The sequence below is a fragment of the Salvelinus fontinalis genome, chromosome 17 (genome assembly GCF_029448725.1).
Source record: "Salvelinus fontinalis isolate EN_2023a chromosome 17, ASM2944872v1, whole genome shotgun sequence".
Taxonomy (NCBI): domain Eukaryota; kingdom Metazoa; phylum Chordata; class Actinopteri; order Salmoniformes; family Salmonidae; genus Salvelinus; species Salvelinus fontinalis.
In genome coordinates, this window is record NC_074681.1 from 36,089,746 (window position 1) to 36,232,405 (window position 142,660).

The 142,660-nt window shown below is 43.3% G+C and overlaps 6 protein-coding genes, 2 long non-coding RNA genes, 5 other non-coding genes and 1 pseudogene across 21 annotated transcripts; 10 read left to right on the plus strand and 4 right to left on the minus strand.

Moving 5' to 3' along the window:
- Positions 1 to 1,301: 1,301 nt before the first annotated feature.
- On the plus strand, positions 1,302 to 8,458 carry LOC129813511 (protein FAM151A-like; annotated as a pseudogene).
- Positions 8,459 to 8,784: 326 nt separating this feature from the next.
- Positions 8,785 to 17,469, minus strand: LOC129814245 (acyl-coenzyme A thioesterase 11-like). Of its 4 annotated transcripts, XM_055867236.1 has the most exons (17): positions 17,354 to 17,461; positions 16,894 to 16,935; positions 16,614 to 16,786; positions 15,721 to 15,790; positions 15,537 to 15,597; positions 15,290 to 15,391; positions 14,986 to 15,121; positions 14,691 to 14,844; positions 14,271 to 14,390; positions 11,560 to 11,698; positions 11,356 to 11,411; positions 11,185 to 11,251; positions 10,694 to 10,777; positions 10,387 to 10,520; positions 10,081 to 10,245; positions 9,844 to 9,970; positions 8,785 to 9,636 (listed from the first exon to the last, which is right to left on the minus strand). In XM_055867236.1, exons 3-17 carry the CDS (start codon positions 16,759 to 16,761, stop codon positions 9,448 to 9,450), a joined length of 1,752 nt encoding a protein of 583 aa, XP_055723211.1. In that variant the 5' UTR covers positions 16,762 to 16,786; positions 16,894 to 16,935; positions 17,354 to 17,461; the 3' UTR covers positions 8,785 to 9,447. The 4 variants fall into 4 exon arrangements, with proteins under 4 accessions (XP_055723211.1, XP_055723213.1, XP_055723210.1 ...); XM_055867238.1 differs by lacking the exon at positions 16,894 to 16,935 and having other exon boundaries at positions 16,614 to 16,784; positions 17,010 to 17,469; XM_055867235.1 differs by having other exon boundaries at positions 16,894 to 17,469.
- Positions 17,470 to 19,031: 1,562 nt separating this feature from the next.
- On the minus strand, positions 19,032 to 22,848 carry LOC129814246 (uncharacterized). The gene is made up of 3 exons (XR_008753241.1): positions 21,679 to 22,848; positions 20,341 to 20,526; positions 19,032 to 19,243 (listed from the first exon to the last, which is right to left on the minus strand). It is a non-coding gene; the product is annotated as an uncharacterized LOC129814246 (long non-coding RNA).
- Positions 22,849 to 33,104: 10,256 nt separating this feature from the next.
- Positions 33,105 to 36,377, plus strand: LOC129814247 (uncharacterized). Its single transcript, XR_008753242.1, has 8 exons — positions 33,105 to 33,200; positions 34,022 to 34,087; positions 34,411 to 34,460; positions 34,644 to 34,700; positions 34,905 to 34,955; positions 35,703 to 35,766; positions 35,944 to 36,001; positions 36,244 to 36,377. It is a non-coding gene; the product is annotated as an uncharacterized LOC129814247 (long non-coding RNA).
- Positions 34,258 to 34,337, plus strand: LOC129814623 (small nucleolar RNA SNORD74). The gene has a single exon (XR_008753334.1). It is a non-coding gene; the product is annotated as a small nucleolar RNA SNORD74 (small nucleolar RNA).
- On the plus strand, positions 34,505 to 34,574 carry LOC129814630 (small nucleolar RNA SNORD75). The gene has a single exon (XR_008753340.1). It is a non-coding gene; the product is annotated as a small nucleolar RNA SNORD75 (small nucleolar RNA).
- On the plus strand, positions 34,756 to 34,832 carry LOC129814618 (small nucleolar RNA SNORD79). The gene has a single exon (XR_008753329.1). It is a non-coding gene; the product is annotated as a small nucleolar RNA SNORD79 (small nucleolar RNA).
- On the plus strand, positions 34,995 to 35,078 carry LOC129814624 (small nucleolar RNA snR60/Z15/Z230/Z193/J17). Its single transcript, XR_008753335.1, has one exon. It is a non-coding gene; the product is annotated as a small nucleolar RNA snR60/Z15/Z230/Z193/J17 (small nucleolar RNA).
- On the plus strand, positions 35,803 to 35,875 carry LOC129814622 (small nucleolar RNA SNORD47). The gene has a single exon (XR_008753333.1). It is a non-coding gene; the product is annotated as a small nucleolar RNA SNORD47 (small nucleolar RNA).
- Positions 36,378 to 58,859: 22,482 nt separating the features above from the next.
- LOC129814252 (calreticulin-like) lies at positions 58,860 to 62,818 on the plus strand. Its single transcript, XM_055867248.1, has 9 exons — positions 58,860 to 59,082; positions 59,454 to 59,555; positions 59,804 to 60,007; positions 60,137 to 60,231; positions 60,321 to 60,530; positions 60,771 to 60,884; positions 61,068 to 61,211; positions 61,431 to 61,523; positions 61,769 to 62,818. The coding sequence occupies exons 1-9, from the start codon at positions 59,004 to 59,006 to the stop codon at positions 61,994 to 61,996; spliced, it is 1,269 nt and encodes a 422-aa protein (XP_055723223.1). The 5' UTR covers positions 58,860 to 59,003; the 3' UTR covers positions 61,997 to 62,818.
- A 329-nt stretch (positions 62,819 to 63,147) lies between these two features.
- On the plus strand, positions 63,148 to 79,721 carry LOC129814249 (dentin sialophosphoprotein-like). Of its 3 annotated transcripts, XM_055867242.1 has the most exons (10): positions 63,148 to 63,612; positions 65,222 to 65,279; positions 67,779 to 67,940; positions 70,282 to 70,479; positions 71,927 to 72,118; positions 72,242 to 72,331; positions 72,452 to 72,587; positions 72,675 to 72,722; positions 72,830 to 74,466; positions 74,698 to 79,721. In XM_055867242.1, exons 1-10 carry the CDS (start codon positions 63,551 to 63,553, stop codon positions 74,761 to 74,763), a joined length of 2,649 nt encoding a protein of 882 aa, XP_055723217.1. In that variant the 5' UTR covers positions 63,148 to 63,550; the 3' UTR covers positions 74,764 to 79,721. The 3 variants fall into 3 exon arrangements, with proteins under 3 accessions (XP_055723217.1, XP_055723215.1, XP_055723216.1); XM_055867240.1 differs by lacking the exon at positions 63,148 to 63,612 and having other exon boundaries at positions 65,067 to 65,279; XM_055867241.1 differs by lacking the exon at positions 63,148 to 63,612 and having other exon boundaries at positions 65,067 to 65,279; positions 72,455 to 72,587.
- On the minus strand, positions 75,714 to 98,018 carry LOC129814248 (histone deacetylase complex subunit SAP130-like). The gene is made up of 19 exons (XM_055867239.1): positions 97,859 to 98,018; positions 93,324 to 93,451; positions 91,723 to 91,997; positions 91,461 to 91,628; positions 91,195 to 91,324; positions 90,781 to 91,024; positions 90,379 to 90,617; positions 89,404 to 89,508; positions 88,973 to 89,114; positions 88,591 to 88,709; positions 88,027 to 88,305; positions 87,591 to 87,765; positions 84,168 to 84,260; positions 83,649 to 83,998; positions 83,216 to 83,440; positions 82,950 to 83,075; positions 79,131 to 79,234; positions 78,662 to 78,775; positions 75,714 to 78,264 (listed from the first exon to the last, which is right to left on the minus strand). The coding sequence occupies exons 2-19, from the start codon at positions 93,430 to 93,432 to the stop codon at positions 78,106 to 78,108; spliced, it is 3,156 nt and encodes a 1,051-aa protein (XP_055723214.1). The 5' UTR covers positions 93,433 to 93,451; positions 97,859 to 98,018; the 3' UTR covers positions 75,714 to 78,105.
- A 154-nt stretch (positions 98,019 to 98,172) lies between these two features.
- Positions 98,173 to 115,095, plus strand: LOC129814251 (ATP-binding cassette sub-family D member 3-like). 4 transcript variants are annotated; one of them, XM_055867243.1, is made up of 22 exons: positions 98,173 to 98,532; positions 98,897 to 98,933; positions 102,056 to 102,151; positions 102,304 to 102,392; positions 103,237 to 103,306; positions 105,384 to 105,481; positions 105,836 to 105,959; positions 106,177 to 106,233; positions 106,762 to 106,904; positions 107,022 to 107,091; positions 107,202 to 107,271; positions 107,397 to 107,494; positions 107,571 to 107,662; positions 108,366 to 108,460; positions 108,619 to 108,691; positions 108,789 to 108,852; positions 108,983 to 109,060; positions 109,157 to 109,312; positions 109,609 to 109,728; positions 109,892 to 109,996; positions 113,935 to 113,991; positions 114,175 to 115,095. In XM_055867243.1, exons 1-22 carry the CDS (start codon positions 98,423 to 98,425, stop codon positions 114,250 to 114,252), a joined length of 1,980 nt encoding a protein of 659 aa, XP_055723218.1. In that variant the 5' UTR covers positions 98,173 to 98,422; the 3' UTR covers positions 114,253 to 115,095. The 4 variants fall into 4 exon arrangements, with proteins under 4 accessions (XP_055723218.1, XP_055723219.1, XP_055723222.1 ...); XM_055867244.1 differs by having other exon boundaries at positions 108,366 to 108,454; XM_055867245.1 differs by having other exon boundaries at positions 98,413 to 98,532; positions 98,854 to 98,933.
- Positions 115,096 to 115,597: 502 nt separating this feature from the next.
- LOC129814253 (tissue factor-like) lies at positions 115,598 to 119,553 on the minus strand. Its single transcript, XM_055867249.1, has 6 exons — positions 119,302 to 119,553; positions 118,935 to 119,049; positions 117,425 to 117,618; positions 117,011 to 117,192; positions 116,479 to 116,647; positions 115,598 to 116,241 (listed from the first exon to the last, which is right to left on the minus strand). Exons 1-6 carry the CDS (start codon positions 119,372 to 119,374, stop codon positions 116,090 to 116,092), a joined length of 885 nt encoding a protein of 294 aa, XP_055723224.1. The 5' UTR covers positions 119,375 to 119,553; the 3' UTR covers positions 115,598 to 116,089.
- Positions 119,554 to 142,660: the final 23,107 nt, after the last annotated feature.

Consider the following 142,660-nt stretch of genomic DNA (forward strand, 5'->3'; position numbering starts at 1 on the left):
CTGTCTTTCCCGGTGTTCATACTTAGATCTAAGAGGTCAAAGGTCATTCAACAGGCCACCAGAGGGTCAGAGCAACCATACTCTCAGTCATCAGGAGTTACTCTATCACCAACAGGGTTTTAAAAAACATGGTCCTAATGGCAACAACCAGCCATTGGGTGGCAGCAACAGCTACTTTTCACCTGCTCAAATAAGCATGTCCACACATAACGGTCTAAAAGATGAGATGGCAAGGCCTGGAAATTACATTGACAACAAACAGTCAAATATGAATTTCCAACCAGAGAGTGGCAGACCTGTGACTGACTATCAACCCCAAACCGCCAGCTGTGTGAACTGTCACAAAACCTATGAGTACAGACAGCCAGGGGATAAAGCCAGGGATGTTTCATATGGACTCCATGCAAGAGAATCTGCTGGATATGAGGGATTCCCCAACCACAACCAACTGACAAGGCAAAATATGGGAAAGAACATGAACTACAACCAGTCTAATGTGGACATCTATGCAAAGCATGCAAGTGAGCAGAGGAGTGTGACTTTTGACTTGGAAAGATCTCGAGTGCATGTTGTTGATGTACAAAAGATGAACCGTGATAGGGAAGGCAAACATGACAGGATTCAAAGTTCTAGGAAGGCGGAATATGGTGACAAGCAGACACTGCGCTATGAAGGCAGTGGACGATCTGCGAGGAGTAATGCTCTTGAAAGAGAAGACAATTCTAAAAGGCATAAACATAAAGTCCAGTCAAATGGTTTACTAAAAGTAAAGCTCAACCTTAACCCACTTAAGAAAAGCAAGGTCCATCCAAGGAAAAACAGCCACAAGAACCTAGAACAGGGCGACAGAGAACCAACCAACTCCAAGAACCGAAAACAACTGAAAACGAGGGGTAAAGATGTCAAAGGCAAAAGTCACCACCAGGATGAGTCCGAGTCTAAAGGAAAAACAGACAAATCCAGTAAAGGAAACTCGACTGCCAAAAACAAAGCCAATCAGACATCCAAAAATACATCTACCGTTAGCAAATCTAAAGAAATGTATGATAATTATGAAGATAATGAGTCCGAAGAAGAGGAAGAGAAAGAAGATCCAGTGCCACAGCAAAACAAGGCATCCTCCAAGCAAACAAAGACAACCTCAAAATCAAAACAAGAACACCAGGAAGGCTCAAATGACCATCCCAAGAAGAGTAGAGCTGCTCAAGAGCAGAAGAAGGCCGACATCTCACAAAATAGAACTGGAGGAGTAACTGAAGAATCTGGTGAAGCACCTATACCAAGCAATTTGAGTGCTTACCAGTCAGACCCCAACAGAGCTGGTGGTAGTTCAGCCAATGAGCAGCAGGTGAAGCAATACAAAAATGGACAGGGCCAAGCACTAATCCCTGAGGTACCCCAACACCACCGTTACCTAGGCGATGGAGTGCCTCTTCAGAGGGCATTGAGTAACCCACAACTGGCAGCAGCACACCCCCTCACAGGAATGGAAATTACTTCCAGTTACAGTAACCTTCCTGTTCAGGGAGGAAACTCTATACTATTACAAAACACTGTGGCTCCGAACCCTGCTTACGGTGGCAAATTACAGCCTCAAAGCTTGAGCAGACAAGGCAGTTTAAGTCCTCCACCTTTACTGACTAACATCCCACACACATTCCCACTATACACAGGCAATGCAGGGAGCTTGCCTGTAAATCCATTTATCCCGCTGTTGTCACAGCCAGTTTCAGGCAACTTTAACCAGGAGGCCATGATCGGCTCTCAACCAGCCCAGTTTCCAGCACTCCAAAGCGTCGAAGATCTCACTCTGCTTGCCCAGGGTGCTGGATCACTAATTGGGCAGAATATCTCTCCAATTGCCCAGGGTTCTGGTTCAGGTCCAGGCTCACTAAATGGGGAGAATCTCTCCAACAACAACAGTATGAACGCAGCATCTGCGGCCGCCCGTTCCACAGGAGTACCTAACCTCAGCAGAAGGCTCACCCAGAAGGATTAGACTGGTGCTGCCTGAGAAACCCACTAACAGAGCACCAACTGCTCTGGAGAGGAAAATCAGATAAGTGGATTTGAATTGTCCTATTGTGTTTCCTTGTGGGTTCAAAAAAAGGGATAGCTCAAAATGACCGCTTCATCTTAATGCTCAAGTGAACCTAGAACGATGCCCTCTATTACAGTGATAGAACTTCTCAACATACTGTACGTCATGTTATATTGAATATCATGTGAGAATTTTATTTGTCCTATGCTTATTATTCTGCCTAGTTGCTTGATCATAAAATTAAAACAATTTATTTTAAAAAACACACTGTACATGAAATATTTACCATATTTATTTGTCAGCCAATGCACTTACTCAACCCGTCATCCTATTTTTAACACCTGACTCAAGGTGTTATAAATGATTAAATGCTGAATTTTTGTTTAAGTGTGTGCATTGGTAGATAACTTGTATTTTTATACAATTCTGTTTTACACAAATAAAAATTTGAATAGACGTGGAAATAAAATGTGCCCTGTCCTCAAGTCTCCTGAATCCTTATTTTAAGTTACACATGTTGTTGGTTTGGGTAACATTTGGCACAGGGTAGACACATGGCAGTGTATACAGTTTAGTTTGAAAGCCCTACTGAACTCTAAATCCTCTCCATTGGGTTTAGGCTTACACAATGTGACTGTTGTGAAGGGTCATGGCACCCCACAGGACTCCATTTGCTTCCAATTACCCTTAATCACCTCTCCTCTACCTTTCACCATAAAAGCAGCTTTTCCTCCCTTCCTTTTGTGCGTGATATGAGAAAGTCGCTAGTTATTATGTTGTTGGAGAAACCATTACATAAAGCACATCCTTGTTATCCACATCCAAGCCTATCTCCAAGGTCTTACAAGCCACAACTTCTAACACGTCCTTCCTACCTACCTACCTACAGGCCTTACAAGCCCCAACTCCTAACCTCCATCCAAACCATCCCCCATATGCTATGTTTGTTCCTATGTTCAACTGTAATATATACCCCTAAACCTGGATTCCTGCTCCATCTCCTCATTTGCGTTCTGACTGATGCGTCATGGTGACAGGAACAGTCCTGAACCTAGTTTACAGTCCATTCTAGCCCTAGTCCTTTTCTTCAGTGATACTTCATTGTAGGGGTTTGTAGCACAGCAAGGGGCTCTATTTCCAGGTAAACTAAGAGGGGTCGTTTCCCAGACAGAGTTTATTTTAAATTGGACTAGGCTAATTCTACTCAAATTAATACAGATTTTTAAAAAAGTATTTCTGAGATGTTGCTTAACTTTAGATTAATTAGTCTGGGACTCCCTAGTAGTCTAGGCAAATCAGTGAAGAACAAATTCTTATTTTACAATAACGCCTACCCCAGCCAAACCCTGCCCTAACCTGGACAACGCTGGGCCAATTGTGCGCCGCCCTATGGGACTCCCGATCACGGTTGGTTGGGATACAGCCCGGGATCGAACCAGGGTCTGTAGTGACACCTCTAGCCCTGAGATGCAGGGCCTTAGACCGCTGTGCCACTACATAATCCACTATATAATGAATAAGGCAGTCTACCATTGTTACCAGCTTGCATCTGAGCCTAAAACGAATGACAAGAGTCACTTATTCCATTGTTTACTTGGCCCACTAACTTTTTTATTCACATTTAGTCATCATGTGATCCCCTCATAGGGCTCTGAGGTTTCCAAATACCATGTTAGGCTTTAAGAAGGGCCCAAAGTTTGTATGTTTACCATGGTCAATATCCATAGTCATGAGAATAAATTGCAATCATCAAATTGTTCTGCGGTATTGGGACTGTCTGTCCTTCACAGGGTTCAGTGGTGAATCACTGGGTCATGTTCATCAGGCACTAAATGGAAGAAAACATACTGAAACAGTCCACTAAGAAACACACATTTTTGTTTTTTCCGTTGCAAAATATTTTTTTTTTGCATTTTCTGTTGTCTGAAGAAAAACAATGTCCAGATTAGCTGATAATGTGACATTAAAATACAAGGTGCAGAAAAATAAACCCATCACACGTGCAGTTATTATTGCTATATATTTAGATAAAATGGTATAAATAATTAACCCATCAACTATTGGATAAATTAATTTGTTCTAAATCATCACTTTCTCCTAAGTTTATCCTTGACCTGTGAAAAACCAATAGATCTCCCTGAAGGGTCGAGTCATTAGAGTGAGATGAGTGGTGATAGGTAGAATACAAAGCACTATCTGCTCTGTGAAATCAATGTGATTTCTGGTCCACAGATAACACTGTTTGGCCTGCACAGAAGAGTAAACACACACACAGTAAAACACTCAACTTTCTCTCACTCCACAACAGTCCAACAGTTCTTGTCTGAACCCAATCTTACTGCACTTGCTTTGAGATCTCATAGAACAGAGAAAGAATTTATGACGAAGTGAACGATGCATGGAGGAAGAAACCATTTGAAGAAGAAAAGAAGATGAAGAGGATGAGAACCAGAGGAGATACAGTATAGCCAATACTTCACTAAAGAATAGTAGATCGTGCTGTGTCAGTGTAGGTCTCCTTGTAGTGCTTCTGACCACCACCTCTGCCGTTGTGACTCAAAATGCAGGTAACTCAAACTTCTTCTTTTGTTTCCCTTTTTCAAGACAGAACAAAAAAGACAAATTCACCAGCATACAGTAATCATATCATCTACAGTATTGATCTTAATGTCATACAATGTTAAAATGACCTTTGTATTTACTGTAGCCTACTGTATATAACTTTATAACTACAGTTTACATGGTAATGATAGATAACCAGCTGTGACTAGAAGATTACTGTGCCTGTGGATACTGCTAGGGACCTCTGAGACGATCCTACCGTTTGCTACCGATGGACACATGCTAGACTTCCTTGTCCAAACTGGAGACATCAGGGAGAGAGACACACTGCATGCCACCTGGTATCACCGTACCAACAAGTCAGAGATGAACAAAGCACTCCAAAGTAATGTATTTTGATAAAATATTAATTGTTCTCTGAATTCTCCGTAACTTTAGCAGTATAGTACAGAAAGTGACAACATCAAGTATACATTTGACAGTATATCGAGGGGATTTGCAGTAGTAAAAGCCTGGGTAGTCTTCATTAGGACACACCTTAGCAAAACGTTTACCAAAGGGAGGGACTACCTGAATGTGTTTCCTATTGGACACATTCAGGTAGTCCATGTTTCAGTCCATTGTCGCCTAATGAATACAACCCTGTTCTGTCCACCTCTCTAGGTTCTATCATGGTTCTGGAGGCGGTCAACGTGACCACCAGCCCCATCAACACTCTGGGCCAGTGGCTGGATGCAGTGCTCCAGTCAAAGAAAGGTATCAAATCTATCAATACAACTTTAGATATCAATTCAACTTTAAATATCAGTTAGGGCCTTAGCTTCTTCTGGTCCTTTAGTACCAACCAATAATGTCGATCAATTACCTAAAAGGATCAGCTGCACAACATAATATAGCACATCTAATCAAATGTTATGTGTTACGAAATCAGCTAGCTAGACTAATGATATTGATACACTCGCTAAGGCTAGGGGTTCTAGGCAGTCATTGTGTAGAGAATCATTGTACCATCTCAACCGCTGTGAAATATATTTTCCGCTTTTTAAAGCTGGTGTACAAAACCGAAAGTAAAGGATGCAAAAACGAAACTTAAGAACGGGAAGCAGAGCAATAGCGCACATAGAATAGATCTACTGCTTCTTAGACTTGCTTTCAATGAGAATGAAAGATCTATAACCTACATTTCTATGTGAATTTGGTCATTACATATTGTAGCTTTAAAGTACATGTAGCTGTAAGAAGACTCCCTGGCAAAGCACAGCACCTGACAGGGTGATGCTGCCACCTGGGGATGGAGTGTGGAAGTGGTAGTGTAGTGTCTAAATCCTAAGAACTAACCTACCTAACCTAACGCATACAACAGGTGTATGATACTATTGTATTCGGACTCCTTCAGGCATAAAGCTGGACTTCAAAAGCATTCAGGCGGTGACTCCCTCCCTGGACATCCTGAGTATGACAAACCAGACTAAAGGGATGAACCGACCAGTGTGGCTGAATACTGACATCTTCCCTGGGTCCAACGTCCCAGTCTTCTGACCTATCATTAACGGATGTGAGCGAGTAGCCAGGAAAGAGCAATCCTATTAGCCAGATGTACGCCATCATTGAACATGTCCCACAGAAAGTCACCTTTCCCGTCCACGCTGTAATGGCCAGAAATAGATTGCCTCACAACAGCTGGCTGCTCAATCAATCGCCAAGGTAACTGGAACTGCTCCTATATACAGTAATTGATCTAGTTAGGACTTTCAAATCTTTCAATCACACTGGTGGAGGTCAGGAAAATATCTCAGGTTTGACTCGTTCACACTCACTAGTTATCACATTGGACAGCAACAAAGGATCTCCACTTTTGGTTAGACTGTTCTGAACTAGGAGCATAAAACGTTTCGCTCACAAAACAATAGTGGGAACGACCTGCTGTTCGTCAGGGACAACACCAACCTTGAACGGGTCTACTACGACATCTATGAACCTGTCCCAGTTCAAAGAAGCTGCCAGTAAGAAAAAGCTATGGAACTCCCAAATCCTTTGTATGTGGTAATCTACAGTAACTAATTTATGTACGGTCATACAAATCATTATCATATTTGTTATTATTACCATTCCCCATTCCTGTCTTGAAAATGTAAGTACTTCAAAATAAGGTATTTTCAACAACTAGTAAAACCAAATGGTATTTCCAACCAGTCCATCCTGATGTTAGGACTAAGTTGTACGTGTTGGTGTGATTGCAGAGCAGAGACCGGCCGAGGAGGTTCTACCCTGGAGACCTGATTTGACTATTTTCAGCCAAAATATTTAGATTTCCTCCGTATCCATGTCACACCCTGGCCTTAGTTCTCTTTGTTTTCTGTATTTTGGTTAGGTCAGGGTGTGACAGGGGGGATGTTTGTGTGTATTTGTCTCGTCTTGGGTGGTTGTAGTTTCTAGGGGGTTTTGGTAGAGTGTATGGGGTTGTGTTGAGTGTAGGTGTCTAGGTGTGTCTATGGTTGCCTGAATGGTTCTCAGAGACAGCTGTCATTCATTCTCTGATTGGGAGCCATATTTTAGGCAGCCATAGGCATTCGACTGGTGTGGGTAATTGTCTATGTTTAACTTTTGTAGCTTGTGTATGCACTTACATTTGTAGCTTCACGGTTGTTTTGTTTTGTAAAAGTATTCGTTTTTCGTGTTTCGTCTTCTCTAAATAAAAGATGTATTTCTCTCATGCTGCGCCTTGGTCCACTCTTCTTTAAAGTTACGACGATCGTGACAATCCAGTGGAACAGTCACATGCCGAGAGCCTCACTGCTATCTCTGCTGTCAGGTAGACCTGGAGGGATTATGATGGGGTGGAACCTAAATGCCACCCATTGACAATTGCAACGATGGGTTATATACAGATAGGAGGGAGGGGGCTCATCACAGTTTGAGTCCAGTGACAGTCATACTTTCTAAAACTGACAATTGAATACAAGAGGTCAAATCTCCTGATTGCTTCATAATCTCTTACAGTGCCAGTGGGATGCTCATCATTCCAGTGGGATCTAGTTCTACCCAGCCTGGAGTCCCAGTGGTGGACAGCTCCCTCTCCAGGACTGCCTGGACCTGGTTCTGGCGTCCCCGAAGCCCTGGGGTACCTGAAGATCCAGTCCCAGAACTAGCTGGAGCCCCCTCTCCACTTCCTCAGCTCAACCTACCACTGGGACCTCCTGTACGGCCCCGTCTCGGTCAGCATGGCCCTGTCCCATGGTGCCTCCCAGACCCAGGGCTACATCACCGGGAGCGGAGTTCCTCCACACAGTCAACCAGGTCTTCTATATCCCTCTGGCCCCTAGATGGCCCCTTGAAGCCCTGGGGGTGGGGTATACCAGGGCCATGGTGGAAGACATGGAGGAGGTATTGAGGGGGCCCTGGCAAGGAGTGTCACTGCAGGTGAGGGCCGAGCCACTAGGTAGGTCTGTGAAGGGGCAGAGGAGGCTTCAGGAGGGGCAGCCACGATACTCACTGACAGTGGAGCACGGCATAGAAAGTGGGATCAGTGAGGAGGCTGGACTGCAGACGATCATGGCCAACCTCAGAGCGAAGACAGAAGCTTGTTTTGTATATCTGAGAACCACCCCACTGGGTAAAAACTGGTTGAATCAACACTGTTTCCACATTATTTCAACCCGAAAAAAATCTAGGTGATGACTGAAAACGGATAGGATTTGTAAAAAGTAATCAACGTAAGTGCATTCTTTTTATCACCCAACTTTTTACCTAAATCCAATGACATGGTGACCTTTTTTGTTGATTTCACATTGAATTCATGTTAGTTGACAACTCAACCAATTGTAAATCCAAACTAGACGTTGAATTGACTTCTGTGCCCAGTGGGACAGGTCTAAGATGTGAAGACATGATGGCCTCTTAAACGGCAGTTTGCTACATTTATTTGTTTTGTTGGATTTACAGTTATAAAAAAAAAAAAATCATATGTCTTCAATTTCATCGTAAAATATTGATTGTACAATTATTAGCAAGTCTACTCTTTTGTATTTTCTATTAAATTTTCAATATATCCCCCTTTTTTTTTTTTTTAAATCGCCTTAGTTTAAGATATTGTTATCTAAGATACAATATTGTTTGTGTAAAGTGAAACATTTAATAGCCTCGCCATAAACTAGTTAATAAAACATATCCGACATATCAAATGCAATTCTGACCCTTTATTATCAAATAAAAGAGCCCGTCTCAGTAACAAAAAACGACATCTCGTTAGTATTCTTTCTCTGGAAAAGTTCAAATACTTTTAAAATGATTTCAAACATTGCCTCATATTTTTCACAAGTTATGATTGGAACATTGTTCAAAAAGAAAAACATATAATTTTCCACACTAATAATCCTTGTTGTCAACATGGATCAGCTTAGTGTGTGAAGAGGGCAGAGTGCTCTGGGCAGCGTTGAGCCAGGTCACAGGGGGTTGGGTGTCAATCTAATGAACACAGGTGGGGAGTATAAGGAGACCTTAAGTGCTTTAAGGGGAAATCATAATTACTCACAGCCACAAAAACTTTCCAGGTGCTGGATTGAGTCCTGTTCAAACCCCATTTCACTGTAGATGCTCTAAAAATCCTCTTTCATTATAGCCTGGTCCCAGATCTGTTTTGCTAACTCCTACATTCATGGTCATTGTCAATGACCATAGGAGTTGGCAAGACTGCACAAACAAATCTGGGAATTAGGCTCCTTTCATAAACCATTCTAATAAAATAAACAGTTGAAGATAATCAGAGCATGTAATGGCAGTGTGTTCAGTCGATCAGTACAATAGTCATCCAGGGTGAGGGGGTCAGGGTGGTGAAGGATAAGGGCTTACAATTGTGTACTTTTTAGTGTAGAGGAGGGTGGTTGGGACTGGGGGGTGGAGGCATGGTCATCCCTGTTCTCCTGGAGGAAGGTGTTACAGGCGCAGAAGATGCCGTAGAAGCTGGAGGAGAGCCCGGCGATGTCTGTGGAGATGTAGGGCAGGACCTCGGGAGACGCCTGGTTGAAGTAGGAAATCTAGGAGAGCCAGCACAAGGATAGGAGTTGTCATCATCATTAACGGTGCAATCTGTCATGTTCATTTCCCCAGTGGAAATTCAAGGTACTTCAAAGCAAAAGGCAAACAATTACATTTGCCAAGACCCACCGCTTTGGTTTAAAAACAAGTGCAGGGGAAGAACTTATGAGCAGACCTACAAAATGACTGTTTCCACCCTTTCTTACCTTGGAGATATTTTTGGAGACCTCCAGGATGCTGAAGCCGGCACACAGCACCTCTCCCCTGTTGTAGCCCTCTGTAGGAGGGTGTGTGGGTAGAGTGACCGAACGCAGAGCAATAACATAAGGGTCCCTTGGAAGGCGCAGAAAAACATTGTCACTCAATCGCTTTCGCTCTCGTGGTCTCCTCTCTTTTTCCTGCCTGCCTGTGTCTGTCAGTCTGCCTGTCAGTCTGCCACTCACCCGCTGTCACACGGTGGTCTCCTGGAGGCCAGGAGGATGAAGTCCTGGACCTTCCCTCCCTGATCGGCTGAAGGGCTGTTACTGGCCCCATCCTGGCCTATGGAAGGAGTCACCACGCGGTACAGAAAGTCATCATCGTCCACCCTAAGAATCAGCTCACACCTCCTACACAGGGGAAAGTCAGGAAATCAGGAGAAGCCAGTGTGACACATTGCACTGTAAATGTGGGGGAAGCCGCTGTGTACACTCTTGAGGCCTTATTATACGCCACCTGAGTCCGGAGTGTGCGTGCATACAGATACCCACTTGTAGTTTGAGTCCCACTCCACTCTCTTGCTGAAGTCAGAGAGCAGCATAAAGGCCCTCTCAGCTGGGATGTCTACCTCCGTCTCGACCTTAAAACTCAACACCTGCTTCTGCTCCAGGGTGTACAGGCTCACCTGGTGGACAGAGGAGGATTACATAAACCAGGATTAGAGCCCTTAGTTTAACATGGGCCCCGAGTTTTTCCTAGTTCGGTCATGTCATCAGGAAAAACTCAGGGCCCCCTTGGCCATTACCTGTGGTCCACTCTGCCTTGTGGTTAACCTAAAAGAGTCTCAAGAAAGCTCACCTTGTTTTTCTCAGAGTTTAACAACCAGTTGTTTCTAGCGGCCAGCATCTTCAGAGCAGACACGTTGTTGTAGCTGAGGTACACCTGCAGCCGTTTACAAAACACTCAAAGTCAGTTGTTACTACTATATGTGAATAGGACTTGTTACACTAATTTAGCTTCAAACACAGTAAGTGCAATGTTTTCATTGGGACAGTTAGACATGAGATAGCACTTTTGCAATCACATTATCACCCCGGCGATATGGTTTATATCTGATTTCACAGCTAACGTGATTGGACAGTCCATAAAACCGGCCCACGTATGAACTTTGGTTTTTACTGAGACATGCTTATTATTCTTCATCCTTCTTGATCAGCATTTCAACTCCTGTCGGTACTGTTTAACTCTCCCGTCTAAGTTGTATCAACTGTTATGTTAAGAGAGAACCCGAGTGAGAACCAAAGCTTGTAGTCAGTGAGACATTTGGGGCCCCCCTTCTCCTTGTTTACCTGGTTGCTGAGGTCCCACGGTACAGATAAGGGCACCTCTGTCTGCTTGCAGGATATTATGTACTTCCTGAATAAACACAAAAAAATCTATTGGCATCTCTGTTTTGTGCCCTAATTCCAATTATGATCTAGATTTTGCACTAATGTTAACAGATGGGCTCATCTGTTCACCTGTCGAGTCGGATCTTGTTTCTAGCGATGGCCTCCTGGTAACGTCTCCTTCCCTCCTGTCAGTGAGATTCAGATCAGACAACAGGACAATATTGTAAAAATTGATGAAAATAGGGCCCTTAGTTACTGTTTCTAACATTTTTGGTTAAAATGTGAATATTTATCTCATCTTGAACAGTTGTGAATGAGCATCAGGTGACTGACCAGCGGTTCGGGTTGTATCCTTGGCAACGTGCACGGCTTGCCTTCCCGGTCGCGGATTTCGAAGGTCATGAAGGCGCTGTTGATGTGTCTCAGAGGCCCCTCCCCCTGATAAGCCTCCGCACACACGCCCACCTCCATGCTGCGACACCACGGGGATACTAACGTTACCATCTCAGATCCAATGAAAGTTAATGAGTGAAATTTGAACGTATTAGAGATTGATCAATCCATTACCGGTAACACTTTAGACTAAGGTTACATTTGTAATTACACGTATTTTTTTGTCCAGGATTTAAGGCCTCATCTGAAGATCTCAAGTAATATTTTTGGTATGGTTCGGAGAAATCCCCGACTTTGTGAGATCTGCCCATCTGTGAAACGCGATTGAAATAAAGACAACCTGGAACGTGACCAGAATTTTATTGTTGACACTCATCCTGTGACAGTGGGTCAATTTCTATTCTGACTTGTAATGTTAAAGGGGATCCCTCAGGAGATGGCCAGAAGGTTTCCACTTTCTTTTAAGCTATATTTTTAGAAGTTATAAATATTGGTAGGTCTAACTCATTAATGCATGATCAGTAGGTTTTCACTTTCCTTATAAAAGGTATCTTTCAGCAGTTATAAATGTTGGTAACTCATTTGTTAATGGTCAGTGGATTATCACATTAAAATAAGGTATACATTTTGCAGTTCTACATGTGAGTAAATCATTTATATATGATTTGAGAGTTCACTCAGAGCTTAGACATACACTACATGACCAAAAGTATGTGAACATCTGCTCGATGAACATCTCATTCCAAAATCATGGGCATTAATATGGAGTTGGAACCCCCTTTACTGCTATAACAGCCTCCACTCTTCTGGGAACGCTTTCCACTAGATGTTGGAACATTGCGGCGGGGACTTGCATTAGTGAGGTCGGCACTGATGTTGAGCAATTAGGCCTGGCTCACAGTTGGCATTACAATTAATCCCAAAGGTGTTTGATGGGGTTGAGGTCAGGGCTCTGTGCAGGCCAATCAAGTTCTTCCACACCAATCTCGACAAACCATTTCGGTATGTACCTCGTTTGTGCACGGGGGCATTGTCATACTGAAACAGGAAAGGGCCTTCCTCAAACAGGCTGCCACAAAGCTGGAAGCACAGAATGGTCTAGAATGTCATTGTATGCTGTAGCATTAAGATTTCCCTTCACTGGAACTAAGGGGCCTAGCCCGAACCATGAAAAATAGTCCCAGACCATTATTTCTTCTCCACCAAACTTTACAGTTGGCACTATGCATTCGGGTAGGTAGCATTCTCCTAGCAGCGCCATACCCAGATTCGTCTGTCGGACTACCAGATGGTGAAGCGTGATTCATCACTCCAGAGAACGCATTTTCACTGCTCCAGAGTCCAATGGCGGCGAACGTGATTCACAACTCCAGCCGACGCTTGGCATTGTGCATGGTGATCTTAGGCTTGTGTGCGGCTGCTCGGCCATGAAGCTCCCGACGAACAGTTCTTGTGCTGACACTGCTTCCAGAGGCAGTTTGGAACTCGGTAGTGAGTGTTACAACCGAGGACATACCATTTTTACACGCTATGCGCTTCAGCACTCGGCAGTCCCGTTCTGTGAGCTTGTGTGGCCTACCACTTCGCGGCTGAGCTGTTGTTTCTCCTAGACGTCTCCACTTCACAATAACAGCACTTACAGTTGACCGGGGCAGCTCTAGCAGGGCAGAAATTTGACTAACTGACTTGTTGGAAAGGTAGCATCCTATGACGATACCACTGAGCTCTTCAGTAAGGCCTTTCTCCTGCCAATGTTTGTCTATGGAGATTGCATGGCGGTGTGCTCTATTTTATACACCTGCCAGCAACGGGTGTGGCTGAAATAGCCAAATCCACTCATTTGAAGGGATGTCCACATACTTGTGTATATATTGTGCACTTCTAGGCAGTATTGGGTACTCATCAATACATACATGAGAAGATTCAACACTTTGTTAAACATGCTCAGTCAATGAATGGTGGGTATGAAGACCAAAACATTCCACGTTGTGAGAGGATACCTCCACTGTTTCCCCAACAGAAGGTAATACGGTTACCAATTCACACCAGAGCGTTCACCATACTGTAAACAGAGAAGTGGTAAGTGTGTTGACATCATCTGGAAAGGGGTAATATGTTAGGAATGATGATTGAATAATGTCCTGGAAGTAAATTTGGCCAGGGCATCAAGGTATCAAAAGGTGGGTCCAGACATCATGAAAACCAACCTCTTCTGTTCCTGGGACAGAGCACCAATGCATCAAACCCAAAAGTAAGAAAATAAACTCTTGTTCAACTGTGCAACTATTGAAAATAAGGTTGCATGATGATACATACGGGTCTATTTATAAATGGTTAATAACTGGAGGTAAATATTGGCTCAGTATTTGGCAAACACTGACCTGTTATTGCACTATTTTGACCAATGCGATACAACAGTTTATTAATGGCTTATTATGCATTTACAAATTATTAAATACATCATAGATGACTTCATTATAACCCCTTTACAAATGGAGCCTTATCGTAAAATGTTACCCAGATTACTCAACCAATAACGTGAGCACAAGTACTCCCCCATTGATTTGAAAGACTCAAATACAACAACAAAAAAAATCACTGTCAAACCAATTTATAATTTTGCTTTATACAGTATATGATCTGAAGCTCACCTGTTCTTGAATGCATTGTTGACGATGGCTTTGAGGACCAGCCGGTCGCCCACTTGTGAGGGACCCCTGAAATGGAACATGTCTATGCTCTGCAGGGTGGGGTGGGCGTTACACAGACGACTGGAGAGGAGGAGGAGAGGATGACACAGAGGAGTCAAAAAAAGTCATTTAAATGTCATACGTTTTGTGTTATCTGGAATCAATGTGTAATAACATTACTACACTCGGCTAGTGTCTAGTGTCAAAATACGACCATCGCACTCTCCCAAAAGTTTGGTTGGAGCGTAAAAACCAATTCATCTAGCTTTGCAAAAATGTGATAGGTGCGCAGTCCAAAAAAGCTTAATGAGTGCAGTCCTATCACATCTTTGCATATTTAAGAGAATTACAGGTGGTGTGCATCTGGTGTGGGTGTTATACCTTGCAGCGATGGTAGCCACGTTCTCCATCCAGGCCATGATCTGTCCTCCGAACGTGTTGACCTGGTGGTTGGCATGAGTAGGAAGAACCAACTCAACACTCTCCACCCGTGTCCTCTCTGCTGGCACTGCCTTCTCAGCCTCCTGGACCTCCACTAAAACACACACACACAGGTTATTACAGAACTCGTCAGCACACACAAATTCAATATTACTCAGCATGAAGTGTCATACACCATTACAGTTCCTGTGGTGGTGTTAGTCCTCTCGCAAAGGTCAATGCCACAGCAACTGACCTTGTTGGAAGGCCCTGTTGGTGAGCAGGTCCTTCACGATATCAGCGTGGACGAGCCTCATCCTCCTCCTCTCAGCTGCTAGACTGTGCTCCACCTGCTCCGCCTGTGTACAGGGGACCAACGGACGCAGCTGCACCTGTAGAGTGGACACCCACAAAGTCAAGTTAATGTCGATCACAGCAGAGAGCAGACACATACTCAACATTACTCAGTATCAACTCTTAAACGTTATCACAGCATCTTTATAAAGGCATTCTCTCATTGAAGGTTGTCCACACACTACAGCCCCACAATCCAGTACCACCTTCCCTCCCGTGGTGCGCTGGCTGACAAACGTGGCAACCGCCTGACACACCCTCCAGTGGCTATCGCTGAACAGGTCTTCACAGCTCACCACGATGCCAACCTTTAGACACACACAAAGCATCACAGTAGATTTTAAAAAATCAACAAACAAAAAAATCACCGGAATTTAACTATTGCGCAGTTGGAAATCAATCCGTTTTGGATTTGGACTGGGTATATGTCATAGGGTTTGAACGAGGCCTGACCTCCATGCTGGTGTTGAAAGCTCGATTGACTTTGGCCTTGATGTTGACCACCTGTCCAACCCTGAAGAAACACACACACACACACACTTCCTTAAGTAAGCCATACTTTATCAGCAGAAGTTGTCATTAAGAGAGAACTAGTGCACACAACAATAGAAGGCGACCTAACCACCCAGACACCTACCCAATAGTGTGTTCAAAGTGGATGTCGTCGACCGAGGCAGTGACACAGGGACACCCAGCATGCCTTTCAGCTGTGGTGAGTAAATAAATAATGAGGTTATACTTCCTGTCCAGAGAGTGCTGATTACAGTTAAGAATGGACTACTGTTCAAAATACTACACATAGCCTTGTGCGCCAAGCTTAGAGCTCTAGTGAGTGCAAGAGTCACTTTCTTTATGTCACAGCAGCACATCAGTAGGAAAAGTGTGACCTTCAAACCCTGGATACAGTCCATTAGCCTAACCTGACCGTCTGTTTCCTCCCCCTAAACAAACGTTACAAATTGTTATGCCAGAGTCAAAGAGTCTACAACGTATATTTCATCCGTTATCATAAGCATAGCCTATTACTCCAGATGGTCAGTAACAGTGGAGTATTCAGACGTCCTAGAAACATCACCGCTGGTTTTATCTGTGAAGATAACGCTGGTCAGTGTCACCAACTATTACAGTGTTACAATGTGTTGACATTTCATAGTGAGAAACTATGCCATCATTATATACGCAAAGGACTTCCTGAGCATGATGTGGACGTGTATGAGATATTACTCAATCATGTCTTAGTAAAAGTTTCCCTTAGGTTTCATAGCTATGCAACCTAATCATGTCTTACTAAGAAACGTCAATCCCACTGTCCTTTAGTGGTCTTAATTTCAACTTGCGTTGCTGTTCTTGTCCATTAGTGCTCTGTCTTCTGTCAAGTTCTGTGTTTTGTCTGGACCCCAGGAAGAATAGCATCTGCTTCTTCTACAGCTAATGGGGATCCAAATAAAAAAATCCTTAAAATGATCATCCCATGTATAATCCAAAACTGGCCTATTCCCACCAGCCCACTGTGTGCAAGAGAACACACACCTGACAGACAGGCTGTAGAGTCCATCCATTTGAGCAGCTCTCCCACACTGAGCTCCTGGCGGTGGTTGGCATGGCAGGGCATCACTATCTGGCTCTTCTTCACCTCTGTTGGGTTCCTGTACTCCTCCCCATTTTGCTGTCTGCTCATTTTAGGGGTCCCGGAGATACTTTCTCTAGGAAAAGTCATATGTTAGTTAATGCATTTCATTTGGGTGACCTACAATGACCAACATGTTACCCATAAAAATAGGCTATAGCCAGCAAATACAGAAATACTTACCATTTAAAATGAAATATAGAATATGCTTTATAATCCCTGGGTCTTCAAAGGGTTAAATAGAAAGAGCAGTAGCAAAATTAACTGTGGCAGTAGAGCTCGCCTGCTCCATGACTCACCTGAACTCAAATATACACAGTAGGTGTGACAGATTCTTGCGCAGTACCAGTGATTGCAAAATCTTGTTCTGCTATAGGAGCTTCCCCTAACCTAGACAGCTAAGTAGCAGCAATGCTAGTTCTTTCCATTCGACAGCTGCAAGTACCGTCGTAAAAAAACGTAGCAGCATATTAGCTAAATTAAATCTGAGCTACCAGCATGAATGGGCACTGCACTAGTGAGCGCAAGGGTAACTAACTGCAGAAAAAAGTTCACTCCAAAGTACAAACATTAAATCAAAATGCCCACGCAGCAGTGGAATCAGGATACAAGGAAGATACTTCGATGTTGTCGATTAATTTACCTCAAAAGTTATAACACGCACGGAATATTTTGAGATTGAGTTTTCCCAGATCGTGTACTCTGCCCATGTAGTGTCGACAACCTCGGGCGCGCTTCAGGTGGTTATGACATTGTGGTGGAACCGTTTTAGTGACTGTGGGTAGGACGTGACGCTAACACCCTCCACATTTTAAGGTGGAATGGATCATTTCACCGGCATATTTCATTGAATCGTGAGTACGACATACAGTCCATTTTAATTGTGTGACATCTGTAACCACTCAATAAGTTATGGAAACCAAAAAAATCATTAAAATAATCTGTTTATCATAATGACATAGAAATATAGACGCAACATGTGAAGTGTTGGTCCCATGTTTCATGAGCTGAAATAAAAGATCCAAGAAATGTTCTATATGCACAAAAAGTTTGTCTCAAATTTTGTGCACAAATTTGTTTACATCCCTGTTAGTGAGCATTTCTCCTTTGCCAAGATTATCCATTTAAAATGACAGGTCTTGCATATCAAGAAGTTGATTAAACAGCATGCTCATTACACAGGTGCACCTTATGCTGGGGACAATAAAAGGCCACTAAAATGTGTTTTGTCACACAACACAATGCCACAGATGTTAAATGTTTTGTGGGAGCATAAAATTGGCATGCTGGTCTGCAGGAATGACCACCAGAGCTGTTGCCAGATAATTTAATGTTAATTTCTCTACCATAAGCCACCTCCAACGTCCTTTTAGAGAATTTGGCATTACGTCCAACCGGCCTCACAGCCGCAGGCCACGTGTAACCACGCCAGCCCAGAACCTCCACATCCACAACTTCTTCACCTACGGGATTGACTGAGACCAGCCACCCGGACAGCTGATGAAAATGTGGGTTTGCACAACCGAATAATTTCTGCACAAACTGTCAGAAACCATCTAATCTGCATGCTCGTTGTCCTCACCAGGGTCTTGACCTGTTTGCAGTTCGGCGTCGTAACCGAATTCAGTGGGAAAATGCTCATCTTCGATGGCCACCTGCACGCTGGAGAAGTGTGCTCTTCATAGATGAATCCCTGTTTCAACTGTACGGCGATGTGTGGGCAAGCAGTTTGCTGATTCCAAAGTTGTGAACAGATTGCCCCATGGTGGCGGTCTGGCTATGGTATGGGCAGGCATAAGCTACAAACAACAAACACAATTGCATTTTATGAAATTTTGAAAATTGAAAATGAAAATTTAAATGCATAGAGATAGAGTGACAAGATCATCAGACATGTCACTCATTGAACATATTTGGGATGTTCTGGATCGACAGCGTGTTCCAGTTCCCGCCAATATCCAGCAACTTCGCACTGCCATTGAAGAGGTGTTGGACAACATTCTACAGACCACAATCAACAGCCTGATCAACTCTATGTGAAGGAGACGTGTCGTGCTACACGAGGCAGATGGTGGTCACACCAGATACTGACTGGTTCTCTGATCCACACCCCTACCTTATTTTTTAAAGGTACAGTATCTGTGACTAACAGATGCATATCTGTGTTCCCAATCATGTGAAATCCATAGATTAGGGCATAATTTATGTATTTAAATTGACAGATTTCCTTATATGAACTATAACTTAGTAAAATCTTTGAAATTGTTGGATGTTGCATTTATTTTTGTTCAGTGAAATTCAAAAGCACAACAGTCCGAGGGTAGAGAAACACAATCAAACGTTTGACTATGATGGATAGATAGATTATCTAGGGTCTCTTTATTTTCAGATATGACAGTATTGACAGTAGAAATGGGAAGGTTATTAGTGTTATTCAGGCGCGGATTTTTGCAGCTCACACAGCTCCATTCAGATAAAGGGACAGGAACTTCTGGAACGTTTTAGACTTGTACCCCGACAGACCTGGAGGAATCTGAAGAGGCAAAGCAGAGGGGAAAAAAACCTGGTCATATGTTTTCAAATACCTTTTGTATAAAAACTAAGTTACAAAGTAAAATGGATTTACTGTTACTATCCATTTCTGTTTATAAACAAATGTGTGACAATTGTGGGACCTGTAAAACTACACAGCTGTACAGTGTATTTTGTAACTGTTAGATTATGTCCAAAATTAAATCTAGAATCGGCTTCCTATTTCGCAAACAAAGCATCCTTCACTCATGCTGCCAAACATACCCTCGTAAAACTGACTATCCTACCGATCCTTGACTTTGGCGATGTCATTTACAAAATAGCCTCCAACACTCTACTCAGCAAATTGGATACAGCCTATCACAGTTTTGTCACCAAAGCCCCATATACTACCCACCACTGCGACCTGTATGCTCTCGTTGGCTGGCCCTCGCTTCATATTCGCTGGTCACCCCCAAAGCCAATTCCGACTTTGGCCGCCTTTCCTTCCAGTTCTCTGCTGCCAATGACTGGAACGAACTGCAAAAATCACTGAAGCTGGAGACTCATATCTCCCTCACTAACTTTAAGCACCAGCTGTCAGAGTAGCTCACAGATCACTGCACCTGTACATAGCCCATCTGTAAATAGCCCATCTGTAAATAGCCCATCTGTAAATAGCCCATGCAACTACCTCATCCCCCATACTGTTATTTATTGTCCTCCTTAGCACCCCAGTATCTCTACTTGCACACTCATCTTCTGCACATCTATCACTCCAGTGTTTAATTGCTATATTGTAATTATTTCGTCACTATGGCCTATTTATTGCCTTACCTCCCTTATCCTACCTCATTTGCACACACTATATATAGATAGACCTCTTCTATTGTATTATTGACTGCATGTTTGTTTATTTCATGTGTAACTCTGTGTTGTTGTTTGTGTCGCACTGCTTTGCTTTATCTTTGCCAGGTCGCAGTTGTAAATGAGAACTTGTTCTCAACTAGCCCACCTGGTTAAATAAAGGCGCAATAAATAAATAAAAAATGTCAGTCAAATCCTATGGACCTGTAGGTGTATTGACTGGTTTTGCTGACAGATAAACAGTAGTATTACCTTTATGGTTCTGCTCCTAGTAGACCTGGACACTCTGCAGGTAGATGGTGGGAAAGATGGGGTAGAACGTCTCAAGTAAGTGGTCGGCCTTGCTTTTGAACTCCTCCTTCCCAGCAAGCACTGGGAGAGGGGCCATGCTCTTGAGCAGTAGCCTGTTTTGTTCTCACACATGGAACAAGTCTTCACCTGGGAGGGAACATGGGATGAATAACAGGTGCAATATAACAGCTAAGCTATTGATCAATGTGTGTAGTAATCTATGGCTGGCAGTTTACAAACCTTTTTATTTTTATTTTGTGTGAGCATTTACCCACTTTTAGCAGGAAAATGCATTCAAAGTAAAGGGAGTGTTTCTTTACTTACCGCAAACGGCGATCAGTTACTTACCGCAAACGGCGATCAGCGTTTACCCAACTATTTTTTTACCACTACATCGCTGATGGTTGGGATTCAATGCAAGTTGCGTTATAATGCAGCGCACTAAACAGCCAACAACGCGCCTTTAAAAAGGCATTTTCCCCTGACGTTCGCGGAGACTGCATTGATGGTTAGCGCTACACATGTCGGCTCAAGCATATTTTACTATTAGAAGTTTGTTATATTGTGCTGCTCTATAACACCTTGTATTGAATCCGGACCTATACTCCACTATGTATTTATCTGGACAGTGAAGCTAAACTTTAAACTTGTCTTCATACTAAATTTCGCTCTAACTTTAAATACCGGCTCTATACTTATTTGCGGGTATTTTCATGCATATCTTTTTTAACGTTTAGAAATTACTCGATGTCAAAGTCAAGTGTTCACATGGGTGTATAAGCACATGTGATAAAAGTCATACGGTGTAACTAAAATAAGCATTCGCAGTCACCAGAAATTCCGGTTACACCATATGACGGGGGCCGTAGGTCGCCTCGTGGTTAGAGCGTTGGACCAGTAACCGAAAGGTTGCCAGATCAAATCCCCGAGCTGGCAAGGTAAAAATATGTCGTTCTGCTCCTGAACAAAGCAGTTAACCCACTGTTCCTATGCCGTCATTGTAAATAAGAATTTGTTCTTAACAGACTTGCCTAGTTAAGTAAAGGTTAAATAAAAAAAATAATGACTAAATGGTTGTACTGAATGATGTCAATATGTTTGTCTTTGTATTAAGTTCATCTACAGGTTTTTGTAGGATAAGGGTGTTTTATGTCAAAAACATTTTTTTATAGTATATCATCAAGCAGCTAATACTGAAAATACGTTTATGTAAACAACTACTAACCTATCTACCTATATTAATTGAGGGTAAATTTGCAGATGCCTTTATCGTCAGGATACAGATTACTGCTGACTCACTTGCAAATTAGCCACAGAAACCCAGGCGTTCTACTTTGGGGGGAGAAGACAGCAGTCTACGATCGAAGGGAAGCCAGTCCTACGCCACCATATCTGACTCTCTTAGACATGATGAGAGAGCAGTATGGGCTCACCTGGAGTCTGTCCTAAGAGATGTCAAGAACAAGAATCCACAAATCATGATACTCCACATGATGAGCTATGGTCCCGTCACCCAATACAGAAACAAGAAGGACATGTACCTACTTCGCACTCTGCCGCATAGTTACGGCTTCAAACAAATTACCAGTCTTCTGTAACAAACTATCTCCCCTTTTCCCGACATTTTTAAGTCATTCAAAATGAGGGGTCATCCACTGAAAAAAACTAAGATATTTATTATACTGTAACTTATAACTTCCTTAATGTTGAATATTTGAGACCACATTTATTAATGTGTTTTGCTTGAAATAATGGTCCAAAAACCTTAATGATTTGTCTATTTCAAGCACACAGCCATGCAATCTCCATAGACAAACATTGGCAGTAGAATGGCCTTACTGAAGAGCTCAGTGACTTTCCATATGTGGCACCGTCATAGGATGCCACCTTTCCAAAAAGTCAGTTTGTTATACACTGCTCAAAAAAATAAAGGGAACACTTAAACAACACAATGTAACTCCAAGTCAATCACACTTCTGTGAAATCAAACTGTCCACTTAGGAAGCAACACTGATTGACAATAAATTTCACATGCTGTTGTGCAAATGGAATAGACAAAAGGTGGAAATTATAGGCAATTAGCAAGACACCCCCCAAAACAGGAGTGATTCTGCAGGTGGTGACCACAGACCACTTCTCAGTTCCTATGCTTCCTGGCTGATGTTTTGGTCACTTTTGAATGCTGGCGGTGCTCTCACTCTAGTGGTAGCATGAGACGGAGTCTACAACCCACACAAGTGGCTCAGGTAGTGCAGTTCATCCAGGATGGCACATCAATGCGAACTGTGGCAAAAAGGTTTGCTGTGTCTGTCAGCGTAGTGTCCAGAGCATGCAGGCGCTACCAGGAGACAGGCCAGTACATCAGGAGACGTGGAGGAGGCCGTAGGAGGGCAACAACCCAGCAGCAGGACCGGTACCTCCGCCTTAGTGCAAGGAGGTGCACTGCCAGAGCCCTGCAAAATGACCTCCAGCAGGCCACAAATGTGCATGTGTCAGCATATGGTCTCACAAGGGGTCTGAGGATCTCATCTCGGTACCTAATGGCAGTCAGGCTACCTATGCACATTTGTGGCCTGCTGGAGGTCATTTTGCAGGGCTCTGGCAGTGCACCTCCTTGCACTAAGGCGGAGGTACCGGTCCTGCTGCTGGGTTGTTGCCCTCCTACGGCCTCCTCCACGTCTCCTGATGTACTGGCCTGTCTCCTGGTAGCGCCTGCATGCTCTGGACACTACGCTGACAGACACAGCAAACCTTTTTGCCACAGTTCGCATTGATGTGCCATCCTGGATGAACTGCACTACCTGAGCCACTTGTGTGGGTTGTAGACTCCGTCTCATGCTACCACTAGAGTGAGAGCACCGCCAGCATTCAAAAGTGACCAAAACATCAGCCAGGAAGCATAGGAACTGAGAAGTGGTCTGTGGTCACCACCTGCAGAATCACTCCTGTTTTGGGGGGTGTCCTGCTAATTGCCTATAATGTCCACCTTTTGTCTATTCCATTTGCACAACAGCATGTGAAATTTATTGTCAATCAGTGTTGCTTCCTAAGTGGACAGTTTGATTTCACAGAAGTGTGATTGACTTGGAGTTACATTGTGTTGTTTCAGTGTTCCCTTTATTTTTTTGAGCAGTGTATTTCTGCCCTGCTAAAGCTGCCCCGGTCAACTGTAAGTGCTGTTATTGTGAAGTGGAAACATCTAAGAGCAACAACGGAGCAGCCGCGAAGTGGTACAAGCTCACAGAACGGGACGGTCGAGTGCTGAAGCACGTAAAAACTGTCTGCCCTGGGTTGCAACACTCACTACCGAGTTCCAAACTGCCTCTGGAAGCAGGCAGAGAGAAGCAAACTCTGCCTTCTCCGATGGGCCCAGAGAGCAAATCAAATGCACTATAGGCCTACTGCTCAGATGACTGCAGCTCTCTAGGCCCGCCGGGAAGGCAGAGTTTGTACCTTCAGACACATGAAATGGTTCAAAATGGCAAAGAGATGCTGTTTTTATGAGTGAATTCATGTTTAAGTTCTTTCTCAGCACTGTCAACACTTTGTATTCAACACTTTTATAACCCATAATGTGAGTTCTTCCTATTTCCACTCAGCGCTACAACAAGCACTGCAGCAGTAATGAATGAGGAGGAAAGTGTATCGATAGGCTTGAGTTGTTATTATTAGCGGCTTGGGTCTTTAATATCGAGGAATATTTAACTTTCTCTGTTCATAGGAGTATAATATTGAATATTTGCATGAGGCAGAAATAATGTGGTGCGACTCGAGTTTTACCATCAGCTGGAAGACCGTGTCCCTTTTTGGTCAGTGTCAGTGGAGGAAAGGGAGAGCGGAGTGATGTTGAGAGGCGGACCCTCAGTCTACTGAGACTGACCATCAGATGCAGGCACCATGAGCCAAGTAAAATAAAAACGGATCCATTACCGGTGTGACCATGTAGCATATTTTTAAAAATGTGCCGAACAACAATGCATTCATTGGCAGGGCAATTCAAGCAAAGCCAATATGCAGTGATAATGTATTGAGCCTATAGCTTACTGCACAAACCTCATTTCTACAGTACTGTTTTTAATTGGTTAATGTTGCAATATGTAAGTCATGTTAAAATGCTTAATTATTGCATAAGTAAGTCATGTTAAAAAAAACTATATGAGCGGTAGATCTCAGCTTGCATTTTGACTCAAAGTACACTTGAAAGGTTGGTGACCACTGTTCTAGAGCTTTCCTTGTTAACACTATCAACATTTCCCTTTACTGTGGCAATTGTGATGAAATCAAATAGCCACTTTCAATGCAACATACCGAAACAAAACAAACGACGAAGAGATTTTGTTCTAGGCAGAGCGCATCTGAGTCGAATTCTATTGCATTGACACACACTACTCAGCCCATACTTTACATAGACTGGTGTGGCATAAACAAATCAGAACTGCAGTAGGCTTATATGCAAATAGACCATTTCCATATATGGATCTGTGCTATTTACTTTGAACTGGACTGTGTTTACAGCATGAGCAGTGGTGAGTAGATGCCACTTTAACTATACACTCATGTACATATTACCTCAATTAGCCCCCTGAACATTGGCTACCCCGACTTTCCGCATTGTGTCCTGCCACCCCCCACCCCCTCTTTTACACTGCTGCAACACTCTGTTTATCATCTATGCATAGTCACTTCAACTATACCTACATGTACATATTGCCTCAATTAGCCCAACTAACCAATGCCAGTATATAGCCTTGCAACTGTTATTTTCACTGATTTTTTACTGTTGTTTTTATTTCTTTGCTTATCTTATTTGGGGCGGCAGGTAGCCTACTGGTTAGAGCGTTGGTTCAGTAACAGAAAGGTTGCTAGATTGAATCCCTGAGCTGAAAAGGGTAAAAATCTGTTGTTCTGCCCCTGAACAAGGCAGTTAACCAACTGTTCCTATGCCGTCATTGTAAATATGAATGTTCTTAAAACTGACTTGCATAGTTAAATAAAAACTGTTGATATTGTTCACCTAGTACCTATTTTTTACTTAAATATTGCACTGTTGGTTAGGGCCTATAAGTAAGCATTTCACTGTAAGTCTACACCTGTTGTATTTGGCGAACGTGACAAATAAACTGATTTGATGCGCTTGTTTTGAGATCAGAGCGAGAGCTGCATGTAGCCACGTGTGCACATTTTGTTCATGGACAAACTTTTACTATTTTATCTGTGGATTAATTGTCGGAGTAGAGGACCTTCTACATTTAAAGTAAAATAACAACCCAATGTTTATATCCCAGGACAAATTAGTTAGCAACAGCAAGCTAGCTAGCTAAATTGCCAGAAATGTTTAATGATTTTCGACCTGTCCCCAAATTAATATAGTTTGTTTTGATATTTCAACCAGCGTGTCCTGATCGCGTCTGGTGTGGATGGACAAAATCAACATGTGTGCGGTCTGGTCAGTGTTCACAATAAACACGCGCTGGAAGTTACACATAACGTTAAAGTTTGCTCAGCAAACATGAAATTTGCACCTAAAAAAATGGAGGGAACTTTGTGTGAGACACATGGCAATTTTTTCGATTGGCTTAAGGCATGAGTAGGAGGAATTGCCAGTCCTATCAACAGCTTGCTGAACACGGTTGTTTGAATACATTCCATAAAGTACATCGCTTGGTGTATGTTTTTAAGCATACGAAAACATCCCCTTTGCCAGTCAAACATTTTAAGCACAACTGTTGCAGTGGTTTCAACGACGGGATGGAATGGACACTGCTTAGATTCGTAATAGCGGTGTTGAAAACATCTACCACGTTTACTGCTCGCGGGGTCTCCATCCGGATCATAAACACCGTGAAATTTGCGAAAGGGAGGGGCTTGGCCCACCCGGATCATACACACGGTGAAATTAGCGAAAGGAAGGGGTTTGGCCGAGAGCGACTTCGCTTCCTTTGCTTCTTCTTCGATGAGGTTCAACGGCGGTTGGCATCCAAACACTTTTGCATTACCGCCACCTACTAGACTGGAGTATAACTCCCTTATACTTTGCTTAAAAGTGAATCAACAAAAATATCTTACACTCAAACGCACCACCCTACTCCACTATTTAAATCGATCTAGTCCTACCTCAGGCCAACAGCTTGAAAGGGCAGGACACCACCACTCAACACACCCTGTAACTCTTCTGACAATTCTTGTACACCCAAATACTTCTCTGCAGCTGCCACCACAACCTAATTTTTCAGCAACTTATGTTCCATCCCTCCAGTACAGTTGATAACCATTTCTATAAACACTAAAAATTGAATCTTAATCAAGCATATATCACTTGTTGACCTATCTCTCTGTACTAGTAGACATCCTACTCACACCACTCCTTTCAGGATCCTTCCCACCCCAACCCATCTTCCTCTACTTTCTTCACTGCCTCAGCATATGACAACTTCTGCACTACTCTAACCCTGGAAACCTCAACCTGCCTCTCTCATAACGGACATTTCTGAGCCCCATGGGCACCCTTACAATTTACATATACCACTACTATACCCAATGCTACTCATTCCTTTGTCTCATGCCCTTCTGCACACTTCTCACACCTAAGAACCTAATTTCGTACACACTGCTCCCACATGCCCATAAGCTTGACACCTGTAACAACGTAATGTATTAGGATAACTTATATCCTAACATCACTTTGTCGGGCAGAGATTCAACATCAAAACTCAAAAGAACAGACAACGACTCTCCTGTTTCACCACTCACGCCACCCTGTCTGCATCGCACCAAATGACGAGCATCACAAACACCAGGAATCTTCAACTTCAGTTAGTCAACTTTCACATTTACAGCTACCTCAGAAATCACTCCTTTCAATGGCACCCTTTTCTTGAGAGCAAAACAATTCACATCTCCTGTCCCCATTTGTTTAATGAGGAGCGCCAGCTCCCTCTGACCAGCAGAAACTCAAAAAATTATCACCAGCCCACTTCTGGTTACCTTCACCGATTCCACAGCACCCAACTCTGGAAACCACAAATGGATCATCCAAAACGCAACGGTCCACTTAAAAAAAATGCACTCATTACGTCATAGACTCATCTTTATCCTGACCCTCGGTACAAGCTTCAGGCTCCGAGAACTTCACCACACCTACCCCCTCCGATACTTCGCCGTCATTCACTTCCATTTCGCTTGTCTTCGATCCGACGTACAGCTCACTCTGCTTACACTTTCTACCAATCTTCTTTAACAAACCATCTCCCTTTTTTCCTGTCATTTTTAAATGATTCAAGCTCACCCTCTTCCTACCCCTCTCTCTCTTCAACCTCCTCTGCCTTTCCTTTTCCCTCATTCCTCCTCCGTATTCCAAGTATGTCTCCTTATGATAATACTGCACTTCTCCTGACATACATCTTATTCTTGCCCCCTCAAGGGATGCCATTTTCCTTATCTCCAGCGTGTCCAGTCCAGACACAACAGCGCGTCCCTCTGCACAATGAATGGATCTAAATTAAATCATTTGTTTCGTACTTCAGCAGCAGCAGGCATCAGTAAACCACTAATAATAATACTATTTAAAAAACATATCTGCTAGTAATCTAAAGAGGCCAGTTCTGGAAATCAATGGGCTTCACGTGAAGAAATTCTCATTTCCTTAACACAACGGAAATCACAATTTCACAACACATTGTGAAGTGAAACAGGAAGTGACAACTTCATGAGAATTTTACTTCTGGTTAAACAAGATAAGTAGTACGCTATTTCATATTGATGAGCCTAGTTTTATACCCTTACAGAGATACACTATCAGTTAATCAGGGAAAGAATTGCTGCTTCAGAATCATCTTTTCAAGACAAACGATTTAACACTGTCATCACAAAAAGGGTTTGGATTATGACAATGGTATGAATGATAGAATGGAATGACATCATAAATAAGGAGTACCCAAGATGAGACACAGTTGTGTTGTCTTCTTCAGATCACCTCCATATGTCCCTGTTTTGTGCCAACAAGACATGCAGGAGGCTGAGATGGCAAGGAGGCAACAGGAGAAGGAAACAAAGGAGAGATTGAAAGAGATAGAGAATATCAGGGTACAAGAGGATAAGACAAAGGCAGAAAAATATGAAAGAAAAACAGGACAGAAGACATGGGGGAACACAGATATGGAGAGTGTGCAACAGGACAAAGAGAGGGTCCAGAGAAAGTTGGAGCCTGCTGTCCCTGTGCTAAAAGTCAGGGTCATTGAGTGCAAGCCCAGGCTGAAACCAGACCTGACACCCGAGAATGGACTCGAGCCCAAGGCTAACCCAGCACCCAGGCCCAGGGCTGAGAAGGCAGACATGGAGCTGCAGGACATTGAGGATGAGGAATGTGAGGATGAAGAGTTGGCTCTCATGGGCAACAATAAGATGATGTGTTCCTCAGATCTGGAAGAAGCCCAGCATGAGCTTCAAAAGGAGGCTAAGGAGGCCAGGCATAGAGGACAGGCCGAAGCCATCGAGAAATGTTACAGACACAATGATGAGGAAATATTATCAGGCTCTAGTAATATTAGTAAAGAAGACAGCGAACCACTTATGAATGTTGCCAATAGTATGACTAATGGAGATATGGAGGGAGGAACCTGTTCCTCAAACAATAATGAGGCAGACGAGAGAACTACCAAAGTGGACAGCGTGACTGGGAAAGTGATTGGCTGGGTGAACAAAAAAGTCAAAGAGAGAAACGAGAGAAAGATTGCAAGAACATACTGGAGGGAGGAGACTCAAAGTGATCAGTTGCACATAAACGGTGCAGTGATTTGCAGCCGTGCCCAGAGAGAGAGAGAAAAGAGGGCAAAACTCCTCAAAGGTGAGCAAACCAGACGGAGGCTGGAAAGACGCTGGCAAGAGTGGGAGAAGAGAGACAGAAGAAAGAACACGCTGAAGAGGGTACAGAGAAATGGGCTCTGGTACAGGGAGTTGGAGGACAAGAACAGTACCCAGGGTAGTCATGAGGACAATTCACTGCCTGATGAAGCAGATGAGGCTGGCGGTGATGAAGAGGTGCAATACCTTTTAATGTATGGGCCCTGCGACTGCGAACTCTGCAGGGACGGATACAAATGTCTCTGGTACAGTTATGACAAGGAGGAGACAGACCCCAAGGAGGCTAGGAGCAAGAGGAGGAGGATAATCAATTGGATCAATACAAGAGTCAAAGAAGATTATCGCAAGAGAATCAACACAACCTTTAACATCCAGAGTTTAGTATGCAATGATTATGCCATTTACGGAAACGCCATACTTCGCCAATGGGACCTACAGAAGATCATAAGGCGGGAACTCGTGAAAAAGGAGGAGAGAAGACAAAGGCTGGAGAAGCGCTGGAAGGAGTGGGAGAAAGCGAGGGCTCAGAAGATAAAAACTATTCTTCAGGAGAAGAAGGCAAAGGAACAGGCCAGGCTCAATAGGCTGATAGACCTGAATCTAGAGGCAGACCAGAAGATCAAGGAGTTCATTTCTGCCAATCCGGGAATCCAGTCCCAGTACCCTGGAGGTCATACCAGGGTGGAGATGATGGGACGTTGGGATATGGGCTACCAGAGGGAGGAGACTCAGTGCCAGGAGGGCAGAGTAGGGCCTGCTACTGTACAGAAGTCCACTGCACCTCTGCGGACCAAGAAAATAACCAAATGGCAGAAGTTGCAAAAATGGTAAAGAATAGAGCTAGAGGGGAGCTGAATATGAGCTGAACTACTGGTGACAACAGTAATTTATGTGAATTTCCCAATAGCAAAATGTAATGGTGGAATAATGTTCACATTACCAAGATGCTAATTTATCTCATCATTTTTGCAGGTTTTACATGATCCAACGGTGAAAAGTCCAGCCCCAGAATGATCATATGAAAGTTATATCCTAATAAATATTTTGGAAGTAAAATGAAAATCCAAACGGAATCAATGATATACTGATGCTATCATATACTATTCCCTCATAATATGGTACATTGTTATTTCAAAACCAGACACTTAAAAACAAAGACATAGTTAATTTTGTTGCATATATTTCAAAATGTAATTTAATGAAACAAAATGAAAATAATGTTCTAGATTTTTTGTGAATTAACACTGGTAACCAAAGCAGGCAAGCTGAGATGTGTCCAAGATGGCCATCCCAAGGCATAGCGGTGAACAATATTTTCAGAATTATGAGAAAAAAGTTCCAAAATGCAAAATAGCTAATTTTAAAAGAATAGCAAAATGATTCCGTCAAGGGCAATAGAGTATCCCTGGAAATGTTCTTCATGTAAACATTCGTTTTGAAAACATAGCTTCTTTCTCCCAAAAAAGTAGTATCTTGGCACCACTTACCATGGGTATTTCTGTATTGGATGAAATATTACCACTACCTTTTTAAAACCATGTCTATCTTTATTTCCCAAACACAATTCAACAATCACTTTGTATTTTAATTATTTTAGGCATATTTTTAACACAGGCTTAACACCTAACAAACACTTAGTACTTAAAAAAATATATACTTTTAACATAGGCCAGGTCCTGTTGTTACCTCATATCCCAGCGATAATGCCTTGCATTACTACGCCTGGGAAGAAAACACTTACATTTGCTCAACTGGTCATCCCTACTGCCTCTGATCTGGTGGACTCACTAAACACAAATGCTTTGTTTGTAAATTATGTCTGAGAGTTGGAGTGCGCCCCTGGCTATCCGTAAATAAATAAACATAACAAGAAAATTGCGCAGTCTGGTTTGCTGCATATAAGGAAGTTGAAATTATTTATACTTTTACTTTTGATACTTAAATACAATTTAGCAATTCCATTTACTTTTGATACTTAAGTATATTTAAAACCCAAATACTTTTAGACTTTTACTCAAGTAATATTTTACTGGGTGACTTTCACTTTTACTCGAGTCATTTTATTGATTTATTTATATATATTTTTTATCCCCTTTTCTCCCCAATTTTCGCGGTATCCAATCGCTAGTAATTACTATCTTGTCTCATCGCTACAACTCCCGTACGGGCTCGGGAGAGACGAAGGTCGAAAGCCATGCGTCCTCCGAAGCACAACCCAACCAAGCCGCACTGCTTCTTAACTCCAACCCGGAAGCCGTGCACCCGCCCCCCTCGGTTAGCGCGCACTGCGCCCGGCCCGCCACAGGAGTCGCTGGAGCGCGATGAGACAAGGATATCCCTACCGGCCAAACCCTCCCTAACCCGGACGACGCTAAGCCAATTGTGCGTCGCCCCACGGACCTCCCGGTCGCGGCCGGCTGGAATGGGAGAAGTCCCTGCATGCCTCTAATATCTGGTCTTTGAGAGGTTTGATTCTCATGAGCTGATTGTACCCCGCAGTACCCTTCGTCTTGTCGTTTTCCTCACCCTCTGCTGGGTCACTCAAGTGCAGTGAATAGGTGATTGGCCCGAAATCTTGTTATGGTCATGACTGTACGGCAAAAAGGAATACCATAAAACCTGTTCGGGACCCAGTAGTCTGATACAGTGTGCACATTCAGCAGACCCATATAGATTACAATGCTGAGGTATTTGTACATTTCCTCCATGGATACAGATCTCCATGGTTCTTTAAATCCCTGTTCCTGTTTTCTCTTGGCATTATTGTTTGTATTTGAGCAGAGAGTATCAACAACGTCATTACTGAAGAACAGCTGGAAGAGCTCAAGTAGGGTGTAGTACTTTGAAGTGTTTAGCTGGTGTCCCGGAGTCCTGGTTGGTTTGAGGGGGAACAGTTTAGGCTCTTGGTCTGGTTCATCCTCAGTCCTCCACCTCCTCGCTGACCCACTGTTAAGAGATGTGGCTAGATTAGCGTTTTTTTTATGGATTTGACAGGGCTGGGTGTCCAGGGGGGAGAGGATGGAGAGAGGCATGGCCTTATTTTGCCACGTTTCTGTGCTATCTTTAGGGCCGGAGATGTTTTTTGTTTCTCTTTTTTGAAGCTCTGGTCTCTATGGCTTTTGTCACAGAGGAAAGTGCATCTTCATCCTCCTCACTCGACTTCAAAACATCAGTGGAGGGAGGGGAGGCACCTCTTACGCTGAGCTGTGATGCATCTGTTCCATTGAACGTGGAGTCATTCCCGTCTTCAGTCTTTGAAGGTTCTGTCTTCATCTTCCTCTCTAAAATGTATAAAAAAACGAAATTGGGTTAAGGTGAGCAATATCCGTTCATTGTGACATCTCTAGTGTATGCAAATACAGTTGAAGTCGGAAGTTTACATACACTTTAGCCAAATACATTTAAACTCAGTTTTTCACAATTCCTGACATTTAATCCTAGTAAAAAGTCCCTGTCTTAGGTCAGATAGATTTGAAATGGAAATTAAAATAGACTACACACTCATTAGATTGGGGTTTAGGAACCAGAAATGCAAGCCCATATTGTTTATCAGAGCTGGCCTGGTAAACTTTAGTATAGTCTACTGTCTTGCTTAGTCAGACTATGGCTATCTTGCTTAATCAGGCTAGCTAATTTACCAGTATGAAAAGAAAAGGCTAAACTATGCCCTCCGTGTCTCAGTCAGTGGGAGTAAAACCATAATGTTTTCTGGTAGAACAAAATCAATGTTGAATGAAACTCGCGCACAAGTGAGCGTGCGGCTTCGGGAAAACGTGTTATCACGCAATGTACTGTCTTCGACAGTATGGCTATGTATGACATCATGTAATGTGAAACCGATTTTTCCCACAAGGCAGCAGTGTGAGAGTATAAATACCAACGTCACCCCTTCATAAAATCCTCTTCCGCGCTTAACTCAACAGTGAATGATGTACAGGTCTTATTGCGTGGGCCACAAAATGGTAACTATTCATTTTTTATTTGCTTTGGAAGATAATGTAACGTTAAAAGAACTCGACTATTTATGCCTACTACTTAAAATGTGTATTTTGTGTGGCCTACGTACCTATTTGGCTTTTTGTATTGCATGGTGTATTTTCATGCCTGGCCTAAAACTAGTAACGTTATCAGTGCGTTGCCGATTCAAACTTCCATTCATCATCAGCTCTGCTAACATTAATGTAAAAATACGTTCGTTGAACACAGTTCCGCTGAGTAATTATTTTCATTTGCAGCCGGTATGTACATCTCACCGCGAATGTATTGAGCTGTTCATTGCGGAATGGGTGTTTTCGGTCGCTTGTAGATTAATTTAGAGTATTTTTTTTGGGGGGGGAGTGCATACCAGCCGTAACTGGAGTAATGAAGATAGTTGCTCATCGCAACTGCATATTTAATCTACGGACGTAATTTGACATTACTATTTTATTGCAACAATATAATACTACAACAATACATGAACACATAGCGCTTAAAGAGCTGTTTAATCGTAATTTCCTGGGCTCTGGCGGTCTTGGCCTGAGCCGCCACGTGCACATTTTTAACACCAGCTCAAGTATACTACCTAACGAGGCTAACGTTACATCTTTTTGGATTCACTAGACATTGTTTTATTAATTTACATAGACATTTTCGAATTAACACTGTCTTCTCGTTTATGATTCAATTTATGTTAGGGACTTTTGATGAAACGCCGACTACTGACCAGACAAGGATTTGCGCTTTTAACTGTTCATTCCACTTGAATTGTTACCTGGTATCTTATACTCTTCTAACCTTTCAGATTATGGTGTACAACCTAACGTTACTTGATCCTGATGATGACTCAGCGAAAATGGTTTACGATCAGGTATGGCGCGCATTCCCATCAAACTCATTGTATTTTTATATCAAGCATACATTAGTTTAAGAGTAGCTGGTGGACAAGTGATTCTGTCAAGTTGGCTAAGAGAATTTGCTTCATGTTTAGCTACCTAGGTATGTCGGGTAGTACCGTAGTTTTGTGGTAGAATTTAACCCCATGTCTGATATGATGAGAAACATGTTGGTAGGGACATCTGAAATAAATGAGGAAACGCCAACTCTACTGACCAGACATGGATTTGCGTTTTTAACTGTTTGTTCCGCTTAAACCGCTGCCTGTTATTTTATCATGCTTTTCTAACCTTTTAGATTATGAAGATCAATCTGCTCAATCCTGGGTGACAATGGTGTACGATCAGGTATGGCATGGATTCACATCCAACTCGTTGTACTTAATATCTAACCTATGTGATGAATATTTGAATAAGAGTAGTGGACAGAAGTGATTTCTGACACATTTTCAAACTGATGGATTTCCATTTGGCAGCATTATTTAATTGCTTTGACTGGACAAATGGATAAAGTGACTATTTTCCTTTTAGGTTAAAACCACCTTTAAGCTGACCTTATTAAAGGAACCAGGACATCCCCCACTCCTGGTAAGTTCTTTGCATGGAATCCTTAGTTTTGAACCATATGCTTTGTTATATACTATGCCGTTGATGATGTTTAAAGTATCATTGGGAATCTCTCTGAGACTATGTGAAAGAATTTAGATCACTGAAACGGTCTGCAGTATAATTTTAAAAGGACCCTGTCCCTCTACGTGCAGCTAAAATTAACTAGCTTTATTTGTTCCTCAGTTGTTGTCGGATGGTTGGAACCTCTCGTCGTACTCATCACTACAGTTGCCCGTAAGTTGTCTACTGCAGCTGGAACACTTTTAACCATTGCCGATACAATGATGACAGCATAGTTCAGCAGATTAACCATGAAGAACACTCAGCATTGTCTTTCGCTCCTATCTGATGTATCAGCTATTTTACTGAAATATAAATTCAACATGTAACAACTACAATGGTTTTACTAAGTTCATAAATCAGTCAATTGAAATAAATCTATGGCTTTCACATGACTGGGCAGCGGTGCCAGGCCCAGCCAACCAGAATTAGTCTAATTTCACCTTTATTTAGCCAGGTAGGCAAGTTCCCCCACAGAGGCTTTAATTGATAGAAATCCCCCAGTTTAATCAGCTGTCTGGTTGGAGTCTCAAATTTCACAATTTCTGGCAACAGATCTTGTGGATGTTCTTGTAGTCAGCATGCCAATTGTACTATCATTCAATGTCTGGCTTTGTGAAAACAGCACAGTTTAGTTGCCTGTTATTGTCCCCAGCGCAATGTGTACCTGTATAATGGTCATGCTGTTTATTGATATGCCACACCCGTAGAGTGGGTGGAGTATCTTGGCAAAGAAAATGCTCATTAACAGGGATGGAAATGCGTTGTGCACATTTTCAGTCGCATTTTGTGTGCATGGGAAATTTCAGCTCACGGGACCAACAGTTTACATGTTGCATTAATATTTTTGTTCAGTGTGTATATACGAGATTATGAAGATGGCTTCCCTCTGCTCTTCTTGACACCATTTTTATCTTTCAGGCATGGATAGTTGGCTGATGCTGCCGTTTTAGGGTTACATCGCAAAATGAACAGCAGGCCAAAGGTAAGAGCTTGAGCTACACTGACTTTACATTTCAGCAGCCTGTGATGACAATATTCTGCCATATGAGTACACTGATTATACTCCTACCGTTCCATTTATTTCTGAGGCTTCAATGAGCTCCACTTTAGCATCTGTTCTCGCTATGTGCTGCACTAAACTTTTTCCTTTCCACTTTAGGTTCCCTGAGGCTGTGTTTGCAATAAATGTCCTTGACGCCTCAATATCAACTGAGCAGGTATGTTTCATTTGTACAGGGGAAGTGGCTTGTTTAATTAAGTCTGTCACTGCCATTGTTTCAGTGACTATACCAGGTCCATGTTTTTATATGTGGGGGTGAGCAAATGATGATTCAATTCTTGAACTCTCTCCCTGAGATTTTGATGACTATAAGAATACTGATCTTGCCCCATTGCTGTCCTAGTGGTTGACTGTGTAACTTCATTTGGCTAAATTGTCTTCCCCTTCCCCTTCCCACAGGGTTTGGTCATGAAGGTGCAAGAAATTACCACGGGCCTGCAATGTTCTTCACTATTTGATTGTGCTGTCAAAATATACTTAAAACTGTACATATAGTGTGAGCTGTAGATTTGTCAATAAAAATACTCCAAGCATTGGTGTTTCACTTGCCATTGTCCATATCAATGGCGTACATGATCAAATTGTGATGTGTATATACATGTGAGAATTTCTCTACCATAAGCCACCAACATTAAAGAATATGGCAGTTTACAGCCGGCATCGATTTGCTGGTGTAAATTGAGCAGTGTCACATGGTGGTTGACTGGGCAGGCAATTTAAATGTGAGGCCCATTGTCTTGGCACTCATCTGCAACATTACCTTGTTTCAACATAATGCGCGGTCGCAAGGATCTGTACTCAGTTCCCAGAAGCTGAAGTTCCATGGCCTGCATTCTCACCGGACACGTCACACAGTGACTATATTTGGGATGGTCCGGATCGGCATGTTCATGTTCCCACCGGTATCTTTTAATACTCCTGACAGAAGTAGTTCCTGCTTCTGAGCCAGCCGGTCAGAGTAGAGACTCAGTGTGGTTTAGACTTAGTGGGCTATAATTGGTGTTTGTGCCCAGGCTGGTCCCAGCCTCACAGCGCTCCAGATCTCCAGCGCTGTTGCTGTGTAGATTACGCTCCCACACCCTAGAGACAGGTCTGTAACACTGAGCTATTTGCACCTGCATAGAAAGCATACTGTTCTCGCTCAAGGTTAACCACAGCTTCTCAGCACACTATCTGGGGCAAAATGTTACTTCCAGCACACACATGCAGATACAGCATACAATATTCAATCACAAATGTGGTGGTGGGCTGTAGTGCATAAAACACATATCCTCACAATTAGCCACTAATCACACTATATGGTGAATGTGGTATTCCACGTGTGGTGTGTTACCTTTTGAATAGTGATACAGAACCACATTGTACTGTGATACTCAACCCCCAAAATCTTTCCCGGGAGATTTTTAGTGTCAGTCCTGGGTTTCGCGGGTAATTGTCCTTGAGTTTTTGATCGGGAGTGTACCGTGTAAATGTAAGGAAAGTTATTCTACAACTTCATTACGGTATATGCAAGTATAGTTAAACACATGCTTTAATTATAACACAGCTGTTTAAACCCTGATTTTCATAGTTATAGTCTTCGAGATGGCTAGTACCACCAAAAGAATGTTAGCTAGCTATCATCACGTAGCTACCTGTAATTTCTTTGTTCCCACTCAGTGACGGCGTCTCCCATCAACCAAGGTTCCATGGCCTGGACAAGGCAGTTAACCCACTGTTCCTAGGCCTTCATTGTAAATAAGAATTTGTTCTTAACTGACTTGCCTAGTTAAAGGTAAAAATAAAAAGGTATGTTCAACAATAACCTTCAATGTTTGCCTCTAGCTAACTAATTAGATTAGTTAGCTACTTGTCTTTAGGCTTTTAAAGGGGAAATCAGCAGTTTATACATCTTTGGATTTAAAAATGAATATGTACCCATTGATTCTTGATAACTTATAAATGCCTTATGAGCTTAGTTTGTCATACCCCACCAGAACCCCAAATAAAAGCTAGTTTAACTCCAATTTTTTTTAACAAAGTAAATGTAACCACTGTAGCCTCAAGCTATATCAAGGAAGGTCGGGCCTTGCATCTATAGCTCTGGCTATGAATTTGAGTGGTAACATTTCTCCAGCCCAGTCCCAAGAAGATGGAAGATGCTTTATTGTTTCTACTGCTGATTGCTGCTTTAAGTGCTTTTCATTTGCTTCATATTGTAACCTGCAGTAGTCTATGTGAGTGCGGTATAATGAAAAGACTGGCTCCTACTACAATAATGACCAAGGGCTTTTGGTCTTGCTGGCAACGGCTAATTACCTTTCAGTTTGAACAAAAGGCCTGAAGTCTCTTGTTCATAGACAAGGAAACACTTACATACACCCATGTTACAATTTAAAATTCCATATATTGTTTTTGTAGGAAGAAACATAACGGCTAACAGGGGTACCCTTGTGTCTTATCATGAACAGGGTATGAGAGGGCCACGGAGGCTGCTGCAGCTACAGGACTACCTGTGTCTGTAGTTAAGGTATGAAATTGAGGGAAGGGGTGAGAGGGAGGTGGAATTAGGGACCTGTGACTACAGGGTTGGTGTATTTTGAGGGGTTAGTGGAAAGAGGGATTGGGGGGGCAAATTGATTTCGGGGAAAGAAAAAGGCTGTGTTCTGATACCCAGCATCCAGAAGTGTTCACACTTTCATTTCACCTCATGCATTTAAAAGCATTGGATTTGTGCAAGCATAATGGGGAGACATTCCACGACAGCACAAGACCACTGAACGACCCCAGGCCAAGTGTTTTTTTTCCCTAACCCCCTGTATTATTAGAATATTGTGAATTAAAGAATAAACAACCCACCACTAAAACACTGCGGATTAGGCAGGATCAGGCAACAGTGTAAAATCATGTTTAATTACGGTACTGTAAACAACATTTTATCAACACAGAAGTTATACAGTGTTATTGCTGAATGTTTTTAGTTGAGTTACATTTAACGACAATGCTTTCCTTTCAAATGACAGAACCGGATTGGTAACTATGGGCGTTCACTTAATACCTCCTGCAAGACCCGGTGCCACAAAGCTGCTGCTTATAAGAGCAGTGTGTCTGCCTATAACTTGTTTTGTTCAGAGGTGCTGAAGGGGAAAGGTATGTATTCTCAGATGAATGTTTATTCCAACATAAAAAATATAGTCCTGCATTCTGATGTCAAATGTTGAGAATCACTTTCACCTCTCCATTCAATGATGCGTCTTTCCACAGGAATCCTTTTTAAGTCCGAAAAATACGAGAAATTTCTCAATTCAAATGACTGATCCTGTTGGATAATTTTTAAAGCAGGTTTTAAAGTGAGATTATTATTTAAATAATGATATTAGCTGGCCAATTCCATATTTTTGGGGGTTGTTTTTCCCCCGATTCACTACTACTACTACTACTACTACTACTACTAATAATAATAATAATAATTCATTTTAATTTGGTGGCCGCTTTCAGGACACTCAAGGACATCTTACATTAAATGTAGGCCTACATAAAATGAAGTGCAATACATAAAGTCATAATATCAAGTGCATCAATCAACAGCAATATCAAATCTAAGCAATATAAAATCAAAGGACCAGACAAAATAGGACAGATAAAAAGAGGAGGGAGGGGTTGGGAAGAGGATACAAACCCGGTTTAGGGTGTGGGTTTGGTTTAAGGGGGTAGGGTTGGTTTAGGGTAAGGGTTTGGTTTAAGGGGGTAGGGTTGGTTTAGGGTAAGGGTTTGGTTTAAGGGGGTAGGGTTGGGAATAGTAGCGAAAGGCCTGGGCACCCACGGTGCAAAGGTGGAATGGGGGCGAGACGAGACCAGCAGAGGAGGAGCAGGAGAGGGCATACATGGTGAGAAGATCAGAGAGGTAGGTGGGTGCCAGGTTGTGGAGGACTTTGTAGGTGAGAAGGAGTATTTTAAAGTTAATACAAGATTGCACAGGGAGCCAGTATTGGTTTGATGTGTTCAGTTGATCTGGTGCTAGTGTGGATTCTGGCAGCAGAGGTCAGAACCAGCTGGAATCTATTGATGAGATTGGTGGGCATCTGGTGATGTAGAGTGTTACAGCAGTCTAGTCAGGAAGTAACCAAGGCATGGATAGGGTTTTCGGTGCCAGAGTGTGACAGTGAGGGGTGGAGCCTGGAGATTTTGCGGAGGTGGAAGAATGCTGTCTGGGTGCTGGTTTTTATGTGGGTTCGAAAGAGAGTGAACTATCCAGGGAGACACCAATGCTTTTGACTTGTGTTTACAGAGGGACAGGGAACCCATCAATGGTGATGCTTGTAGAGAGTGGATTTAGAGCTGATGAGCCTCTGTCTTGTTGCGTTTGAGGAGGTTCATGCTCATCAGCTCTGGATGTCCTGAAGGCATTGTTCTGAAACATGTTGGCTGGAGTTATGCTGTTATCTAATAACTAATACCGCTAGACTCTAATTACATAGTAGTTATTATGGAAGTACAAAGAGATGCCATTTTTCCTAATTTGTTTCGAGTGAACAGGAAGAAAGCATTTTTATTCAGTCTGCCACTATCACACCTGAATTGACTGGCCAATGAAGCGCAAATCCCTTGATGCAGCCTTCACCTTCACTTCTCTTGTCCTTTCAAGGCAGGCCAACCTTTTCATATAATGGGAATATTCTGGCCACTGGGAAACACTGGAAATGTATAGGGAAAACCCCACCCACCAATAACGAGACGCACCTGGGCGCAATCACAGTTAGGTGACGCATGCCACACCAATAAAACAGTCGACATGGGTATTCCGTTATGTTTAATTAGAGAATAATTTAAAAGTGATTTGTTTTATTACACATGTACTCTTCATTACATAAAGCCATTTGTTTTCCAACATATTTAGAAAGAGGTCAAGCTACGCATGACTAAGCCGCGTGACTAAGTTGCTTCACAGTGTCAGCTTAATGGCGTATATTATCATATATTATTTGGTCATCTTATGTGTGGACTATAATATCTTTATAATATTGATACAGTCATGGGTCACTTGCGTTGTTTGGGTGTTTATAACGTACTGTATCTGACCTGTTAGTCAGTTGAATATCTGTTTAAATGGTGTGCTCTTAGCTCTGTCATGGTGGAACTGTGTCCCGTGGCGCTGGAACAAGAGCACCCATTGTCTTGTACCACCGAATCTGTACAATAAACTGGAGATTCGTGCCAGTTTTTATACGTTTTTGTGTGCTATTTTGGGGGGCTGCACTGCTAAAAGCAACGTCTCCTATGGAGCGGAGCCTGTTCCAAGGAATGATAAGGCCGTTGTTAGATAAGTGAAGTGAGCAGGTCGGAATGTAGGAGTGCAGACAGTCAGTAAGGTACGAGGGCACCAGTCCATTGAGCGCTTTGTAGGGGAGAATGAGTAGTTTGAAGGGGATCCTGTCTTGTTCAAGTAAGCCAATAGCTCACAACACTTTCACCACCACAATATCCTCTGTTAAAGTTGACATCAGTCAACAATATTGGCATCTCAGGTGACCTGACAACCCTCTGTGGCAGATGGGGATTTTCGGTGAGATGGAGAGGAGGAAATTCCAGAAGATGACTGAGGAGCTCAGGGAGTCAAGGGATAAAGGACAGGTGACTGAAGACGTTAGGGCAAGAAGAGTTGATGACCAACCACGTAAAGACATTTAGAACCCAGGTCAGAGTAGGATGGCAGCCTAACGCTATATTTTAGCCCACAATTTTAAGCCAGTGTGTTTCAAAGGTAGTTTATTGGACCCTTATTAGGTATTAATTACATTTGATTTCAGAAACCCTCCAGTCATTTGAACCAGTGACCTTGCAGCTATTGGCTTTTACTTAAAAGCTGCTAATTAGTCCCTGATAAGTGTGAGCTTAAAAAGTGTTACTGTTTCATTACCTCACATAGGCTTAAGATAAGAAGTATGAAAGAAGAAACGGTTAATATAGGTTCAGAGATTACTTAGACAGAATGATTGTGTTACAGAAAATGTAATAAGTCATTTGTTTTAATACATGTTATTCTTATTAAGTTGTCAGATTTTGAGGATCTTGGGGTGAAAGCTGTTGTCCTCATCTTGAAGAAACATGGAGAACAAAAGGAGGCTACTAGTGGAGCGCAACAGGTTGTCATGCCAACTGGAGCTGTCTGAGAATTTGGTCTTTCCTTTGCAGGTAAAGCACTATTGAAAAGCAGATTAAAAGCCAGACAATGTGTTTGCTGTGTTTCTTGTTTTCCTAAGCATATTATTATTCAGTGGGTGATTATACTTGTCCTATATTATGTCAAGTGTCATTCTGCACCATGCTCTTTAATTGTTCGTAGGTGTAAACACAACTGGACCACAGGAGGGTGGGAGGAACCGAGCAGATCTAGTTCAGACGGATAAAGACATCTTCAATTCTAAATGTAGTATGTTTATAGTGATTTCCTTTCTGACAATAGCAAACAGCAGATACATTTAGTCATATCAATAGATTACAAATACATTTAGTCACATGAATAGATTGCAGATACATTTAGTCACATCAAATGATTGCAGACAAAATGTAATTGTATTGTTTAGTGTTACCAGTAATGTAATATGTAACATTTTATGTTTGATATCTACAGTATGTTATCCATGCCAAGCTCCATGTGTCTTCCCTGCTAGATGAATGTGGTGGAAAAGGTCGGTTCCCCTACCGCTCTTTTGAGGAGGGGACCATTGTCATTAGATGTCTGGGGCTGGAGTTAACCATCAAGCGACCATCATCTTTTGGAAAGAGACAGCTGATAGACATACTGGCAAAGGCAGAGGACTTCAAATTTGAAATGATTAGGTGTAAATGAATTATATCTTATATCTTGATATAACTGAATAGACATTGTAGGCCGGCCCCTGAAATGACTCTTGCAAGACGTTTTATTGTGTGAAAAAAAAGTGAAGCGCTGCACAATAATAGATTTCTGTAGATAGAAGTTGCTCTTTTGGTAAAGTGGTTAAGGGTTAAGACACACGGGGCTTGTAACATAAAGTCAGTAACCAAAGGGCAAGGTGGTCCCGTCAGGTAAAAGCAATCTCTTGTCATAGACTACCCGGAATCTTTTAGGAAGTGGGGCATTACATAGATGGAACCCCTTTTTATCCCTAACAATCTTTTTGTAGGAGTTCAACATTTATAATTCACAATTCCTGTCATTTATGAACCCCTCGACTAAGCGTGTGATTGATTCCAGGTTTACACGGGGGGCATTTTCATAGTTTTGAGTCACGCCTTTGGCTTTCAATATCATGTGATTGTCTTTAATCCTAAAAGCATAGCTTTTGGGACCACAGGATGACCACTCTATGATATGGTCAGCATCTTCGAGTTCACTCGTTAAACCACCCAGATAGTTGCTAAGCGGGGGGTTCCAATCACCCGATTTGCTTACATAGACCACCGAGTCTGTGTCATGATAAAAACCCTCCTCTGCAGCTGCTCCATGAGGGTGTATAGTTCAAGTCGACCATAGGCCGTGGTAAATGCTGCAAGAAACACGTTTACATTACCCGGGGGTAGAACCCACTTCTTGTTACGTCTCCATTGCACCAGGGCAATGTCTTGACTCAAGAATGAAAAATTAAATTTCGTATTGTTCCTAAAAAACAAATTCCATAAATTCTTCGGAATCTTTAATGATCAACGTTGTTAGCATATTACTTCTCTGGGATAATTTACCCCAAAGGGAGTTAAGAAATCATTTTTACAGATTTATTTTGGTTTTGTTGACCTCTATTTTGTCAGGGTCAAGGTGTATACCTCCTTTGTCATAATAGTCCTGAATGTATTTGTCTTTGCTCTCTTGATCTGTGACTGATAGAGGATACCCTGAAGCCATTTGCTTGCATCTCAAGAAGGTCTTGATGTACTCGTTAAAAAGAGTGTCTGATTTCCTGGAAAAGTTCCACACTTCAAAGATTTTGGCCACACAATACCCTTTCTCTATAGCCTTAGAGAATTCAACGGTCACCCATACACCTGTCAGGGCTCTTTCTTGATCTGAATTATCACAAGGCTTTTCCTAGTTGTAGTTTTCACTGCAGGTGCGACAAAGGGGAAAGAAAAGTTTTACTTGATGTCCCTTGTAAGGCAACACTGGTATAAACAAACCCCTAGGAGGGTAAACCGTTGCTTTTATCAGACCAAAATAGTTTTGCGGTAAGTCAAAGTCACGGTGAATAATTTCAGGATGACCCATAGGGTAACAAGAGGAACTCATTACATGCGGATAAAGGGATGTACAATCTACATATCCAATTGTCTCATCTGGTTGCGCTATATAGCGTAATGTCAAAGCCTTGGTACGACCTCCATACAAGTCCTGTCGGGGTTCCAAGGGTTCGGGTATGTCATAGGTGGAAAGGAAAGCTCAAACATGAGGATCAGACTTTTTGAGTTCTGTCCATTCCTGCTCCCACATCACATTCACTTTCAACCCATAAACAGCCTGTAAAGATTCCAATTTGTCTTAGAAATCTTGGTACATATCCCCAAAAGTATTTTGGGTTAAGACACATGTCCTGGGGCACAAAGCAAGATTTACAACTGTGGAAGAAACAACCGTTGTACTCATACACTGTCTCAACATCGTCAATCTGTGTGTATCCATCTACATACTAGGGTCCAATATTCTTCTCCCTTTTATTCAAAGCATGGTGAATAAAAATTTTGTTATCCTGGGACAAGTACTCCAACCATTGAATGGACCCGCTAGATTATGACTTGAATTGTCGACGGTAGTTGTCAGGCGATGGAATAGCTATGGATGCCTATCGTACAGCTATGGATGCTGTACGATAGGTTTTCATGCATGCCAATGCAATAGTTATACAACTCCAGGGGTCAATGGCTGCATCTTTGATTACCTCTTCTCTGAATCTGAGGCATCCGTCTCGCAGGATAACCACATCATTGTTACAGTATAATTCCATCTCTTTATGGAAATCAAAGGTACTATGACGTACTGTCTCATACCATGTCGTGAATCTCTCTCGCTCTTTGGGAGACATTTGATCACACCCATACATTTCGGGGCTGGGATAAGATCCAATATAATGTAGATTCTCCTCAGATGTGAAGAGATGAGGAAACCAACCCTTCACAGAGTTTTCAAAACCCAAGGCCTCAGGCATTTGAGCCAATCTCATGGGTAAGAAACTTAATGGCTCTCTCCTTCTCTGATCATGTGTTGAATAATGCCTTATTAATGGCAGTAATGTCCTGTAACTTATGGTTTTGCCTTGTTATTCAATATTCACCTTTGATATTAATCTTTCAGATCTTTCTTGATAGCCTATTAGTGTAACTTAACAATAGTCCTTTTGCATATTTCTCCAGTCCCCTCCAGACGTGGCGAGGGTCAGCCGGGCCCCAGTGGACCTCCAGTCCCATCCAGATATGGCGAGGGCCAGCCGGGCCCCAGTGGACCTCCAGTCCCATCCAGATATGGCGAGGGCCAGCCGGGCCCCAGTGAACTTCGAGTCCCCCCAAGAAGTGGCGAGGGCCAGCCAGGCACCAGTGGACCTCCAGTGCCCCTCAGACGTGGTGAGGAACGGTTTGGCCTCAGCGGACCTCTGGGGCCCCCCAGACCCCATGTTGCATCCTCACCTGATCAGCCGGTGGGTCTACATTCTCCCCAATCATTTCATGGCCATTTTCAAAAGTCTGCCAAAATATGCTTCTGCAACCACATTGCAATTAGCGAAGATCCCAATGCAACAACAAAAACAGGGTTGTTAAAACCAAAATGTTCAGTTGAGACCAATCATATTTCAGCTACATTAAAGGGGCTGAGCTACAAAGTAGTAGCGCCTAACTGTTTGTGAATTCAGGGGAAAGGCTATCGGCCATATAACTGTGATGATGTATAATTAGCAATTTTACTTTATTTGTTTCAGACCTTTGTGGTTTCTTCCGGGTTTCCTGCCTTGGAAACTTTTCTGGTGGGTCCACTTCTCTTCACTGCAAGGACATATATTTCCTCATCATCCTTGCTGGTTTAGCTATGTTGTCCTTTACCACATCTTTCAGCAGTTTATATTTATTTTACCAAGCAAGTTGACTGAGAACACAAACTGTATTACAACAACAAACTGGGGATAATTTGCATGGGAAGGTGAGGGGTAGAATGGGCCAAAATGAAGTGTACAAAAATCAAGATGTCTTCTCTTGTATTTTTTGTGGGGTAAGGTCTGCCTGTCTTGCCTGGATCCCCCGGGTCCCCAGGTCCTGCAGTTGCTGAGTCAGTGGGACTCATAACTGACACTCTTCCCCACGCCATGCTGGTGTCAGATGTAAGCCATAAAAATGTGGTTGTTTGCTTTGTTTTTAATGGTGGGAATTGAGTCACAAAAATATGTTGAAATTAAGGGTCCAGTATATTGAAATTAAATGCGTCCATCTTATGAGGATAAGTCTGCTGTTTTTGTGAGACAGAAAGATGAATGAAAGTCAAATTAATAGTTTTGTTTGTGTTATAGGTGTGATAGTATTTAACTGCATGGCAGTACATATTAGTATTTAGTTAATTTCATTACTGGTTATAATGAGTCCTAATACATACATTTGTGTTATAGATAACCCCAAACACCCTGGTGACATTGGACATCTCCCAACTTTATGAACATTTCAATTAGAACAAATCTTCCTATTTGTATTTTGTTATTTTGGTGGTTAATATAGGGCAGACAGACATATTCTCTACTTTCTCCCCTTTTCACTTGCCTCCTTTTTTTTGGCAGTAATGCTCCATTCACTTGGTTGCATGTATGTATACATCCTATTCAGAATATTGTTAATATTTTTAAACATTTTCATTACTTGAAGGGCTGTGAAAACAATGAAAATGTCACAATATATTTAGGGATGCAAAACCCAGATAGGAATCATGTGTTGGATCTATTGCCATGGACGTAGCATCTTCCTTCCCCAATCCATTGGCAAATGTCTTTAAACTGCATGTTTCTCATTTGATGATTTAGGACAGGGTTCCCCAACTGACTCTGGTTTTATTTGGCCCCTCAATTTTTCTGAGCATCAAAATGATATATATGTATTATTTTTAAAAGACGCTGTTAAGCCTCATAGCCTACTTGAGCCAGTTAAGGTATTTTATATAGGCCTCGGGAGAAATTGACTCCAATTAAGCCCTCATGTTATTTGTAAAGTCACATTAAAATGAAGATTATTGTTGAAATGAATTACTCGACTGGTGTAGGTTTTCTCCATCTGTTGCTGTGCAACACTTGCATAACAGGTTAGCTATATGTTCAGCACCATGCACTGGTCACCTCCTATTGATTGCGCTGCGGTTGCAGCTTTACCTTTCAGCACCAAAAAATGGTCCGCTGCCTGCTTTAACAGTCTCCTGCATTCTCTCTCATGAATGAAGTAAAATGTAACTTTTGCATTATTAAGGTAGGGTAACATTGTAGGTACACTACACCACAATTTCGAATACAGTAGGTATTCTTTCTATTTGTCCTAATGAAACACACAAACTACAGAATTTAGCCTAAAGCAGCATATGATTTTACAGTAGACTATAGATGTAGGCTACTGTATAGTCACATGGAACGGTGTTAAAACGTTAGAGTAGCACACTGGTCTGAACAACTTATATCCTCTTAGTGAATGTCTCTTAATGAGAAACAATCATCAAAATGGATGGGATGCAGGGTGATATGCTGCTGTCTGTGCAATTGTTTTACAAAAAAGGAACAGATGTTTCTAATAGATCATTTGTGTTTATAAAAGAGGGCGACATCACAATTGATATCTTATGCTTTGATGTTTTTTTTTGGGGGGGGGGGTGACAAAACATTGAATAGGCCCCCCAAAAATACAACAAACCTTGGGACAGAGCGGGCACCGGCAGTTTCTGGAGCCAGACGGCGCAACATGTCAAGTTCAGACATAGCATGTCGGAACTCCTCATAGGCCTCATTTGTCAGGGCAATATACAAGTCTCTTCCCTGAAATGAATGAACAGAGTCACTTAAAGGCACTCTGATTCATTACTGCATTCCATCAGAGTAAGCCATCAACACAGACAGACAATGCATCTTCACATACAAGTGGCACATGGTTTCTGTGACATCCATTTATCAAAACAGGAATTTGGTTATGAACTTTTGCAGACAAAGTAGACATAGTAATAGAGTCAGATTATAAAAGGGATTACTTACTGTCCTGTGAGGAAAATGTAATGACAGGCATATGGCCCTGCGTGTAAAACCACTCTCAAGCTACAGGCTGGTTATCTGCTTGAGTAGTGAGCAGACCACTGCAGTCTGAGGCTGACGGGGTGTGCAAGGCCAGAGCATGTACCTGACCAATGACACTGCTTTTGGCTCATGTACCTGACCAATGACACTGCTTTTGGCTCACACTGGCAGAGCTCTACTCGCACTGTAACGAAACTCTAAATCCTCCTCCTCCTCAGACGAGGAGAGGAGAGAGGGATCTGAAGACCAATGTGCAGCGAGGTATGATGACATGATTTATTTAAGACACGACAAAACAACAAACACGACGTAGACAGAAAACGAACTATACTTGAATAAACTACAAAACAAATAAACGATGAAAACAGACCTGGACACGAACTTACATAACTTGAAGAACGCACGAACAGGTACACGACTACAAACAAACGCTACAGTCCCGTGTGGCACGAACATACATACAGACACAGGAGACAACCACCCACCAACAAACAGTGTGAAAACACCTACCTTAATATGGCTCTCAATCAGAGGAAATGAAAACCACCTGCCTCTAATTGAGAGCCATATCAGGTCACCCTTAAACCAACATAGAAACAGAAAACATAGACTGCCCACTCCAAACTCACGTCCTGACCAGCTAACACATACACAAACTAACAGAAAACAGGTCAGGAACGTGACATAACCCCCCCCCTCAAGGTGCGTACTCCGAACGCACCACCAAAAGTCTAGGGGAGGGTCTGGGTGGGCATCTGACCACGGTGGTGGCTCCGGCTCCGGACGCTGTCCCAATCCCACCATAATAAATCCCCGCTTCTGTGTCTTCCTCAAGGTGGCGACCCTCGCCACCGACCTTGGACTGGGAACCCTAGACATGGGTCCCGCTGGATTTAGGGGCCGCCCCGGACTGAGGGACGGCAGCTCCGGACTGAGGGACAACACCGGACTGGCTGGCGGATCCTGGCTGGCTGGCTCTGGCGGATCCTGGCTGGATGACGGCTCTGGCTGGTCATGGCTCGCTGACGGCTCTGGCTGGTCATGGCTCGCTGACGGCTCTGAAGGCTGGTCCTGGCTGGACGGCTCTGAAGGCTGGTCCTGGCTGGACGGTTCTGAAGGCTGGTCCTGGCTGGACGGCTCTGAAGGCTGATCCGGTCTGGCTGGACGGCTCTGAAGGCTGATCCGGTCTGGCGGAAGGCTCTGGCTGATCCGGTCTGGCGGAAGGCTCTGGCTGATCCGGTCTGGCGGAAGGCTCTGGCTGATCCGGTCTGGCGGAAGGCTCTGGCTGATCCGGTCTGGCGGAAGGCTCTGGCTGATCCGGTCTGGCGGAAGGCTCTGGCTGATCCGGTCTGGCGGAAGGCTCTGGCTGATCCGGTCTGGCGGAAGGCTCTGGCTGATCCGGTCTGGCGGAAGGCTCTGGCAGCTCCTGTCTGGCGGACGGCTCTAGCGGCTCCTGTCTGGCGGACGGCTCTGTAGGCTCCTGGCAGACGGGCGGCTCTGCAGGCTCATGGCAGACGGGCAGCTTTGCAGGCTCATGGCAGACGGGCAGCTTTGCAGGCTCATGGCAGACGGGCAGCTTTGCAGGCTCATGGCAGACGGGCAGCTTTGCAGGCTCATGGCAGACGGGCAGTTCAGGCGACGCTGGGCAGACGGGCAGCTCAGGCACCGCTGGGCAGACGGGCACACCTGTAGGGAGGAGACGGAGAGACAGCCTGGTGCGTGGGGCTGCCACAGGACCCACCAGGCTGGAGAGACCTACAGGAGGCTTGATGTTAAAAGGCACCTGAAGGACCGGGCTGTGGGGGAGCACTGGAGCTCTGGTGCGCAGCCTTGGCACCACTCCCCCAGGCTGGCATACTACTCCAGCCCGTACCCTCCAGAGTGCAGGCACAGGTTGAACCGGGCTGTGGATGAGCACTGGAGATCTAGTGCCTACTACGCGCACCTCTCCCTTAGGCTCCACTCCCACATTTGCCCGGTACGAGCGGAGCGTAGGCATAGGACGCACTGCACCCTCCCAGCGCCCCGGAGACACAGCACGCAGAGCCGGCGCAGGATACCCTGGACCGAAACTGCGTACCGGAGACCAGACGCGCTGAGCAGGCACAATACGCCCCGGCTGGATGCCCACACTCACTTGACACTTTCGGGGGGCTGCCCTATAGCGCACCAGGCTATGGGCACGCACTGGCGACACCGTGCGCTTAACCGCATAACACGGTGCCTGACCAGTGACGCGTTGCTTATAATAAGCACGAGGAGTGCGCTCAGGTCTGCTACCTGGCTTAGCCACACTCCTCTCTAGCCCCCCCCCAAAAAAATTCTGGGGTTGCCTGTGACGACCCTCCCATTCTGTCTACCGTTTTCTCTCTCTCCTTGCTCTTGTTTCCCTATTAGGATGTCGGTGGGTGGAGTTGGGAGGGTCGTCAGCTACATGGGGAACACCTGGGCCCACTCTCCCAGGATAAAATCACCACTTCCCCATTCATCAAGGAGACTCTCTCCATACAGACACTTGGATAGATTTTGTTGCGTTTGGTTGTGTTTTTTGGTTGTTTGTTTTAGCATCTTTCAACACCTTGCATTATCCCATTCATCCATGCAAAACATTCACTTACACTACTGATTACTGATTACACACACCATTGTATATTATACATAGTTTCTTTATTTAATAAATATATATTTTGTTACTTCTTATCTCCACGTGTCTCCCTTTTGTTACGGGCTTTGAGCCGGTTCGTGACAAGTGGGGGCTCGTCCGGGATAATTGAACGTATTGGTTTGGGAGAACGTGGAGGTACGTGTTTGGTTTACATATTTGGTCTGAGTTTGATAGGCCTAGTATTGGTTGCCTTTGTTGTTTGGTTTGTGTGCTGCGTTGGAGAGAGAGTATAATGGTTAGTTTCCAGGCCCTGCCCAGCCTGGAAACTCTTGTTCTACTTTCTGTTGGGACATCGGTCTGAGGAGGTGAGTAATCGGCTGTGTACCTCAGTGGGAGATTTGGTAGGGTAGTGGAATTTACTACCCGGAGCTATAGCCTTTTACCCCTGATAGGCTTAGTGACGTGTTTCATTTTTGGAATATGTTGGGCATGGTTAATGTTTGTTATTTTTGTGTGGTGTCTGTGGACTGAGCAGTTGTCTCGGGGGCACATCCGTGGCTTGGTGGAATCTGCCAGCGTGCTGGGGGGTTTATTACCTTGCCAGCGGGCTACAGTGCGTAAATACCCACCGCAAATCCGCACGAAGACTAGGGTTGAGTTATTGTAGGTTTGGGGAAGCTCCGTATCTCATCTCTCTTCTGTGGTGCTCAGGGTGATTGTCATTTCTCTGGTTGTGGTCTGGTGTGCTCAGCAGAGGGGAAGAGTGATAATATTTTTTTTGACTATGGCGTCTTATGTAGATGAGTTCATTCGCTTTCCATCAGAGGAATTGTTAGAATTAGGTACTAAAGAACAGCTGTTGAAAATCGCTGAACACTACAAGGTTGAAATTAGTGATAAACGTCTAAAGAATTCTATTAGGTTGATATTGAAGGCCAATCTGATGGAGAGTGGTATTCTTGAAGTTATCACTGGGCCAGTCTCTGCTGAGGGGTCATCTCCCCGTAACGTTGCAATGGCCATTCCATCGGTTAGTCCTAGTAGTCTTCTTTTTGAACAGCAGAAAGAACTGCTTCTGTTACAGCTGCAGCATGATCGTGTAAAGTATGAAAAGGAATTAGATATGGAGCATGATCGTGTAAAGTATGAAAAAGAATTAGATATGCAGCATGATCGTGAGAAGCTAGAGTATGATCGTGTAAAGTATGAAAAGGAATTAGCATTTAAACAAGATATGGAGCATGCTAAAATCAAGTTGCAACAAGAACGGATAGAGTTGGTTAGGGAAGGAAAGATCTCAGGGGAGAGTTTGTTCTGGGAAGGTGATCCAGATTTACCTAGCGGTCGTTCCTCTTTTGGTCGTGCCCCGGACACATTTGATATTGTTGGGAACTTACGGTTATTACCTCAGTTTAATGAAAAGGACCCTGAGACATTCTTTTCGTTGTTTGAGCGTGTTGCTGACGCTAGGAGTTGGCCTGATTCTGACCGCACCTTAATGTTGCAGTGTGTGCTGACTGGTAAAGCGCAGGAGGCATATTCAGCTCTTAATGTACACGACAGTGCCTGTTATGATAAGGTTAAAACGGCTGTGTTGCAGATTTATGAATTGGTCCCTGAGGCTTACCGCCAACGATTTAGAACTTTAAAAAGGGATGATAAACAGACTCATGTGGAGTTTGCGCGACAATTATCTGTACAGTTTAATCGCTGGTGTTCTGCCTCTGCAGTTGTTACTTTCCAAGGGCTGTGTGATCTGATTATGTTAGAGCAATTTAAGGACACAATCCCTGATCGTATTGCCACTTATATTAACGAACGAAAAGTAAAGAATGTCGCTGAAGCTGCGGTTTTGGCGGATGAGTATGTGTTGACTCACAAAAGAGTCTTTGCAGAGCCCCGTATTCGGAATGAGTGGGGGCGTTCGAATAGATTTGACCTTCGCTCACCGAAATACTTTGGTTCACGGACAGAGTTTAATTCAACTCGGGGTGAGCCTGACTCCTGTGGTAAAGTTGACTTTGGGCAAGTGTCATTACTGTCATGATTCAGGTCATTGGAAAAACGAATGTCCGGTTCTCAGGGAAAAGGACAAATTCAGTACGCGTGATTACGTTAAATCTAAGCCTACGGCGTTAGCTGCGCCTGTTTCACATCAGTTCACTCATGACACATGGTCTCAGGGGCAGGTGAAAGTCCATATTCACTCAGGCTATTTACCTTTCATTACGGAAGGTTTTGTGTCTATATTAGGGAGTAAGGAATTGGTGCCAGTGAAGATCTTGAGAGACACAGGTGCCTCCGAATCGTTTGTGTTGTAGTCTGTGTTACCCTTTTCAGCTGAGACTGATTCGCGGAAGAGTGTTCTAATTAGGGGGATAGGTTTGAACACTCTTTCAGTTCCATTACATAAAATGATGTTGGATTGTGGGCTGGTAAAAGGTGAGGTTGTCGTGGGGGTGCGTCCTTCGTTGCCTATTGAGGGTGTTGACGTTGTTCTTGGGAATAACTTGGCTGGTGATCGTGTATGGCCTGTCGTGTTTCCATCTCGAGTTGTTCCCATAAAGCCGTCAGTTGTTGAGATTCCAGATGAGAGTGTACAGAGCTCCCCAGGGATGTTCCGTGCGTGTGCAGTGATGAGTTCTATGAGTCGTGGCGAACTGGTCACTGTGCCGACTGATGAGAATACCACAAAGAAGTATGCCACTGCTTTCCCTGTTATTCCGTTGTCTGTTACCCACTCAGATCTAGTCAGTGCGCAGCGGACTGACCCCACATTGGAAGAGTTGCGTGACCAAATTGTGCCTGTGGAACAGTTGGGAGATGTCACCCATTGCTATTTTCTCAAAGAGGATGTCCTGATGAGAAAGTGGGTGTCTCATGGTAGTCGTTTTCTGGGGGAGGCGATTAGTCAGGTTGTGGTACCAGTAAAGCTTCGTGAGTTGGTTTTGACAACTTCTCACAATGGTGTTGCTGGACATATGGGTGTGAGGAAAACATACCATCGCATATTACGACATTTCTTTTGGCCTAGATTAAAGAGGGATGTCTCTGATTTCATCAAAACTTGTCACACCTGTCAATTAACGGGTAAACCTAATCAAGCTATTAAGACGGTACCACGGTTTCCTACTCCTGTACTCAGCCAACCTTTTGAGTATTCGATCATTGACTGTGTGGGTCCTTGGCCTCGTACAAAAAAAAAAGGTAGAGTGAAATGAGTAGTCTGTTACGTTGGGAAGTGGCTATGAATCGTTGGGAGTTTAAAAAAAATTAAGGACTTTGTTCTTTTCGTTGGAGGTTGTAGCTGATGTGGTCTCGTGCGCCCTCTTCCTGAATGTTTGTATGGTCAGGTTCTGTCTTTTCCTGTCTATTCCGTCCTGGTCTGGGGAGCCTTCTTTCCTCTTAAAAGTTGCTTCCTATGCACTAATGTTGCTGAGGTCTGGGGTGTCTTCTTTTCTCTTAAATGTTGCTTCCTATGTATTAAGGTTGCTGAGGTCTGGGGAGTCTTCTTTCCTCTTAAAGGTTGCTTCCCGTGCACAAAGGTTGCTGAGGTCTGGAGAGGAGATTGGCTGGGGCAAATTTGGAAGAGGGAACACGTACCCCTCATAAATTTGGGACGCAAGTGCTGTGTCAGTTTGGGACGCAGAGGGCGGTATGTTGTTCCGGGGTCCTTGTTGGTCCCCGGTTTTATGGGGGGGAATGTGACGACCCTCCCATTCTGTCTACCGTTCTCTCTCTCCTTGCTCTTGTTTCCCTATTAGGATGTCGGTGGGTGGAGTTGGGAGGGTCGTCAGCTACATGGGGAACACCTGGGCCCACTCTCCCAGGATAAAATCACCACTTCCCCATTCATCAAGGAGACTCTCTCCATACAGACACTTGGATAGATTTTGTTGCGTTTGGTTGTGTTTTTTGGTTGTTTGTTTTAGCATCTTTCAACACCTTGCATTATCACATTCATCCATGCAAAACATTCACTTACACTACTGATTACTGATTACACACACCATTGTATATTATACATAGTTTCTTTATTTAATAAATATATATTTTGTTACTTCTTATCTCCACGTGTCTCCCTTTTGTTACGGGCTTTGAGCCGGTTCGTGACATGCCTCTCGTACCTGTCCCGCTGCCGTGCTGCCTCCTCATATCGCCGCCGCTCAGCTTTCGCTTCCTCCAGCTCAGCTTTGGGGCGGCGATACTCCCCAGCCTGTGCCCAGGGTCCTTCTCCATTCAACTCTTCCTCCCAAGTCCACAAGTCCTGGGATTTCTGTGGTTGCTTTCGCTGCCCTTTTCCCCGCTGCTTGGTTCTGGTAATTTGGTGGGTGGTTCTGTAACGATACTCTAAATCCTCCTCCTCCTCAGACGAGGAGAGGAGAGAGGGATCTGAAGACCAATGTGCAGCGAGGTATGATGACATGATTTATTTAAGACACGACAAAACAACAAACACGACGTAGACAGAAAACGAACTATACTTGAATAAACTACAAAACAAATAAACGATGAAAACAGACCTGGACACGAACTTACATAACTTGAAGAACGCACGAACAGGTACACGACTACAAACAAACGCTACAGTCCCGTGTGGCACGAACATACATACAGACACAGGAGACAACCACCCACCAACAAACAGTGTGAAAACACCTACCTTAATATGGCTCTCAATCAGAGGAAATGAAAACCACCTGCCTCTAATTGAGAGCCATATCAGGTCACCCTTAAACCAACATAGAAACAGAAAACATAGACTGCCCACTCCAAACTCACGTCCTGACCAGCTAACACATACACAAACTAACAGAAAACAGGTCAGGAACGTGACACGCACATCATGCACTCTGCCTGAAAGAAGAACAAGAGTTAGTCATGAAAAGCTCCATTAAAAAGAATGGAGCAAAAACGACACATTCCCAAATGCAAATTTAAAATAGTTTTCTTTGACATATCTGTGATGCGTAACGGCACGATCTGCAGGAATTCAGTTTCACCATCATTCAAGGTCAACAACGTAGAACATTTTGCATTTCACATAGTAAACACAACCAACAAGCTTAAGAAGTTTAGGTTTGGTGAAAAACGTATGCAAAATAACGTTACCTCTGGGTGCATTATAATTAGCCATGACAGCCCATAGGACAGAAGCCTATCTCCTGTTTCAGTAGTGTGAAGCTACTTGATATACACGTATTCCCCCTGGACAGGATGCTAGCCTATCACAATACCTTACCCCGAATCCATCTATTTAATGCGGAATGCCAAGCAGAGACGCACTCGGTCACGCTTTTTAGAGTCTTTGGTATGACTGAACTGGGGTTCGAACCCAACCTTCCAATCTCAGGTCCGACACTAACCCCAAGGCCACTGAGTTGATGGGTGCATTCTGCTTTAAAATAAACAACATCCGCTGCAGATTCTCAGCTGCTGTAACTCAAAACGGAGGTTTTAGGTTCTACTTCAATGATTTGAGGGCAATAACTTATCGAAACTGTCTTGTTCACTTTTATCTGCAAAACCCATGTCCTCCAAGTTGTAAAGGGGTGGCCAGCCACAATTAGTTATATGTCTCCCATGACAACAACTATCCCATTGACTATATCCAGTAATAGTTTCTTATTGTTCTATTTATGACAATCGTAACAGTTACGCTACTACAATTAAGCACAAGCCATAATCAAGGGGTATTCACTGAGTAAACCAAACATTAGGACCAAGTGACATCAATAAAGGGATCATATATTTCACCTGGATTCACCCGGTCAGTCTATGTCATGGAAAGAGCAGGTATTAATGTTTTGTATACTCAGTCTATATAATTTGAAAATGCAAACAAAATTGCCTTGATCTACTCGCGTAATAACATTTTGGAAAAAAAACAAAAAAGGTTATGTAGAGATGAAGTTGAAAATGTTTAGTTTACTGTGAGATATTACTAACAAATGCTTTATTACTTACCAACGTCATCAAATACCCTCAAGTCTACTGTGGTAGAGTGAGTACTTATGGCCATCTCTCCGCCTCCAGTGCCATTCAAAAGCAAACGGTGGGTCCTTTTAAATTGACCATCCTTAAGAGGAAGAGTATTGGTTAAGAGTTTGGTCTTGGTTTCAATGATTTGGCCATGGCAGAAAAACATGACCTGGTGAAAATAAGTAAGTTGTGGGTGGAAATATGTATCCGATAGAGACAGAGAGCAAATACATTTAGTTGACCAGTTTAAGTGCAACTGCAAATAGTACAAATGCTTGTTGTTAATGTGATTACTGTAATCCTTCGTGGGATAAACCTCTGCGAAGGCCTCAGACACTGACCATTTCACTTAACTTATGTTTGAGAAATTAGTTTCTTTGTCAATTGGGCACATGATGAAACGTTGTTGATGAGAATTACTTGCCAGATCTCCAGGTGGTGCACAATGTTTTTGTCTTTATGGGTGGCCACCACACAGTCAGAACAAAATATTGTCTCAGCCCCAGTCAGTGCACTGCCATATTATCTCTGGCTGGATCCCACACACGGACGGCAGGTGGCCTAGTGGTTAGAGCGTTGGACTAGTAACCGAAAGGTTGCAAGATTGAATCCATGAGCTGACAAGGTAAAAATCTGTCGTTCTGCCCCTGAACAAGGCAGTTAACCCACTGTTCCTAGGCTGTCATTGAAAATAAGAATTTGTTCTTAACTGACCTGCCTAGTTAAATAAATAAAGGTTAAAAAAAACAGAGCAGATGGATTTTACCATGTTCTCGACAAGAATGTTGGGAGCTGATCCCTCATTTATCTCCATGCAGCCACTGTTTCCCCTTTTCTCCTCTGAGTACTGGTAGTCTGGGTATTACTTGTAACTGGACTATGGTCCTCCCGCTGCTCCTCTCTTTGGGCCTGAGGAGGTTCCGAGCCGGAGGTGCAGCACTGAGGGACAATGTGCCTCTTTCGTCTCAGAGCCTTGCCTCTCAATGGAATTCACTTGCCCAGGATAAAGATTTTTGTTTTTCCAAATTTGGGCATCGTTGCACAATTCTGAAACAAAGACAGTTATGAAGAATCAGATAAAATACATATCATTGATCACAAACTCAAGGAAGGCAAGAAACCAGCAAATTCCTGTCCACTTTCAAAAGGTATTCACCATATCTCTCTGATGTTTCACAAATCATTTGACAAGGATTATGCAACATTTAGGACAAGGATCATCAACTAGATTCAGCCGTGGGCCAATTTTTTCTTGAGCAGACAGTCGGGGGGCCGGAACATAATATTAATATTTGTAGATTGCAAATTGACTTCAAAAAGCCTAAACATATAATATTTGACAAAAAAAAATGATCATTTCAAACCTTGATTACATTTGGGGACATTTCCCTGAATACGGTTACGTCTCTCGGATGGACGTTAAAACAGGTGTCCTGACTCTCTGTGGTCATTCAAAATCCCACGGCACTTATTGTATGAGTAGGAGTGTTCACCTGCTGTGATGGATAAATTACCAACCTGGCCACATTCAATCATGGCCACCTAATCATCCCCCTCATTCCTAATTGGCATACATCACTCCTCACCTCTCCACCTGATGTATGGTGAGCTTTCTGGCACAAAAATGGTCGGGTACTAAAACATTGATGGTGGATGAGGTGAGTTTCCCCCTATTATGTAATGCACTTCGAGTGCCTCAGTTAGTAGAAAAGTGCTATATAAATCCAATCAAATATGATTTATTATTTGTACACGATCACGTGTCTCTCTATTATGCTTGGGAGTATTTTGGAACAGATTTCCAAAATTAAAATCAACTGGGAGCTGATTTCCTGGTGATTTTAGTCTTATGACCGACAAGAAAAAAATATTAAATATATATTTTTTTAACTGTGACCCAGTCAAATCTTTGAAATTGTTGCGTTTATATTTTTGTTCAGTGTATATTTTGCTGCTGATCAGGATTTGACACAGGAGCGGTGGGTGCAGGATTTTGTTCTAGATTAGCAGTAACACTTACCCTATGTGCAATATTTGTTCAGCAATTCTTTAATCTTTGGCAATAGTTTTCTTGGATTGTAAAATCTCCGAATGTGGTTAATCCTTTCTGAAGTGTACGGTAAAGGCGGCCACAGTACCAGATCTACCACAGCATCCAAGTCGCTTATTTTCCCTGTCAGCCAATGAAACAAGGACATTTGTTCCGAGTAGACGGGGATTGGTCAGACAGACTGGGGGAACCTGTGCATGTTTCGGGGAGCAGGGTGGTCAGATATTTAATTTGATATTGTTTTGCTAAATCCAAATATTTAGCCAACTACATCATGCTAGTGTCGGTGCTATTGATGATTGCACTAGCCAGTGCTGAACCATCGGTGTATTTTCGAGAGCAGTTTGAAGATGGCAAGTTCCATTCATTTCGTGCGGGCTGCAGCTATTGCCAACTAACCTAACAGCTAGCTGACCAAACATTTTACAGCTAGCATCTTAATTAATATCAGTGAGCTATCTAACCACGAAACAATAATAGCTAGCTATGCTTTGTGAGACGCGATAATGCACGTATATTTAGCCACACTGACTGCAAAAATGATGGCCGGCTAACTATCACGGTAGCCAGTTATCTAGCTAATCAAATTGATAATTAACGGATCAAGCTAACACTAAATCTTGTATGAACCGTTCGCTAAATTGGTTTTATTCAACCATGCCAATATACATGGTTGACTTAGCTGCTAATATTTGCTTCTAACAATGTATTTTTTTCCTGTCAGATGCTTGGAATACCCGTTGGGTTGAATCCAGCCATAGGTCGGACTATGGGAAATTTGTCCTGACTGCTGGGAAATTCTATGGAGATGCAGAGAAAGACAAAGGTAGATGTCATGGACCTACGACTTCATGCAGTAGAATAAAGAACCTTGAATGTATTTTCTATTACACGCTAGAGGCTTATTTTATCCCTCTGAGGTTATGACTGTCCATGTGATGAAATATCTGGTTGTATGACCCCAGCGTTGTTTTGAGAATGTCAGATTGTCAGTCTTACACATGTCTGCTCTCTGTGTGGAGCAGGAGCCATCTCTGAAGTTGAAAAAGTTATATCATATCTTATCGCCCCCAGGTCTCCAGACCAGCCAGGATGCCCACTTCTACTCTTCTTCTGCTCGCTTTGAGCCCTTCACCAACCAGGCCAAGACCCTGGTGATCCAGTTCACTGTCAAGCACGAGCAGAACATCGACTGCGGGGGAGGCTACATCAAGCTATTCCCCGCTGACCTCGACCAGGCAGACATGCATGGAGACTCTAACTACAACATCATGTTCGGTAAAGTTCATCAGGAACAATGAGATTTGATTGAAAACCAGTTCCTCCCTTGTTACACATTCAACATTCAGAGAAATTGTCAAGGTCGTATATTTATTTTGTATTGCTAATCATAGTGTTTTTCTCCAGGTCCAGACATCTGTGGCCCAGCCACGAAGAAAGTTCATGTCATTATCAACTACCAGGGCAAGAATCACCTCATCAGAAAGGACATCAGATGCAAGGTACAGTAAGCCTATATCCCAAATCAGGCTTCTTCAATATCTTATATCCTCATTGGGAGGAATCAAAATCAATCGTCTTTGTTTTGCAGGATGATGAGTACACCCATCTGTACACTCTGATCCTGAACCCTGACAACACGTATGAGGTGAAGATTGACAACAAGAAGGCGGAGTCTGGAAGTCTGGAGGAGGACTGGGACATTCTGCCCCCTAAAAAGGTCAAGGACCCCGAGGCTGTGAAACCAGATCACTGGGATGAGAGAGAGAGGATGGAGGACCCAGACGATAAGAAACCAGAGGTGGGTAAGATGGACTCCTAGCCTGCCTGGACCCATGGCTGTTTCTGCACTCAACAATGCTACGCTAGCTAGCCACATTATTGTGCGGGCAGGACAACGGCAGAAACAGACTGGCAGACCAGGCATCTAGCCAGCTATTCTGATTCAAAAGCTATCCATCTTGTCAATCATTTATGAGTAATATGTCTTTCATGAATGTAGTTTTATTAATGATTAGTTCATGATTCTGTTATTTGTCAGGACTGGGATAGCCCCGAGAACATTGCTGACCCTGACGCTAAGCAGCCTGAGGATTGGGATGATGAGATGGACGGTGAATGGGAGCCACCCATGGTCTCCAACCCTGACTATAAGGCAAGCAGTCAGACACTTCATAACTGGGGTGTTTTCCTAGCTCTACACATATGGCAGGATCACATTTTATTTCTCATAATATTAGACAAGGACGCAGACAAGGTGACAGTAGCTTTCCCTGTGCTTTGGATTACTGCTTCAATTATATGAACAGCTGTTTGATTGATTTGTTTGCTTTCTCAGGGTGAATGGAAACCCCGCAAGATTGATAACCCTGACTACAAGGGCAAATGGTTGCATCCTGAGATTGACAATCCAGACTACAGTGCAGACACTGAGATCTACAGATTTGACAGCATAGGAGTCATTGGCCTGGACCTGTGGCAGGTACTGTGGAGGCCCTTATTCAGTCTTTTTAATACCTTAGTTATTGATAATGAATACTAAAGAGTGGAATCGAATTGAAAAGGATTCAGTTTGGGATCATTCTTTTTAAAAGCCCTCTATATTTTAATTTAATCGAAAAGAGAAAAGGAAACGCATCTCTGAAAGTCTTTTTGCCCTGAAATGTTTGAAGTAATTCAGACTTATTCATTGCCGTCACAGGTGAAATCTGGGACTATCTTCGATAACTTCCTGATCACAGATGATGCTACGCTGGCAGAAGAAGTCGGCAATGAGACCTGGGGTCAGACTAAGGTCAGTGGCACTCACCTCTCAGGTTCACACTTACATATTCACACTGGTGTCTCTCTCGAGTCGCATTCCCCCCAACCCGTTCCCTTGCAATTTGTTCCAGGATGCTTTGTCTGAATAAATCCACTATTTTGCTGTCAGATCCTTACGAAGACATATTTGTAACGTTGCCTACCAGCACACTACAAACTGTAAAAATGCTAATTCCTGTGGTTTGTTAAAAAGGCTGTCTGTTTCATGTTCTGTAGGACCCAGAAAAAAAGATGAAGGAGTCCCAGGAGGAGAAGGAGAGGAAGAAACTAGAGGCAGAAGAGATGGCGGGGAAAGAGGAGACAAAAGACGAGCCTGGAGAAGAGGAGGAGGAGGAAGAAGAGGAAGAGTTGGAGCATGAAGAAGAAGAGGAGGAGGAGGAAGAAGAGGAGACTGGAGCACAGGAAGAGGAGGAGGAAACAGATTCTATAAAGGATGAACTTTAGAGGACTTTGACTTTCTCATAGGGGTGACTTCGTTCTTTGAGCCTGGGGAGAGATTATTCATCATTTCACTTTACCATCCAGTCAGTCCTCAAAGTAATAATGTTGAGAGAAGGGGAGGTGAAGGAGTCATTTACTGCAAAATCTGTGCCATTTTTTTATTTCGTTTTTAAAAATTAATTTATTGAATTTTAACTTGTTAGTTTATCCCCTAATTAATAAAAAACTGACACTTTTTGTTATTGTATCAAATAATAATTCACATTTGGTAATATATTGGCAAATGTATTTACTGTGTTTTTTCTTACAGGCTCGACTTAATGCTAACCTATTTCTTGTAAGTATGCTTTTATAGTCTGTTGCTCCACCAAATATTACAGATGAAGTCTAATTCAATGGTGCTTGTTTGTTTTGTATACTTAATTCACATTGGGTGATTGTGTACACAATGTGAATCCTACTTGGTATTCACATGCATAGCGATTAGTTTCCCATTCGTTCCATTTGCTTACTAAATTCAGTCACACACTGGAATACATAATGTTAGGTAGAATTTAGAAGTAGCATCTGTAACCTCACCTCGAAAAATTCAGTCATCAACCTCTTATATTCCACTGACATTCAGCCAAGGACTACTGTAGCCAAATCATCAAACTTTTGTCTCTCAAACACTAACCTCATACTTCCTAATGTAGCATAGTGCATTTGTTCTCCCCTTAATTGTTTTTGTAGATATTTGTTACCTTATTTGGGAAATTATGATTACAAAGATTGTTGTGCAAAAATACTGTACAGTAATAAAAAAAGAGAGCTGTTTGGATTTGACATGTATATTGTGTGCCTTTGTTAAAAATTACCATCACACTATACTATTTATATTTACGGGCAATTAGAAGTCAAACAAATGAAATAGCACCTTATGGATGCTTCTAGGCATTTTTCTACAGAGCAGAATTAATCACAAACACTGACAGCCTTTCATAACATCTCTAGAAAATATTTGTTCTCTGTTGAAGTTGTCTTGCTATTTAGAGTAGAAAGTGACAAGTACGCAGTTTAATTTCCTATTGCAGCTACTGTCTCTCCAAAGTGAATATGTTTATCACCAGCAGTCAGCATCCTCTGTCTCTAGGTCCAATGTAGCTTTTTGGAGCCTTATCTGCCCTCCTGCACATTTGCGTCAGCAGAATAGAATGTTACGAATAGATCTTTTTCACCATACAAAGGGCTTTATAACTTATGTAACGTAGCACAATGACAATGTAAACAACGCTAATGATGTTTGGACGCCTCTGAACTCAGCTGGTATCAAGGGTCGACCCTCCCACGTGATGAAAGGCTCAAGAATGGAGTCGGAACAGGCTATGAGAAATTGTAAAATTTACCAGAAGCGCCAGTTTACTCCAAACAGAGTCGACCTTGGTTATTTCTAGGTAAATAACCGAACTATCAAAACCTTCTCGGATAATCGCTTTGGGATCCCACGCTGTGCACGGGACCGCAGCCAATATCTAGTCGGGTACCTGGGGATGCGATGGGAGAGCGAGTACCGCAGAGATGATGCGTTTTGTACTGGATTGCTTGCGGACGCCAAGGCAACGGGCACCGTGCAGTGAGAGGTTGGTACTGGGATAACGATGATGGATCAGGAAAAGCTTAGTTGACGATAATCTCCTTTTCTACATTGACCTATCATCCATAATAGAGCGAGGTCATGTTTAAGGTTAACGGTTTACCCCCGTATGCAATTTCAACAATCCTGTTGTGAAGAGATGTTTTTTTTAATGAATGACCAGTATGAGGCACTAAAGCGGGGATGTTTAATATCTTCTCATTGATCGTAGTAACAGCTGGTCTATGAATGCAATACATTATATTCATCGACATGCACCAACAATAAAATATAGCCTATTTTAGACAGACAGGCAGCAATTGGTTAACTGGTTAATTTTCAACTGGTTGTAATTAATACAATTCTAAAATGGAATTCTTGATCGTCTCCCCAAAAATATAAATTTAAGCAAATCATTTCACAAATGTACACCTATATGGAATAGGCCTATATAGCAGGTTGGGCTATTTCCTATTGAGTATAATAAATAGCCTTTTACATTCACCTGTACACTCATTTATTTTTCATTGCTATTTAAAATGATCATTTGTATACTGTATGATATTTATTGAAGACAAAAAACGGTGCAGTACAACATTTACTGGTGCAAATGTTTATTAAAGTACTGTATTCTATAAAACTAGGTAGGTAAGAGTCTTCAGGTGAGGCCTCCCTTAACACATAGTGTTGCATTGACACTGCAGTCATATTGATATTACAGTCATTCTCAAACGAGGCTGTTTTAATTTACAGCCCTCTGAGCCCTTAGATTTTCACTGGGCTTAGCCCCTTCCTCTAGCCCATTCCTCTGCAGGTTGGAGCAAACAGTCATTTGCATAGAGAGACAACAGGGATAATACAATGTAACACAGTGCTGTGATATTAACTTGTAAAATTTACCAGAAGCGCCAGTTTACTCCAAACAGAGTCGACCTTGGTTAGAAAGTAGATCCACTGTAGATTATTTCACATTGATATCACAGTAGCAGGGGGTTAGATACATTCTGAATCAAGGAAATGGTTAATGAACAAGTAATGTCTCTCATGCTGTGGTTTGACAGCATATTCTTGAGGAATGGCACATTCCCATTATTTCTTATGATTGTTAACCCTTCACGGTGCTGAATCAGGTATGGGGGGATGACGGATAGTGTTTTGAGAGGGGAGGTGAAGGGAGGAGAATCATAATATGAGAGGGGGACGATAGGGGGAGGAGAATGATAGTATGAGAGGAGGAAGATAGGGGGAGGAGGAGGTAGTTAATACTCCTGTCATGGATGGACAACCCTCCCTCTCTGACTCATTCTCCATCTACATGCAACCCCTTTGCACAAGCTTAGTTGGTACATTCTCACTCTCTGTCTCCCCTTCTCCCCTCCCTCTTTTATTGCCTGGTGCCCATACATACACACAACACACACACAGCCTGCCTCAGTTTCCATATGCACCGTCTGTTTGACTGACAGACTAATGAGAATGGATAGAGTGGGGATGGAGGCTGGGGAAGAGGGGAAGGGAGAAGGGGGAAGTGGAGATGAAGGTAAGGGGGGGTGGTTAGGTGCAGCATCAGTTTCATCCCTCCTTAAACATTCCTGTCTTCTCTGCTGGTCCCCCAGGGACAAGGACTTTGTGGAACAGGACGAGTGTGTTGCTCAGAAGACTGGAGAAATCAGAGTAAGGCCACACGTTTCCTATTACATTCCCACAGTGTGCGCGTGTGTGTGTGTGCGCGCGTGTGTGTGAGCGCGTGTCTGACTGTGCACGTCTGGGTGCGCATCTGTGTGCGTTCTCATGTTTCACTGCCTACAGCAAGGTGTACGTGTTATGTGCGAGCCTGATCAGGATGTGCAGGGTTTCTAATGGCACCTTACATGAGCATACAGTACTGTACGGAGCAGGTCTCTCAGCTGAGAGTCTTCTGTGTTGTCATGTTGTTCTGTGTGTGAAGATTGAGGAAGGCGTGCACAGATTAAAGTACAGGCATTAGTAATCCTTTAGGGAATCGCTAGGCTTAAATATGCAGATTCCCTTTGACATATCTCCAAATCCTTTTCTCTATCGCGCCTTCCTTTTGGAGCAGGCGAGCTCTGCATTTACAGAGGACCATCTGGCCATGAGAATACAGATCGTGTCTACTGGTGTCCTTCAGCGTCATAGGAATGCCCATCCCAGCATCATAGGAAAGACTGTCATTATTTCAACTACAGTACACTGTGAACATTTTGTGTGCACCGCTACCTGTCGAGATGTCAATGTGTGAGATTCTATTTTTGTAACCCGGCAACAACCTGGGATGGAGCTTTGTATCCCCCGGCAACAGCATCTCTTTGACTACCGAGAGGTGGCCTCGACATGATCTCACCCAAAACTGATTTCCTGTCTCTCAGCTAGTGGTATTATTAAAATATTATTGTTGCAAATGTCTATGCTACTGAGCTTGTATTCTAAAGGGAATGCTGATCTAGGATCAGGTCTTTGGGAATACAGGCCCTGATCCGCTGTGTTTTCCTGCTGTCAAATAGCTACAATGTCACAGTGCAGAATGAACTACTTTGTGCATAAATGGTAGTAGATGCATGATAGATGCATTGTAGCGTTATGAAGGCTACTCAAGTGAATTATTAAGTGCCCTTCCATCCAAGGTAGCAACTTGACGTTGGGAAAATGTCCGATTTGTTTAGCAAGATTGCAAGTTGGCCTAAAATCGTCCCTGTGTTAGCTTGCTATCTGGGATGATTCCCCAAAATATCACAACTTGATCCCCTAGTGACATCTTTTAGGACCTTGAGAAGAAGGGCTGAAATCCTTTCCAGACAATAGCCAACTGTCAGGATGAGCTGTGCATATTGAGCCTGAGTGAAACAGCTCTCTCATGGTTTATGCAGGTCTGAGTCACTACAGCGAGATTTTATTTCTCTTTACTTTGCTTCGCTCACTATAATTCTCCTTAGACTTTCCAGCTAAAAACAGAATCTAGCAGTTGAAGGGTTGAAAGTGCCTGTGAATATAAAGTCATTTATCTGCGTTAGTACAGCACATTGTCTGTCATTCATAACACCTCTCACACTAGTGTATCGACAAGCTCATTATCAGAATACCATGCGTATAGAGCCCTGGATACTCGCTAGGAAAGTGCCTCAAGCATCGCTTGAACTTTGGCTCTTACACTACCCCCCCCCCCCTCTCTCTCTCTCCGTCTCTCTCTCTTTCTCTCTCTCTCTCCCCCTCTCGCACTCCTCTCCTTCCCACTTTCCTTTCTATTTCTGCCCATCCCCCTCTTTCTTGGCAGTTTTCCCTCCAGTCAGTTAGATGTCCAATCATTCCTCTTTTTAGAATGTAGATCAGGTTGAATACTGCTGTGTAAAATTAATGGAAAAGCATCACTCCAAGTAAGCCTTATTTCTGCAGTGAAAGGGACTTTGAGTAGCTGTCAGTCTCTAGCCTCTATCTCCTCAGATTTTCAGTAACCACTGATCTCTCTCTCTCTCTCTCTCTCTCTCTCCCTCCCTCCCTTCCCTGCTCTCTCTGCCACTGCTGCCTCTACTCCATCTGCTGCTACTGTCACTCCATCTTTCCCACCCCTCTCCATCTGGCCCTTGTTTCTTTCTCTCTCTCACATTCTCTCCCCATTCCCTCTCTATCTGGTCCTGCTTTCTTTCTCTCTCTCACATTCTCTCCCCATTCCCTCTCTATCTGGTCCTGCTTTCTTTCTCTCTCTCACATTCTCTCCCCATTCCCTCTCTATCTGGTCCTGCTTTCTTTCTCTCTCTCACATTCTCTCCCCATTCCCTCTCTATCTGGTCCTGCTTTCTTTCTCTCTCTCACATTCTCTCCCCATTCCCTCTCTATCTGGTCCTGCTTTCTTTCTCTCTCTCACATTCTCTCCCCATTCCCTCTCTATCTGGTCCTGCTTTCTTTCTCTCTCTCACACTCTCTCCCCATTCCCTCTCTATCTGGTCCTGCTTTCTTTCTCTCTCTCACACTCTCTCCCCATTCCCTCTCTATCTGGTCCTGCTTTCTTTGAATCTGTCCACGTGTCCTTCCATTCTTTCCACCCCTCCATTCTCGCTCTGCTCCATCTGCCCCTGCTGTCCCTCCATCTCTCCCTCTCTTCATCTCTCCACTCCTCCATCCATCCCTCCCTCCACCTGCCTGTGTGTTCCACCCCACCAGGACCTGCAGGATGCCGTGCAGCAGGAGGGCATTGAGCTGGAGGAGCAACGGGGAGACCGCCGGGAGCTGGAGGAGACCCTGGAGAAGCTGGAGCAGCACAGGATGGAGCTGGAGGACCAGCTCAAACTGACCAGGCTGGAGTGCGTCCAAGAGAGCCAGCAGGTGAGACACACACAGAGATAACAGCTGCTATGGCTGCTGTTAGGAGGGAATTCAGACTTAAGTTGCACACATGGAAATTGAATTTAATTCCCTTTTCATGCTCTTCTCTCTACGCGTATTCTGACCTTGAACTTAAACATGCCAGCAAGTTATACGTGTGTGTGGCAGAGGTGTGTCACTAATACCAACATACATAACAACTGTCACTTTAGTGTTAGTTGCCTTCAATTTGTAGCCTACATTTTACATCTCATTACATCACTAGTTTACCTTTCTTTCCTCGGTCACGTCCGTGGGGTTGTTCCTGAGGGTCGCTAGCAATAGTGGATCATATGAAGCTAATGTTCTAACAAGTTGTGCAATCATTTGAGACATGTAGGCTATTTGAATCCTTATGGAACGCAGACCATACGTAGCAGTATGCACGGTTCACGACGACTGGACTGTTGTCATCACAGTTCCATGATTAGCGAAGGTAGATTTGTAGATAGGTATAGATTTATATATGTTCAACCCATATTGTAGCCTTTTCTCACCTTCCAATTTTTCATGGATTGGAAAACTGAATATGGCAACTTTCAGGATGAATCAAACCACTGTCTTTTTGATTCACCAATATACACTACATGTACAAAAGTATGTGGACACCCCTTCAAATTATTGGATTCGACTATTTCAGCCACACTCATTGCTGACAGGTGTATAAAATTGAGCACACAGCCATGCGATCTCCATAGACAAACATTGGCAGCAGAATGGCCTTACTGAAGAGCTCAGTGACTTTCAACATGGCACTGTCATAGGATTCCACCTTTCCAACAAGTCAGTTCGTCAAATTTCTGCCCTGCTAGAGCTGCCCTGGTCAACTGTAAGTGCTGTTATTGTGAAGTGGAAACGTCTAGGAGCAAGCTCACAGAACGGGACTGCCGAGTGCTGAAGTGTGTAGCGCGTAAAAATCGCCTGTCCTCGGTTGCAACACTTACTACAGAGTTCAAAACTGCCTCTGGAAGCAGTGTCAGCACAATAACTGTTTGTCAGGAGCTTCGTTAAATGGCTTTCCATGGCCGAGCATCTGCACACAAGCCTAAGATCAACATGCACAATGCCAAGCGTCGGCTGAAATGCGTTCTCTGGAGTGATTAATCATGCTTCACCATCTGGCAGTCTGACGGACGAATCTTGGTTTGACAGATGCCAGGAGAACGCTACCTTCCCCATCTGTAAAATTTGGTGGAGGAGGAATAATGGTCTGGGGCTGTTTTTCATGGTTCGAGCTAGGCCCCTTAGTTGCAGTGCAGGGAAATCTTAACTCTACAGCATACAATGACATTCTAGACAATTCTGTGCTTAAAACCTTGTGGCAACAGTTTGGGGAAGCCCCTTTCTGTTTCAGCATGACAATGCCCCAGTGCACAAAGCGAGGTCCATACAGAAATTGTTTGTTGAGATTGGCGTGGAAGAACTTGACTAGCCTGCACAGAGCGCTGACCTCAACCCCATCGAACACCTTTGAGAAGAATTGGAACGCTGACTGCGAGCCAGGCCTAATCACCCAACATCAGTGCCTGACCTCACTAATGCACTTGTGGCTGAATGAAAGCAAGTCCCCTCAGCAATGTTCCAACATCAAGTGGAAAGGCTTCCCAGAAGAGTGGAGGTTGTTATAGCAGCAAATTGGGGACCAACTCCATATTAATGCCCATGATTTTGGAATAAGATGTTCGACGAGTCATGTAGTGTATTTTTTGTGTAAAGGCTCTCCATCCCGGCTTTTGCATGATTCATAAATACTTTCCTAACCCGTTTTCAGCGGTTACATTTTTAAAAATCAGTGCGCGCAAGGGAGCAACACCTGTCTGAATCAGCCTCTTACTGAATGAAACATAACAAGTCCCGATTTTATGAGTGAATGGTCATTTGCATCAGTAAAAGTTTATTCCATATTTTCATCTGTGCTCTATTGGCGAGGACACTGAACAACAAAGACCTCTACCAACCATAGACAGATTTGGAGCTGGATTCAATGCATAGCGCTGAAGATTAGCTTTGTAGCGCAGTTGAAATGGAAGGTTTCAATTGTTAGTGAACGCAATCTCGGTAAACGCGTAAACATTGCCTTTAAATTACAATCACACCACAAAGCTTATCTTCAGCACTACAGATTGAATCCAGTCCTTAGTTGGTTTGTGGTCATTTCAAACCTATTCTCCAATCTTCAAATGAATAAAGATTATATTCATCCATTTTATTATTGCTACCCTTTCACGGCTCCCACGTTATCTCCCTCTGACTCTGCTGTCTCCTCCTCTCCTCCTCTGTCCCACTTCTTCCCTCCTTACAGATTCTTTCCCTGCAGGCGGAGGAGGTGGCCCGGGAAACAAAGGTGGAGGAGTATGAGAGGGAGCTGGCCCGGGCCAGGAGGAAACTCAAACAGCTGAAGATGGAGGTCAGACGGGCCCAGGGGAAGGTGGAGGAGGCGGGCGAACGCACCATCCCTCTGGAGGAGTCCATCAGCCAATCATATGAGGAGATTTTACAGGTGGACGTGTCTTAGTTGAAGACCCATCCCTTCCAAATATATCCCAATCTGGTTATGAACTCATTGTCCTTCCAAAAATACCTGCTATGGAAGGATTGGATTGATGACAGCATTACAATAGGGTAGTCTTTCATGAGTTCATTGATCCAGTCCTGCAGTCATCAAAGGGGTCAGTGGTCACAAAAAAACAGAGAACAAGCCCTGGGCTATGGTCACAAGGGAGAGTATTCGAGCTTGTAAAGCCCATTAAGATAATTGGACCATGGCCTCTGAGTTTTCCTGCCATTGTGTCTCCTGCTATTCTCCTCATGTGGCAACTGGAACCCTTGAAGTAAGATAGCCTCTAGGGTTTCCTAGAATGCCAGGATGCAGAGCGAATATAAGAATATGGTATCAGGCTACAGTATATGTGGGTGTGACCGACTGAGGTTGAAACCCAAGTCTCCTCTGTGTTAGCCCGCTGAGCTACAGCTTCAGGTCTCAGGCGAAGGTACTCCAAACCACCTCTGTTACATGAGAATACTAATATAAAGCGGTTCAGTCAGAACGGCAGGGGGTGGGGATTCATTGTTATTTCAGTCCCCTGCTGACAGGTGATTAATGTGTAGCCTTCATCATGCCCCCCAGTGTATTGATCTGTGTTGTCACAGGACTGGAGAGTGAAGAGGCTGGTCACATCGATCCGTTGTGTGTGTTATTGATCCTCCATGTTGATTTTTGTTCCTTTTAATCATTCTGTCTCATGAGAAAAAGCCTTCAAGCTGTAGTGGACCGATATTTAATATCAGCTGGGTTTCTTTTGTTTGCTGATGATGTACCAGACGTAACCTTTAAGTAGATAACAGTCATTGATTCAGGAAGAGTTCAAAAGGTCTATTTTATTGGATAAAGACAAGCACAAGGTCTTTGAATAGCCATGTGCCTAGCACTCAAGCCCAACCACTTACTTACTTGGTCTTTACCGTGCCAAGTGGAGCATAAGGCCTGCCCCCATCTCTTACTGTTCTGGGCAAAGCTAACACATGCATAGACTTCTCTAAGATGTACAATACCAGTCAAACGTTTGGACACACCTACTCATTCAAGGGTTTTTCTTTATTTTGACTATTTTTCTACATTGTAGAATAATAGTGAAGACATCAAAACTATGCAATAACACATATGGAATCATGTAGTAACCAAATATATTTTATATTTGTGATTCTTCAAAGTAGCCACCCTTTGCCTTGATGACAGTTTTGCACACTCATGGCACTATATTTCTTTTTTGGTTACTACATGATTCCATATGTGTTATTTCATAGTTTTGATGTCTTCACTATTATTCTACAATGTAGGAAATAGTAAAAATAAAGAAAAACCCTTGAATGAATAGGTGTTTCCAAACTGACTGGTAATCTATATATATGACAAATAATAAATTTTGTCGATGACTGCTGTGGACTAGGAGGAGCAGACGCTCAGTATACTGAGGAGTGAGCGGACGGGAGATGCAACACTGCCAGACCACCAGCAGGTGGAGCCAATCGACACATCCCCCAGCAGCCTCAGGACAGAGGACGGAACTCTTGACGTCCCCGCTGTACCAGCCAGGTCATGGGGCAGGAGCCAATCACTGCCTGTCTACGCTGAAATCCTGGTATGTTTCATACAAAAGTGTTTAAATCCCACATGATGTCCATCAAACCCATACAACTTGGGATAGCTTGAATTATGGGTCCTACGGGCTTTGAAATGAGTTGCCTATTCTCTCTTTTCACAGGCAAACCTTGGGTGTGCGGCTCGCGCTAAGAACGGATTGGCTGATACACAAGAAGAGGAGGAGGAGACAATTACACCAAGCACACCAAAGGTATGGCTACCGTATTACCTCAGTGTAATGTACTGTAAACCAAAAATAATTTTGAAGAGACTGGATGTATGAGGAAAACTCCCTTAAACTGTGAGAAATATTTAACCTATACCTCTCTAGCAGAAGGATAAGGGAGAAAAGGAAGAGAAAATGGAGGACGAAGAAAAGATTTCCCAAACACGATCCACCAGTAGCATAGCAGTCGAAGAGCTCGACTTCTACCACCCTGACCCCTTCATTCACTGTGAATCTGAACGTGAGTATCTATCTGTTCCATATGATTTGATGATGATGATTATGGTGGTGGTGATGATGGGGATGATGATTCTTTTTTTTGTTGCAGATTACCTTTTCAAAGATGACGACCTCTTTGCCAAAACGGATAAATCTGGTGAGTGAAGTTCATATCTAAAACTTTGACAATCTGATTGATTATAATGATACGCTATAGCATTATCCAGGCCTCTAATTCTGTTTGCGACTGATCCTTTATCGTAGATGATGACCCGTTCAAAGGCACGGACCCCTTCGCTGCAGACATCCTCTTTCCAGAGGGGTCAGAGGAGCCCTATCCCTCCACTGATCCGGACACCCGCTTGGAACCTGGATCTAATGACGAGACAGACAACAGCCTCTCCTGCGCTGAGAACAAAGCCTCCACCGGCACCCAGTGCTTCGAGTCCGAGTTCCCCGACGAGGACGAATCCAGCGACATAGAAATCAGTTACAGCAGGGAGGATCTGGACACTGTTCACACGGACGCTGTTGAACTCTCCTTCGTTGAGCCCCAAACCTTGATCATGACCGAACGCTTGGGTTTCAAGCCCATCTACGCAGCTCAAACTTGTTCCTTGGAAACTGAATTAGATGACGCAGATGAACCCGGTGTAGCTTCTGGGCGCGAACCCTTCAGTCAAGCATCCAGGGCCAACACCTGGGCTGCTGGACCTAACTTCTCCACCGAATCTGACCCCAATGGATACGAGTTTGACATCAACGCAGTATCCCCTCCTTCCGACATAGAAGAGATTGACATCACTCTTGGATCTATACCAGTTGACTTTGACCTGGAGCCACCTGGGTACGACTCCGTGGAACCCAGCAACCCTGTTGGGATTCAGGCTTGTGACTCAGAACCTGCCGGAACAGGTGGATGCGACCTTCCTGTACCCAGCCCTCCTGTACCAACCCGCCCGGTCCGTCCACCTAGACGCCTCAAAGGGGGAGCGTCGGCTGACCTTGTAGAAGAGCCAGACACTCCCAAAGCTGAACGCTGTGATCCAGGTTCTTCCAACCCCTCTGCTGATTCAGAGCTGGACAGTGCTATCGGGATGGACCCTCTTACCAGCTCAGCTGAACACAACAGTAAATTCAGCTTCGGCAACAACAGCTTTGAGCTGAACTACGAGCCCAACTACGAGCCCAGTAGTCAAACTTCGTACAACTATGGATTTAAACTCAGCCCCGAACACCACAGCGAAGAGATCCTAGATCCTTTTGCCGCTGAACTCAGCGATGAAGAAGCTGACAACCAAGCCTCATTTGATCCTTACGAATTTGAGCCTACTGCTCAATCTGAGAACCAAGACGTGTTTGACCCTTACGGGTTTGGACATACATCTCATGCCACCGACCGAGACACATTTGACCCCTATGGTTTCAAACTCTTAAGTTTTGAGACTGACAACCAATCTATCGTCGACTTACACAGCAGCGATGATACAAACCTTGAAGACAACAATAACACAAACAAAAGGGACTCCTTTAGCTTCGATTTCAGTAACGCTGCTTCAATGGACCCCTATAGTTCAGAACCCAGTAATACTGCAACAATGGATCTCCTTGGTCTGGAACTCAGCAGAGCCAACAGTGTTGCTGAGTCAGACTGTAACAATCCTACAGTGTCTGACCCATTAGGAACAGTACAAACTATGGCAGCTGGAAGCAACCTACTGGACCTGGACCTTGTGTTTGGAAGCAGTAGTTATAGTGATAACCCTGAAGTCACCACTGACCTCTACCCCTGTGAGTCTCGACCGGGAAACCCCGCTGGTCCAAACAACTTTCAATTCAGAGTGAGAGACACCGCCCACTCCGAGTCTGTAGACACCGTTTCTGACTGGACGACTGCTAAGGTCAGTGGCTCTTCTGTAGTTTGACACTCTGTGGACATGTGTGTTCTGGATGTGTGTGTGTGTTTATTGTATAGTTGTGTATGTGGTGTACTGTAAGGGGGTGTGCGTAGCTGTGGGTTTGTGTGCAAGCATGGATATGTGTGTGTGTTTAGTGTGTGCATGTGTGAATATTTTACTGTTTACGATCCAGTGACAGTAACTTTAACTATCATTTGTATTCTTGCCTCACAGAGCAACTCCAGGGAATCCTTGTCCTTTGGCCCAGTCAAACCCCGCACACACAGCCTGGACAAATGAACCATTCCCTGGAAGGAAGACACCAGTGTGGCCAGGACTGCAGTACAGTACAACAATGGGGAAGTAGATGGAAGGATATGAAGCAAAGGCGGGAATGAGAGTCTCTTTTCTCTAAGCTGGCATGATTCACCTTGACCCCTAGTCAAGGGTTGCAACATTGCATTGATTTGAATGTGATTGATATGTTCATTGAAAGTCATAATTTGATTGAGTTATTAATTGCTGATGGTTGCTTTGCAGTTATACGGCCTTGGTTTGTTCTACACCCTGTTAAAAGTTGGAATACAGTATTGAATCTGGGACCAAATGCAGTAGGTTCTCAGAGGTGAGAACATACAATTCCACATCCCTAAGACCTCGAGTTTGAATTCCATGAAAACAAAAGGATTTATTATCCTGAAACTCGTCAACCATCCATCCTTTATCCGATATACAGTATATGAGGTGCCAAGGGATAGGGAAAAGGATGGAGTGAATAGTTTGGAGTTGAGCTGTCTGCAAATACAACTGATTACTTGAGGGAGGTGAGAAAACCAGGTTGGTAGAATGCAGGGTCTGAGCAGTTTTGTGTTCAATTTTATTAGTCAACTGATAATTAATAAGTAAAGCCAATTGTTGCCAATACAAATTGTTACATAACAGTTTAACATCCCTTGGACCTTCCACAACCGGATTTGCACTGTCCTGGTTGACTATATTCTAACTACCAATGTGACATGGCACGAGCCAAGCCAGAACAACTACATGTATATACATCGGTATGTACTTTCTCAGACCGCCTGGGCCAGTAATACATAGATCAATTTAGGGGAGTACAAAGTGAGTGAGTGGCTAATCTTTCACACATACTACTGTAAATGAACCGTTCATACAGTGTGCAAATATCTATATCGTTACAAAATGAACTCCCATTTTTGCGTACTGGTACTGCCAACACAACACACCACATGCTTAGTACAAAGTGTCTTTATTGCAGTGATGGGGAATGGCAAAACAAACAAACAGAATGTAATAATCTAGACCCAACTGCATGTAATACACATTCACCATAAGCTACAACGCATAGTCAAATAAATGAAAAATACACTAGCAAATCTGCTCGGTAAAAAATATATACAAAAAGTCCATTTAAATCAACAAAATCTACTTATTTTTTTACACATACAACATTAAAGAATGTATAGATACTGTACATTGTGTGCATATGCACAATATAAGCCCATGGACGCACAATTTCACCTTGTTTCATACCGTTCTTAATCCATATTTTATCAAAACCTAGTTGATACTATACAGAATCAACAAGATATGGCATACAAAAAGCACAAAAGAACCTTCCTGCCACTGAAGGTTGTCCAGAAGCTACAGATGACCTTGTATTGATGTAATCAACTACCATACACCAAAGGCGTCAAATAATAGCGTCACTTTGATGAGTGGGTATACTTGTATATTCACAGTTCATATTGGTTTCATAAAAACATGTCCATTTACATTTAAAAGAACTTGTGTTCTTCAGCAAATAACTCTATAACGAGACACTCCTCATTGACTGTCTAGCAATATTTTGCATGCTTACTTAGAATTAGAACATTAATAGACAATAGACATGTAGCGACTGAGGACAACAGATCTATCCTTATTCAACTTTTATCTACTGTAGACTCATGGAGTAACCGCTCTAATGGAAATACGTGTTCTCAAAAGATGGAAGGCAGGCAGAACGAGGCGCGATCAGGTGGGACCATTCTAGCCAAAGAGGGCAGATGCGCGTTTGAACAACAGGCCATAGAGATGGAGGACTCATCTTTGTATCTGTGCCATTATAGCATCAGGGTTACATCTCCATTTTAAAGTAGTACATTTTCTTCATTAGTTGATTGCTCCCAACTCAGAAATCCCCACCCAGTTGACTACTTTAAAATGATGGAAGCCCTCAATTGCAATGTCCATGCTAAAACAGGTGACACCCATGATAAGTACTACATCTCTCTCTATAACAGCAGGCACAACTCGATATAAAAGCTATTTATTTATATTTTCCGAAGTTGCCGTAATGTCACGAGAATCCACTTACGTCAGTGCATTCGTAACAACCGTATCATTGCGAAACTTATATTCAATCAAATAAGCCTCACGTAGCTAATTAGTTAAAAAAATTGTTGACCAAATTCGACACTCATTGACCTCCATACAAAAATTCCTCACTTTGTGGGCTTATTTTCGTGGAAAGATATTGGGCGGAGTAAAACGTCTCGCTTCGCCTCTTCCGGTCTGATACCGTATGATTGATTAGGAGATGCGTCAAAATGCTAGTCATGTCTTCATTTGAAATGTCAGACTGCCACGAATAACACTGTTGCAGTTTTAGTGTCTTTCCCTCTGCCCACAAACCAAGAGGAATACTTGTACAACATTCCAAGCTAAAGCCCCCTAAAGTACATTGTCCCTATAGGTTTACAGACATTGTACACTCAGCTACTGATAGCAGTAGAAAAGGCATCCCTTAAATATTTTGTCCCAAATAGAGTAACACGTACTCAGTGAAAGGTATAGAAGAGATGACAGTTGCACTTTCTTTTACAATCTTTACTTAGAGAATACTACGTTGAACCTGGGGTCAAATACGTAAGCTGTACTTGATTCAGTTTGCCAGACGGCTAACTCAAAGCTAAAACAAGCACATGACAAAGTATTTGACATATATATATTTGTCCCAAGAGCTGTGGAATACTGTGATATACAAAACTCTTCATTTGGACCGTAGAGTGACATTTCCAATTACTGTACTTGGTAGCACACTTCTGATTTGATCCCATTACCAGAGTGAAGTAAGGATAAATACATTGTATAGATTTACACATGTATTACGTCACAAGTACTTGATGATAGTTCACCAACCCATATCAATGCTTTACACCACACAATGTTCAAGGGTATTAATTCAACATAGTGCATCGCCTCTAGGCCATCGTTCAACCAATCAAATCATAATAATTCTACCTGCCATCCAATCAACAACTGAGGACATACCAACTTCCTGAAGCAGTCTTAATACTTGTACATTCCTGTCCGTTGACAAGCTCCCCACTTGGACATAGTGGAACTGTATCTGTTCCTTCTGCCGACCACTTGGGTCTCGGTTCTAGGTCACAGTTCTAGGTCAAGAGTGGTTGGACGGTCGCGCACAGCTAACAAGTAACCCCAGACACCATACTGCCACAATCTGCCAATTGTCCATGGTCAAATCATGGTCAGATCAGTGAGGGGTGTAGACTAGTGCGGTCCTCAAAAAGAGAAGGGTACAGGGGTTAGCCTAGGCTTGGTTGTCCCACCTCTGTTCTAGGCTTTGTCCTTGCGCTTCAGCTTGTTGACCTTCTTGGCTCCACCGTTCTTGTTGATTAGCTTCATGACTTTCTCCTTGTGGTCCAGCACCTTCATCATGGTGTCTCTAGCCTCGGTGATCTGGTCCATCACCAGCTTACAGCGCTGCATGTTACCCTGGGGAAAGGGGAGGGAGAGACAATTCAAAATGGCTGACTGACATTCATAACAAAGACGAGGCCCAGGTAGAATTTCCCTCGAGTCCTCAGAAATGGTATAAAGCTGCCTGTGGAATTGATCAAAACCAGACCAAATACTGATACATGGCGGCATGCCTGGTTATAATAGTGTGTAGTAGTAGTGTTTATGCGAATAGCGAGTTCTTAGATATTGTAAACTTGTGGTCAGTCAGATAGTGATGAGAAAACGTATGGGGTTTGTAGGCTATAACTAGGTCCTAGAGTCTTTCCTGGTTAGGTCACGTGGTCTGAGAAAACTCTGTTCCTACCCATGAGCAGCAGACGTGCATGGATTTATTTGTAAAAGCTGTGTTGTCGTGTGTTTGACCTCTGACCTGTATGAGCTCATTGATACGGTGCAGGTCATCATCCGACCCGGCCTTCTTCTTTGGGATCAGACCCTCTTGGAGGGTCGTGAGGCGGCTGTACACGTCATGCTCCAGATTAGTCTAGCGATAGAGAGGAGACGTATAAAGACCAACACCACAACTGACTTATTCAGGAGGACAAGTATCTTGCTCTAAGAAGATCTAGTTTTAAACCCACTTCATTGTCTTCCGACAGCTACGTCATAAGGTGATGCGTTACCATGAAGCACCATCAGTGCAGACGGTCGTCGCTCTCTCTGACGCGAGACAACGAGATCCACTTGGGTACAATTTAAGTGTCATCCATTTTCGCTCCACCTCCAAATTCATAACTCTTAAGTTGTCTTTTCATAGTGCTTAAAAGTTGACGGCACTGAGTAACTGTACTCTCTATTATACAAAGATCATTGTAAAATGGAAGTAGTGTTTCTCTCACCAGCTGCATGAGCTGTGCAGCACACAGGTGCATCTTCCAGCCCTGCGCTCTGCACACCACCCCTTTCTGATTGGCTACGTCCTGCAGGGTGCCCTTCTTCTCCTCTGAAACCATGACAACGCACCATTAAAGCCATATTATAATACAGTAATACCTTCAACACACACCATTAAGATATTTAACTATAACTAGGGTCAGGAGTTTTTCCTGGTCAAATTACATGGCAGGGATAAACTCCAGGCCCTATTCATGTAATGTGTGTGCTATGAAAGTGACTGGTCATTTGCTAGCAAGGTAAATAGCATTTCCCTGATTAGCATTTTGTGACGTCTACAAAAACGTTAAGTCAAATGACATTCGCTTTCATAGCCTCCTACACCTTCCAGTTTGGCTTTACAGTGCACATAGCACAAGAAAAGTTGTCCTCTTGATGTGTGTGTGTGTGTGTGTGTGTGTGATTTCTAAATGTTTTCCTATGTATGCATCTTACCATCTGGTGAGAATAATAACCTTGTGTGATGTTGTTGTAATAATTGTTGTGTAATTTAGTTGTCCAAACAAAATAATGAATAAACAATTCAACATCAAAAAGCATCCAGAGCATCACTGCCATTTCAGTCCTCAATAAGCACATTTCAGACCCATAATACAATTTCAGTCCCCCCAAAAAGTGAATTTCAGTCTCTCGAAAAGCACATTTTATAATATAAATTTAGTTTTTAGTTAATTTAATTGCAAAATAGAAAGACAGTTTTTAGTTTTTACACAGTAAAAAAGAATACGTGCAGGAGGGGGAAAAAAGCCCAAAAGGGCATGTCGGGAGGCACTCGGCCTCCCAGTGGTCATAAATCACACAGACTAAGCAGTGTAGACAAACAAACAAAATAAATGCAAAAGAGGTCAAATAAAATACAATCTAAGCAGAAAGTCCAACTACTAGGGTGTAGAGCTGTGAGGTGCCAGTAGGTGCCTCAAAAAATGTTTTCAGTACAATGACAGGGATAGCTTGGTATATTCAGGCGGGAGTTCCAGATCATAGGGCCTCTGTAGGTCATTCAGAATGAGTTGTTCTTGAATGTGGGTGACGTAGTGGTTGTCTGTTTCTTGTTAGTAGTTATGGAATTCACGTGGCAGTGAAATAGTTTTTTGAAAAAAGCGGGTAATAAGTGATTTAAAAGAGCCGTAAACAAATTGAGGAACTTGGAAGAGAATTCCTTCAATAAACATTCTGTCCTAGTAGTTTGAAAAGTGGTGATGAAAGGTCTCGAAAACCAGCAGATATGATATATAACGAGCGTTTTAGCAGGGGATAGATTGATAGTAGTTTGGTATGGTGTGTGCTGGTCAATGTGATGTTACAGTCACTGCCGAATGGGAAGATCATTGTGTAGACAGAGCAGTGCTTCGGTTTATGACATATCGCATTTTGCCAAGTATCCTCGTATTTTTTCTGATCTTAGAGGTTATTGTCTTTATGTGTGATTTTAATTTAATTTAAATTTATCCTTTTTTTAGGTGTTTCTAAAATCCCCTTTGGGAAAAATTTATGGTGGAAAAACAATTGGAACAATTTCTGTTTTATGGGCATTATGACTCATACTGTGGTCCTCTATATAGTCTGTTTTTTCTGTTCTTTGGAATAAATCATATTTGTTTTAGTTTTTTGTTAGAGTCAGTGACAATTTGTTGATTTTAAGCCACTGAGATATATGATATATGATCAGCAAACAATATCTGGGAGAGCACTTTGGATGCTTTGGGCTGATCATTTATACTAATAAAATAATAGGGGTCCACGTGTTGATCTCTGCGGCACACCACAATTAATCTCTATTTCTTTGAAAATCACATATTGCTTTCTATCCTTTAGATATACCCAGAGAACCAAAGCAGAGATTCTTCATTCACGCCCTAGTTTTAAGTTTTTGTAATAAAATATTATGATTAGGGATGGGTGTAGTTATTCGAACCGGCGTTAGTATTCCATTACTTGGGAAAGTATTAATCTTATTTCAATTTTAAATACAATGATCTGTGTGCCATTGCTACATAGCCTACAAAGATAGACCACTACATTCAAAATATGAATAAAAACAGTGACAGTTATGAGTGTGCCCCATAAAAAAAATAGACACCGGTAGTCTACACACCCGTTTCACATAGGTAGCTTGTTGTTCTTGTCAGTCAATCACAGCAGCGCTACAGCGTAGCAAGTGAAGTGGCTGATTTCTTAATCAATGCAAAATGGAATTAAAATTACGGAATTGAGTTGGCTAAATGAGTAGGAGTAGGCTATAATGATCAACCAACAGGTAGGGAGTTGTTTAATATGAATGGAGTTGTTGTTGACAAATACAGGGAGCGCAGCAAAATAGCCTGAATTAGCCTTGCTACTTTAGTTAGCTAGTTGGCTAATTTAGCTGGCTACTTTAGCTAGCTTCTTTCTAACGATTTGATTCAGTCAAGTCAGGCACAACCAGATGGTATGATAGAGATCCTATGGCAGCAACAAATTTTGTCTAACTAGCACGAGTTGGTGTAGTCTCTCCCTCCCCCTCTGAACGCTCATTTTATCATTCTGGAACATTACATTTAATGGAAACGGTGCTGTACTGAACAACCAGTTGAAAAAAGAGGAGGGGTTGGGGAACCCTGTCAACATGGCCACTGCCCTTTAAGTCACTCATTGCTTCAAGACATACCTCGCCACATCCACCAAAAAGGAGCAAACGTACCATAAAGTCTATTCAAGAACATACAAGAATGTTTGGGGGAAACTTGCCGTTTAGCACAAACCTTTCCGCAATGTAGCAAACGTTCAAGCGAACTGAACGCGCCTCAGCTCTCTCCCGAGTCACGCAAGCAAGTCTCCAAAAACGTTTTTTCTTTAAGGCACATTTTCGGATATCCCCCCACCAAAAAATCATATTTGAATCAAGAAATACTTTCAAATGCCCATTCCTAGTTTTCAGCAAGATACCTAATGTATGATCTTTGCGATCATTTGCTTTATGTATTTCGTCAATTAAATAGTGAGATTTTCTGAAGCCGTACTGATGTTTGTATAAAAGACTTTCCTTGTTAAGATATTTTATTTATCCGTTATATTCAGATTGTTTGTAATTTGTCAAGTTTACTGGATCAGCTTTATGAATCGGAAACAATTTTGGCCATTTTCAGTTCGTCGGGCACAATGCCCTTTGCAAATTATATATAAAAAATGTGGGCAAGAGGTGTGATGATGAAATCAGCCACTTCTTCAGCCAGTTTAACATATAATCTGTTGTGGGTAATTTGGTTGGTGCTTATATTTGTCTTATTTCACACATGTACAAGTGTGTATTAATACGCATGTTTGAATTGGAAATGTTCACACACCCTCGGAGAGTGGGGTCACAGCCAGGATCTGCCATTACCAACAGTGACCCTGGAGCAATTTGGGTTAAGTGCACAGGAGGTTGGTGGCATCTTAATTGGCGAGAACGGGCTCGTGGAAATGGCTGGAGCGGAATGGTATCAAACACATGGTTTCCATTCCAGACATTATTATGAACCGTTCTCCCCTCAGCAGCCTCCGGTGGTTAAGTGCCTTGCTCAAGGGCACATCGACAGATTTTTCACCTCGTTGGCTTGGGGATTTGAACTAGCGACCTTTCGGTTATGGGCCCAATACTCTAACCGCTAGGTTACCTGTCGCATTTTAGTCCGATTAAGTGCATTTCAGTCCCACTACAAGGTCTTAGAACCCAGAATGTATGAAAATTCATTATAAATACAGTTATGATTGAATGCTATCAATAATAAAGACATTGGTCTGACCTTTGACCCGGATGTCACTGTATCTCTGGAAGTGGTGATAGGCAGCCTTCCAGGGGTTCCTGTAGTGGCGGAGGAGGGTGACCGGGGGGCGAGCACGGGTGGGGACATAACGCACCCCTTCCTCATCTGCAGGGAAGAGAAACGTACAGTGGTCACTTACACAAGGTCAAATATAGAAAATTAGCCTACCGTAACTGCAGCAAACCTACCCTTAACTTGGACAAATGAATCATGAATAAAGAGGTTGAGTATCTACTTTCTCCTACCTATGTACTCCTTGAGGGGCGACTTGCGTTTCTCGGCCCTCATGCTGAGGGGTCTGGCCAGGACCTTCTCCTCGTCCGTGCTGTTGGTCTCCATCATCTCGCTCTCTTCCGTGGAGATGACATGCTGCTGCTTGCGGGGCTTCTTCCTGGGTGAGGCCCCGGGGGTCACATCCCCACTGGGCATCATGGACAACAATGGGGCACCACCATGGGGCGTGGGGGGACCTGGAGGGTGAGGAGAGAAAGAACTAGGAGATCAATAGCTCAGGGCCCGTATTCACAAAGTGAATGCTGATCAGCCTCCCCCTTTATTTAATTTTGATTTAAAAGGCAAACTGATCCTAGATCAGCAATAGGACACCAATAAATAAAAAAAAGTTAACAACATTATTGGTTTTGGTGGTGGCAAATACATTTTTCAATTCAAATGTACCTGGTTTGGAGGTATCCATTGCCTCCACCTCCTGCTTTATCTTGATCTCAGGGAGGGTGGAGCTTATTCCACATGCCGCCGTGCTACTGGCCGCTGAATGGGTAGGCGGAACAACCACGTTGGCCATAGACAAGATTGGTGGAGTGATGGCGGACAGGGCAGGGCCAGGCTGTGAGTGTGGGGGTGCTGACACTGAGAGGAGCGTCTGGATTGGCTGAGAGGGTTGCTGGTGTGGCGGGGCTCCGGGATGCTGCTGGTGTTCATTGGTCTGATGGCTGGGCAGAGCCTCCATGGATGATGACATCACCGGGGGAGCCAGGGACACGTGGAGCTCAGGCTTGTGTTTCACACTGGGAGGTCAGAGAAAAGATCATCAACCACCTAATAATTTGAAAGTACATTTTCAACTACAAGATGTTATTAATACAGGAGTATGCGGTTGACCAGAGGATTCCAGCGTGTGTACACAGCATAGACTTTGATCAGGGCCTACTAACAATGTCCAGTGCTACGTCTTACCCTGCTGGGCGTGGAAACCCTGATGCATGCCTGATTCCGCCGTCTATCCTGGGGCTGTTGGCCTCTGGGATCAGGTTCTTCCTCACTGCAGACCTTTATAGGGAAAACAGACACAGGTTAGTGTTGGGATAGAAGAAAAGCCTACTCAAACTGTAGCTGCTCATGACTAGGGCTGTGGTGGTCACGTAATTGTCAGCCGGTGATTGTCAAGCAAATAACTGTCAGTCTCACGGTAATTGACTGGTAATTAACATAAACACATTTATCATCTCGTGGCTTCCACACATAGCCTACAAGCCACTGATGCAGACCTTTGGAACATCTACATTTTAAAAAGTCTAATTAATCAATGTGGTATAGCCTACACCTTCACAATACATCTGTTATTTATTTTAGACAGGTCTAAAGAAACATGATGTGAAGAAAATGTAGTCGATTTCAGAAGAACAGAATCGCATACTCAGATGTCCTTATGTTAGGTCCTGATCCGGCTATGCCATATGGCTGTGGGCTACACTAGTTCATTTAGCAGACAAGATTCGCTTAGAATTCCGTGGCATTATTTTATAGTATGAATAATATATGGAACAAAGCTGAATAAAATAGAAAGGATATTTTCTCCAAACGATTTGAGGGAGTGCGCACATGCGGCTATTCTGTGTTGATTGGTTAACAAAGAAATAGGTATTCCAAATGCTTAATGAGTTACTCATGCAACTTTAGTTGTTCTACAAACGTTGGGCTATATGTTTTGATTTTTAATACATTGTAAGGCAGCAAGATACGACTCTAATGATGATTTTTCAAAAAAAGCAGCTTGAAAAAGCATGAGCTCTGCTTTGTTTTTTTGTGCAGGCTGTACACACTTCGTCAGTCACGCTGATACCGATTATTGGAGGACCAAAAAAAGCCGATACCGATTAAATCGGCCGATTTTTATTCATATATATATATATATATATATATATATATATATATATATTTGTAATAATGACAATTACAACAATACTGAATGAACACTTATTTTAACTTAATATAATACATTTAGTCTCAAATAATGAAACATGTTCAATTTGGTTTAAATAATACAAAAACAAAGTGTTGGAGAAGAAAGTAAAAGTGTAATATGTGCCATGTAAAAAAGCTAACGTTTAAGTTCCTTGCTCAGAACATATGAAAGCTGGTGGTTCCTTTTAACATGAGTCTTCAATATTGCCAGGTAAGAAGTTTTAGGTTGTAGTTATTATAGGACTATTTCTCTCTATACCATTTGTATTTTATATACCTTTGACTATTGGATGTTCTAATAGGTACTTTAGTATTGCCAGCCTAATCTCGGGAGTTGATAGGCATGAAGTCATAAACAGCGCAATGCTTGAAGCACAGCGAAGAGCTGCTGGCAAATGCAGGAAAGTGCTGATTTAATGAATGCTTACGAGCCTGCTGCTGCCTACCACCGCTCAGTCAGACTGCTCTATCAAATCACAGACTTAATTATAATTTAATAACACACAGAAATACAAGCATTAAGTCATTAACATGGTCAAATCCGGAAACTATCATTTCGAAAACAAAACGTTTATTCTTTCAGTGAAATACGGAACAGTTCCGTCTTTTATCTAACGGGTGGCATCCCTAAGTCTAAATATTGCTGTTACATTGCACAACCTTCAATGTTATGTCATAATTATGTACAATTCTGGCAAATTAATTACGGTCTTTGTTAGGAAGAAATGGTCTTCACAGAGTTCGCAATGAGCCAGGCGGCCCAAACTGCTGCATATACCCTGACTCTACTTGCACAGAACGCAAGAGAAGTGACACAATTTCCATAGTTAAAATAAATTCATGTTAGCAGGCAATATTAACTAAATATGCAGGTTTAAAAATATATACTTGTGTATTGATTTTAAGAAAGGCATTGATGTTTATGGTTAGGTACGTTGGCGCAACGACAGTGCTTTTTTCGCGAATGCGCTTGTTAAATCACCTGTTTGGCGAAGTAGGCTGTGATTCAATGATAAATGAACAGGCACTGCATCGATTATATACAAAGCAGGACAAACTAGATAAACTAGTAATATCATCAACTATGTGTAGTTAACTAGTGATTATGTTAAGATTGATTGTTTTTTATAAAGATACATTTTATGCTAGCTAGCACCTTACCTTGGCTCCTTGCTGCACTCGCATAACAGGTAGTCAGCCTGCCACGCAGTCTCCTCGTGGAGTGCAATGTAATCGGCCATAATCGGTGTCCAAAAATGCAGATTACCGATTGTTATGAAAACTTGAAATCTGCCCTAATTAATCAGCCATTCCGATTAATCGGTCGACCTCTACCTGATGATGCCTTGAATTTCCCGGTGGCATCCCCTTTGTGTGGCCATAATGCACCCTAAAAAAATCCTTGCCCTTTGCAGCCCTTCTCCCTGAGTGCTGTCTGCTCCGAAGCACTACTCACTCACACGGCTCGTCATCACCTAATCTGGTCTTTCTCACTGGCTACAAGTGAAGACAGACACATCAGGGACGCAAATGAGCACGTCCTTATCCAATTCTGAGGTGCTTATGGAAGATATTAGAAGAACTGTCCACATTTACTTTTCGTCAGCCAACAACATGATTAGGCCTAACGAACAGCAAAATCACTAGCCTATGTCAATCTACTATCCCCCATAGCATACAAGTTGACCTATTATATTCTGTGCGAGAAATAAACATTCCAAACAGTCTGGGAGAGTTGTGGGATGCAATAGATCCCAAATTAATACAACCACTAGCAGCAAAAAAAAATTACGCACTGATCAGAACATTTAGCTTACCATTTTTATAAACTATTAGGCTATTTCTTCACATTATAAGCGCAACAATGCGCACACTGCAGTAGGCTATATGTGCAAATGTTCCATTAGGGAAAATACCATTTTCAAAAGTGACCACAAATGCGATTATGCATGTAATGCTTTTATTATAAAAAGGTGCATTTCTATGGTGAAAATTATATTCCCCAAACTTGAAACTCACGTGCAGCTTATGTATGCCAGTTGACATTGATGTCAGAGTGATTAGAGGGATATTAGAGTGCCGAGTACCAGGCAGTTAGCAAGTTTGGTAGGCTACTAATGACCATCACCAGCATCAGAGCTTGGAGAAGCCTAATTACCATGACTAAACGGTCACGTGGAATTTGACTGCCTTCATGACTCGTGACCGCCGGTGTGGCGGTAATATGGCCACCGTAACAGCCAATATTCAAAAGTACATTTGTGTTTCAAACAAAAGGACAGACAGTACAAACAAAAGAAGAGGCAAGCTGCATAATAGCTACTGTAATCGTAATCGGGGTAATCGTGACAAGAGTTGGTGACCACGACTGCTCTAGTAAGCAAAGGAAAACCGTGAGGGGTTTTCTAAACTCACCCCTCGTTGGCAGGCTTCTTACGTAGGATGCTAGGTCGGGGAGAGGACACCAGGGTGGGGGCACCAGGCCCAGTGTTCTGGGGGTGTGTCTGACCCACAGAGGTGGGCGGCTGGCTGCTGCTGAACGTCTGGCCGATAGGGTTGGTTACCAGAGTGGTGCCGTCTGCTAACACAACTGAGAAGACAGAGCAACGTTGTTAGAATAGTTGTTTTGAATAGTTGTCTGAAAAGAATAGCTGTTATGAATCACAGTAATTATTTTTTTCCTATCTCCAATAAATAACATTAAAATGTAACCAAACAGATGAATAAAGGGGTGAAAATACTTGACTGGAGAAAATGCGTAGAATGATTCTATTCATAATATATTTCAGACCTGACACAAACTCATTTAAAACTTTCAACGAAACTTAAACTGCGTCGTTCACCAACTCACTTGAGGTCTTGTTCTCATTGGCTGGCTGTTGTGGGTTGATGGGTGCCGGTTGGATGTTTTGTGCGGTGATCTGACCGGTGGCGGCGTGCAAGCCCTGGGCGCTGATGGTGGTTGGCTGGATGCCCTGCGTGGCCATGCCGGCGGGCTGGATGTTCTGCGTGTTGATCTGAGCGATGCGGTCCACCGTCATCAGCTGCATGGGGTTGAGGTGCACCGCCGACGCCACGCCCACACTCGTCTGGGTCTGCATGGCCGTGCCGCTGGGGGCCTGCGGGGTTACTGTAGGGACGACGGGTTGGGTTTGGATTTGACACACAGGATGAGATATATATCTGGTATTATAGATGTAGATTAGACTAGTGTATTATTATGTTGAACATGGTTGAGAAAGTCAGAACTAATAAAAAATGTAATTGATTAACAAAATTAGCAATAATCTTTATTAAAGTGAGTGTTCAGAAGTTAACAATCTGGCTCTGTGAAAATGACAAGAGTATTATCTGACTGGTTGAGAGTCACAAAAGAGCCAGATGTAGCATTTTGTTAAGGAGGGGTAAATTGTACCTGGGTACTGTCGGATGGTGGACACAGAGCTGGTGATGGGGGTGTAGGTGTGTGTCAGGGGGAACGGCGAAGAAGGGTAATTAGGCAGAAAGTACTGGAACTGCACTGGCACCGATTGCCTGTGGGGGAACGTGCATATCAAATGAATGAAATAAAACAACCATATCGAAAACTTTCAACTAACAACCAGGAATTTACTCCAAGTACATCAGAAATAAGGAGGCGCTGACATTTTACACTATTGTAGCCCAGGACCAATGAGGACCACATTGGAAATAAGTGTTTTAATGCCCTATCCTCTGGAACAAATAATCATCTTGTTGATGAATGTATTGTGATCAACCCAAAATAAAAATTATTCAAATCAGCCCTTGTCTCTAACCTGTTGTCATTGCGGGCCTCCATGGTGATGGGGTTGGGGGAGGAGCGGTGACCAGAGATGGGGATCAGGTTTCCCCTCTCTCCGGGGTACTCCGGCTGGATCCTGGGCGAGGTGTGGGCTATCGGCTGGGGAACCACCTTAGCTGAAGAGGGTGGAGGTGGAATGGTGTACAATCAGCTGGGTGAAATGTTCATTTTACAACATACAATCACCCTGTAGAGACTTGTTCTATAACTTCAAAGCAAGCTAAAACATTATCTGGCGCAATGCATTCAACCGTTGACAACCGAAAGTGTCACTGCTTTTAATTGCCACTCTACTCCTATCAATGACTTATTAGACAAGTGAACGTTCCATGAAATGTGGAGTAGGCTACTCCAGACAGTAGCTTGGTGCCTTTGCACTCCAACATTAATGATTGAGAAACTTACCCACAGGGATGTTGGACGTGGTGACTGCTGTGGCGTGGGAGGAATGAGAAGTCATCGTCATGGTGACGATGTTACTGTTGGTCATTTGGGGGTGGGGTCCGGAGCCTGGGCGAGGTACGACAATGTGGTTATTACATCATTAAAGCAGATTAAAGGAAACAGTCAGTCTTGATAGTGTCATTATGATGCGGGAATGAAAATAGATTAGTTAGACCTACACTCCCGGTCAAACGTTTTAGAACACCTACTCATTCAAGGGTTTTTCTTTATTTTTACTACATTGTAGAATAATAGTGTAGACATCAAAACTATGAAATAACATAATATATTTGAGACTCTACAAATGGTCACCATTTGCCTTGATGACAGCTTTGCACACTCCTCTTCCATTCCTGTGGCGGTCAGTTTCATCATGGCGCGTGATGGTTTTTGCGACTGCACTTGGAAGAAACTTTCAAAGTTATTTTCATTTTCCCTATTGACTGACCTTCATGTCTTAAAGTAATGGTGGAATGTCGTTTCAAATTATTTTTGAGCTGTTCTTGCCATAATATGGACTTGGTCTTTTACCAAATAGGGCTATCTTCTGTATACCCCACCTCTACCTTGTCACAACACAACTGATTTCCTCAAACGCATTAAGGAAAGAAATTCCACAAGTTAACTTTTGACAAGGCACACCTGCTAATTGAAATGTATTCCCAGTGACTATCTGATGAAGCTGGTTGAGAGAATGCCAAGAGTGTGCAAAGCTGTCATCAAGGTTATTTGGGTGGCTATATGAAGAATCTTAAATATAAAATATATTTAGATTTACTTAACACTTTTTTTGTTACTACATATTTCATAGTTTTGATGTCTTCACTATTATTCTACAATGTAGAAAATAGTGAAAATAAAGAAAAACCCTTGAATGAGTATGTGTGTCCAAAACTTTTGACCGGTAGTGTATCTCTATCACAACAACAGAATCACCTGTAGTGCTAGGCGATGGCGCAGTATTGGTGGCTAATATAGGGGCAACAGTTGCAGCAGCGACAGGAGTCACATTGCTGAATATGGGCTTCTGTGCCATGGTGTGGGGCAGCTGGGGTTTCTGACCCCCAATGGCAGGGTGGGAGGGCAGGGTGATGCGTGTGGGGTTGTCCCGAGATGGGGGTTGACGCTGGATGCTCAGAGTTGCTGAAGGGGGGTGGATATTTAGTCCTGGACGTCTGAGGGTAGAGAGCAAAGGGATAGTCAACATTGGTTTTACGTACACTTGCAATAGCTGAAATAGTATTGGGCCTCCCTAAAAAACTATCTAGATACATTTACAAAACACGGTAAAGAATGGTTAACGCTTTCAGCATGTCATACTGTGTTTATTTTCCTTACCCATGAACCATCTCTGCGGAGTGCGTGGCTGAGCTAACCACTGGGGACTGAGGCCTGGTGGCCGTTAATGGGGCAACCACCGTGGGCATCACAGCCGTGGACGTTGTGACTACAGGGCGGGACTGGATGGGCTGGTGGATGATGTGCTGGACAGTAGGTGGGCCAGTACCACCACCGGGGCCTGTAGCAGGTCTCAGTACTGTGGGTCCTTTGGAACTGGACATCACAGCAGCTGCAGCAGCTCCTGGAAACACACATGAACTACAGTTATCTCTGTCGGTTCTTAGGATGGTTCTGCTGAGGACCTACAGTGGGTTAAAATATGAACAAACCACTATGGTGAGCACCGTGACTATTTTCAGAATGATAAAAGTTTGTTAGCTATGCTACTATCCTGTCTCGGGACTGACTGACCTCTGGGTAGATGGGAGGTGAAGGTGTGCTGGGGGGCTCCAGGGGAGCCGAGCTGCAGGGGCGGGGCATGGCTGCGGATGATCTGCACGTTGGTCGTCATCAGGTGATGGTGCAGGTTACTGGGGTTGCCCTGGAAACGCCACGCCCATGGACACAAAGCATTATAGATTTGGAACCACATTTTTCATCATGTCATCACATTGGGTAGACCTCAATAGGGTATATTATTGCTGAGATATATTACAACTACAAACACCAGTCCTTACCTGTTGGCCACTGATAGTTGCTACAGGGATGCCGGCGGTCTGAGGCACGGTGCTCTCCATGGTTGCAGTGACGTGGCTTGGCACCTTAGGTGGCAGGGTGATGTGGCCCTGGGTGTTGGCTGGTGCTGGAGCGATCACTCGACCGGCCATGGGCGACTTCAGAGCTGGCTGGAGAGATGAGAGGACGAGTTAAAGTAGATGAGTCAGCTCAAGACACAGGGAGAGAGGGCTAATGCAGCAGACAGAGCTCTCTCATCCATACCTTCATGGGTCCTTCAGTAAAGGCCAGAGGCAGGCCCTGGGGGATGTGTGGCGGAGGGGCTGACACAGTGACAGGCATGCCCTGCTGGAGGGACAGATGACCTGCTGGAGTGGGGTGACCCTGGGGGGGTCCATGGACCTGGGCTTGGGGGTAAGGCCGGACCACCACTGTCTCCTGCTTGTCATCCCTGAAGGTCGATGCTCCACCACCACTGTTGGGGTGGTCACGAGGACCGTGGTCTGGGTGAGGGTCACGGTTGCTATCGTCTGCCCCTCCTGTGGTACAAAGAGTTGGAGTACTTATTTTTATGAGGGAGACTTGCAGTGGTGGGAAAAGTACCACATTGTTATACTTGAGTAAAGAGTAAAAAGTAACTTAATAGAAAATGACTCAAGTAAAAGTGAAAGAAACCTTGTGAAATACTATTTGAGTAAAAGTCTAAAAGTATTTGGTTTTAAATATACTTAAGTATCAAAAGTAAAAATCATTTCAAATTCCTTACATTAAGCAAACTAGAAGGCACCATTTTCTTGTTTTTGTTTATTTACGGATAGCCAGGGCCACACTCAGACATAATTTACAAACAGAGTATGTGTTTAGTGAGTCCACCAGATCAGAGGCAGTAAGGATGTTCTCTTGATTAGTGTGTGAATTAGACAATTTTCCTGTCCTGCTAACCATTCAATATGTAAAAGTACATTATTTTATTTAGGAATGTAGTGAAGTAAAAGTTGTCTAAGAAGATAAATACTAAAGTAAAGTACATATACCCCCAAAAACAACTTAAATAATATCTACACTACTGTTCAAAAGTTTGGGGTCACTTAGAAATGTCCTTGTTTTTGAAAGAAAAACAATTTTTTGTCCATTAAAATAACAGCAACTTGATCAGAAATAGTGTAGACATTGTTAATGTTGTAAATGACTATTGTAGCTGGAAATGGCCGATTTTTTATGAAATATCTACATAGACGTACAGAGGCTCATTATCAGCAACCATCACTAGTGTGTTCCAATTGCACGTTGTGTTAGCTAATCCAAGTTTATAATTTTAAAAGGCTATTTGATCATTAGAAAACCTGTTTGCAATTATGTTAGCACAGCTGAAAACGGTTGTGCTTATTAAAGAAGCAATAAAACTGGCCTTCTTTAAACTAGTTGAGTATCTGGAGCGTCAGTATTTGTGGGTTCGATTACAGGCTCAAAATGGCCAGAAATAAAGAACTTTCTTCTGAAACTCGTCAGCCTATTCTTGTTCTGAGAAATTAAGGCTATTCCATGAGAGAAATTCCAAGAAACTGAAGATCTGGTACAACGCTGTATACTACTCCCTTCACAGAACAGAGCAAACTGGCTCTAACCAGAATAGAAAGAGGAGTGGGAGGCCCCGGTGCACAACTGAGCAAAAGGACAAGTACATTAGTGTCTAGTTTGAGAAACAGATGCCTTACAAGTCCTCAACTGGCAGCTTCATTAAATAGTACACTGGGACCAACACCACTGACCAATGATTTCATACACTGACTGACCACTGCAAATAGTTGTGAAAGCTGTGATGCAAAGTGAGTTCTGCTGTGGGTTAGCAGGTTCCATAATGTTACCTGCCGTGTTTGGTTGACCACCAGACAGCAATGCAGTGTTTCCTCCAGGAGTCTGGTTTAGTCCCATACCAGGAGGTATTCCCGGTCGTGGATACTGTTGAGAACTCATCTTCTGACACACTTGATAGCTATGCAAGGAAGAGAACAATATTAAACCTGACAGGTATGTAGATACAAGTTGGCACAGACTAATGTTGCCAACATCTAAGCAGGTATTTTCTCCAAACAGTATAAATCGGGGATCATCAACTTGAATCAGACGCATGACGATTTTTTCTTGAGTGGATGGTCACGGGGCCGGAACATAATTACAAATAATTTGGAAACTGTAAATTGGCTGCAAGACGCCCAAACAAATATTTGAATTTATGTGAAACATCACAGCACAGTTGAAAAAAATGTGGCACATTGAAATCATAAGAGGGCGGTTTACAGAGAAGGGTGGGATGAACTAAGAGTAGCTGAGGAGTGGATTTAAAAGCTCATGTTCTATAATAGTTATCACCAATGTTCCCTCTTCTGTTTTTGGCACCGCGGAGCACAAACTTGGACATTGCTCAAATTGGTTAAAACTTCCGGCGCACGCTTACTGTGAACACAGAGGCTGTATCCGCTTTAAGTTACAGTGTTAACAGTGGTCAAGTAGGCTATTGTGGCTATTTGATCGTAACTTAGGCCCATCAGAGTGGCCTATCATCAAAAACAATGGAGAAGCTGCATTGCTGACGACAACAGTGGTAGGCCTGATCACCGACAATGATGAGACAGCCTATAGGCAGGTGGTCAGAGACCTGGCAGTGTGTGAGCAAGACAAAAGGAGATGATCGTGGACTAAGGGGAAAGGAGGGCCGAACACTCCCCCATTCACATCGACAGTGCTCTAATGGAGCTTGTTGAGAGTTACAAGTTCCTTGATGTTCACATCACCAACAAACTATCATGGTCCAAACACACCAAGACAGTTTTGAAGAGGGCACGACAACACCTATTCCCCCTCAAGAGACTGAAAAGATTTGGCATGGGTCGCCAGATCCTCAAAAAGTTCTAAAGCTGCACAATCGAGAGCATCCTGACCGGTTGCACTACAGAGGGTAATGCATACGGCCAAGTACATCACCAGGGCCAAGCTTCCTGCCATCCAGGACCTATATACTAGGCGTGTCAGAGGAAGGCCCCAAAAAATTGACATAGACTCCAGTCGCCTAAGTCATAGACTGTTCTCTCTGCTACCGCAAGGCAAGCGGTACCAGGACGCCAAGTCTAGGTCCAAAAAGCTCCTTAACAGCTTCTACCCACAAGCCATAAGACTGCTGTACCATTAATCAAATGGCCACCCGGACTATTTGCATTGACAACCCCCCTTTGTTTTTACACTGCTGCTACTCGCTGTTTATTATCTTTACCCCTACCAACATGTAGAAATTACCTTGACTAACCTGTTTTTTTATTTATTTCACCTTTATTTAACCAGGTAGGCTAGTTGAGAACAAGTTCTCATTTACAACTACGATGTGGCCAAAACAAAGCAAAGCAGTGCGACACAAACACAGAGTTACACATGGAATAAACAAGCGTACAGTCAATAACACAATAGAAAAAAAGAATGTCTATATAGAGTGTGTGCAAATGGCGTGAGGAGGTAAGGCAATAAATAGGCCATAGTGGCGAAGTAATTACAATTGAGCAAATGAACACTGGAGTGATAGATGAACAGATGATGACGTGCAAGTAAAATTCTGGTGCAAAAGAGCAGAAAAGTAAATAAAAACAATATGGGTGTGGGGTAGGTAGATTGGATGGGCTATTTACAGATGGGCTATGTACAGCTGCAGCCATCGGTTAGCTGCTCTCATAGCTGATGTTTAAAGTTAGTGAAGGAAATATACGTCTCCAATGTAGTCCCACTGTGCCCCCTCACATAGCCTCAGTTATTTTATTGTGGTCTTTTTTACCCCCCCCCCCCACAAAAAAAAATATATACATGTAATTTCATTGTTTTGATGTAGAAAATAGTCAAAAAGAAAAAATCCTTTTTATAAGTAGGCGTGTCCAAACTTTTGACGGGTACTATTTTCTACATCAAAACTGGGAACTAACACATTTGGGATCATGTAGTACCCCAAAAAAGTGTTAAACAAATCCAAATCTATTTCATATTCTTCAAAGTTGCCACCCTTTGCCTTGATGACAGCTTTGTACACTCTTGGAATTCTCTCAACCAGCTTCACCTGGAATGCTTTTCCAACAGTCTTGAAGGAGTTCCCACATATGCTGAGCACTTGTTGGCTGCTTGTCCTTCACTCTGCGGTCCAACTCATCTCAATTGGGTTGAGGTTGGCTGATTGTGGAGGCCAGGCCATCTGATGCACCACTCCATCACTATGCTTGGTCAAATAGCCCATACACAGCCTGGAGGTGTGTTTTGAGGTGTGTTATGTAGTCCCAGTAAGCGCAAACCAGTAGTGGTTTCTTTGTAGCAATTTGACCACAAAGGCCTGATTCACACAGTCTCCTCTGAACATGATGTCGAGATGTGTCTGTTACTTGAATTCTGTGAAGCACTTTTCTGGGCTGCAATCTGAGGTGCAGTTAACTCTAATGAACTTATCCTCTGCAGCAAAGGTAACTCTGGGTCTTCCCTTCCTGTGGCGGTCCTCATGAGAGCCAGTTTCAGCATAGCGCTTGATGGTTTTTGTGACTGCACTTGAAGAAACGTTCAAAGTTCTTGAAATTTTCCGGATTTACTGACCATCATGTCTTAATGTAATGATGGACTGTCATTTCTCTTTGTTTATTTGAGCGGTTCTTGCGATAATATGGACTTGGTCTTTTATCAAATAGGGATATCTTCTGTATACCACCTCTACCTTGCCACAACACAACTGAACAAAGCACACCTGTTAATTGAAATGCATTCCAGGTGACTACCTGACAAAGTTGGTTGAGAGAATGCCAAGAGTGTGCAAAGCTGTCATCAAGGCAACGGATGGCTACTTTGAAGAGTGTAAAATATATTTTCATTTGTTTAACACTTGGTTTACTACATGATTCCATATGTGTTATATCATAGTCTCGATGTCTTCACTATTACTCTATAATGTAGAAAATAGTAAAAATAAAGAAAAACCCTTGAATGAGTAGGTGTGCCCAAACTTTTGACTGGTACTGTACATATAACCTCATCAAACCTGTGCCCCCGCAGATTGACTCTGTACTCCCTGTACATAGCCTCTTTAATGTTATTTTATTGTTGCTCTTTATTGTTTTTTTTATTACTTCAGTTTATTTTTGTGAATACTTTCTTAACACTTGTTTTCTCAAAACAGCATTGTTGGTTAAGGGCTTGTAAGTAAGCATTTCCCTGTAAGGTCTACATCTGTTGTATTCAGCGCATTTGACAAATAACATTTGATTTGACTTTTGATAAGTACTATCCAGATGTAATGTATATCAAATTACTTTATTCTTGCTATGTAACTACTAGAGAAAAAAAAAAGCCATGTATGTAAAACTTGTGTAAAAATACACGTAACAACAAAAGAAAAAGCTGTAAAAACAAAGTAGATTTTTGTCCTCCGAAAAGGGGGGGTACAAACATAATTTTTTAAATAACATAAAATATATATAAAACCTATTTGACTAAAACATAATATCAAACCTTATTTTTGTATACTCCGTACGTATCTCTCTCCATTATGCGTGGGAATACTTTGGAACAGATTTCCAAAATTTTAATCAATTGGAGCCGATTTGCTGGTGTGTATACAGTCTTATGTCCAACAAACAAATACTTTCGACATTTGTTTTACTCAGAAAACTTGGTGGGGTCAAATAAAATTATTCGCTGGCCAAATTTGGAACCCTGTCGTACATGGCATTGTCAATGATTTTTCTGCAAGTTGTAAGCATTGCTAGCCACAAACAGCTGCTAACTTGAGTCGGGCCAAGGCTTGGCCATGAACACTCTGCAGTGGACTGGATCAAAGCCAAGGATAACATTGTCTACTCCCGAGTCCTTGACATTAGCTTGCTACAACTTCAATGCAGTACCAATAGCTAGCAAGCGACTGTAGGTGACATTACATCTAGCTTTCTAACTAAGTTAGTCGGCTGGTCAGATACTTGCTTGTTCCTAGTTAACTGGTTGGTTAACGTTACTTCGACGTAACCTGTTTCTACCTAACCAAGTTGAAGACAGATGAACTAACATCTCCGGTTTAGCTGCTTTATATCAAGGAAACAACACAGGTGTGCGGGTGCTTGACCGAAGTCGTAGTTAGCTATAGTTACCCCGCCAGTTTCTTTAACGCCTGCTACGTCAGGTTAGTACACAGTTGCTAGTTAGTAATATAGCTAGCTAGCTATTAATTGAAATCGCGCCCCCACGAACTAAGGTTAGTTAGCTAACTGCTGCATTATTTATGGCAATGAACCGACGATAATCAAAAAAAAATATTAGTTAGATTAATCTGGAATGATTATCGGAAGTTACTAACAAACAGTACGATTATATTGAAATTGCAACAAGAACATACCTTGCTTGTGTGATCAGGAATCTCCATCCGTCTTTCTACTACGCGCGTGTTACACAAGCGGCACTATTTCAAAACTTCCGGTTTTCAGAGTTTTTTTTAGCCACATTGAAAAAATAAAAGCCATATGAAAAATAATAACGAGGTTGCTGTAGCATTTTTTTGTTGTTAATGTTCACAATTAATAATACTTTACGATATCTTCATCATTAGTATGTAGTATTTTCGCCAGCGTGCTTACTAAATTAAAAACAAATAAATCAGGGGCTTTTAATTTGAAGGGTTGCCTTGGCTTCCGATTTTCTCCTGCTGTTAAATGTCGCTAACGTACCGAGTTAGAAATGAAAACAAGTGAAAAATGCAATCTTGACACACATAGCATGATTTCGTGCAGATAAAGGACATGTTTTTTGTTTAATGTTTAGTCCTTAAACAGTTTCTGCATAGAATACTTGCAATGCATATGTCTGATGAAATGAAATTGTGCACCATAGATCACGTTGCTAGCCAGCTACCTACCCTACCCCAGCATGCATCTCGTTACTCCCTTGGTCGGCAAATGGAAACATGGCGTCGATAAGTAAATACTTGACAGCCAAGAACTCCTCTATAGCATGTGCCACAATCGTTGCCTTCTATCTTCTCAAGAGGAGAAGACATGCAGCCCAATTACATTGGTAAGTTAATCCTTTTTGTAGCTAAAGTGACGACCATCATAATGCCTAACTGATGTAGCCAACATTGACTAGCTACTAGCAAGTCAGACAAGAATAAGATTTGCCACCGAGACAAGTTGCAGTTTGACGATGACATTGAATCAGAGTTTTCTGTTATTTTAACATACTGTTTTAGATATCTAGTAGTTTATTGAGTTGATGTTCTCTACTGACACCCGGTGGTGGGTGCTGTCATTGAATTGAATTGCCTGCCTGCTCGTTGGTTGGTCAGATTTCCAAGGACTAACAATAATCAGTTTCCTTCCATGGCTTCATCCATAGACCCGTACTGTTATGACAGGCTTCATCCCTGTTTTCTGTTTAGGGGGAAAAGATCATCAGAGCTACAGTTGAGCAAAGATGTAAGTGCATGTAGACCATAAATGTAACCAATACTTTTCCCGCACTCAATGTTTAAATTGCTCTTACATAGGAGCATGAGCCACAATCGTTTAGGGTTGCAAAGGGTCGGAAACTTTCCAGGAAATTTTCAATGGGAAGTTAAGCCCAGGAATTTGGGGAATTTTGCTTACATTCATCAAAAAAGTTAGCATATAACAGTGAACCTTTTTTTTTGTGGGATACATATAAGGCAATTATAGGTATTGTGGCATATTTTGGTTAAACTATCCCCAATTCAATGGAATTGCAACCCTCCGCATGCACAGTGCATTTCCATCACATGTGCAGTGCATTCTTCCATCACATGTACAGCTGATTCTCAAGATCTTGCACACTACTAATGAGATGCTATTGAGCCCACACTACTACATTGTCTGAGCCAAGGACTACATGCTTTCTGTTAAGTTTTGATTACAATACTGGTTGGGGTGAATATATTTTATGACATACATGAGTTTTTGTTAACCAGTAAATAGTAGCCTGCAGCAAAGTGTGTTTAAATCATTTCTAACTTTCAATTTCTGCTAGTTAGTTTTTTCTACCATGTAGGTTTTAGCTTGCTTGAGCCTGCTAACTGAGGAGTGTTAATTCACCTGTTTCCATACACGTTTCATTTTTAAACATTTATCTTACAAAGGAGTTGTTTAATCTAACTGCTTAACTATTTATATGTACATGGAATTGTATTTGTTTTATTTTTTACAAATATTTTATTAATCTTTACAGGAAAATGCCACGGGCACTATCTGATGTGTGGAGACATTTCACTGCAGCTAATGTAGGAAAAGCTGTGTACATTTGCAAATACTGTGCCAAATCATATGTGAAGAATGCAACAAAGCTGCAGAATCATCTGGCCAAGTGCCTAAATTTTCCTGAGTGCTCACAACAAACAATCTCTGACAAAAGTCCCTCTACTTCTTTTCGAGGTGAAAAGGATGAATCGGACACCTTATCGATAGCAACAGCTCATGGTCCTCCTGGAAGCGGGAGTTTTTTTTTACTCATTGGAGGAACGTAGTCAGAGATGCTGATGAATGTCTTGCTCAAGCTGTGTATGCAACTGGTTCACCTCTGATGCTCACAGGCAATGTATATTGGAAGAGATTTCTGAATGTTATTCGCCCAGTATACACCCCTTCAACCAGTCATGCTTTATCTACTCATTTGCTGTATGCAGAGTTCAACAGACTTCAAGTGAAGGTCAAGCAAATCATAGAGAAAGCAGACTGTATTGCAATCATCTCTGATGGGTGGTCGAATGTTTGTGGGCAAGGCATAATTAACTACATCATCTCCACCCCTCAACCAGTATTCTACAAGAGCGCTGACACAAGGGACAACAGACACACTGGTCTCTACATTGCAGATGAGCTGAAGGCAGTCATCAATGACCTTGGACCACAGAAGGTATTTGCACTGGTGACAGACAATGCTGCGAACATGAAGGCTGCTTGGTCTAATGTGGAGGAGGCCTACCCTCACATCACACCCATTGGCTGTGCTGCATTGAATCTGCTCCTCAAGGACATCATGGCACTGAAAACAATGGATACACTCTACAAGAGAGCCAAGGAAATGGTTAGGTATGGTTAGGTATGTGAAGGGTCATCTATATAGCAGCAATCTACCTCACCAAGCAAAATGAGAAGAATAAGAGCACCACATTTAAGCTGCCCAGTAACATCCGTTGGGGTGGTGTTGTCATCATGTTTGACAGTCTCTTGGAAGGGAAGGAGTCTCCAAGAAATGGCCATATCACAGTCTGCTGATATGGACAGCCCCATCAAGAGGATCCTCCTGTATAATGTATTTTGGGAGAGAGTGGTAAGCAGCCTGAAACTCCTGAAACCTATAGCTGTAGCCATTGCACAGATTGATGGAGACAATGCCATCCTGTCTGATGTACAGACTCTGCTTGCAGATATAAGAGAAGAAATCCGTACTGCCCTGCCCACTTCACTGTTGCTCCAAGCAGAGGAAACTGCAGTTCTGAAATGCATAAAAAAGCATGAAGACTTCTGCCTGAAGCCCATACACGCCGCAGCGTACATTTTGGACCCCAAGTATGCTGGCAAGTTCATCCTGTCTGGTGCAGAGATCAACAAGGCCTACGGTGTCATCACTACTGTGTCTCGCCACCTTGGGTCTGGATGAGGGCAAGGATCTTGGCCGTCTGGAGATGCAATATGGCAGTTGTGCCAACATATCTCATCAGCCACCTGGTGGAAGGGACTTTGTGGATCTGAGGCTCTTTCCCCTGTTGCCTCCATTATCCTCCAAATCCCACCAACATCAGCTGCCTCAGAGCGCAACTGGTCCTTGTTTTGGGAACACACACACCAAAGCACGCAACAGGCTGACCCATACAAGGGTTGAAGAATTGGTGTCCATCCGGGCAAATTTGAGGCTTTTTGAGCCTGACAACGAGCCATCCTCAACAAGGTTGGAAAGTGACAGTGAATATGAGGCCTCAGAGTCTGATATTCAAGAGGTGGACATTGAGGAGGTCCAGGGAGAAGACATGGAAGCCTGAGAAGACAACCAAAGCTTTAGTTTCTATACTATAATTTTACAGATGTATGTTGAAAATGTTTTTGGGAGATGCAATGGATCATTGGGATCATTCAATATTCCCTTTCTTTTGTTGTTCATTGAAATCATCCTATGTGAAGAGTCAACTCATTTATTTAAAGTTCAAATTGTAACTAAATCGTTTTTAAAATTTCTATTGGAAGGGTTTAATCATTTGCAATTATGTCTACTTATGATAAGGTAAACAGTTTATGTTTCTGTCTCCATATGATATGGTAAATATATCCAATGCAAAAAAAGCATCTACATTTTAAATGATAGTAATTTGCATATATTCCCGTTAATTCCCACGGAAAGTTTCCACCTCTGAATATTCCCCAAAATGTGCAACCCTACTCTCACCACACCAATGGCCAAAATCTTAGCAATAATGTCAATATCCACAGACATTAGCCCCTGATTTAAGAAGCAGGACTGAGTCGGTGAGATTTAAATTTTAGTTTATTTATCTGATTCATCTGTAAATGTTTGGTGTGATGTGTGGCAGGAGGCCAAGCAGGAAAAGACGGTGGTGGACAAGGTGTTCTTTGCACGTGTCCTGAAGATAGTGAAGATCATGGTTCCTGGAGTGTTCTGCAAAGAGGTATGAGCTTTTTGACAAACGTGTTACTTTGAATGCGCTTTAACGTTTTCATCTTGATTCCAATCATTTCTCAATTGCTGTACGGACATGTATTGTGTAACATCTCAACACATCTCCCATTTTGCCTATTCTGGTCATCTATCTGCCTATAGTCAGGATACTGTCTCCTCATCGCTGCTATGCTGGTGGCCAGAACCTACTGTGATGTGTGGATGATCCAGAATGGAACCATGATCGAGAGGTAGGACTGCATAGAAAACCCTATTGCACACTAACACTTAAGTCCACACCAGCGACACTTCAACATGAAGGAGTTATTCAGCACTATTTGTCTTATTCGACAGCTCGTAATCATCCTCTCTGTTCCTCCACAGTGGAATCATTAGCAGAGATGTCAATCTCTTTAAGAAGCACTTTCATTACTATATTGCTGCCGTACCAGGGGTAAACTAGTGTCCATGCTACATTTGCATGGAAAACTTTGGCCAAGCACTAAACCCCTATATAACACGGTGCTGCTTGTGGTGCCTGGAATATAATTAAGTGCTTATGAATTTACTTGTGTATTGTTGTTGTGCTTTAATTGCATTTGTGGACATCACTGGTCTTGAAGGGTTGCGGGCCTGCACATATTATAAATATTTTTTTAACCTTCTAGTCATTTAACGTAATCCTGGTACAGTAGGTTATTTTCTAGAGCGGGTTTCATTTTGTGGTTGGGGTGGTAAAAGATGAATATAGAAATGATATCCCCGCAGCCCTACAGGACCAAACTGGCCCAAGTTATGAATTTGATTATTCTTAGTTTCTTTCGTGTCCATTGCATTTTGCAGACCCCATCCTGCTTTGTTGACCTCTCACCAGTGGCTTTTTCCACTGTTCAGTAATTTATCAGGATACTGGTGATAGCCTTTCACAAGGTCCAGTATCTCACTCTCGCCCCAACTAGTTGGGTCAGTTTAAGGGGCTGACAATCCACAGAACGAACACCTCTGGTTTTAAATGTAGAAAGTATGACCCCACTTTTACCCTGTGTGTGACATTGTGTGTGTGTGTGTGTGTTCACTTTGCATGTTGGTTTGCAGTGCAATCATTGGTCGTTCAACAAAAGATTTCAAGAGGTTCTTGTTCAACTTTATAAAAGTCATGCCATTTGTAAGTGCAACTTTCATACAATTTTTCTAGCTTATTTGTTTTCTTAATTGTCTTTTACCACCCGTGGATATTTACATATATATATTTAAATATATATATAGATATATACACATAACATTGTAATTATATATAACATAATTTGTAATTCCACACATGACACTATACAGTATATTTGATCATGTTCAGTTGAAGTCGGAAGTTTACATACAAACTATAGTTTTGGCAAGTCGGTTAGGGCTTCTACTCTGTGCATGACACAAGTCATTTTTCCAACAATTGTTTACAGACAGATTATTTCACGTATAATTCACTGTATCACAATTCCAGTGGGTCAGAAGTTTACATACACCAAGTTGACTGCCATTAAAAAGCTTGGAAAATTCCAGAAAATTGTCATGGCTTTAGAAGCTTCTGATAAGCTAATTGACATCATTTGAGTTAATTGGAGGTGTACCTGTGGATGTATTTCAAGGCCTACCTTCAAACTCAGTGCCTCTTTGCTTGACATCATGGGAAACTCAAAAGAAATCAGCCAAGACCTCAGAAAATAAATTGTAGACCTCCACAAGTCTGGTTCATCCTTGGGAGCAATTTCCAAACGCCTGAAGGTACCACGTTCAACTGTACAAACAATAGTACGCAAGTATAAACACCATTGGACCACGCAGCCATCATACCGCTCAGGAAGGAGACGCGTTCTGTCTCCTAGAGATGAACGTACTTTGGTGTGAAAAGTGCAAATCAATCCCAGAACAACAGCAATGGACCTTGTGAAGCTGCTGGAGGAAACGGGTACAAAAATATCTATATCCACAGTAAAACGGGTCCTGTATCGACATAACCTGAAAGGCCGCTCAGCAAGGAAGAAGTCAGTGCTCCAAAACCGCCATTAAAAAAGCCAGACCACGGTTTGCAACTGCACATGGGGACAAAGATCGTACTTTTTGGAGAAATGTCCTCTGGTCTGATTAAACAAAAATAGAACTGTTTGGCCATAATGACCATCGTTATGTTGTGATGGAAAATGGGGAGGCTTGCAAGCCGAAGAACACCATCCCAACCGTGAAGCACGGGGGTGGCAGCATCATGTTGTGGGGGTGCTTTGCTGCAGGAGGGACTGGTGCACTTCACAAAATAGATGGAATCATGAGGCAGGAAAATTATGTGGATATATTGAAGCAACATCTCAAGACATCACATCAGTCAGAGAGTTAAAGCTTGTTCGCAAATGAGTCTTCCAAATGGACAATGACCCCAAGCATACTTCCAAGGTTGTGGCAAAATGGCTTAAGGACAACAAAGTTAAGGTATTGACCATCACAAGGCCCTGACCTCAATCCCATAGAAAATATGTGGGCAGAACTGAAAAAGCGTGTGCGAGCAAGGAGGCCTACAAACCTGACTGTTACACCAGCTCTGTCAGGAGGAATGGGCCAAAATTCTCCCAACTTATTGTGGGAAGCTTGTGGAAGGCTACCCAAAACATTTGACCCAAGTTAAACAATTTAAAGGCAGTGCTTACCAAATACTAATTGAGTGTGTGTAAACTTTTGACCCACTGGGAACGTGATGAAAGAAATAAAAGCTGAAATAAATCACTCTCTCTACTATTATTCTGATATTTCACATTCTTAAAATAAAGTGGTAATCCTAACTGACGTAAACAGGGAATTTTTACTGGGATTAAATGTCAGGATTTGTGAAACTGTATCCAAATGTATTTGGCTACGGTGTATGTAATCTTCCGACTTCAACTGTACTTATGATCCTACTGTAAAACAGGTAACGTCATGATTTGGGAATCGTGGTTTAGGATGGGGTTAATATTGTGCTTATTAGGGAGAGAGTTTGTGTGTAATTTTGTGGGAGTCTGCACTAAAACAAAGACCCTGCCTGATTACTAACAGACTGGTGATCCCTGGCCTAGAAGCCTTTGAGTTTTTATGAGGTTATTATGATTCTTCTGATTTATTTACTCGGTGCATGAATGCCATTGGTTTGGTATACTCACGCTATAAAATGTCATGCACTTCTTTTTAAATGAGACCACTATCATGGCCCGTTTCCCTGTTTTCAGATCTCGCTAGTCAACAACTTCCTGAAGCTGGGCCTGAATGAACTGAAGCTCTGTTGCCGGGTTCGACTCACCAAGCACCTCTATGACGAGTACCTGCAGTAAGTCCTTCTGATACCTGCTTCTTGGAGAGAAAATTAGTGTCTTTAAACAGACAGAACATATGTCTGTCTGCCATTAGCTGGTGTCTTGTGACAGACGCTAAGATTTTAAACGTAACCCAAATCGAGTAGCGGGAGATTTGGTCCTGGGTGATGATTAGCCTTTAGCAAGAGAGTTATATTGGAAGGATTTAGCCTTGATTCTCTATACGTTTCCTAGCCCCAAATCCAATAGTTACTTAATGATGTGAGGAACAATGACTTCAGAAGCTGAAAGTAATAGAAAATACATAACACACCTGCCAAACTCGAGTTTCATGTTTTCACCACACCATCCTCCCATCCCCTCTCCAGAGGTTACACATACTATAAGATTGGTAACCTGGACAACCGCATCGGTAACCCTGACCAGCTGTTGACCCAGGACGTGGAGAGGTTCTGTAACAGTGTGGTGGACCTCTACTCCAACGTCAGCAAGGTAACCTGCACTTTAATAGCCTGGTTATACCAGACTGAATGCTTCAGACTTATGAAACTATGGGGAGTGCACCATTCAGTCGGGCTCAACCAGGCTACGAAAGAAAATCCTCTGTTGTAGAGACAACCAATGCTGCTCAAAGCCTGATACAATCTACTGCTATTAACCATACACTGCGCCTGTGATAAGTAGACTTGTTTTTTCCCCCCACCTTCAGCCTTTATTGGACATTGGTCTGTACATCTTCAAGTTGACCTCAGCCATCGGTGCACAGGTGAGTCTTGATCTGTCTAATGTAGTGTTAGGTTCTAAATAAAGAGTAAAAAGTCCCGGATGACTATTAAAGCTGAAACCATGTTTTTTCGCCCAAAGAGTCAGACAGCTGAACAGACAAAGATATCTTCACACAAGCACTAGTACAGTATTTAAACCTTCCTCCTATGCTGAGTCTCCTCCTTACACCTCTGAACAGCCAATACACCTCTGTTGCTAAACAGAACTTTAGGGATATCTGTTCTTCATCTGACCTGACCTCGGCCCCATCCTCACTTCTCCCCGTAGGATCCCTGATGTCTAACAATAACATATTCTGACAGAATGTAAACGTTCTGCATTCCCCTCTCTCCCTCAGTGACATTAGGATTCTTCATATATTCAAGTTCAGAAGTCAGAAGACATCAGTAGCCTTCTATGCCTAATATCTAGTTTCAATTGAAACCATGAAAATGATCATCCCCAATGCATCCGCATAGTAGAATAGAGTTTCTAACGCTTCTACTCTACATACATCTATCCCCCACAGGGTCCTGCCTGTATGATAGGATACCTGATGTTCTCTGGGCTCATCCTGACACGTCTGCGGAGGCCCATCGGGAAGATGACGGTCATGGAGCAGAGGTACGAGGGAGAGTACCGATTCGTCAACTCTCGCCTCATCACCAACAGGTCAGTCAGACGCACACCTGTCCTTTCCACTGTTCCTCCTCTCTTCTGCTTTTTTGGACAAGTCATCGTTCTTTTTCCACTGTGAAAATAAAAGGTTGAGTGTTTTGTTTCCCACAGTGAAGAGATTGCCTTCTACAATGGAAACCTGAGGGAGAAGCAGACCATTCACTCTACCTTCCAGAAACTGGTGAGAGGGTTTAGGACTTTCAATGTATCAGTGGCGGTAGTTGACTTACTATGGTGTCAGACAAGTAAGGATATACGTCTTACGTTACATTCTGCCCCTTTTACCCCTAGGTGGATCATTTACACAATTTCATTGTCTTCCGCTTTTCAACGGGTTTTGTGGACAGCGTCATTGCTAAGTGTGAGAATACTTGTCTTGTCATTGAATGGAAGTTTGTAGTATTATCATTTGCGGTATTTCTATAATCTCCACTGATGTGGTTTAGTAGTAGCAGAGATAAATACTTGTTTTCCCCACCTCTGTAGATATTGCCACTGTTGTCGGGTACCTGGTGGTGAGCAGGCCGTTCCTGAACCACACCCACCCACGCCACCTACACAGCACCCACGCTGAGCTGCTAGAGGTGAGGAGAGACAAGGGGAGGGTGTGTGTGTTCTGTATGGTTCAGAGCCTAACTTCCCTCTCTGTTTCTCATTCAGGACTATTACCAGAGTGGGCGTATGTTGCTGAGCATGTCTCAGGCCCTGGGCAGGATCGTCCTGGCTGGCAGGGAGATGAGCAGGCTCTCAGGGTCAGTCATACACAATGCTCTTATCAAACAACTGGTTTGGCGGTTCACTGGTAGCCTGAATGTCCATCTGGGACTACCATGCTGACTCCCTGTCAGTTATTGTGATAGAGTTCCAATATTTACATAACCCTTGAGATTGGAGGGCAGTTGTGGGGTTATCGAATCAGGATCCTATCCTCTGTTCTCCTCGACCTCATTAATGATAGAATGCTCGTTCATATTTGAAGATTGGTGTGAGGCCAGACTGTTTGGCTTGACAATGACAAAAATTGAGTAAGCAAGAGCACAAACAGATCTGGGAAATATTGAGACGTTGACCCAGTAAACCATTGAACCAATTGGTGTGTATTCAATGGTTAATTGGTTCGTTGGATCAATAGTTAGCTGGTTCAGTAAGTCAATGGTTTACTTTTTCAGAGTTTATGGTTCACCAGTCTCGGGTCTCTCCACTTGTTCTTCTCTCTCTCCGTCTGCTGTGGCCTCCTCAATGACTCCAGCTGTCCCCTCCTCACTGACTCCTGCTGTCTCCTCCTCAATGACTCCAGCTGTCCCCTCCTCAATGACTCCAGCTGTCACCTCCTCAATGACTCCAGCTGTCCCCTCCTCAATGACTCCAGCTGTCCCCTCCTCAATGACTCCAGCTGTCCCCTCCTCAATGACTCCAGCTGTCCCCTCCTCACTGACTCCTGCTGTCCCCCTACAGGTTCACCGCTCGCATCACCGAGATCATGAAGGTCCTGAAAGAGCTGAACTCTGGGAAATACGAGAGGACCATGGTCTCTCAGCAGGGAGGTAGAGGTGACCGCTGCATGTTCCCTGATAATCTATTGAGGATGATATTGTTGTTGGATAGTAGTCTCATGTGGAAGTAGTGTCATGCAGGAAAATTAAAACATATTACTAGTTGAAGTGCAAGATGGTTGCTTTTGGGATTTTCTTTTGTCATACATTTTCAGATAGTGAATCGCTAGATAGAATCACCCTGGTCCCAGGAAGTGGTGAAATCATCAACAAAGACAAGATCATCAAGTAGGTGTCTAACAGATGCATGTATTATAGCAGTACAATAAACAGGTTCGTAAAGTAGGCATCACCTGGTTTGACATTTATTTTCCTTGTGTCTCAGGTTTGAGCATACACCTCTTGCAACGCCTAATGGGGACATTCTTATCAAAGACCTCAGCTTTGAGGTGAGTATCTCAAAGGATCAACCCCTTTTAGATTTGTGAAATCTAAAGACCTATGATGATGGTTGTGGGACTGTTTCATCTGTAAGTGCAGACAGCTGAACTGTGCCTTCCCTTCATCTGCTAACCTAAGGTGACGTCAGGGACAAACGTCTTGGTGTGTGGCCCCAACGGCTGTGGGAAGAGCTCACTCTTCAGAGTCCTGGGAGAGGTAAGAGAGATCAACAATTTGACGAAAAAGCCTGTTATGCTGCTTTAGTGTTAACAGTTTTCCACTCATGGGTATTAATGGATGTCTGTCTCTTAGCTCTGGCCTCTGTTTGGTGGCCGTCTCACCAAACCTGAGAGAGGGAAGCTCTTCTACGTTCCCCAGAGGCCATACATGACCCTGGGCTCTCTGAGAGATCAGGTGATCTACCCAGATACAGTGGAGGACCAGATGAGGAAGGGGACCTCTGATAAGGTAGTCTACCTAGCCAATCACATCTCTTTACTAGGCCATATCCAATCACAGCAGCCCTTTACTGGACCATATATCCAATCACATCTGCTCTTCACTGTACCAAGATATTGTAAGGCCCCTCGAATAGAACAGTCATACATGGCCTCTGTCAGTAGGGTGTGGTATGTCAGAGCACGCGCACACACACATGCGCAGAGACACTCCTTAAGCAAACAGCACACATAGCTTTGTGTGTGAGTGTGTATGTGTGTGCACATCTCTGTGACATGGTGTTTGTGTGTTGTGCTGGGGAACAGGTGCTGAAGGAGTACCTGGACAATGTTCAGCTAGGTCACATCCTGGAGCGGGAGGGAGGCTGGAACACGGTCCAGGACTGGATGGACGTCCTCAGTGGAGGAGAGAAACAGAGGATGGCTGTAAGTCCAAAGAAAACAATAGTGAAGATGTCGGTCATTCTTTTTTGTCTCTTCACAGCATTTGTCTTGTGATGACTTGAGTCCATTTTACAAGCACATTGGGTTATAGAATGTGCGAAGGGAGCTTTTCATTGATCTGTCTCTATCTCTGTGTGGTATCTAGATGGCCCGTCTGTTCTACCATAAGCCCCAGTTTGCCATCCTGGATGAGTGCACCAGTGCTGTGAGTGTAGATGTGGAGGACTTCATCTACAGCCACTGTAGGACGGTAAGATGCAACACAGTAGACTATTATTCAGATGATAAATTATTAGGTCATTTGTCAATATATTGATGATTATTAAAAAATATATTATTTATGTAGATATTGTGAGCGGACCAAGTACTTTGAGGCTGCTCTAAAGCGGAAAGGTGGAATAAACGAGTCGGGAGCAGGTTTTCTTACATTGAACAAAGTTCTCTATTGAGGTATTTCTTCTCAAACAATCAAGGATGATCTCATAAGGAAAACACAAATATTCTTCTTTACAGGAACAAGGAACACAAGGTGAGTAACTTTTAACTATAACTCTCTTTTTTTTCCTCCAGTCTCCCCCACAGCTGGTTCCCTCCTCTGTCTTGTAGGGGGAAGAGAATAGGTCATTAGTACCGTCAGCTGTGCTTAATTGCCTCTGATCACCTTGACTCACATGCTGGGCTACTATCTGTGGGACCAGCCTGCCCCCTGGTGGTCCTTCCACATACCTCCCCCCTCAGGACCGGACCAGAGGATCGGGCACCAGAAGTGCCGTCTTGGTCGCTTCGGAACAGGGCGTCTGCATTCCTGTTCATTATTCCGGCCCTGTGGATGACATGGAAAGAGAATGGTTGTAATGCAAGAAACCATCTGGCTATTCTGTTATTGTTTCTCTTACCGGCCATCCACATGAGGGGAACATGGTCAGTAACAAGGGCGAACCTGCGCTTGAGTAGGTAGTATCAGAGATACTCGAGGGCCCACTTAATGCTAGGGCCTCTTTCTCTACGGTAGCATATCTCCGATCCTGATCACTGAGCTTTCTACTTATGAAGAGAATAGGCCTTTACCCTGAGCTAGGACGGCCCTGAGCCCCGTATCTGAGGTGTACCTGCAGGACGGGATCGGAGCAAAGATATCTTTTAGCAATTGGAAGGCGTCTTCCGTCTCTTCCTTCCATGCTACACAGTTTGGCAAGTTTTTCTTGATGAGGTTTGTGAGGGGGGTGGCAATGGTTGCATATCCAGGGATGAAACGGCGATAATAATCCCGTTATCCCCAAGAAGGCTCGGAAGTCCCGCTTCGTCTGGGGCCGAAGCCAGTCCCGAATTACCCTCGTCTTTTCTGCCTGTGGGTGTATTTTTCTGTTCCCCATGGTGTATCCCAGATATTCCACTTCGGACAGACCCAGGCAGCATTTTTGGGGGATTGGCTGTCAGCCGTGTAGCCTACAGGCTCACGAGCACCACCCCCAAATCGCAGGAGTGGGCTATCCCAGTCCTCGCTGTGTACGACCACATCGTCTATGTACGCTGCTGTGTACTCTTGATGGGGCCGTAGAATGGAATCCATGAGGCGTTGGAAAGTTGCCGCAGCACCATGCAGTCCGAAGGACATCCTCACATACTGAAAAAGCCCCTCCGGTGTGGCGAAGGCAGTCTTTGGGCGGTCCTCCGGAGCCACGGAGCAGAGCATGGGATACGCGTCGAACGTAGAGATGGCATTTACGCCCCTAAAGTCGTTGCAGAGCCTCATACTACCATCATGTTTGGGGACCAGGACTATGGGACTGGACCGCTCGTAGATGGCTCGATCACCCTCATCCTTACCTCGTTCTTTGTGATTACTCTGCGTGCCTCAGGAATCCTGTAAGGCCGGATATGCACCTTCTTGCCGGGTTCTGTGTGGATATGGTGAAACAGGACATCTGCTTGTCCTGGGGAGAGAATACCCTGCCGAATTGCATAATCAGCTTGTCTAGCTGTCTCAACTGCTCCGGCAGGAGAGATCAGCCACGGCACACCTGTATCGGGGCCTCCTCTTTTTCCTTGTCCTCCACTGCCATCAAAGCCACACCCTCTCTTCCATGGTACTTCTTCAGCAGGTTGATATGATAGGAGGAAGAAGGTCAAACTGTCAGGTTGCTCGATGCGATAATTGACCGGTGAGACCCTTTCCGCTACCTCGTAGGGCTCCCTCCACTGTGCCAGCAAGCAGTGTTCGGCAGTGGGCACGAGAACCATCACTTTCTCTCCCACGGTGAACTCCCTGGGTGTCGCTGACTTATCTTAGGCCCGGCCTTGAGTCTGTTGCGCCTTCTCCATATGCTCCTTTACTATGGGCCAGACTGCCGACAGGCCGTCCCGCATCAGGGTAACATGTTCTATCGTCGACCGGAATGGGCAGAGTTGGGCTTACCAGGTCTCCTTGGCTAAGTCGAGGGTCCCTCGACATGGTCTGTCATACAGCAATTCGAACAGGGAAAACCCTGTGGACACCTGGGGTACTTCACGCAGGGCAAACATTAAGTGGGGCAGAAGCATGTCCCAGTTCTTCCTATCTCTGGACACCACTCTTCTCAACATGCTTTGAATCATTTTGTTCAGGCGTTCGCATAAACCGTTTGTCTGTGGGTGGAAAATGCTTGTGCGTATCTGTTGAACCTGGTATAACCGACACAGGTCCTTCATCAACCGGGACATGAACGGGGTTCCCTGGTTTGTTAGGATCATCTTCGGAAGGCCCACGGGGGAGAACAGCATGAACAATTTCTTGCCGATTTCCCTTTGACGACATGTTGTGAAGGGGTATGGCATCAGGGGAACTTGGTAGCGTAATCTACGACAAGCAGGATGTACTCGTATCCTCTGCCGGATTTCGGGAGGGGTCCCACGAGGTCCATAACGATGTGTTCAAAGAGGGTTTCTATAATGGGAAGAGGAATCAAAGGATTACGCAGGTGGGGCCGTATGCTGACATTGATCACACGTCCTACAATACCTGGCCACATCTCAGGTGACACAGGGCCAAAATAATCTCTGCATGATTCTGTCGATCGTTTTGTCTCGTGCCAGGTGTCCTCCTAGGAAGTGGGAATGGGCTAGCTGTAGAACAGTATCCCTGTATGGTCTAGGCATCATTATTAATTCCTTTTTTTCCCCCCTTCGTTGCACGACCCAATACAAGAGGGCCCGCCTGATTGCATAGTAGGGAAGAGAGGGCTCACCTGATCCGTCAACATTTCTCCCATCATTCACCTTCCTCATGGCATCCCGTAGGTCTGGTTCTCTATGCTGAGCGGTGCCGAACTGTCCCTTTCATTCTTGGGGCAGGTCGACCTCGATAGAGGGGTGTGGAGGTTGTTCCCCATCCCCGTCGTGGGGTGCCCGAGTAGAATCCCTTCCAGGTTCCCTCCTCTGACGGGGCTTCAAATATATCCGGTAGCCTCTGGTTGCTCCTTCCTTCCTCCGTTGTGTATAACCCTTTGCAGGTGTCATCGGAGGTTTTCTGGAATAGCTGTCGGAGGCATTGGGTCTGTATTTCTTCCTCTGCTCCAGAGTACGAGGCCGAGGCTATGTTTCCTTGTAGGGCTACTACCTTGGACTTGGTTTTTGTCTTTCTCTGCGGTTCCCCTTTTTGTACGGTGCTTAAAGTAATCTGTCGAAGCTCCTTATATAGGGGACAGTCTCTCCCGATTTAATAATGGCACCTTCAGTTGGGGTACTTTCCCCGCCCTGACTGTACACCTTCCTTTCAGGGTGAGAATGGACAGACTCACGGTGGGGTAACAGTGGGTGTCTCCATGGATACAGGACACGGCTACTTTGTCTTGTAGCAGTGTTGCTGTGGTCACCATCTGCTCCTCCACTAACGTAACCATACTTCCAGAGTCGAGAATGGCTACCACGTCTCTGGAGAAGCAATCACTCTTTTTTCCCCCTCCAGTCTCCCCCACTGCTGGTTCCCTCCTCTCTCTTGTAGGGGAAAGAGAATAGATCATTAATACTGTCAGCTGTGCTTAATTGCCTCTGATCACCTTGACTCACATGCTGGGCTGAGCTACTATCCGTGGGATCCTTCCACACATTGTGAAAGAGGAATGAAAAAGAACCAGGAAACTGATGCATGTTTACAGGATGCTGAGAAATTGGTTTCTGAGCTTATGGGATGTCATATTTACCTTTCCTCAGGTGGGCATCACGCTGTTCACGGTTTCTCACAGGAAGTCTTTGTGGAAGCACCATGAGGTAAGTCCTTTCACACTGAATGAAGAAACATAAAATTACTGCATATAATATCAATAAAATGGAGGTGAGTACCAGAACCCTGTTATTTTTCATTTTTTTAAATGCAAAGAGCATTTTCTTGTATTATCTATTTGCTTAGAGCATACTGTTCAAATTCTAACCAGTGATTTGTCTCTTCTCCAGTACTACCTGCACATGGACGGAAGGGGGAGCTATGAGTTCAAACCCATCACCCAGGAAACGGTGGAGTTTGGGTCATAACGATCTCACCATAGCCAAGTATTGCGCACAGAGATGGTCCTAAGTAATTCTGCACTTCATGAAGCCTAGAGCACAGAGGTCAAGTCCTAACATCTTAAAATGTTACGCTAGAGTATGAAGACAGAGCTCTCTCAATGTCAAGAGAGAAAAACCTAAACCTGTACATTAAAGGTAGGGTCCACAATGTAACATCATCATGCACGGTACACTTCCTGCTTACAGAATTATTAAACAAAATGTAAGTCTGCTGAGACCGACAGTATTGGTTCTTCCTTAGGGCAGATTTTGAATTCTGTTTATGCCTGGAAACAGGAAGTCGCCCCACTGTATGATGATGTCATATTGCGGTCTACCATCTAAGGACGTGTGTGTCTGCACGGGTGAGTTTTAATTGTATATGAAGCAAATAATGTACTAAAAAGCTAGCCTTATCGATTTGTTTTCCCCCCGTTTTATTTCCGTTAATGTTGCATTGTTTTTATTTATTTAAAATGTTCAGTTTTGATGTTTATGAATTGAGATGTCAGAGTTCCATGAAGTGATTATTTTTTTTTTTTTTTAAATGTTTGTCTAGTGCAGGTTAAATACTGAAGTGCATTCTTCTTTCATGAAGCCAGTTACTGTATCTTAAGCATAGCTAGTCTGACTCAGTCAACTACAGTACATGTACCTGAAAATGTCTCCTATAGTAAAATCCCTCCGTTAAGGTACAGTAACTGTACTGTAAGTTGAGCTTTGATTATTTTGTTAAGGGTATTAAGGACGTGGGATTTGTTTGTTTGAGGACAGTTCAAATGCAATCGCTATGAGCTGAACTACACATTAATATATATATTTCTCAAACAATTAAGGCCCTCTGTCTTCTGTTCGTTGTCGCGTTCTCTTATCAGAGCAGTTTGTGCATCCCAATAGTCTAAAATGGCTTCCTCTTATATCCTTTCATTTATCCACACTGATCTAGAAACAGTTGGCAATTGAAAGCAAATCCCCCTGAAGGCTTCTGGCAAGGGCTAAGTTAGTGGGGCATTTGGATGAAGGAGAGGTCACTTTTTAGATTGAGCTACACCCATGACTTGGACCTGCTCCAGGGCATGTCTCAGGGGTCTCTGGCACGCCAATGTGATTGTGGTGTCACTCCTCTCCCGGGGTATTCCACATGGCTTACTGGGTCATAAGCTAATAAGCAGACATTGAGCTACAATCAATCACAATCTATGAAAAGGCTTTCCTCATATCAGTTTCAAACATGATTTAAGTATGATAGATAATTTTAAGGTAAACCAGATGGCACTGTTATGGCAAAGTTCCCTCACATGGATATTGTTACATGAAAGACAAATGAGAATTGAATACATCTGAATTTAATTGTAAAAAGTACTAGAATGCACAAAAGTGATCACAAGTAATCATTTTCGTACTAACCTTCCTCTCATCCAAAAGTACCAAATCCATGTTTCAACAGCACATGGATGAATCCTATTCAACATGAACTACACATCAACATATAAGAAAATACATCAATACACATTTAACATATAAGACATTGATTGAAATAAATACAATTACATTTTTCTTATATACATAGTGGCAAAAATAACATGTATTTCTCAACAATTAATCAAATGTACTTGTTCAACATTGGTATAAAACATAAATAAGTAATGTAAAAAAATTCTAGCCATTTAAAAGAACCAGCTCATAATGACATTTAAAAAGACAACACTAACATTTCACATTTTCCAGTGTTATGACGTATTTGTGCTAGATTATTGGGAGCACAGCTTCCTCCCTCTGAAAGGGTTGGTCAAGTAGCACCATTATCACACAACACACACCTTTACACTGGACTCATCTGCAGGTTATCCTTGTCCACTGTTTTGGTCTTTTTGCAGCAGCAGAGTTTGCAACACACCACGGTGAGAATGATGAGGATGATGAATATAGCCAGCATGATGCCAATGGCACCTGAGATCACACCAACACTGAATTCTGAGGAAAGAAAGAATTATACAATTTAACACGATCATTTAATTGAAGTTCTTGAAGTTACTAAGCATTGTAGCCTACAGTAAAAATTACTATTCTAACTTGCCCACATTGCAATTTCTTCATCACAATATTTTTTGTAGTTACTCAATCCACTACACATTTAATTGAATTTCACCCTTCTTCAATTCCCTCCAGCTCAACCCTAACACATGTGTTTTGCATTGTGGGGTCACTTACCCTCAAAGATGGTCTTGCTCTCTCTGGGTGAGCACTGCGGCTTGCTCCAATCTCCCAGTCTCTTCTGTGCAGAACGAGAGGGGATATAGGCTGCCACCATGAAGCAGTAGCTCTGTCTTTTATCCAGATTGGTCAGCTCTACATTTCTCAGGTCTGACATCTTCTCTTTCTGTGGATAGGAGTTTACAGTTTAGTATTATTTCATGTTGCACACTGTTTGTGTGTCATTGGAGGGAATCGACAGGTATCCGGGACAGACTGGGACCAGAAATCGGCTTGGGCATTTCTAACATACTGGCCAATTCCTTCCGTCCAGGTCCCCACAATGGCAATTATTTTGCCTACACGCACTCATTATTAGCCATATAATTGTAGTTTTGGGCAAACCCCTCAATTTAAACCTGCCCACTGAGATAGAAATGGACCAGCCGATCTGGTATTTGCCGGAAATGTCCTATGGCCAGTCCTCCCTTGACCGGTATAGTCTCAAAAGCATTTACAATGAATGTATGTCTATGACTGTTCAACTCACCTTTCCTGTGCTCCCAGCTTTGTTGTATACCACTCTGTATTTCAGGTCGTTCTTGAAGATGTCTCTGATCGTTAACAGCTGCTCATCTTTGTAGAGGGGAGTGAGAGGGTCCTGGATGTGGAGCGTCATCTTGGTCTTGTCTTCGCTCTGCACAATCTTGAAAGCGGGTCCTCCTATTTTAGCTGAGAAGAGGATGCAAGTTAGGCACCATAGCCTTAAGTTGAATAGCGGTACTAACACAGCAATGAAGTATTTGATCAAAATAAAAACCAGCGAAATTAACCTTTCTAATATAATAATGCTATAATGTAATTATTGTACAACACAATAACAATGTAAATAATGAATGACCTAGAAAAATTGTACTATATGACAATGCAATTTAGGGCAGATTAATAATGTGATAACACTCACTGTGTTTGTAAGGGCTGAACCTTTCGGCTCGGGTGTAGGGGAACTCCACAAGGTCAGAGGTAACGCCGGGTAGGGGTTCTGATAGGATGTCGGCAGAGTAGGTCTCCTGCAGGTTCCGCAGCTCGTTGGTGAGGTCACACTCTGTCCTCGAGCTCCGGATGCAGTGAGGGTTCCTTTGTCTGTCCTTACCAAACCTGAACAAAACACAGTCCATCAGTCAGAGTCCTTGAACTGTACTTTTCTGTCATTCACATCAAATGAATGAATGAACTGGTAGTGTGTAGTTGGGTGTTAGGTATACAGTTCCCTCTAATTATTGGGACGTTGAAGCATTTTTCCCCTTCTTTTGGTTCTATACTCCAAAGGTTTAGATTTTAAATCAAACAATTACTATGAGGTTAAACTATAGATTATCAGCTTTTATTTTAGGGTATTTTTGTACATATTGGTTTCACCATTTAGAAATGACAACACTTTTTTTTTATACATAGACCCCCCCCATTTTAGGGGACCAAAGTATTGGGACAAATTCACTTAGTGGTAAAAAGTTAAAGATTTGGGCCCATATTCATAGCATGCAATAACTACATGAAGCTTGAGACTCTACACATGTTGGCTGCATTTGCTGTTTGTTTTGGTTGTGTTTCAGATTATTTTGTGCCCAATGGAAATGAATGTATTGTGTCATTTTGTAGTCACTCTTATTGTAAATAAGAATATGGTTCTAAACAGTTCTGCATTAATGTGGATGCTACCATTATGGATAATCCTGTATGAATAATGATGAGTGAGAATGCTAACCTCCCCTGTTATTGTAATGAGAGGTTTGCATGTCTTGGGGGTATGATATTTGTGCGTCTAATTTTCTCACTCATCATTATTCACGATTCTTTCAGGATTATCCATAATCATGGTAGCATCCACATTAATGCAGAACTGTTTAGAAACATATTCTATTCACAATAAGAGTGACTCCAAAATGACACAATACATTATTTACCATTCATTTCTACAAACAGCAAATGCATCCAACAAATGTGTAGTCCCAAGCTTGATGTAGTCATTACGTGCTATGAATATGGAACCAAATACAAAACGTTTTACTACACTTTATTGAATTTGTCCCAATACTTTTGGTCCCCTAAAATGGTGGTGACTATGAATAAAGAGTGTTGTCATTTCTAATTGGTGGAACCAATATGTACACACACCCTCGAATAAAAGCTGAGAATCTATACTTTAACGACATAGTAATTGTTTGATTTCAAATCCAAACTTGGAGTATAGAGCCAAAAGAAGAAAAAATGCTTCATGCCCCAACAACTACGGAGGGCACTGTAGGTTGCACACTCAGTTTTAAGTTGGCATTCTGTTAACATATAGTGAAGTATTCACCCAGAAAGTGATCCATTTGTTTGTGCTGACGGGATGTTTGTGTTGTTGTTGTGTAGCAATAGTGATGATGAACAGTGCAGAGTGATAAGGCAGCGATATGAGGTAGGCTACTTACCTAGAAAATTCAACAGTGTATGTGTAGTTGGTAGGCTCAGGGCCCCATGTTAGAATAGTCTTGAAGTTATTGGACACCCACTGAACATCCATTGCCTCAGGGAAATAATCGTCACCTGTAACCCAGGAGAAAAAAAGCCTTGATTAATTAGATCTGTTTTGCACAACGTAGATGTGCTACAATATATTGATAAAGCAGAAAAAAAAATCAAGATATCATCCACGAAGTAGGCCTTTAGCCTAAAGATTAAATAGGATCTATAGCCTACATATATGGATTTAAATGCACATATTTTACATTTTTTTCCCTCTGAGCCGCAGGGCTGAGTTATTATCAAATTATCTGATTATCAAACGGTCAAACTTACCAGCTGCTCCAATTGTGAATAGTACCGATGAGAGTAAAACTCCAAAGTGAAGCAAAGTCCTTACATCCTCCATTATGATAATCCAAATTGTTACAGTAGCCTCTTTACTATCGAATGCGAATATAGATTTTTTTCCCCAAGGTGAAACGCGTATAGATGCTGCTCGTCTAAGAAGTCATCAAAGTTTGTCAGATAACTGCACAGTGCTGCTGGTGCCTCTCTTTTATATCACACTGAATTCGCGAGTGGTCGGAATTTTGAATGACTAATTCAACAAGAGCTCCACCTCCCTTACAATTTCTGCAAGAGCATTGCGATTTGTCACTGGCTGAGCATGCTCCCCGTACAATCTGTCGAAGCGCTTATTGTCCATATATGGTTAACCGGATGATGGACAAGCAACTATACCTGTGGTTTGCCATGGCAACGTTGTAGCGGCGGCCGGAATGGAGACATTAAAGCTCATGGAAATTTGAGTCAATGTCTGGATTTGTTGGAGTCATCTTTGAAGCTGTATTTTGTGTTCTTTAAATAACAAGAATGATTAGTTTCAATGTTATATAAAATGTTAACTATAAATGACTATTATGCATTATACATATATTTCAAATTATTATATAAAGAAATATTTGTTTTTATTGAAAGCACTTGCAAAATGGGTTGTAATGGAATTGTATTATTTCCGAGCATACACTCAATCAGAAGCAATTTGGCAGCATAAAAAAGTCCTGTTCACACTAAATGAATAAATTATTTCTAAATGTTTAGCATAAATTAAGGCTACAAGCTTCAGTTAAGTGTACAAGTACCCAACCTGTGACATATGTCTTTGTATGTTGCCATAAGGGGGTGATTTGGTGCCTGAGAGAGTAAGTGGATAAGCTCGAAATACAGAATGGTGAATTAGCGTTAAGTGAAAAGATGGACTGAGAGACTGGTGTACCTGCATTGACACACAACCTACAGACTATGTATATCTTCTAGCATTGATTTGATTGATAGGGCTATCTATGACAAACCACAGTAATTATAGATTTAGTTATCTTTTTGATGTATGTTTGATTTTTGGACTTGGAGAATATCCAATCGGATCAATCTCTCAAATCATATTGAGAGAATGAATGGTGGGTATATTTACACATACCATAACATTTATAATGGATCATTTATTGTTGATTACGCCCAATTCTGCTATGCCATCACTGTTATTTCACTAATATGCTGCATACGACATTACATCATATATTATAATTTGTGGTATATTTGAAAATACAGTATCCTTCTCAAACTTTCCCTGGAGGAGTTTACGTGACCCTTGAAGGGTGAAAAGTAGCTCCTCAAAGTTTCCATGTCTTTTTCCCATCCATAATTACTTTCCCAGGCACCCCCTCACCCCCGACTGAAATATGACATCATAATCTCTTGTGTAAAAACAGTAGGAGTTGAAAAGGGATTTTCTGGAAGACTGAGGAAGACATTTCGCTTTACTCCAATTAGACCAGTCTTGATGAGGACCCGTTTCGAACAATTCTATTTGGAAAAGTCTAAATGGGATCATTGGGACGTCCCAACTCTGACGACACCCCATTGAAGTTGACATTTTAAATGGTTAAGGTTGGGTAAGGTTTATGATTAGGGTAAGTGCAGGGGTTAAAGTTAGGGTTTAGGGTAAGGACGTCCCAAGCATACCAGATAGCGCTAACCGATTATACTTACTCCACTTCAATCAGCCATTTCATTGAATGGTTCATATGGTCTGAGCTACTATTGACCTTCAACCTTTGACTAATGACCTTTGAAATAAGTATTGTAATGGTTACATTCCGTGCTTGATTTCCATTAGCATTACTGATCTAACTGTGTAATGTGTCAAATAAATAATTATTTTGTAGCTTTGCAACCTCACCTTACTTTCTGCGCAGAGGTAATCCAAAATGAATCTCAACAAAACACTGACAGACAGTTTATTTACAATCCTTTTCAATGAAAACCCTTATTGTGTTAGTCAAGGTGTCATAATGCATTAATAACACTTTAACAATGATAATTAGCTACACATCACTAGACTGACATCAACTCATATCTAAAACTGGGGTTTCCCATTCTCATCTCCAAGAACATGTCCCTCTGGAGGATAGTCCGACCGGTAGTGTGGTGGGCAGGGAACGAACATGTCTCCAGCTGGAGACCTTTGGTATTAGCTGTGCTCGGTACAACTTTTTCGCAACCCTCCGCTGTTCGTTGAAAGAGGTTTCCTGTCGAATATGAATATGGACACAAAAGAGCACTGTTTAATTTTACTGGATGTCTCCAGTGTGGGTCCATTTCATATTTCCCTCAGGGATTCCTGCATTTGGTTCAATAAAGGATTTGATTTAGGCTTAGCGGGTTTAAGACAGTTGACAAGTATGGGACCCGGTATCACCCTTGTTTGAGAGAACAGTTTGATCACTAAGCAATGGACTTTATGCCAAATGATTAGTACTCCACCACACCCTCCTCTCCTTCTGGCTGGCCTGGACTGCTGAGTAATACATCTTATTGTGGGAATTAATTAGTGGTCATGGTGATCTAAAACATGGATCCCTCCCAAATGTTGAAGATTCAGAGTATGGAGTATGTGAAAACAATCAAATATTTGCACTGACCATAAGCTAAGACAGTTAATGGTTATGATCAGAATCTGCAGAACAGTCGTCACTGAATGAACCCTCATAACAAATACCTGCAATGCAATGCAAGCAGAGGTGTAGTCTCAGTGGTTCCCAAACTTTTTTATTGGAGATGGAAGGGGTGCCCGAGTGCCACGTCTATTTCTATGGGCACAAGTACTGTCGATGACAAAAACTGTTCACATCCCTCTTGTTGGCGGAGAGAACATTTTGCAGGTTTAAAGCTGATTTCCTGCAATTTTACACATTTTGCCATGGAGTGGAGAGAAGATGTTGCGGTTAATAAAGCTAATTACCTGCAGTTCTACATTTTGCTATGTCTTCTGTGTGTTCGTGTGATATCTGAATGACTCAAACATTACAACAAAATCAATGGGCTAAAAGACCTAGCTCAAAAACGTTAGCTGACATGGACTAGTTGATCTGGACATTCCGACAAGTTATAAATAGCTCTCTAAGGTCTGCAATGACAAGAGTAGAACTGATGATGCACTACCCAATTTCAAAATTGCATTCTTCCATTACAACTTTTAAGAGTAGGTTGAAGCCCGACTCAGTTCCTAAAAAACATATATGCATACAGTTTGGGAAGTTTGCAATCGTGGTCAAATAGACAATGATTAAATAAACAGTTTCTATTTTGGATCTATGTGTGGCTCTGCCAATCTCTCCCAGCTTGAAAAGGTTTGGTTCTGGTGGCCTACGACTTCTTAAAAGGCAAAGTGTGTGGATTAAACATCTTAGCTCCTGGGGTGTAGGCAATGTGAATAGTTCAACAGTGCTGTAATATGTCTTTTGACACTGTGTTAACAACCCTCCAGGCGAGCTTCAATGCCATACAACTCTCCTTCCGTGGCCTCCAACTGCTCTTAAATACAAGTAAAACCAAATGCATGCTCTTCAACCGATCGCTGCCTGCTCCTGCCCGCCTGTCCAACATCACTACTTTGGACGGCTCTGACTTAGAATATGTGGACAACTACAAATACCTAGGTGTCTGGTTAGACTGTAAACTCTCCTTCCAGACCCACATCAAACATCTCCAATCCAAAGTCAAATCTAGAATTGGCTTCCTATTCCGCAACAAAGCATCCTTTACTCATGCTGCCAAACATACCCTTGTAAAACTGACCATCCTACCAATCCTCGACTTCGGTGATGTCATTTACAAAATAGCCTCCAAAACCCTACTCAATAAATTGGATGCAGTCTATCACAGTGCCATCCGTTTTGTCACCAAAGCCCCATATACTACCCACCACTGCGACCTGTACACTCTCGTTGGCTGGCCCTCGCTTCATACTCGTCGCCAAACCCACTGGTTCCAGGTCATCTACAAGACCCTGCTAGGTAAAGTCCCCCCTTATCTCAGCTCGCTGGTCACCATAGCAGCACCTACCTGTAGCACGCGCTCCAGCAGGTATATCTCTCTAGTCACCCCCAAAACCAATTCTTCCTTTGGACGCCTCTCCTTCCAGTTCTCTGCTGCCAATGACTGGAACGAACTACAAAAATCTCTGAAACTGGAAACACCTATCTCCCTCACTAGCTTTAAGCACCAGCTGTCAGAGCAGCTCATAGATTACTGCACCTGTACATAACCCATCTACAATTTAGCCCAAACAACTACCTCTTTACCTACTGTACTTATTTATTAATTTATTTTGCTCCTTTGCACCCCATTATTTCTGTCTCTACTTTGCACTTTCTTCCAATGCAAACCAACCATTCCAGTGTTTTTTTTATTTTATTTATTTTTTATTTTTTTTATTTTACTTGCTGTGTTGTACTCACTTCGCCTCCATGGCCTTTTTATATTTTTATTTATTTATACATATATCTGTTTGCCTTCACCTCCCTTATCTCACCTCACTTGCTCACATTGTATATAGACTTATTTTCTTTCACTGTATTATTGACTATATGTTTGTTTTTACTCCATGTGTAACTATGTGTTGTTGTATGTGTCGAACTGCTTTGCTTTATCTTGGCCAGGTCGCAATTGTAAATGAGAACGTGTTCTCAATTTGCCTACCTGGTTAAATAAAGGTTAAATAAAAAAAATAAAAAAATAAAAATGTAAGCAGTACCTCATCTATTAATCCTTCGAACAAACCATTCAGTGAGGACTTCCATAAGCAGAGGAAGAGATGACATCAGTATAGATGTGTTATAGTAAAGAGAGGACTTGGGGGATGTGGCGGCTAACGTTTAGTCAATGTTGATCATTGGTCCAGCTAAGACTTTGGGTAATGTAATCGTTTGTGTATCTAGGGCTAAGATGTCATTAAATGAAACTTCAATTTCCCCAACATCCGTTGTGCTGACTAGAATCCACTCAGAAAGTCATTTACCCTAGGTTTGTCACTGGCACAAAACTCATGGCATGACTGAGTCCTTTCGTAAAGTAATCAGGTAGATTTCCATTGCACTATTACATGAAAGTAATATACCCACCACCCGATGTGAGCAATTGAGCTTTATGCTTTAAAAAAATTCCCAGCAACCCAAACAGACTGTGATGCAATCACGCCATATGCCAGCCATAGAATGGGCATCCCCTTATGAGTCTGGTTCTTTTCACGGTTGTTCAATCTCTCTATTCCCTTCAACAAGTCTTGCCAACATTGCACAAGGTTCCTATCTGTCTTTATTTGAAATGTCTATCTCTACAGACAGACAGGAAGGAAGGTTGGTTCAGTTGGTAGAGCATGGTTGAGCATGTCACTTGCAACACCAGGGTTGTGGGTTTGATTCCCCGCGGGGGACCAGTAAGAAAATGCATGCACTCGCTCTGGATAAGAGCTTCTGCAAAATGACCAAACATTTAAAATAAGGAAGGATGTGATCAGAGAAGGGGGGAAAGCCTGCCAAAACCACAACAATCTCTATACTTGCCATATAGAAACTATGCTAATACCACATTAAATATGAACACTGCACATTACACTCATGTTTATTCAATTAATGTTTCTTTAATAATAAATGTGTACATTTATTCTTATGTAACAGATGATAATTTAATATGGACCAGTGATAATTCGATTACAGCATATTGTGAATGTCACAGAATGTCACGCCCTGGCCTTATTATTCTTTGTTTTCTTTATTATTTTAGTTAGGTGTAACGGGTGACGCTCTCCTCATCCTCGGAAGAGGTGAGGAGAGAAGGATCTTCAGACCAAAACGCAGGCTCAGGGAAATAAGCCATCTTTATTATAAATTACGATGGCACACGAAACGAAACAAAACACTTTCCAAACTACAAAATAAGAAAACGACGTTGACGCAACCTGAACATAAACTTACATAATTAAACATAAACTTACGTACAGGAAAACAGACGACATCGAAACGAAACAAACAAACGCTACAGTCCCATGTGGTACGAACAGACATACGGACACAGGAGACAATCACCCACAAACAAACAGTGAGAATGCCCTACCTAAATATGACTCTTAATTAGAGGCAAACGCAAACCACCTGCCTCTAATCAAGAGCCATACCAGGCAAACCGAAACCAACATAGAAACAGATAACATAGAATGCCCACCCAACCTCACGTCCTGACCAACTAACACACAAAAACTAACATAAATAGGTCAGGAACGTGACAGTACCCCCCCCACAAGGTGCGAACTCCGGACGCACCAGCACAAAGTCTAGGGGAGGGTCTGGGTGGGCATCTAACCACGGTGGTGGCTCAGGCTCCGGGCGCGGTTCCCACCCCACCATAATCCATCCTAGCCCCCTCCCTTCAAGAATGTCCACCCTCTTACTTCCCCCACAAAATCCTCCTAATAACATATCTAATAATGACAATACCGGGACAGAGAGATAAACCAAGACAGAGGGATAGATAAGACTATAGAGGTAGATAAAGATAGAGAGGGAGATCAGGATAGAGGGGCAACTCCGGACTGAAAGGCAGCTCCGGACAGAGAGACAGCTCTGGACTGATGGGCAGTTCTGGGTATCTAGCCTTTTCAGGCTGAAGGGCAGCTCATGGCTGACTGACGACTCTCGATGCTCATGGCTGGCTGACGGCTCTCGACGCTCATGGCAGGCTGACGGCTCTCGACGCTCATGGCAGGCTGACGGCTCTCGACGCTCATGGCAGGCTGACGGCTCTCGACGCTCATGGCAGGCTGACGGCTCTCGACGCTCATGGCAGGCTGACGGCTCTCGACGCTCATGGCGCTCTGACGGCTCTGGCTGCTCATGGCGCTCTGACGGCTCTGGCTGCTCATGGCGCTCTGACGGCTCTGGCTGCTCATGGCGCTCTGACGGCTCTGGCTGCTCATGGCTCGCTGGCGGCTCTGGCAGATCCTGTCTGGTTGGCGGCTCTGGCAGATCCTGTCTGGTTGACGGCTCTGGCAGATCCTGTCTGGTTGGCGGCTCTGGCAGATCCTGTCTGGTTGGCGGCTCTGGCAGATCCTGTCTGGTTGGCGGCTCTGGCAGATCCTGTCTGGCTGACGGCTCTAGCGGCTCCTGTCTGGCTGACGGCTCTAGCGGCTCCTGTCTGGCTGACGGCTCTGTAGGCTCATGGCAGACGGGCGGCTTTGCAGGCTCATGGCAGACGGGCGGCTTTGCAGGCTCCTGGCAGACGGATGGCTCAGACGGCGCTGGGGAGACGGATGGCTCAGATGGCGCTGGGGAGACGGATGGCTCAGATGGCGCTGGGGAGACGGATGGCTCAGATGGCGCTGGGGAGACGGATGGCTCTGGCCGGATATGGCGCACTGTAGACCTGGTGCGTGGTGCCGGAACTGGAGGCACCGTGCTAATGACAAGCACCTTCCTACTAGTGCGGGGAGCAGGGACAGGGCACACTGTATTCTCAAAGCCTACTCTATCCCTGATGCGTGGTACCGGCACTGGTGACGCCGGGCTGAGGACAAGCACATCAGGATTAGTAGGGGGAGAATATACAGTGTGTACAGGGCTCTGGAGACGCACTGGTAGCTTAGTGCGTGGGGCCGGAACTGGAGGCACCGGGCTAGATACACCACTACAGGGAGAGTGCGTGGAGGAGGAACAGGGCTCAGGATACGCACTGGTAGCCTAGTGCGTAGTGTATACACTGTAGGTACTAGGCTGGGGCGGGGAGGTGGTGCCGGAAATACCGGACCGTGGAGGCGTACTGGCACTCTTGAGCATTGAGCTTGCCCAACCTTACCTGGTTGAATACTCCCGGTTGCCCGACCAGTGCGGGGAGGTGGAATAACCCGCACCGGGCTATGTAGGCGAACCGGGGAAACCATGCGTAAGGCAGGTGCCATGTATGCCGGCCCGAGGAGACGCACTGGAGACCAGACGCGTTGAGCCGGCCTCATGACACCTGGCTCAATACTCAATCTAGCCCTACCAGTGCGGGGAGATGGAATAACCCGCACTGGGCTATGCACTCGTACAGGAGACACCGTGCGCTCTACTGCGTAACACGGCGCCTGCCCGTACTCCCGCTCTCCACGGTAAGCCTGGGAAGTGGGCGCAGGTCTCCTACCTGCCCTTGGCCCACCACCTCCTAGCCCCCCCCCAAGAAATTTTTGGGAATTACTTACGGGCTTTTTCGGCTTCCGTGCCAGACGCGTTCCCTCATAGCTCCGGTTCCTCTCTCCGGTAGCCTCCAGCTGTTCCCATGGGAGGCGATCTCTACCAGCTAGGATCTCCTCCCAAGTGTAGCAACCCTTTCCATCCAAAACCTCGTCCCATGTCCATTGCTCCTTTCTCTCCTGTCCCTTACTCCGTTTCGTTTTCCCTTGCCGCTTGGTCTTAGCGTGTTGGTGGGTGATTCTGTAACGGGTGACGCTCTCCTCATCCTCGGAAGAGGTGAGGAGAGAAGGATCTTCAGACCAAAACGCAGGCTCAGGGAAATAAGCCATCTTTATTATAAATTACGATGGCACACGAAACGAAACAAAACACTTTCCAAACTACAAAATAAGAAAACGACGTTGACGCAACCTGAACATAAACTTACATAATTAAACATAAACTTACGTACAGGAAAACAGACGACATCGAAACGAAACAAACAAACGCTACAGTCCCATGTGGTACGAACAGACATACGGACACAGGAGACAATCACCCACAAACAAACAGTGAGAATGCCCTACCTAAATATGACTCTTAATTAGAGGCAAACGCAAACCACCTGCCTCTAATCAAGAGCCATACCAGGCAAACCGAAACCAACATAGAAACAGATAACATAGAATGCCCACCCAACCTCACGTCCTGACCAACTAACACACAAAAACTAACATAAATAGGTCAGGAACGTGACATTAGGTCAGGGTGTGACATGGGGAATGTTTATGTTTTGTTGTTTTGGGTGTTTATTTGGTAAAGGGGTTAATGGGTGTAGTATATGGTTTTGTGTTGAGTGTAGATGTTTAGCATTGTCTATGGTGGTTAGTTATCTAGGAGAGTCTATGGTTACCTGAATGAGTTCCCAATTAGAGACAGCTGATTTCGGTTGTCTCTGATTGGGAGCCTTATTTAGGGTAGCCATAGGCTCTCATTGGTTGTGGGTAATTGTCTATGTAAAACGTTTGTAGCCTGTATGTATGTGCACAACGTTTGTAGCTTCACGGTCGTTTTGTTATTTTGTTGTTTTGTTAAAGTGGTTTTGTGTCGTGTTCATCTTCGTTGTGTTTAATAAAAGAAGATGGCTTATTTTCCAACTGCTGCATTTTGGTCCGTTAATCCGCCACACGATCGTGACAGAATTACCCACCATAGGACCAAGCGGCATGGAAGGCGGCAACAGGACTTACCTACACAGGATCTCTGGAGTTGGGAGGAGGAATTGGAAAGAGATGGACCTTGGGATCAACCTGGAGAATATCGCCTTCCTCGTGAAGAGCTGGAGGCAGCTAAAGCCGAGAGGAGGCGATATGAGGAGGCAGCACGGAGACAAGGCTGGAAACCCGTGAGTACACCCCAAAAATTTCTTGGGGGGGGCCTTAAAGGGAGGGTGGCGAAGTCAGGTAGGAAACCTGCGCCTACTCCCTGTACTTACCGTGGAGAGCGGGAGTACGGGCAGACACCGTGTTACGCAGTAGAGCGCACGGTGTCTCCTGTACGCGTGCATAGCCCGGTTCGGTATATTTCAGCTCCACGTATCGGCCGGGCTAGACTGAGCGTTGAGCCATATGTCATGAAGCCGGCCCAACGCATCTGGTCACCAGTGCGTCTCCTCGGGCCGGCGTACATGGCACCAGCCTTACGCATGGTGTCCCCGGTTCGCCTACATAGGCCGGTGCGGGTTATTCCACCTCCCCGCACTGGTCAGGCGACGGGGAGCATAGAACCAGGTAAGGTTGGGCAGGCTCGGCGTTCAAGGGAGCCAGTACGCCTGCACGGTCCGGTATTTCCGGCGCCACCTCCCCGCCCCAATCCAGTACCACCAGTGCCTCCTCCGCGCACTAGCTATATGGTGCGTGTCTCCAGCCCTTTACCACCAGTGTCTAAACCACGCACCAAGCCTCCTGTGTGTCCCCAGAGTCCTGTGCGTCCTGTTGCTGCTCCCCGCACTAGCCCTGAGATGCGTGTCCCCAGCCCGGTGCCACCAGTCCCGGCACCACGCACCAGGCCTACAGTGCGCCTCAGCCGGCAGGAGTCTGCCGTCTGCACTGCAATGACTGAACTGCCCGTCTCCCCAGCGCCATCTGAGCCATCCGTCTCCCCAGCGCCATCTGAGCCATCCGTCTCCCCAGCGCCATCTGAGCCATCCGTCTCCCCAGCGCCATCTGAGCCATCCGTCTGCAATGAGCCTGCAAAGCCGCCCGTCTGCCATGAGCCTGCAAAGCCGCCCGTCTGCCATGAGCCCACTGAGCCGTCCGCCAGACAGGAGCCGCTAGAGCCGCCAGCCAGACAGGAGCCGCTAGAGCCGTCCGTCAGACAGGATCTGCCAGAGCCGCCAACCAGACAGGATCTGCCAGAGCCGCCAACCAGACAGGATCTGCCAGAGCCGCCAACCAGACAGGAGCAGCCAGATCAGTCAGCCAGCCATGAGCAGCCAGATCCGTCAGCCAGCCATGAGCAGCCAGATCCGTCAGCCAGCCATGAGCAGCCAGATCCGTCAGCTAGCCATGAGCAGCCAGATCCGTCAGCTAGCCATGAGCAGCCAGATCCGTCAGCTAGCCATGAGCAGCCAGATCCGTCAGCTAGCCATGAGCAGCCAGATCCGTCAGCTAGCCATGAGCAGCCAGATCCGTCAGCTAGCCATGAGCAGCCAGATCCGTCAGCTAGCCATGAGCAGCCAGATCCGTCAGCTAGCCATGAGCAGCCAGATCCGTCAGCTAGCCATGAGCAGCCAGATCCGTCAGCTAGCCATGAGCAGCCAGATCCGTCAGCCAGCCATGAGCAGCCAGATCCGTCAGCCAGCCATGAGCAGCCAGATCCGTCAGCCAGCCATGAGCAGCCAGATCCGTTAGCCAGCCATGAGCAGCCAGATCAGTTAGCTAGCCATGAGCAGCCAGATCCGTTAGCCAGCCATGAGCAGCCAGATCTGTCTGCCAGCCATGGGCCGTCCCTCAGTCCGGAGCTGCAGTCCCTCAGTCCGGAGCTGCAGTCCCTCAGTCCGGAGCTGCCATTCCTCAGTCCGGAGCTGCCCCTTACCCTGGAGCTGCCCCTTACCCTGGTGCTGCCCCTTACCCTGGTGCTGCCCCTTACCCTGGTGCTGCCCCTTACCCTGGTGCTGCCCCTTATCCTGGTACTGCCCCTTATCCTGGTACTGTCCCTTACCCTGGTACTGTCCTTTAGTCCGGAACTGCCCCTTAATGCAATGGGGTTAATGTGGAGGGGGGTCGTTTGGAGAAAGCCTAGGAGGTGGTTAGGTACTGTGGTGACGAGGGGACTACGACCAGAGCCGGAGCCGCCACCGTGGAGGGGAGCCCACCCAGACCCTCCCCTAGACTGTGTATGGTGCGCCCGGAGTTCGCGCCTCAAGGGGGGGGTTATGTCACGCCCTGGCCTTATTATTCTTTGTTTTCTTTATTATTTTAGTTAGGTCAGGGTGTGACATGGGGAATGTTTATGTTTTGTTGTTTTGGGTGTTTATTTGGTAAAGGGGTTAATGGGTGTAGTATATGGTTTTGTGTTGAGTGTAGATGTTTAGCATTGTCTATGGTGGTTAGTTATCTAGGAGAGTCTATGGTTACCTGAATGAGTTCCCAATTAGAGACAGCTGATTTCGGTTGTCTCTGATTGGGAGCCTTATTTAGGGTAGCCATAGGCTCTCATTGGTTGTGGGTAATTGTCTATGTAAAACGTTTGTAGCCTGTATGTATGTGCACAACGTTTGTAGCTTCACGGTCGTTTTGTTATTTTGTTGTTTTGTTAAAGTGGTTTTGTGTCGTGTTCATCTTCGTTGTGTTTAATAAAAGAAGATGGCTTATTTTCCAACTGCTGCATTTTGGTCCGTTAATCCGCCACACGATCGTGACACAGAATTTGTTAAATCCTTCAACAAGCCACAATCTTCCCTAATTTCCACCCCAGTTACCTAACTTGTCTCTGTGGTCGAATAGAAAAATATCTGATATATATTCTCCCTCAAATTCCACTTCATGTGAAGATTTATTTTCACAGCTGTCCCATGAGCCTTTGGGGGTTTCAAATTCCACGGGTGGCATGAGTCCAATCGCCTGTCGCTTGCTTTGTTAATCTCTCTGTTTCTCTATCATTTCGAAATCCTTTTATAAATTCAGTCTCTGTTTCGATAGGCCCAATCATTCTCACTCCGTCCCACTCCTTCTCATCACTGTATTTTCAATGTACTTAAGTTGTCACGGTCTGTTGAGTCTACACACGAACCACACGGGTTGACCTCTTGAACATTAACTGACTCATTCTCTTCAGAGCATAAATGGTTATTAATAGACTGCCTGTGAAACTATTCCAGAGGGCTGAGTAACATGTCTAACTCTTCAGGTCGTCTGTCTCCTACCACCATGACAAACCTAACCTCAATCTGCTCTGTACGGTACAGTAGTTTAATGGCGCCTAGCCTTGGCACACAGCCATTCCTCAAACTCACAGACAGATGTGAAGGGCCATGGCACCTCCACCCATGGGCTCAGTGCCCAGATGCTGTTAAAGAGTCAAGCTGGATGACAGAGGAACAATATGAATATGAAAGTGAGATGACAGATGAACAATAGAGCTGTCCTTGTTCGCTGTGATCACTGAGTCGGAGCTGGGTGAGTTTGGTGGATGGTGGGGCTACATCTTTTTTCTACATCAGTTTTTACATTCTTATTTATAGGGCATACTCCTATAGGAACAAGCATAAAGAAACAAATGGTGTAGTTTTACAATAGCTCCATTATCATATAGGAAGCACACTAAAGTCTTCAAAGGAATTTTCATTTAAAAAATCATGATGACATAAGCACAAAAAGAGGAAGCGAGTGCTTAGGGGGTAAAAAGAGACTGGTAATGGAGTCCCCCTTTCTACCTCTGACGTATATGATACATTTTGTTGCAGAAATGTAATAAAAACTGTAAACTAGTAAAACATACTCTATGTGAAGTAAACAACTCCTGAGTTTACAGGTTTTAGGGGGTGATAATTATATGTATTGATATGTTGGATTAATGTCTCCATCTCAACTAAAAATCTAAGTTAAAGAATAGGACTAAATCAAATCCAATCAAAACTTTCAAAGCACTTTAAATAAAGTTTGATTTGATTTAGTCCTATTCTTTAACCTAGATTTTTAGTTGAGATGGCAACATGAATCCAACATAACAATTATTAATTTGTAGACAAACTGGAATTAAAGCCAGACTAAGTCAGTGGAATAGATGGAACTATCCAACATAAAATAAATCTACTTCAAATGTTGATATTTTGTTGATTTGACAACCAAACACAATTCAATGTCACTTTTGAAATATAATAAAAAATAAAGAGTCGACAAGTTTAAAAATGATATGTTGGATTCATGTCTCCAACTCAACCAAAAATGTAAGTTAAAGAATGGGATTAAACCAGTTGCTCACATGGAATTATCCAAGCAGTAGATACAGTTGAAGTCAGAAGTTTACATATACCTTAGCGAAATACATTTAAACTCAGTTTTTCACAATTCCTGACATTTAAACCCAGTAAAAATTCCCTGTCTTAGGCAGTGGCGGTTCTAGACCATTTCAACTGGGGGGGGCCAAGCTGGGGCCAGTTGTACTGTTAGTTGTACCCCCCCCCCCCCCCCAGAACCGCCACTGGTCTTAGGTCAGTTAGGATCACCACTTTATTTTAAGAATGTGAAATTTTAGAATAATAGTAGAGAGAATGATTTATTTCAGCTTTTATTTCTTTCATCACACATTCCCTGTGGGTCAGAAGTTTACATAGACTCAATTAGTATTTGGTAGCATTGCATTTAAATTGTTTAACTTGGGTCAAACGTTTTGGGTAGCCTTCCACAAGCTTCCCACAATAAGTTGGGTGAATTTTGGCCCATTCATCCTGACAGAGCTGGTGTAACAGTCAGGTTTGTAGGCCTCCATGTTCGCACACGCTTTTTCAGTTCTGCCCACAAATTGTCTATGGGCTTTGTGCTTCACGGTTGGGATGGTGTTCTTCGGCTTGCAAGCCTCCTGTCACGTTCCTGACCTATTTATGTTAGTTTTGTGTGTTAGTTGGTCAGGACGTGAGGTTGGGTGGGCATTCTATGTTATCTGTTTCTATGTTGTTTTTGGTTTGCCTGGTATGGCTCTTGATTAGAGGCAGGTGGTTTGCGTTTGTCTCTAATTAAGAGTCATATTTAGGTAGGGCATTCTCACTTTTGTTTGTGGGTGGTTGTCTCCTGTGTCCGTGTCAATGTTTGCACCATACGGGACTGTATACGGTTTGTTCATTTCATGTAGTCTGTTCATTTCGTTCTTCACGTTGTATGTAAGTTCGTCGTTCAGGACTGTCTACTTTCGTTTTGTTATTTTGTTAGTTTATAGTGAAGTTCGTGTTTTCGTCTTGTCTTTAATAAATCATTATGTCTTCACAATCCGCTGCGCCTTGGTTCCCTCAATACTCCTCCTTTTCGGTTGAAGAGGAGGAGGATTATCGTTACACCTCCCCCTTTTTCCTCCAAACATAACGATGGTCATTATGGCCAAACAGTTCTATTTTTGTTTCATCAGACCAGAGGACATTTCTCCAAAAAGTACTATCTTTGTCCCCATGTGCAGTTGAAAACCGTAGTCTTGCTTTTTTTATGTCGGTTTTGGAACAGTGGCTTCTTCCTTGCTGAGCGGCCTTTCAGGTTATGTCGATATAGGACTCGTTTTACTGTGGCTATAGATACTTTTGTACCGGTTTCCTCCAGCATCTTCACAAGGTCCTTTGCTGTTGTTCTGGGATTGATTTGCACTTTTCGCACCAAAGTACGTTCATCTCTAGGAGACAGAACGCGTCTCCTTCCTGAGTGGTATGACGGCTGCGTGGTCCCATGGTGTTTGTACTTGCTTCTATTGTTTGTACAGATGAACGTGGTACCTTCAGGCGTTTGGCAATTGCTCCCAATGATGAACCAGACTTGTGGTTTACAATTTTTTTTCTAAGGTCTTGGCTGATTTCCCCATGATGTCAAGTAAAGAAGCACTGAGTTTGAAGGTAGGCCTTGAAATACATCCACAGGTACTTCTCCAATTGACTCAAATGATGTCAGTTAGCCTATCAGAAGCTTCTAAAGCCATGACATCCTTTTCTGGAATTTTCCAATCTGTTTAAAGGCACAGTCAACTTAGTGTATGTAAACTTCTGACCCAGTGGAATTGTGATACAGTGAATTATAAGTGAAGTAATCTGTCTGTAAACAATTGTTGGAAAAATTACTTGTGTCATGCACAAAGTAGAAGTCCTAACTAACTTGCCAAACCTATAGTTTGTTAACAAGAAATTTGTGGAGTGCTTGAAAAATTTGTTTTATTGACTCCAACCAAAGTGTATGTAAACTTCCGACTGAGGTCGCCAGCCTACTACCCACCAGTCCTGGCAACCCACATTATGCACACCTGTCAACAATCATTGCGCACACCTGCTCCCCATTGTTACGCACACCTGGACTTCATCATCACCCTGATTATTCTCTGACATTATATTCACATTTGAACTTTGCTGTGCTTCTAAAGGATTGAAAGTGCAGGGATAGACATTTGGGTGACAGCTAAACCAAAAATCAGACATTGTTTGGTTGTGCTTCTAGAAAGCAAAGTGATAACACATTGGAAATTCAACAAACTTTTGGCTGTGTTTTTGAGTGGGTGAATATAGGTAGTAATATCATTGATCAACGTCTCAACCAAATAATACCCAATTATCCATGTTGAAATGATGTGGTGTGCCCAGTGGGTTGCCTCATCATCCTAACGAGCACATTCTGTTTAGGGCCTGGTGCTCATTTTATGGGCATAGAACTTTTATGGAATCCTGAATTGGCAACAAGCAGGGAGGGAAATATATAACCTTTTTACATTTGAGTAATTTTGCAGACGCTCTGATCCAGAGCGACATACAGTGCCTTCGGAAAGTATTTAGACCCCTTCACTTTTTCCACATCTTGTTACATTACCGCCTTATTCTAAAATAGATTAAATAAAAACAATTCCTCAGCAACCTACACACAATACCCCATAAAGAAAAAAGAAAAAACAGGCTTTAAGAATTTTTGCAAATGTATTAAAAATAAAAACAGAAATACCTTATTTACATAAGTATTCAGACCCTTTGCTATGAGACTCGGAATTGAGTTCAGGTGCATCCTGTTTCCATTGATCATCCTTTGGATGTTTCTACAACTTGATTGGAGTCCACCTGTGGTAAATTCAATTGATTGGACATGATTAGGAAAGGCACACATCTGTCTATATAAGGTCCCACAGTTGACAGTGCTCGTCAGAGCAAAAACCAAGCCATGAGGTCGAAGGAATTGTCCGTAAAGCTCCGAAACAGGATTGTGTCGAGCCATAGATCTGGGGAAGGGTACCAAAACATTTCTGCAACATTGAAGGTCCCCAAGAACATGGTGGCCTCAATCATTCTTTTTTTTTTTTTTTTTTACTTTTTCCCCCCTAAATTTTATCCCATTTTCTCCCCAATTTTCGTGGTATCCAATCGCTAGTAATTACTATCTTGTCTCATCGCTACAACTCCCGCACAGGCTCGGGAGAGACGAAGGTCGAAAGCCATGCGTCCTCCGAAGCACAACCCAACCAAGCCGCACTGCTTCTTAACACAGCGCGCCTCCAACCCGGAAGCCAGCCGCACCAATGTGTCGGAGGAAACACCGTGTACCTGGCCCCCTTGGTTAGCGCGCACTGCGCCCGGCCCACCACAGGAGTCGCTGGAGCGCGATGAGACAAGGATATCCCTACCGGCCAAACCCTCCCTAACCCGGACGACTCTATGCCAATTGTGCGTCGCAGTCTGGGGAGAAGGGCCTGGTCAGGGAGGTGACCAAGAACCCTATGGTCACTCTGACAGAGTTCCAGAGTTCCTCTGTGGAGATGGGAGAACCTTCCAGAAGGACAACCATCTCTGCAGCACTCCACCAATCAGGCCTTTATGGTAGAGGGACCAGACTGAAGCCACTCCTCAGTAAAAGGCACATGACAGCCCGCTTGGAGTTTGCCCAAAGGCACCTAAAGACTCTCAGACCATGAGAAACAAGATTCTCTGGTCTGATGGAACCAAGATTGAATTATTTGACCTGAATGCCAAGCGTCACATATGGAGGAAACCTGGCACCCTCCCTACAGTGAATCATGGTGGTGGCAGCATCATGCTGTGGGGATGTTTTGCAGTGGCAGGGACTGGGAGACTAGTCAGGATTGAGGGAAAGATGAACGGAGCAAAGTACAGAGAGATCCTTGATGAAAACTTGCAACAGAGCACTCAGGACCTCGGACTGGGGCAAAAGTTCACCTTCCAACAGGACAGCAACCCTAAGCACACAGCCAAGACAACGCAGGAGTGGCTTCGGGACAAGTCTCTGAATGTCCTTGAATGGCCCAGCCGGAGCCCAGACTTGAACCAGATCGAACATCTCTGAAGAGACCTGAAAATAGCTGTGCAGCAATGCTTCCCATCCAACCCGACAGAGGTTGAAAGGATCTGCAGAGAAGAATAGGAGAAACTCCCCAAATACAGGTGTGCCAAGTAGAGGTCGACCTATTATGATTTTTCAATGCCGATACCGATACCGATTATTGGAGGACCAAAAAAAGCCGATACTGATTAATCGGCCGATTAAAAAAAAACATGTATATACATTAATTAATTCATTAATTTGTAATAATGACAATTACAACAATACTGAATGAACACTTTTATTTTAACTTAATATAATACATCAATAAAATCAATTTAGCCTCAAATAAATAATGAAACATGTTCAATTTGGTTTAAATAATGCAAAAACAAAGTGTTGGAGAAGAAAGTAAAAGTGCAATATGTGCCATGTAAAAAAGCTAACGTTTAAGTTCCTTGCTCAGAACACGAGAACATATGAAAGCTGGTGGTTCATTTAAACATGAGTCTTCAATATTCCCACGTAAGAAGTTTTAGGTTGTAGTTATTATAGGAATTATAGGACTATTTCTCTCTATACCATTTGTATTTCATATACCTTTGACTATTGGATATTCTTATAGGCACTTTAGTATTGCCAGTGTAACAGTATAGCTTCCGTCCCTCTCCTCACCCCTACCTGGGCTCGAACCAGGAACACATCGACAACAGCCACCCTCAAAGCATTGTTACCCATCGCTCCACAAAAGCCGCGGCCCTTGCAGAGCAAGGGGAACAACTACTCCAAGTCTCAGAGCGAGTGACGTCACCGATTGAAACGCTATTAGCGCGCACCACGCTAACTAGCTAGCCATTTCACATCGGTTACACCAGCCTAATCTCGGGAGTTGATAGGCTTGAAGTCATAAACAGCTCAATGCTTGAAGCATTGTGAAGAGCTGCTGGCAAAATGCACGAAAGTGCTGTTTGAATGAATGCGTACGAGCCTGCTGCTGCTCACAATCGCTCAGTCAGACTGCTCTATCAAATATCAAATCATAGACTTAATTATAACATAATAACACACAGAAATACGAGCCTTTGGTCATTAATATGGTCGAATCCGGAAACTATCATTTAGAAAACAAAACATTTATTCTTTCAGTGAAATACGGAACCGTTCCGTATTTTATCTAACGGGTGGCATCCATAAGTCTAAATATTCCTGTTACATTGCACAACCTTCAATGTTATGTCATAATTACGTAAAATTCTGGCAAATTAGTTCGTAGCGAGCCAGGCGGCCCAAACTGTTGCATATACCCTGACTCTACGTGCAATGAACGCAAGAGAAGTGACACAATTTCATCTGGTTAATATTGCCTGCTAACATGGATTTATTTTAGCTAAATATGCAGGTTTAAAAATATATACTTCTGTGTATTGATTTTAAGAAAGGCATTGATGTTTATGGTTAGGTACAGTCGTGCAACGATTGTGCTTTTTTCGCAAATGCGCTTTTGTTAAATCATCCCCCGTTTGGCGAAGTTGGCTGTCTTTGTTCGCAACGAGCCAGGCGGCCCAAACTGCTGCATATACCCTGACTCTGTTGCAAGAGAAGTGACACAATTTCCCTAGTTAAAAGAAATTCATGTTAGCAGGCAATATTAACTAAATATGCAGGTTTAATACTTGTGTATTGATTTTAAGAAAGGCGTTGATGTTTATGGTTAGGTACACGTTGGAGCAATGACAGTTCTTTTTCGCGAATGCGCACCGCATCGATTATATGCAACACAGGACACGCTAGATAAACTAGTAATATCATCAACCATGTGTAGTTAACTAGTGATTATGATTGATTGATTGTTTTTTATAAGATAAGTTTAATGCTAGCTAGCAGCTTACCTTGGCTTCTTACTGCATTCGCGTAACAGACAGGCTCCTCATGGAGTGCAATGTAAGGCAGGTGGTTAGAGCGTTGGACTAGTTAACCGTAAGGTTGCAAGATTGAATCCCCGAGCTGACAAGGTAAAAATCTGTCGTTCTGCCCCTGAACAAGGCAGTTAACCCACCGTTCCTAGACCGTCATTGAAAATAAGAATGTGTTCTTTACTGACTTGCCTAGTTATATAAAAGTTTAAAAAAATACCGATTTCCGATTGTTATGAAAACTTGAAATCGGCCCTAATTAATCGGCCATTCCGATTAATCGGTCGACCTCTAGTGCCAAGCCTGTAGCGTCATACCCAAGAAGACTCACGGACGTGATCACAGCCAAAGGTGTTCAACAAAGCACTAAGTAAAGGGTCTGAATACTTATGTAAATGTGATATTTCAGTTTTGTATTTTTTTATAAATTAGCAAACATTTCGTAAACTGTTTTTGCTTTGTCATTATGGGGTATTGTGTTTAGATTGAGGGGGGGAAACAATTTAATCAATTATAGAATAAGCCTGTAACCTACCAACATGTGGAAAAAGGCAAGGGATTTGAATACTTTCCGAAGGCACTGTACAGGAGCAATTAAGGTTAAGTTTCTTGCTCAAGGGCACATCGGCAGATTTTTCACCTAGTCGGCTGGGTGATTTGCTCCTAACCGCTAGGCTATCTGCTACCTGTATACTGGTTTATTTTAATTCCGGCCAATGACCAACCAGGTTGATCATGAAGTTCTGACCAATTATGATTTCTTCAACACGTTTCTAGTCAGAGTGGTTCCATCAGTTTCTTGGAAAAATGTAATACTTTTCTTTCTTACTATAGAGAAAAATGAGTCACAATTATTTACTTCCCTGTTTCTATAAACAGCAATGAACAACGCATTTATTTTAAATGACTCAACCAAACTCAACAAGAAATGACACAGAAATGTCAGGATGAAATTGTTATTTTCAGTCGGACAAAGGTAATGCTCTTCGTAAGAGGATGTTCACTCTAACTCAGTGTCCCCAAGATGACTACAATCCTGCTGAATGCATGTAAACCTGCCAGTTAGCGACCTAATAGCCACCAATACACAACATTTCTGAACATGACTTTAGGTCTCTAGGGACAGTTTCCCAGACAGATTAAAGACGTTCTAATCCTGGACTAATTTTGTCGTGGAAACGGTCCCTTTCTGCATAAACCCGGAATAGAATAGTGTCTTCAATGAAACCATTAAATTGAGGCCAACCATTCCCACAGCACTGTGAGCGTTGAAGTGAGATGAATCAAGCAATGCTGTACAGCTGGATAAACTGTTCACATGAACACATTTCTCTTAGACTCAGAACTCATACTGTCCCATCCCCATTCACCCCACGAGACCTGTCCCCCCAATACACCCTGCAGTTTTGGTGTACGTTGTGTAATCACAACATCCTATGAGAGGGAAATTACCATCCATGAAAATCCCGGACTCCCTACAGGCGTGTTCGATTTCCATATCCTGATCCAGAGTCAACATTTAGTACTTTATAAATCCCCCAACTAAACGTCCGCAGAATCCAACAGTTGCATAACTCAGCTCTTCAAATAATGACAATGAAGACATAAAGCGAATGAATAACTATTATGACATCTGTAGACTGAGATTGGGATCAGGATAGTTTTGCCAACATTTGTATAAAACATTTAAAATGAATAAAAAAAACAGATTTTCAGGCTGTCTTTGTAAATAAGAATTTGTTCTTAATTGACCTGCCTGGTAAAATAAATATGTAAAATACAAATACTTTAAGATAATTTGTAATGTATAGGGACATGTGGCTGCTGTATGTATTCCATAGTTGGTGTTCCCCTTGAGCCATATGCAAAGCATCAGTGAAACCTAGGAATTTCACTCTCACATACCTTGTAAAAGTCTATTGAAGGGAAACAACAGGAAGTGGCTAGTGTAATTTGGGTTTAAGTCTGTGAGCCTGAGCAGTGTCTCTCTGCTATCTGCACCGGAGGACACTCGGAATTGGACCTGTCAACAGGGCTGGCTAACCTAAACCTCTGGTATGTAGGAATGTTTCTGCTGAATGGGATATGGCGTATAGCCCCGGGATGTTTTAGACAATCTTCAACAGATTGGTTCATTTAGCTCCCTGCCAGACACATGATACTCAGAGACAAAGTTTGCTTTTCCCTGAAATCGTCCACTCTTCCAAATAGTGCAGCCATGCAGCAAAGGGTCTGGCCCCCACTAGCAGAATACAAGTGACCACAAATCTCTAGTCAGACCATGACTCTTGTATTTCTCACTTGTCTAATCAAATATGTATTTTTTTTAATCTCCAGTAAAAAAAAAAAAAAAATGCACAGCACATTCCTGTTCACTCCCTCTGTCCTAACACGGACAGAGTTAATTTTCAACAGTGCTGACCTCTTGCCAAGATGAATAGACACCTTATTCACACAGGGGAAGAACATTATTGGTCAAGTGTAAGTTCTTGAGAAATTTTTATACATTTTTTTATAGACTTTTTGTAATGTATTATAGTGTAGGTTCATGTTTATGTAACCGATGTGAAATGGCTAGCTAGGTAGCGGTGGTGCGCGCTAGCAGCCTTTCAGTCGGTGACGTCACTTGCTCTGAGACTTGACGTAGTGGTTCCCCTTGCTCTCCAAGGGCCGCGGCCTTTGTGGAGCGATGGGTAACGATGCTTCGTGAGTGACTGTTGTTGATGTGTGCAGAGGGTCCCTGGTTCGCGCGAGGGGACGGTCTAAAGTTATACTGTTACATTTAGAGATCCCATTCCAAAGTATTTTCACCTCTACTTTGACACTTTAATAAGTAGGCTTCCTATGTTCGATCATAGACATGGAATTGTAAGGTTGAAGTTGAAAATACAATAGACATTATACCATTCCCTTGGCAGAGGAACAAACAACATGATGATGTCCCTTGCTGTGTACCCCAGATGTCCTTTACGTAATAATAACCGCTCCCCATCATGCCATTCCAGAACAAAATGTTACCAGCTGTGAGAGCTGAAACCTCCAGAGCCTACTTGGCAGCAGGCTTTGGGTTTGTCCGATTCAAAATGGCCCCTGTAATGAAAACAATAATTTAAAAAAATAAAAATCCATGACCAGACATATTTACAAAATTAGACCCCAGTTTGAAAACCCCTTCTCTAGAGAGCATCAGAGGTTCAAGTAATGCTGTATCCTGTGCATTCCTCACCATCTTAACAGGGTTTGTTCCAAACTTTTCTATGGGCTTCCTTCCGGCACATTCTCAAAATCTCTTATTGGCATATGCATATGAGGACCATAGCCAAATGCTTATTCAGCAATATTACTCAAATGGTAAATTATTCTCACAACTACCTGTGTGTGTGAGTGTATGTGTGTGTGAGTGTGTGTGAGAGAGCATATCCTTGTATGGCTATTGAAGCGTGGGCATCAGTGCAGTCTGCTTATCTAAGACACATTTCAGGGCCTTACTCTGTTCTGGTCTGTAAATTCTGTACAGTCTCACTGGGTTGTCTTCATGTTCCCTTGGCAGTGATTTCATCCACAGCTGCCGGCCCAGCTCCGCTTGGTACAACTCCCGCATAATCCAGAGTGAGATAAAACAAACTCACTGCTACTAGCACTTTACTCCACTCCAGTTCACGTGTTGAAAGATCCTTCAGATAATGCTGAGACAGGTGTTAAGTCAGGTTATCTGAACGATATGCAATCT

Bases quoted from the DNA above. Each gene is read 5' to 3' on its own strand.
- LOC129814245 (XM_055867238.1), bottom strand. From the start codon at position 16,761: ATGAGCAGACAGCAAAATGGGGAGGAGTACAGGAACCCAACAGAGGTG. The intron at 14,391-14,690 runs GTATAACACCCA...CCTCCTCTCCAG, and splicing joins GTGGCTACCATCGCTGCAAG to TCGTCTGTGTAACGCCCACC. The intron at 9,971-10,080 runs GTGAGTGGCAGA...GCGCCTTCCAAG, and splicing joins AGACCACCGTGTGACAGCGG to GGACCCTTATGTTATTGCTC.
- LOC129814252 (XM_055867248.1), top strand. From the start codon at position 59,004: ATGCTAGTGTCGGTGCTATTGATGATTGCACTAGCCAGTGCTGAACCA. The intron at 61,212-61,430 runs GTACTGTGGAGG...TTGCCGTCACAG, and splicing joins TTGGCCTGGACCTGTGGCAG to GTGAAATCTGGGACTATCTT. The intron at 61,524-61,768 runs GTCAGTGGCACT...CATGTTCTGTAG, and splicing joins AGACCTGGGGTCAGACTAAG to GACCCAGAAAAAAAGATGAA.
- LOC129814249 (XM_055867240.1), top strand. From the start codon at position 65,076: ATGAGAATGGATAGAGTGGGGATGGAGGCTGGGGAAGAGGGGAAGGGA. The intron at 72,119-72,241 runs GTATGTTTCATA...CTCTTTTCACAG, and splicing joins CTGTCTACGCTGAAATCCTG to GCAAACCTTGGGTGTGCGGC. The intron at 74,467-74,697 runs GTCAGTGGCTCT...CTTGCCTCACAG, and splicing joins CTGACTGGACGACTGCTAAG to AGCAACTCCAGGGAATCCTT.
- LOC129814248 (XM_055867239.1), bottom strand. From the start codon at position 93,432: ATGAGTTCTCAACAGTATCCACGACCGGGAATACCTCCTGGTATGGGA. The intron at 91,629-91,722 runs GTATGGATGAGA...TCATCTCTCCAG, and splicing joins TTACTGAAGGACCCATGAAG to CCAGCTCTGAAGTCGCCCAT. The intron at 90,618-90,780 runs GTAAGGAAAATA...CTCTACCCTCAG, and splicing joins TCCGCAGAGATGGTTCATGG to ACGTCCAGGACTAAATATCC.
- LOC129814251 (XM_055867243.1), top strand. From the start codon at position 98,423: ATGGCGTCGATAAGTAAATACTTGACAGCCAAGAACTCCTCTATAGCA. The intron at 105,482-105,835 runs GTAAGTCCTTCT...TCCCCTCTCCAG, and splicing joins CTCTATGACGAGTACCTGCA to AGGTTACACATACTATAAGA. The intron at 107,663-108,365 runs GTCAGTCATACA...GTCCCCCTACAG, and splicing joins GAGATGAGCAGGCTCTCAGG to GTTCACCGCTCGCATCACCG.
- LOC129814253 (XM_055867249.1), bottom strand. From the start codon at position 119,374: ATGGAGGATGTAAGGACTTTGCTTCACTTTGGAGTTTTACTCTCATCG. The intron at 116,648-117,010 runs GTGAGTTGAACA...TCCTATCCACAG, and splicing joins AAGCTGGGAGCACAGGAAAG to AAAGAGAAGATGTCAGACCT. The intron at 116,242-116,478 runs GTAAGTGACCCC...TTCTTTCCTCAG, and splicing joins GAGCAAGACCATCTTTGAGG to AATTCAGTGTTGGTGTGATC.